The 121,896-nt window shown below is 42.2% G+C and overlaps 6 protein-coding genes and 1 long non-coding RNA gene across 11 annotated transcripts in view; 4 read left to right on the top strand and 3 right to left on the bottom strand.

Annotated features, from left to right (window-relative positions):
- Positions 1-2,177: 2,177 nt before the first annotated feature.
- On the top strand, positions 2,178-38,164 carry SPMIP2 (sperm microtubule inner protein 2). Of its 4 annotated transcripts, none has more exons than XM_083457617.1 (6): positions 2,178-2,396; positions 6,735-6,958; positions 10,078-10,136; positions 23,360-23,474; positions 27,585-27,645; positions 38,042-38,164. In XM_083457617.1, coding segments are annotated over exons 1-6 (561 nt in total). In that variant the 5' UTR covers positions 2,178-2,296; the 3' UTR covers positions 38,044-38,164. The 4 variants fall into 4 exon arrangements, with proteins under 4 accessions (XP_083313743.1, XP_083313744.1, XP_083313741.1 ...); XM_083457618.1 differs by lacking the exon at positions 38,042-38,164 and adding an exon at positions 32,353-33,423; XM_083457615.1 differs by lacking the exon at positions 38,042-38,164 and adding an exon at positions 28,438-28,741.
- On the bottom strand, positions 26,369-70,756 carry FNIP2 (folliculin interacting protein 2). Of its 2 annotated transcripts, XM_083457101.1 has the most exons (18): positions 70,401-70,681; positions 52,293-52,419; positions 50,227-50,349; positions 49,186-49,286; positions 49,027-49,098; positions 48,154-48,254; positions 47,942-48,031; positions 45,469-45,540; positions 44,112-44,229; positions 42,658-42,859; positions 41,824-41,912; positions 39,684-39,830; positions 39,413-39,582; positions 37,056-38,244; positions 35,741-35,897; positions 34,180-34,380; positions 33,430-33,545; positions 26,369-29,152 (listed from the first exon to the last, which is right to left on the bottom strand). In XM_083457101.1, the coding sequence occupies exons 1-18, from the start codon at positions 70,508-70,510 to the stop codon at positions 29,074-29,076; spliced, it is 3,264 nt and encodes a 1,087-aa protein (XP_083313227.1). In that variant the 5' UTR covers positions 70,511-70,681; the 3' UTR covers positions 26,369-29,073. The 2 variants fall into 2 exon arrangements, with proteins under 2 accessions (XP_083313227.1, XP_083313228.1); XM_083457102.1 differs by lacking the exon at positions 47,942-48,031 and having other exon boundaries at positions 70,401-70,756.
- Positions 70,757-70,799: 43 nt separating this feature from the next.
- On the top strand, positions 70,800-83,053 carry PPID (peptidylprolyl isomerase D). Its single transcript, XM_083457501.1, has 10 exons — positions 70,800-73,085; positions 74,898-75,038; positions 76,938-77,044; positions 77,709-77,897; positions 79,555-79,677; positions 80,490-80,596; positions 80,755-80,896; positions 81,941-82,027; positions 82,114-82,156; positions 82,557-83,053. Exons 1-10 carry the CDS (start codon positions 73,001-73,003, stop codon positions 82,643-82,645), a joined length of 1,113 nt encoding a protein of 370 aa, XP_083313627.1. The 5' UTR covers positions 70,800-73,000; the 3' UTR covers positions 82,646-83,053.
- ETFDH (electron transfer flavoprotein dehydrogenase) lies at positions 80,953-101,471 on the bottom strand. Its single transcript, XM_083457340.1, has 13 exons — positions 100,538-101,471; positions 95,999-96,142; positions 95,089-95,318; positions 94,536-94,617; positions 93,743-93,861; positions 92,934-93,011; positions 91,247-91,393; positions 89,557-89,697; positions 88,855-88,998; positions 86,219-86,387; positions 84,694-84,876; positions 83,872-84,093; positions 80,953-83,670 (listed from the first exon to the last, which is right to left on the bottom strand). The coding sequence occupies exons 1-13, from the start codon at positions 100,569-100,571 to the stop codon at positions 83,507-83,509; spliced, it is 1,857 nt and encodes a 618-aa protein (XP_083313466.1). The 5' UTR covers positions 100,572-101,471; the 3' UTR covers positions 80,953-83,506.
- A 31-nt stretch (positions 101,472-101,502) lies between these two features.
- LOC310685397 (uncharacterized protein C4orf46 homolog) lies at positions 101,503-104,713 on the top strand. The gene is made up of 2 exons (XM_083457694.1): positions 101,503-101,732; positions 103,488-104,713. The coding sequence occupies exons 1-2, from the start codon at positions 101,604-101,606 to the stop codon at positions 103,641-103,643; spliced, it is 285 nt and encodes a 94-aa protein (XP_083313820.1). The 5' UTR covers positions 101,503-101,603; the 3' UTR covers positions 103,644-104,713.
- Positions 104,714-108,319: 3,606 nt separating this feature from the next.
- On the top strand, positions 108,320-109,426 carry LOC310685497. Its single transcript, XR_014515325.1, has 2 exons — positions 108,320-108,379; positions 108,520-109,426. It is a non-coding gene; the product is annotated as an uncharacterized lncRNA (long non-coding RNA).
- A 3,527-nt stretch (positions 109,427-112,953) lies between these two features.
- Positions 112,954-121,896, bottom strand: part of RXFP1 (relaxin family peptide receptor 1) — a 24,321-nt gene continuing 15,378 nt past the window's right edge. The window contains exons 8-18 of the mRNA XM_083457728.1: positions 120,708-120,779; positions 119,502-119,576; positions 119,048-119,119; positions 118,560-118,631; positions 118,207-118,278; positions 117,376-117,447; positions 116,732-116,803; positions 115,377-115,606; positions 114,855-115,265; positions 114,029-114,247; positions 112,954-113,220 (exon numbers count right to left, since the gene is read on the bottom strand). Of these exons, the coding sequence (XP_083313854.1) occupies positions 112,958-113,220; positions 114,029-114,247; positions 114,855-115,265; positions 115,377-115,606; positions 116,732-116,803; positions 117,376-117,447; positions 118,207-118,278; positions 118,560-118,631; positions 119,048-119,119; positions 119,502-119,576; positions 120,708-120,779 (1,630 nt within the window). The 3' untranslated portion in view covers positions 112,954-112,957. The remainder of the gene's footprint in view (positions 113,221-114,028; positions 114,248-114,854; positions 115,266-115,376; positions 115,607-116,731; positions 116,804-117,375; positions 117,448-118,206; positions 118,279-118,559; positions 118,632-119,047; positions 119,120-119,501; positions 119,577-120,707; positions 120,780-121,896) is intronic.

The raw sequence follows: 121,896 nt of genomic DNA, 5'->3' as shown, positions 1-121,896 counted from the left end.
CATTAAGACCCCAATAGTAGTATTGGTAAACTCCCCCCAAAATTGTTTTTTGATTAATACACCTGCAGAGTATGTGTTCATGCGTTCACCTGGTATCCGCCTTTTATAAACCAGATTAAGACATAAAAAACATAATACATAAAAAAGAACAGATTAAGACTTTGCTGCTTTATTGAGTTTTAACGTGTTGTCATTGTTGTAATATTGTATTATAAATGGTATTGTAAATTGTATGTGCAGGGTGCCAAGCAAATGTCTTAAGGAAACAAACTCCAATTCATGCAGCAAAGAAGCCAAAAGGCGGTTGAGCAACAGCATGGCAAATAGTGGCTGAGTTGTAAGCTGGATGTATAATTAAACAAACACATTCTTCTTCACAGTGAGGTGAAAATCAATCCAGATCCATTCAGGCCACATATTCTCCATGACAATATGGTGATGTGAATTGGCCCCTCTAAGCTAAACTGTGCTTGCAAAACAATTGTAATTCTCTAAAGAGAAGCCAAATCCATTTTATGAAAGGAAGCTTCTGCCAAGAGTATCGTGGCTTTATACAAACACTTGATTGCCCTTGCTGACAAGAAAGGTCATTCTCATTCGGAGTCCTCTATTCCTGTTTTGAATCAGCTGATCTGTGCAGAAGGCAGACTGCCTGGCATGCCAGAATGCACATTTCAGCCAGCATCCTCTGCTCACTGTTTGGAAGGGAACTCGGCTGTCTAGCAAGCAACTGCTGCAGTCCCAAATGCAGAGAGAGAGAGAGAGAGAGAGAGAGAGAGAGAGAGAGAGAGAGAGAGAGAGAGAGAGAGAAGCACAGTAGCTGCAAATCGCTAAGTGCTTCTGGCTTGTCAGAGGTGTCAAACAAACTAATAGCACTCTGAGAAAAAAAAGGCACTGGAATTCAGTGTTGTGCTTGGCAAGTACAAACAAACTGACCATCAAAAATATGTGCAGATTACATAGTGTCATAGAAACAGAGTAAGATTAGACCACAAAATCATACAAAACAGCCTCTTGCTGCAAGGCAGGACCAAGGCAGCAGAAGTATATTCGAGTTTACTTGGAAAGTCCCACTATGTTCAATGGTGCTTACACCTTAGGCAAAGGTGGGAAGGATTGCAGTCCTTAATCCCCAAAGTACTGACTTAATTTTGACCTCTTTTTTAGAAGGTAGTGTCCTATGGCACATTGCCAGGACCTTTGAAGAGGGGGGTGTGTGTGTGTGTGTGTGTGTGCGTGCTATAAATGAAATAAAAGCAGATGCCACTTGCAAACTCAATATGAGATAGGAAGCACAGAAGAGTCCTTTCTTAAATCAAACACTGCCACTCACTATGACAGACAGATGATAGATAGATAAGCCAGTGGTTGGGCTTGCAGGTGTGGGAATGGTGGCAAGCAAGCAGGTGGGCCAGAGGTGAGGGGTGCTCACTCTGCCTCCTGTGCATAGGGGTTCACCTTGCCTCAGAGTTGGGCTTGCCCTGCACCACACTGCATTCTGGGAAAGGAGGGAATTAAGTCCTCCCTGTTTCACAGGGCATCCCAGAAGCAAACCTCATGTTAGGTAAAGGTCTGCTTTTAGACTGAAAACGCCCTCCCCCAGCCTCCCCCAACCTGATGACCTCCGAGCCATGCTGACTGGGGCTGATGGAAGTTACAGTCTGATCCTGAGGGCATCTGCTTGGAGAATGCTGCACTGCACTAATGGAAAAGAGAAGGCAGACCTCTTTCACTTTAGAATAGCAGATGATCAATACAGTACTGTAATTAGAAGCAAATATTCCTTGTTGCTTTGTGGCAGCAGAGCCAAAACCGCATTGTGGTTTTGAGAGAGAGAGAGAGAGAGAGAGAGAGAGAGAGAGTGTTTTGTGTGTGCCCCTTAAATACATTATTTTACTGCCAAACATTGAAGGAGGCCAAGTATCGGCAAGCCAAGTAAAACCTCCCCCTTTATATTTACAAATGTACCAAATGGCCTAAGAACTTTAGAGGACATGTAAGAGCTGGCTCACAATGTATTTCTAAATGAAATGCTCGAAGGTGCTGTAGAGTCGAGACCTCTTGCTACTTGGTGGGAGAAAGCAGGCAGCAGCTAGTGGGATCCTCTTGGCTTGCAAGGTCACAAGGACAATATGTCACAATGTCGCAAGTGTCACCAAATAGCCCTTGTGTCCTCCAAAGCTGCCTGGCTTACCATTTTTCCTGTCTGCGCTGTCTAGCGAGGCAGCCAGCAACAACAGCTGCCGCAGTGCTCAGAACTCGTGCGAGCCTGCCAAGGATTAACTGATTGGTGACAATGCAGTCTATAGACCAGCCTGCCAAGGGCAAGGAGAAAAAACGCGCTTTGACTTCCAGCACCCCATCCGAAGGTTCAGGGAATAGAATGATATTCACAGGTAACCACCGCCGTTCCATAGCCGCTTAAATGGCTGGCTGCCAAATGAAGCTGAAGCAATAGCATTCATCATATCGATGGAGCAGTGTGAGAAGTGACACTCAGCTGCTGCATCATACGCAGCATTGCATATCGTCGCTCTGTATCATGTTCTATAAATAGAGATTCGCTGTTCTGTTCTGCTAAAGGAGCATGGAAGGACAAAAATGAACGAACCTGATCATGTAGCAGAGAAGTTCACATTTATATGACTTCTGATCTGAGTGGAACCATCTGACTGATGACATGCTGGGGAATCTAAAGTGTGGCCTTGTTGGTTCTCCTGGGCTTCTCAGCAGCTTTCAATACCATGCGTGTCTTTCTGGGTCATCTCACTGGGACAGGACTTGGAGGCGTGGTTTTGCAATGGTCATAGTCCTTTCTGGGGGAGGATAAGTCCACAAGGTGGTGGGAAGCCACAATGATCCATTTTGTCCCCATCCCATCATGCCCCCTACCCCCCACATTCAAACATCTACATTAAACCACTAGGAAGGTCACCTGGGGGTTTGGAATGTAAATGTTATTGGTATAATCCAGTGCAGTATGGAAGTTGCCTGGAGGCAGTTTGGGGATGAATAAGAACAAAGCACACACACACCCTGGAGCTAAATCCTGATAAGACAGAAGTCCTGCTGGTTGGGATATCTGCTGATCTGGACAGAGATGGACAAAATGAGTCAAGGCAGGTTTGCCATCCTGAAGAGAGTGAGGCATATAGCTTGGGCTTTCTTCTGGATTTACTGCTACCAATGCAAAATGGCATTAGTGGCCAGGAGTGGGCTTCTTTTCCTTCATTGGTTGCCTCACCAGCTGCAGTCCTATCTAGAGGAAGCAGAAGCTGCCTCAGAACCACATGCTCCTTTTCAATCCAGGCTAGATTCGTATAGCATGCTCTATACGGGGCTGTCTTTAAAGTCTATTTGGAAACTTCAGTGGGTATAGAATGCGGCAGCAAGAGTGCTTGTGGGTAGGGATGTGCATCGTGAACCAGAGGGGGTCACTTCAGATAGATTTGGCCTTGTCCAAGCCAAAGCAGGATCTCTCCAAAACACCCTTGAAGCTGGAAGCTCTGAAGATATTTGGGGCAATTTGAGATGGGGATGCTAAGAAAGCATATAAAGTCAGTGAGTTTGCAAAAAATTGAAACTTTTCTATCGAAGGAAATATTAGGAAGGGAAGGTGGGAAGGTTAGCTCTTTTGTGACTCACAGGTCTAGCTTCTAATCAGAGGGAATTATTTTACCAATCATAGTGGTTTGGGGAGTGATGTTGAAGTAATATATGTCCTTGTTCTTGCCTGTCCTGCGATTTTTGCTACTTCTAGTGGGTACATGTTTGGGAAATGTTGGACATTCAAATACTACTCCCCATGTGTCACATGCTCACACACCATCCATGCCTGTCAAATCAGTTTTGCACTTAGTTTCTATAACTTTTGGTGCCAGTTGAACAGAACTCAGGCCCAAAGCTACTTTTTTCATTCATCATAACTCCTAAGCCCCTGCTCTCATCTTCCTGAAATTTTGCAGGTTACTTTCCCAGGGGAACCTTTACAAGATATGCCATGTTCATACTAAAACAATTGACCACAAAACCACAATAAACAAAGTGATTCCTTTTAACTTCCTTCCTCCCTAAAATCAACTTTAGTAGTGCAGAAATCTCTCTGAACATATTAGTCTAAAATTTGGCAGGCTTTAATTTTTCAGGAGGGGTTACTATTTTTGCAAATTCCATCCACTTCTGCCGAAAAGGAAACAAAATTCTGGAATGAGATCCTCCTGAAGGAAGAAAGGAGAGGATGCTCTCTACATGATTAGAGGTACCTTTAAAATATTACATTATGCATTTATTTTTTAAGGAGCTATGCATTTATTTCAAAAAACATTTCTTCTTTCTCTATCAGGGGTTTCCCATTCACTTCAGTGCAAGGGATATTCCTTCTTTCAGATAGTTATATTTGTTTCCATTTTCAAATGAATCTTAAACAAAAAAAAATCTTCGTGATTTTAAGGGACGACCTGCTGGTTCTCTCTACTGCTTCCTTTTCATCTCACCACCTGTTCTTCATCTTCTTTATTTTCTCTTATATTTTGAAGTGAGTTAACTTAACTTCGTGTAAAGTATGCTGGGTAAGATTTAGGGTTGCTGGGACTGAATCCAGTGCTGGAAAGCATAAGATTGTGTTGCATCTCCAAGGGGCTGAGAACTGATTGAAGCTGTAGCCTCTTTTTTCTATAAGGGAAAGTATCAATTTCCCCTTTTAGCTTTCTGTTCTCTAAATCGTATGCATTCTCAGGGAACTCCTCTTTGCTTCTACATTTTGCTGCAGACCCTCCTTCCTTCTTTTTAAGGGGACAAGTTTGCCTCACACTTTGCTAGACAACTCTGGTGGCCCTCACAGTTTAGAATATTGATGGGATACTTGTGATCCTTCAGATGTTTCTGGACTACAACTCGCATATTCTCTGACAAGTGGCCATGCTGGCAGAGACTGGGGGGAGCTTGAGTCCAACAAAATCCAGAAGGTCACTGGTTCCTCAAGCCAAGCCTTCCCCCTACCACATCAGGGCCTCTAAGACCCCTCTGTTAGTGTGGTGTGAACGTGGGTGTGTAGTCTACAATGACAGGGTAAAGGAGCTCTGTGCTTTTGGTTCTCATTTTTATTACCCCACAGTTTTGGAAAGAGTCATGAGAACACCTCACCATGCTCCCCTGACATCTATGTGTTTAGCAGATATCAGAAGGAGTTGTACCCAGATGTAGCTGGGTAGAATTCATCCACACAAAGTGTGGAGCCCTAGATGGTAGCCAACAAATTATAAGAAGATGCAAGAGAAACATTTAAAGCATAACAGTCCTCTGCATGTTTACTTGGAAGTAAATCCCATGCCACTTCCTCACAGGTGAGTGTGCATAAGCATAGCTGCCAACTTTCCCCTTTTTTTAAGGGAAATTCCCTTATTCCGAATAGAATTCCTCACAAGAAAAGGGAAAAGTTGACAGCTATGTGCATAGGACTGTAACCTTAAATAGGGTAAGACAAAGAAACCAGGTTACAGATTTGGGTTAAGTTTACCATGAGAGAGACTACACTTAAACAGAGCAGGGGAGAGAGAAAAAGAAGGAAAGAGCACACATACTTTAGTTCTTATTTTATCATTTTAGTTGGTTTTGAATCTATGTATCTCTCAGTGCCTTAGGAACTCAGTGCCTATAGGTATTGCTAATATACTATTAATTCACAGAGAGCATACATATGGCTGGAATAAAGAGCCTCAAATCCTACACGGGTGCACTTCTTAACATTCAACAAAGGGATTCCCATTTAATGCATTTTGCAATCATACATAGTATGAAAGATCCCATTCCCCAAAGAAAACCTTCCCATTCTTCTGAACATAATCTTAGAAAGTAACAGTAGCCTGTCATCATCATAATCCTTAACACAATAAAGGCAGGATACTTTTGCTTACTATAGGCAGTGGCATGGTACTACTATAAATATTTGTCAAATCAATCTCAAACACACAATTTCAGCCTGATTGGAGAGGAGTTCAAGCTTTATTTTGAAAGAGTTGAACACAATTTAATCACTCCTCTGCTCTAGCTAAACATTCAGGACACTGAAGTGCCAAAGAAATGAGTAACAGAATTTACTTCATAACTCACTGGATGTTTTTGTAATTATGTCATACTTCATTTTTTTCCTTTCAAACAGGGCAGCACAAGGATTGCTTTAACATAAAGGGTTATAGGCACCATGCATTGAGTTGAGTTTAGTACAATAGGACCATCCATGCAAACGTTTATCCCATGCAGAAATGAAAATGAGGAGGTGGAGGAACCAATAGCACAGCCAATGGTCTATTCCCAGTCTCCGTGTATTAAGGCATTGTAGGCACACGACCCTATGCATGAAGCATACCTTCATGATATAGGGACGCTATGCACCTTTGGGGGCAAGCACATAGAATCTGGAAAGTTGTCCAGCATTTGCTTCTATATGGCATTGCTGGCATCCTTCCCTTCGCCACCCTATCATGCTGCTATTGCTCACAGCTTTCCAAGGTCTATATAGAGGGTGGCACAAGCACATTCAAAGAGGTAGAAGGTCTGCACTGGAAGAAATGCAGAATCAAAAGGATTTGAGTTAGCAGTCAAAAAAGAAAACAATTCGCAACCGTTTTTAAATACTGAAATGCGTTTAGAGTCAGGATGGGAGTAGCAAATCTAAGATTATGTACCCCATCTTTGCCTTCGTATAACCGTATTTTAAAATACTTTCTATTCTCAAGGCCCAGATGGTTTGCGTAATCACAGATCAAGGCTTCCGGAAACTACGCTTTATATAGGAGGAGCAACTGCGCCAGTAGAGGGCACTAGTGAAGCTGCTTACCTGTGGAGACCTGCACCAAGAAATCCTCCTCCATGGTACCACAGGTGTTGCTATGTAGGAGAAATTGGCTGGGGAGTAGGAGAGTTTCATTCTTTCGCCCAGAAAAACGGCCAGCAGTTAATGGTAACTAAACTCTTTATTATTTCAGAATGCCCTCTTATGCTGCAGTAGCTGAGGGATAGCTGGCACAGTGCCCTCCAGATGTTTTGGATGGCAGCTTCCATTATCTCTGATCAGTGGCAATGCTGCTGGGGCTGATGGGAGTTGCAGTCCACAACTGCAAGGGACCTCATTGGCTACCCCTGGAGCAGCGTCTAGAGACTTATGCTGCATAATTGTAGTGCTTTAGCTAAACAGGTTTCCTCATGACTAAATAACACGGCGATGTTTCTATACAAAAAGACCACGCACAATCATTGCTATGCTGGGCAAAATAAGTCAGCCTGATGTGACAGTTCATCGGTATTGCTAAAGCTTAACTTGTGTGTAAAGTATATATCATCCACTATAGAAAAGGAAGCTTCACCCAGCATTAGTTCAGTGGAAGATGCTGCCATGTAACATTAAGTATGATGTCAGGATATTGTGGGGTGGGAGCCCCCCTCCCAGTCACCCATAAACCAAGTTTGACCAGTAGGCAGGGCTGCCTCCCTGTCAGCCACCTGGTGTCACATTGACACCATGCTACCAATTTTCCTATGTCGAAATCAAATTGTGCCAGCAAAAGCATAACACTTTGCAAGCACTGGCGACCACCAAGGTATCCTGAATCCTTGGCCTACCTGGCAGCAAGTCAGTATATCAAGTCCCAAATCCGGGATCAATCCATGTGTCCAAAGTCCCATAGAGATCCTGGAGTATCCAAGCTAACAACCAACAACATGGGCAGGTGCAACACTTCAGCTCTGCTTCCCCCTTTTGTACTTTGCATGCTGATTACATCATCTGGGCTTGCTGAGGCATGTGACCCCCACCTGTTCCTAGCCTATTCCAGCTGAGGCATCACAGACCTCCTTCCAGAGCTAGCAAGCCTTCCCTGGCCAGCTATTGAGCTGAGCTGTGGGCTCTTGCCTGCCCCAGACTCCCTGCTGCTTCCTACACCTCAGAGTCTGTGTTCATGGAGAGTGAACACATGTTCTTGTGATGAGTCCTGCTGCTCTGGTTCCTGTGCAATGACCCCCAACCCCTCGCCATCCTCCGTCACCCTGTGAGTATTTCCTTCGCCATCCCCTGCTTGCTCTGGTGTGTCCCAGTCCTGGCTACACCCCTCGCCGGGATCCTCTTCCTCCTCCACATTGTCCTGCCAGTTCATGACACAAGGCCTCTTGCCACGATGCAGGGCTTTGCTGGTACTGATGATCTGCCTGCCAAACCCACTTTTGGCCCAACCACATCTTTACCTCCCCATTATCTGACATCATATGGGATTGGGTATACGGCAGGTTGGCCTGGTTTTCCTGAAATGGCCTCGCAAACCAAATGGGAAGGTCAGGCAGGTCAAGTTATGCCTGTGGGCTGGAGGTTCCCCTTTGCTAGGATATACAACAGGGAGCAAACATTTTTAAAAATGTAGGCTGCAATCATACAACCATTTATCTGGGAGCAACTCAATGAGGCTTACTTCTAAGTAGACATGTATATTGCACAGTCAGCCCATATCAGCTGAAAGTATAGCTGAAATGAATAAATTTAAGACAGAATTTTAGAATTCCAATTCACTATGGTGGATTTCAACCCTTTTCAAATTCTAGTTTTGATTTCTTTCTTTTTAATGAATAATAACAATAAAAAATGATAATAACACCCTCAGAATTAGGAAAGCATCATTCAAAGTTTGCAAGAAACTTCTGGAAGAAATAGCATTGAAAATGTTTCTGTGCCAAATGTTTCTACACCAAATCCTGTCCTATCTTGAAGGCTTTTTAGGGTTTATTCCCTCAGCCTAATGCTGCAACAGCATAATTACTGCAGGATGGCAAGAAAACTTGGTATAGCCATCACCGAATGCGTTAGGACATTGTAAAAAAATGGAATGGGTAGGGTAGATGGACTCTGTTACTGAACCAGCAATCTGATACATGCTTTTTAATCTAGATAATATCTAGAAATTATCTAGCAGACATGTACTATTCCCAACAATTTCCACTGTATTGAGTGGTACTGGACACAATCCTCAAAAAAATGATAGGCTTAGAAGCATGCCCTTAAGATACAATGGCTACTCTGTGATAATTCCAATAAGAGAATTAATTTCATGGTCGACTGTCTCTAACATAGGAAGCTGTCTTAACCCCAAATCAGACTGATAGATAGATAGATAGATGTCCTGCTATCTTTTCAACCAAATTCTTCTTCCAGTTTTGAAGCTGCTAGCACAAATAATTAAAGAAATGCCTAAGAGATAACTGTATTTTTGGACTTAAAATTGATGAGAATTTGATGGCATCAGCATGGTTTTAGAAGGGAGAGAGAAATTGTGAATTAAAATGTAGATTGTTTTTATTCAATGATCCATATTTTGTCATAATTCTTGCATAGCTCTGTAATGCCCTGTTCCTCATAACTCAAGATCAAAAAAACCATTGATCACTTCTATGTAAATTTCACATGGGTCAACATTGTTAAAGAAGGATGCAGCTTAGAGACTGGGAACCTGTGGTTCAGCAGATGTGGCTGTACTCCAAAACCAGTCAATCCCAGACAACATGGCACTAGGGATGATGGGAGTCCAACAGCCTATGGAGGACCATAAGTTGCCCACTCCTGGTTTAAGCATAACAGCCGAAGCCATGACACAATATCAATATCAGAAATGGCAGGATAGGATATGTATAACCCTCCCAATATTACCAAACTACAAATCCCATCATCCCTAGCATGCTTGCTGAGGCTGGTGGGATTTGGAGTTCCACAACATCTGGAGGACCACAGGTTCCTGGTCTATAACCCTACAAAAAGGGCAGGGTTTATGGCCCTTTATCTCACACCCTGGGAATCCTGTGTACCACAGGTGCCCATGACATACTCTGCAACTAGAATCACTATATTGATCCCCAGTTAGCCCTGGGTCCCTGTGATATGTATACAATATATGTACTCAGGCAGATTTGTTTTGCTTTTGATTACTGTGTAACGTATCTGCAAATATCAGAATATGGAAAGTGCCCCCCTCCCATAGACAAAATGGCTTACTAGAGTGTAAACATGCATTGTAAGCATAATAATTTGTTTCTTTTTGACAGCATGAACGATTTCCTCCAGCCGAAGAGTTTGAAATAGTGGCTCGATACAGAAATCCCAGGTAGGGTTATTTGAAGGCTGCTGTGGGGTTTGTTTGTTTTTTAAATTGATCTATAAACAATTTCTTTTTACTCTCCTGTACGGACTAACCTACCGTAGAAGTGATGGGCAAGATATAAGTAGTACTGTCCATATTATTTACTTTGAATGGAATGGCTTTAATAATTACATCTTGTTATGACTCAATGATGCTAAGTGGCCTTCCAATATGGTGACAATATCTGCAAGTAGGAAGGGCTTTACAATTAATGTTATGCTGAGCAGCGTAAATTACAGTTGGCTAGAAAGAATTCAGCAAATACTGCCCACATGAAACACTCTGTGTATATTAACCAGATGAGAACAGAGATATTTGCCTTCTCGCTTTTCCAGTTTGGCTGCCCACTGTCAAGGCTTAAATATGTTCATGTGCTCAGCTGTGTTGCAGGGGAGAGGAAGGAGACAGATGCCAAGCGCCATTTATTTTGGTGCCAAAATAAGACCAAGATCATCACCAGCAACCATAGTCCTTTCCTATGGAGAAATTAAATATTGCTCAAAGCTCCATCTCAAATCACCTGGGGGGGAAAATGAATCCTTTTCTCATAAAACTAAGTAGTCAACATTCTGATCCACCCCTCTTTCCCAACTCATTTGAAGTTAAGCAGTTACCTGACTACCCTAAACTCCGAAGGACATGTATAGGTTCCATACTTGTTTATGCTTTAATTCCTCCTGGAGTAGCAGTCAATCATAAACACACACATAAACATAACCAAATACATTTTCATATCTGAAGCAGGATGGCAAATATATTAATATTATTCACAATGAGACTATGCACCAGCTCTGGCTGCAATAGTGTGAAGTTCAGAAATCCTACTAAAGTGGAAGCAAAATTGTCTGTCACACATTCCTCCTTCCTTGAGTACTGACAGAGTTCCAGGGCCAGTACTGCAGCAAATCTGCAGGTTGCATTTAGAACGACAACTTCTTACTTGCTTTGCTAAACTGCCAAGCATATTCTGGGTATATTAGAACATGTATACAAGATGACAGTAGCTCAGAAAGATTCCATGAGTGAGTCTGGGCCTCAGTGGAAGCAGGCATACCGCTGGGAGAACAACATGAGTCCTGACTGTGTGTCAGACTTGCAAGCTTTGCTGGCTGCTGTTACTACACCAATTCGTTTGCATCTCCTGCAGTGGAAATTGCTGAAACAAATAAGAACCAGCGCTCTAATTGTGCGCGCACACACCCTTTCTTCTCTCAACATGCACATTTCCTCCCTAGATGGGTCAGATAATAGCCAGTACCTGAGTTCAGACACCCTCCTGCCAATAATTTTGGATGGCATAGGAGTATGTGCATGCCTCTCTCCTCTGTCATATACCTAAGGTAACGGGGGTTCTTTATGTGGGTTGGGGTGATAGCTCAGAGCTGGTGTGGTGTAGTAGTTAGAGTGTCATAACAGGGAGAATCAGATAAGTACTCTTCCTGTGACTCACTCCTTGTTGTGTCTGGGCTCTATAGTCTCATCTTAAAATCTTTGCTATATGTAACAGCAGCATCTCTGTGATTTTTTTTAAAACTTAATATGATCCGTGTATGATTCTGTTATTGTTTGCATGGTTATGTTTGTACAAATGTTGATCATAAATCAATTAAAAAAAATTTTTAAGTGTGTCAGTCAAGGACCTAGGAGACCAGGCTTCAAATCCCCGCTCAGTTATGAAGTCTCAGTGGGCCAGACTCTGTCTCTCAGTGTAACCTACCTACCAGGGTTGCTCTGAGGATAAAAAGAAGAAATCCATGCATGCCACTTTGAGTTCCTTGGAGGAATGGTCAGATATTTTAAAAAATGTAACAGGCAAATATGTTGCATGCAGGAGACTCCAAGGTTCTTTTTTCTGCAGCTAAAGTTAAAGGGCTTTTAGGTAGCTGGGGTGGATACAGAAAGGCTTCTGCTAGAGATGTTGGACAGCACATCAAACCAGACAATGCTGGTTAAAATAGAGCAAGGTCCTGACTTCGCGAAAGGCGCCTTCATGTTTGTGATTCTTTCTTCTCCAAGAAATAAAAATTAGGAGACAAGGGTTCACGAACTGGGACACTGCACCGACTGCCTACTTGACAGGATGTGGAAGAGGGGAAGAGGAACCCATTTTACCACCTCACAGATTGGAATATGGGCAAAAACTTAGGAGCTCAGTTAAGTTCATAGCTAGTCTTAATACTAAAAGTCACAGTGGATTTAAAAGGTAGCTATAGAGATGCATACAATCAGTGAATGGAATGCTTCCCAGATTGAGATTCTGGCTTGGTACATAGTTTAAGATCCTGGCTAGTAAATTGACATTAAATCACAGTTGTCCATTTTGGGCATACTGGGGAAATGCAACTTAGGATAACTGGGATTGACACACCATTGAGGAAGGGAGTAGGTGAGTGAAACTAATTCCCCAATTCTAAGCTATGGTTTAATTAGCTGGGAAGCATACGTATGAGCAGAGCCAATGTTAATTAAATTAATATCTCAAAACAGAGCACAACCCTTTAGAAAAATAATGATGTTTATGCCAACAGCACAAAGCACTGATAACCATTTTCAGTGAAATGCTACTGAAGACACTTAGTCCTCAGTTCTATAATAAGCTGTGGGAAACATTTCTGGATGATCATATTCCCAGAAAATTAGCCTCCTCTATCATATACCCAACTTAAATGTGAGCAACAGCCTGCCTAGTTATTCTAAAATGTTTGGTATTGCAATGTATATGTATTTTAAAAATAAATCAATGTAGTGGTCTAGTTATTGCTACTGAGTTGACAATTGCTATTTTTACATTAGCACAGCAGACATGGATCTTACACCTTTCCCCAGAGCTCCTAAAGCATTTGTTGCTTGCACTATGCTTTTGGCATTCACTATGAGGGAATTCCTATGCTCTCTTCAGACTGAAACCATGAAAACCAGCACTTCCTTTTTGAGGTTCAACTTCCTCAGAAAGAAACTAGTGACCATAACAGAGCATTTAAAAACAAAACAAAAAAAACAGCAAGTGAAAATACATATGCAGTAGTGGATTTCTGTGGAATGTTCCAGGGTACTGTGGAGCGTTCTGTGACTTTTCCAATAGAGTCACAGTAGTGATTCCTGTCTGGGACCCTCTTCGTATCTTGTTCCTCCTGATGTGTTTAATAGCGGGTTGCCTGTACCAAATGTTCATGCTCTGAGCCATGTTTTACCCATGACTTGGCGATCTGAGGGAAGAGAGGTGTAGCAATGCTCACCAAGTGCCAGAGACCAATGGCCAGCCCCTAAAGTATAAAACTGCCATGTGATAAATGTTTGTAAAATTTGTCTGCACAGTGGTACCTTGGAAGTTGAACAGAATCCATTCCGGAAGTCCGTTTGACTTCCAAAATGTTTGGAAACCAAGGCACGGCTTCCAATTGGCTGCAGGAAGCTCCTGCAGCCAATCAGAAGCTGCAGAAACACTGTCTGACATTTGGCTTCCAAATAATGTTCGCAAACTGGACCACTCACTTCTGGGTTTGTGGTCTTCAGGAGCCAAAGCGGGCAAGTACCAAGGCGTTTGACAACCAAGGTACCACTGTATATGGGTAGTTGCCTTTTTCCAAGGCAGACCTCTGGTTCATCTAGTTCCGTATTAACAACACGGTCTTGCAGCAGCACTCCAGGGTGTCAGCCAAGAGTCTTTCCCTCATCTTTTAACTAGTGATACTGGTGACTGAACCTGAGACGTTTTGCAAGCAAAGCGTGTGTTGTGTCACTGAACTATAGCCCCTCCCATGCAGGTATGGGCTCATGCTCATCATTTTCTCCTCAGTTTTTACACACATTGCTCAGCTGGACTGGAATCCTATTTCCGGCTCTTCTCCCACCAAAACCACAGTGTGTACATTTAAGGTCATATGTAATTCCCGAGCTTCTGGAAACTAAAGCTCATCAAGCCATGATGGGAAATGAAAGGCACATGCCTTTATCAAAACTAAGCATTCCTGTTGAAACACACAAGAGGAATACGTAGAGTGCGGGTGGTGACACACTTTTGCCCTTTCGAAAATAGCATACACCCGAAAGGAATGTAATCTGAACCAGTAGTTAAACTAGCACAGATGTTACTGGTAACATGTTAAATATATTATTACTACTACTATATTATTTCTGATCAAATGTGAAATTTAGTCCACTTCTGGATTCCCCGCAAGACATAATATTTTCCTAGTTGGATTAGGTAAATTACGGAACTGAAGTCAAGTTCTGAATGTTTTTCAGCTGGCAACATGACTATTTTTGTTACAGTCCTCACAGAGAGAGAACTCCACAACAGTTTCTCACACCCATATAGTATTTGTTCATATTTCAATTGACATATCTTATGACTGACTTCTCAGTTTGTGTTTCAGTTCTTGTTAGCTCCACCCTTGGGCTGCTCTTACACTTTACTTTCTTTTTTTTGCAGTTTCTACCATCCCTTTGTTGTTTTTGTTAGGGAATACTTTGTGTATTCCACAGAGTGAGCAAGTCAGGTGGGTGGGATGGGATTTCCCTTTCCAAGTAATTCATTTTAAGGACAAAAGATATCAGCTGTTTGTTTTTACTTCCCATTGAGTTTGCCAAATCATCTTTTCAAAACAAAGAAGCCTTTTTTCAAACTATAATATGTATACATCTCTTATAACTACTGTTCCTTTGTGTAACCTGAGTGCAGGTACACATGCAGTTTCCGTGTTTGCAGAGGTTGTTCTACAAGGTTGGGAGAAAAGGCTATATTCAGACCACGGGGTTTTGATGCCACTTTGCACTTCATGAATTACCAAGAGTTCTCAATTTGTCTAGATTTGGTTTCTGAACTTGGGTCACATCCCACACTTAAAGCACAGGGGCTCCCCGCACCCAAGAATCATGGAAACATTAGTTTACCACTCACAGAGATACAACACCCTTAACAAACTACAGTTCCCAGGATTTTTGGGGAGGAAGCTACTTGTTTGGATGTCTACCTGGCCAGTCTGCATGTGGCAGGATAAGAGTCAGGGCAAGAGTCTCTATAACCATGTTAGAATTCTTCTCATGCATTCACCCTCTTTTCTGTAGGGAACAGCAGGTTTAAGGGAGGGTATGGGGCTGCATGGGCTGGCTCACCCTCCAGACACTGAAATGCACAGGTGGGCAGCATGGGCAAAGCCAGGATTTTTGTAAGGCACAGCAGACTTTTGTTAGGGTAGGGGGGCATAACCCTGGTTAGGTAAAGATAAAGGGACCCCTGACCATTAGGTACAGTTGTGACCGATTCTGGGGTTGCGGTGCTCATCTCGAGTTATTGGCCGAGGAAGCCGGTGTACAGCTTCCGGTTCATGTGGCCAGCATGACTAAGCCGCTTCTGGCGAACCAGAGCAGTGCATGGAAACGTCATTTACCTTCCCGCCGGAGTGGTACCTATTTATCTACTTGCACTTTGACGTGCTTTCAAACTGCTAGGTTGGCAGGAGCAGGGACCGAGCAACGGGAGCTCACCCCGTTGCGGGGATTCAAACCACCGACCATCTGATTGGCAAGTCCTAGGCTCTGTGGTTTAACCCACAGCGCCACCTGCATCCCTAACCTTGGTTAGTTAAGTATTTTTATGGATTTTTAAAAATTGATTTAGAGGGGCAGCTGCCCGCCTCCTGGCTATGCCCATGGTGAGCAGCTTGAGAAAGGGCTCTCCACAAAACTGATGTACACAGGTAGAGCTCCTCCACTGGAGGGCAGGGATCCTGATTGGTCCAGAGTCTCTCCCTGTCTAGAGAGCCCTTTTCCATGTCATCTGAATGTATGGAAGGCATGGCCATGACAAACACCAGCAGTGCAGGTGGGGCTAGCCTGTGCAATCTCATGGCCTCTCCTATCTTGTGTGTGTGTACGTGCCATGTAAGCTTTATTTGAGTGAAGAGGGAAATGCTCTCTTTACAACAGGTGGAGTATGTGAAAGTAGCACTTCCTGACATTTCTGGGCTGAAGATTCTCTGCTTCAAATTCTAACAGCGTGTAGATGAGATAAACGTGTGTTGCACTGCATTTACTGTGGCCATGCTGCCCTGTTGGTAGAGTAGGTTTCATCTCCTCCAGCTTTGATCAGACAGAAGTCACTAACATTTAAAAAATGCTATGAAAAAAGGTAGATAAACCAGAGGAGAGCTAAGAATAACTGACATTTCTCTTATCCATTTTTGTTTCTTTTCAAGAACTAGATCTCTCTCTCTCTCTCTCTCTCTCACACACACACACACTCTTTGTAGTTGTGCATATGTCTTCATTTGCATAGGCACACTGCAAATGAGGGGATTACCATTTGTAAGAAATACTGTATTATTTTTCCCCAGTACTTTTTATGTTTTGCCTGTCCACTTCTGGCATGGTATTGATCACCAGATCAGGAATGACCACAGAGCCTGTTCAAGTGAAAATACACAAATGTGCTGAGCAAAGATCCCATACAGTGGTACCTCGGGTTACAAACTCTGCTAACCCGGGAGTAGTACCTCGGGTTGAGAATTTTACCTCAGGATGAGAACGGAAATCTCACAGTAGCGGTGCGGTGGCAGCCAGAGGTCCCATTAGCAAAAGCACACCTCTAGTTAAGAACAGTTTCAGGTTAAGAACGGACCTCCGGAACGAATTAAGTTTGTAACCCGAGGTACCACTGTACCTACTTCACAGCCTTATGTTAACAGCATGGGATTATTTTAAACTTTCCTGCTTCTTGGGCAGTTCAAACTGAATTAAATTGCAGTGCTATTTTTAGAACCATGCTTACATCTTCACTATTAAATAATTTGGGTTTACTATTGCCAACAGGCTATAATCAGACTGAGGAACTGAATCCAATAGGCTGGATCCTTAATTCCTCCATCCCAGCAGGTCCATTTTGACAAAGTGGGCAGCCCTGCCCGCCTCCCAAGGTTAAAAGGGGCTTGCTCTCTATAGCCAATCAGCAGGTACAGCAAACCACATTGAAACTCATCTGCAGGCGCAGTTTGGATTGATTTATCTCCTCTGCACATACTGCCTGCTTGAGATCCCACAACCTGAAGTCACTTCTTTCCATAGAAGCCTACTAGGCAATAAGAGAGGGGAGCTTTTCAGCAATGCCCGCCCACCTGAGGAACGCTCTCCCCAAGGAGGCCTGCTTGGTGTCCACTATACACACTTTTTTGTGCCACCTTTTATTCCAGGCCTTTTAGTAACTGTCCGCATTTTAAACCATGGGTAGTCAAACTAAGGCCCGGGGGCCAGATCCAGCCCAATCACCTTCTAAATACGGCCCACGGATGATTCTGGATTCAGTATGTTTTTACATGAGTAGAATGTGTCCTTTTATTTAAAATGCATCTCTGGGTTATTTGTGGGGCATAGGAATTCGTTCATTCCCCCCCCCCGCCACAAAAAAATATAGTCCAGTCCCCCACAAGGTCTGAGGGTCAGTGGATCGGCCCCCTGCTGAAAAGGTTTGCTGACCACTGTAATTTAAACCATCTTAGAATCTTTTATCAACCATTATTTTAATATTGTTCACTGGGATTGTTTTATCTGAGGAGGATTTTTATTTACGCATGCGTCTATGCTTGCAAGATAGATTCTGTTGTTAATTGTTGACTTGTGTGGTTTAGACATGTTTTAGATTTGGTACAATACTTGTTATATTGTATGCTGTTTATTGGTTTTAAACTAAGTCACTTACAGGCTTTTCTCCATGGGCAACCCAAATTTAGTAAACAGCAGCAGTTCATTATATATATATTAATATGGCAGATGGTATTCATGAGCAATGCATGCAATTAAGCAAATATTTAAAGAGAACTGATTGCAGCAATTTATTTATTAAATTTATATCCCACCATCCCTCCCAAAGGATCCCATGGCGAAATGTTGAAGTAGTGTTTTGTTTTGTTTTTAAAAAGAAATTCTTCTAACACCTGCAAGTCTTTGAGTTCTTAAACTGTGCTGTGACATATTGAGACTGACTGGGTGGAGAAATTTGTTGTTTTGCTTCCTGCATGTATGGATAACCAGATGGATGAGGGTTGGGTGTTGTTGTTAGGCTGTTGCTTTTTGGCATTCTGCTAAACAGAGTGGCATGTGATGTGTTACTCCATCTTTCAATGTGTGAGCTTTTCATCCACATTAATTCATTATTGTAAAATTGCTATCAGAATGTGTTGCTGCATTTCATGTTTTGAACAGCTTAAGAAGAGGCAATGAGACAAATAGAACGTTCTGTTTTCCTTCTGCAAATGGGCTGAATAGTACACGTAGTACACTCCCATTTAGAAGCACATTTAGGGCCAGATTTGTACCTTCCCTTTCATCACTCACTGAGATTGAAATCTTGCACATAGACTTCTTTACTACAGACAGGCTTCAAAGTGTGGGCAGTGCCTGGCAATATGCCCAGTGCCCAATGCTGAAGATGGGATTCCACACCTGACCAAGCACATGAAGCTGTTGATGGTTTGCACTTAAATCAGGATTGAAAACCAGGATCAGACTGCAGTATGCAATCCTGGTTTGAGCAGAACCATGGCTTCTGCTAACCATGATCAGAAGCATTCGATCTCAAAATGAGCAAACACAAAAGCTTGAAGTTCATGCTTGCTTGGAATGCCAAAAAAAACCCCAAAACATGGTTTGGTTTACATCTGAATAGCTCCAGGGTCAAATGACAGGTGGTACTGAATAGGTGGCTTTAAAAGGAAAACTGCAAATAGAAGCAAGAGCTGAGAGCATGAAGGGGGGGGGGGCCTAACACTTTCCCTCACATCTCAGACCTACCAGCTATAAGCCCCTACATCCAGGTGCTATTGAACGTTTCATGGTGGAAGGGAGTTTATATTTATCATGGGAGGAAAGCTTTGATGGGCGATTTTTCAGTGGGACTGGGGTGGGCAAAGGAGGATTAATTCTCACTTCTCATACACCACAGTCCTGATCATGCTCCTGTGCCTATAGTAAAATTAACTGCCGTAGTTTAACAAGCAAATAGTGTGCCCTTCTGCCCTTCAACATTGTTTCCATTTCATGGAATACCTACACAGGTAAGTGCTTTTCAGAGGCATCAACCTTTGTCGCCTTTCATGTTCCCAAAAGCCGCCAAAAGAGCAAAGCTGCTCTAAAGTTACAAAAGATGGCAATTAATTGTCACAGACTACAGTGCTAACAGCATTGATGTAATTAAGGTAAAACAGAAAAGAACTATGGTGTTTGTTAACAATAAAAAACAGCTGCCTTTGCTACTTCCGTAACACTGGCAGAACTTTTTGTTTCATTTTGTAACACACACACACACACACACACACACACACACTTCCTACAGCACTATAAAAGGCTACAAAACAGGCAGGAAATTGAAACATTCAGAGGAATGTCCTCAGGAAATACGATTGCTGTGAATATGTTAACATAGCCACTTAATATAGGCCTATCTTAAAAAGTTTTTTTGCCATAATTACTATTTACCTCCCTTTGCATGTGCATTATGGAGATATCCCAACTCCACCAGTGGCAAGAACAGTACAGGAATGTCTCCATGCTGCATTTATTAGTCATGTAAACACAGAGTAGCTATTTTCAGTTTCCCCTGGCAGAACAAGCCACCTGGAGTTTATAGGAATCATTAATGCTGTTAGTAGCACATCAGTAGTAATTAAAGTCCTTTCCAAGCAGGACTTAGCAATAAATATGAAGTTTTTTTTTATCTCCCAACCCTTGTAATGCCAGAACCAGATAATGAAATATGCAAGCGTAACAGTTGTGATTATCTACTTCTATTGCAGCGAGTTAAGGAGCAGCAATGAAGAAAAATGAAAAGCAGTTGCCAGTCCATTAACTTCTCTGACCATGACAGGATTTTTACCTAGGAGTCCCTGGTGCAGAGGCCTTATTTCCCCCACCCAACCCCCAACCCTTTTGGGAAGCTGCTTTGAAGAGGAAAATAGGATTTGCTTAGGTTGCATTACCTCAGAGTAATTTGAAGCCCAGCTGGAATCTGTAAGTAGCAATCAGCATTGTGCCTGTGACATCACCATGGCACTGAGACATCCCTTCTCTACACACAACCGCCCACCCCAGTCTAGGGCAGTGTAAATGTCATTTGTCAGCGTAGGAAGTCATTAACACAGACACACGCCACAAAAGTGCAACCTTAGCTTTTGCAGACGATCCGCACCCGAGTGCAAGGTCAGGCTTCTCAGATGCAAAGAAAAATAACATGCATACACAGAATGCCAATCCCCACCCCTAATAAGTCCCATTAAACATCTCGTTAAATGATAATTAACTTTAGTCAGCATCATACTGGGGCATGGTGTGCTCTCCCTTCATTCCCCTCCTTCAGAAGTAGGGCGAAGATTAGCTGCAGGAGATAAATGTCTTCAATACACACCCCACTTATACATGGCTTATTTTTAATACCTAACAAGCCTCGGAAAGCTATAAGTCCCCCAAACCTTCGCTAGTATTTTGCTCTGAAGATTCACCAGTTGGATTTAAGGCAAATGAGAGTCAGTTTCTACACCCACCAATAATTATTTCTTACCATGTCCTGAGGGGTTATTACCTCATGCTCTTTCCTACATATAAAGTTCACCAGGGCTGGCCCAAGACGTTTTGGCACCTGAGGCGAACCACAAAATGACATTTCCTCCCCTTAGCAGGGAAGAAAGGGTGAGTGAAGAGCAATATCAGGAACGGGAAGGAACGAAGATCTACACCAGGAACAAGGGTGGGAACAAGAGACCAGTAGCGCCTCCTATTTGCTAAGAGGCTGCTGTGGCAGCACCGGCCTTGTGGGGGTCAGATCTGGCTTCTAAGGAGAATGCTGCCGCTGTTGTTGCCACTGCGGCAGCAGCTGGTGCCACATTCCTTGGAGGCCGGACCTGCGGCCCATGGATTCATCCCCCTGACACGGTCACCTCACCTTGCCTCAGGCATGGGCCAGCCCTGATCTTCACATTACGTTTACTTCAAATGTGTAGTGGTGGTTTCTTTCTTTATTTTTGTTTAAAAAGCAAATAGTATATGCAGGGAGGGAGTTTGATAATTATGGAGATTGGAGCACATGAGTAAAGTAAATTTAATTTTTTTGTCCCTTGCTGCAGTCATGAGGAAAATCCTCCTTTGAAGCTGATATTTATGAGAGTAGGAGAGGACGGAACCCCTCATTGCTCAGTATTCACATTCCATCCAAAGGATTATTTATTGTTGTTGCTGTTTATTAAATTTGTATACTGTATATTTAATTTGTTTATTAAATTTGTGTACTGCCCTATTACCATAGATCTCAGGGTGGTTCACAACATAAAATAAAAATATAAAAAGATGAAATACATAATAAAAACAAAGACAACCCAAAAAGCTGCATGAAATAGTGACTCCATCCCTGGTTTAAATAGCTTTTATTACCCCATTCAACACCTATTTTTTTCTAGTGTGTATTACAATTCATCCCAAGTAATAACCATAGTTCTATGGTGATGAAAATGTTAGGCTGTAAAAGCTTTTAACCAGGGGCAGTTTTTACATTTCCTCATGAGGACTTCTATATCAGCATATGTACAACTTCATAATAGGTAACTAATATACCTATTTACAGTCATAAATCTACAATTCTGTTTGTGAAATTATCTGTCACACATTCAAGTCCAAGTATTATAGGGGCTTGCACCAAAAAACTTATTGGAAAAGGTGAGTTTTGAGGAGGGGTTTTTAGGAAGGAAGAGCAGTCAGCTCAAAGAGGTATTCTAGGAGACAATTCCTGACTTAACAGTAGGAGAGAATGCATGGAGTCATTTCAGGCCCAGGCAAAGGTTTCAGCACCTGAGAATCATAAAGGCATGCTTCTAGTCTTTAAAACTGGAAATGTACCCCTGAAAGTGAGTGAAGCCTAGTTAAAATTTCTTAAGAAATAAAGGAGTGAAGTACAGCAGAAACTGAATGCCGGAAATAGACACAAACCTCCTTAATTTACATAAATGTCTACACGTTGCAAATTTTCGTTTTTTCTTGGCACATTGTAAAGTGCAGGATGCGCATATTGATAATGAGCAGAACTGTCTGGAACAGAGGATATCAGTTGTGGGCACCTTCCATGCTATCAGTATTACCTTCCTTAATAATAAAGAGTGCGGTCAAAATTTACCACATGCTTTGATTGAAATTGGGTAGGGCCACTGCTGTGCTTTGGCCCCTGCGGGAGGGCAGTTCCAGTCCCTCGAGTCAGTCAGCAGGCCATCCCTGGAATAGACACAGAGGTCTTTTAATAACTGGAGATCTTGTAACAATAGACGTAATGGACAAGAAGTATATTGCTCCATAGCCCTAACACCATGCCATTGCATCCCATAGCACAAATACAATATAAACATCGCACAGGCCTAGAGGAACATTTCCACTGAATTTACTTCATGAAGTGGCTAAAAGAGAGTGCCATTATGCCATTAGACCAGTTTGTTAGCTAGCGGGACTATTCCAAAAAGGCAGAATTAGTGCTTTTGTTCTTTATTATGGGGTTTTAAGAACGTGACCCTAGGACACTCTTCAAACCTTTTAGTTCCCACAGCCTTCTTTGAAGGCATGTATGTAAGCTAAAACTAATTCTCTCAGGGAAATTTCTTGAACACTAGTATTTCTCATTAGGGTCAGGGATGGCAAGAGGCCTGTTTGGGACAGAATATGTGAACCTTCAGCTTTAACCTGGTATAATATGCCAAATGTTTGGGAGACATTCTCACACACTTCTGGCCTCTTTCCGCTCATCTGTGACATGATCTGATGTGCTGGCTTTTCACTGCTTCGAAGTGGAGGGGGGAAGGTTTTTATCACCCCAAGTCCATTGCTACCAGGCAGCACTGCTGTTAATGGCATCTAAAAGGAAAACAAATTACACTAGGCAGTGGTTTGAATTGGTGAGATTTCTGTCCCCCGACAGTGCTCAGTTTGTGTGGTGAGAATTGGAATTCATTTTTAAAAGGTGAGGCAAACTTGACAGGGCAAATGTTAAAAGAGGCATTAAGGAATAAAACCACCCTCCCTTGACCCAGATGTCAACATTGTACCGTGCAGTTTTAGTATCTATATTTTTATTTAAGTATATTTTCTACCCAGCAGCATTGTACCATATCAAAAGGTTTCTAGCATGTTCTTTCTTGCTTGCTGACATCATTTTTTCTGAATTGTAGTTTGAGGATGTATCCTGCCCCTGATCCACAATACTTGGGTTGGGCAGATGACCCAAACTATCATCCTCCTATGATGACCTTGGATGGATCAGAAACATCACCTCATCAAATGGAGGTAGGGTTGGTTACAGGTTTCTTCTCTTATCATATAGGGAGTTCTACAAATAGCACAAATGCCTAAAACCATTCAATTAAAAACAACCAGATGGAGGTCAAGGGATGCATCACAACAAGATCTGAAATCAACCAGACTTACTCCTGTGTAAATATGCAGAGGACTCCACTATTGTTGTTGTTGGCATCCTTCTTGTCTCAAGAGACAATGGAGTGAGCCTCCAGGGGTGAAGTCAAACCGCTGTATTAGCAGCACCAAAGTGATCTCCCCAGGGCACAAGCCTGGGCAGCGTGTATGGAGGTGCTGGACTGCCCAGACAACAAGACCCCCTCACTATCCAAAGAAAAGTAGAGCAATATGTTTGGCATCAGCTTGGCTGCAGCAGTTGCCACAAGGAGGCATAAAAGGCGCCATTCAACAGTCTTAGGGACTCCACTCCGGATTTGTGTAGCATTTATTCCTTAGCCTTTTCTTCTCCCCAAAGATATCCCACAAGTGTCACATTTAAATGCATCCTGCTTAAATTAGTTACTATATTACAGGACTGCCTGTTTATTCTTGGTACAGGAACTTCTTGTTAGCGTCAGCATAGAGGACTCCCCCCGTCTAAAGGACTTTTGGCAGATTGTTGTAACACTGAATACAAGAAATCCAATTTAGCTGAGATTACATTTATTTTTAAAGACTTGACAGGCAGTCTCTCCTAAGCTTCCTTGTACTGTCTTGACCTTGATGAATTCCTGGCTATATGCAATTCATTACCTTCAGATAGCTCTTATAAGACCACTTCCTCAGTCCTGAGACTCAGCAAGAGAGACAAGTGCCTATGACTTGACATGTTTTACAGGGTAGTTTGCCAGCATGCAGATTACCAACATGTGGTAATTAAGCTAATTTTGTGTGGTACTAGAAGTAGGTCAATGCTTTGTACTTTGCATGCTTGCCAATCCAATCAGCCATCAGGCCCTCCCCCACCAACACACACAACCATTCCATTTTGCATATTTTAGTTCCACTCAGTCAATCTTCTTTCATGGATAAAAGTAAACACGCATTAATAGCTAAAAACCTGATCCCACTCAACACCTCTTTTATTTATTTATTTGAATTTCTGAGCTTAAACTGTAATTCTTGCAAGCAGTTGCTTTTATGTGAACTAAGACTGACAATCAGGACATTTCTATTTTGATTGTCTCTCGCTGCGTTTAAAATAACCTCGTGTTTGAAAAGCAAGCAAGGGGTCATTGCATAAATTAGATTTATTTATTTTTAAATGGTACTCATCAAAGCTCAGAGGATTTTAATGTTTAAACCACTATTTTATTTACCCACCATAATTTTGTTTTTGAATTTTGCTTTAAAGAAAAACAACAACGCTCACTTGGCAAATGGCCATAGTACATGCTGCTGTAGGTGATCACAGAGAGTTCTCTTGCAAGGTTGTATTAAACTGCATTCTCAGAATAAGTCATGCAACGGATGGTGACCGATAAAAGATGTGGCAGAATGTTTGCCCCAAGAAAAATCCAAACAATTTAGTAAGAAGGCCACATGTAGTTATGCTCCTGGATACCTGTGTGAACACCATGATTTTTTCAGATTAAAATGTCTGAGAGCTGGGCACGTTCAGAAACTACATGGTACAACCCTTTTTAGACTGTACCACTAAAACTTTGGAGGTAGGGATTTAAATGTCACACACACAAAAAATAGCATTCCACATAGAAGAATAACAAAGCAGTGAGAAGGCTATGTGATAATTTGTATTATTGAGTTGTTATTATTTTGATTATGTATTTTGTGGTTTTATATTCTGATTTTATTCTGTGAACCACCCTGAGACCTGCAGATATTGGGTGGTATATAAATTCTAATAATATTAATAATAATCCACCTTTCCCCCAGAACCAGGACTCGAGGTGGCTCACAAAAACTGAAGCACAAGTAAAGCACAGATAGCGAAAAACATATAAAAGATAACTTAAAAAGCAATTAAACTATAACAGAATCAAAATGATGTAAAAAGATTTATTAAAATGCAGGTAGCAAAAACAGCCCAACACTATTAAAAAGCCCTTTCTTTAGAAGCAGCCAGTTCCCCCAAGCCTGCTAGAATAAAAGAGTTTTCAGCAGCTGGCGGAAAGACAGTGAGGAGGGAAGCCAGTCTAGCCTTTCTAGAAATGGAGCTCTGAAGTCTGGCAGCAACTATTAAGAAGGCCCTCTCCCATGTCCTCACCCAACTCTTTTTTCCATGCAAAATTTTCCACAGGCAGGACAGAGATATTTCAGAGGGCCAATATTCAAAATACTTGATCCAGCTGCAGTTTGAAGTGGTATGGCCTGGGAAACTAGATCCTCAAGTACCATTCTGGCTTCTGGCCCTTGAGAAGAAACTAGAGCTAGTAGGAACATGTAGAAAAGCCTTGGCCAAGGATATATTTCTTAATAAATACTAACTTCCTTTGCATGATTCAGGTTTACAGAATGTTCAGGAAATATTTTGTAAGACAGAGTACAGTGGTACCTTGGGTTAAGTACTTAATTTGTTCCGGAGGACCATTCTTAACCTGAAACTGTTCTTAACCTGAAGACCACTTTAGCTAATGGGGCCTCCTGCTGCCGCCACGCCGCTGGAGCCTGATTTCTGTTCTTATCCTGAAGCAAAGTTCTTAACCTGAAGCACTATTTCTGGGTTAGCAGAATCTGTAACCTGAAGCGTATGTAACCCGAGGTACCACTGTACTCCCATTTGTTAGACATTAGTAAAGTGTGAAGACCCCTCTGCAAAATTTTGCTAAACATCTCAGACTATGAACTCCTGATTATAATATTTTGAACTGTTTCTTTTGGTTTTGAATATGTGTCTCAGTAAAGACAATATTGTCAAAGAGAGATTTATGCAATCCACTAATGAAGTGGTTTTCTACAATTTATTGCACCAATGCCACAAAGAAAATGACAAATGATACTGTACAATTACAGCCCAAATTAAGAAGTTTCCACAGTTTGACATTTGAATCCAGTCAATAAAAAAACCCCAAACACTACTTGCTTTTCTCTCTCTGAACACATACTTGCAGCTACACACACACACCCTTCTCCTAGTACGGTATATGTTACTTCATCTGTTCCAGGTAACATGCTTTATTATATAAGCTTGCTACACTTAAAATATGGTCCACATGAATCGGAAGAAGTTTGCTCCTGCTTAGGAAACAAAGAAGTAGACATGTTTGGAGGGGGAGGACAGCAGAATACTATTAATACAGCATGAAAAATAAAAAGTTTTGGAATCTTGAAGATTTCAGACAAGATTCCTTTCTCATTGCCACTTTCAGTGTTTCTCAGGTACATTCACATTACTTTAAAAACTATTAAAAATATCAGAACCAAAGCATGCTTATGATAAAAGGGTAGCCATTGCAGTGCATCACCAGTGCAGTTTTTGCCCTCTCAAATGCTACAGCACAATCTTTCAGAAAATTCATGACATGTACAACTTTTAAGTTGCCCCCTACTGGCAGCTTAATTCTGTCAACTGAGGTAGTTTTTTTAAAAACGGAAGGATAAAACACATTATATTTTCTTAAATATAGAATGAAGCTACTTTTTCTAAAATGATACAGTTGTTAAAGATCTGCATGGTTCTTTTAAAGGGGAAAAAAGTATATTATGATTTTATTCTGAGATAAAAGCAAGGGTTGTTAATTAATTTGATCCCTTGACCATAATTTAAGTACAAGAAGGGTATCTTTAACCCTTGCCTTTGTGGTCTTCTCTGTCAAAAAACTGGGCTTCATTCATTTAGAAGGGAAGGTTTCAGAGGAAAATTGATTTTTTGAGCTAATTTGCAATAGAAAGAAAGGCAGGGAACAGAATAATGCTGCTATGGATAACTACTAGCTTCTAAAACAGGAATGGCCGTATGATTAAGTGTTGTCATGAAAGTATTGGCAGGGATGAATAAGCAATGAGACAAAATGGAAAATCTGACAAGCCCCAGAAAAAGAAAATTATTAAATCGGTATTTGGACAAACATTGCATCCAATTGCCAACACTGCTTGGGTCAGTTGCCAAATATGACAAAACTTCTTTCTACTTCCATTTAGCACTTTCAGTCCAACATGGGAGATTGCACAATGTGCCTACCGGGAGTCTTTCAAAAAAATTGTAAGTAGTTTTTGCTTTCTTGCTCTAATTTCATACAGTCACCTGCAGAACTTGGAAGTTAAAATGAAGTCACAAGATTTATACTGAACCTTCTAAGAAAGCCCTGGGTATAGGGTTTGAAACCAAGACGAATACGGTCCTATGTGTACAGTTGTATAGCAACATAGAAAATTGAAAGAGAGCTCATGTTACTAACTTCCCATTTAAAACCACATACATTTCTCTTTTAGAATTAAGACATACAAGAGAGGAAGGCACCAAGAGGCTAGTGCAAAACGTTCTGTGGGATCGCTTCAGACACTTGAGAATTATCATAATGAATTGCTGTCACTGTTATCATGACCACCTTCCCCTCGCGATATCCTATCTGAGATTTCTTCTGCGTGTTTCATCCATCCACTTAAAGAAGTTGATCCTGCTTCTGCAGTGTGCTGAAGAGAGATCTCTTATTCACGGGGCAACAGATAAGAGTTTATGTTTTAAAACCAGCTACCCAGAGTTGATGCTAATGGGGGCTTTTAATGCTAGTCCTACACAAAGTAGACTCAGTGAAATGAACACAGTTTCATTCATTTCAGTGTTTCTAATCCAAGCAGGACTAGGATGGATACAAACCTATGTCCATTATCATATCGGTTCTTAAGGTTCAAACACGAGCTTTTTTGAGCTGGTTGTACATATGTTAGGATGCTCAACCTGTAAGACCAGAAAACTGGAAATTCAAGATGTGGCATTTGCAACAAGGTAAGTTTGCAGTGGAGATTACTACTACTTTCTCCCATTTTCATCTAGCTGTGATGCAGGATCCAAAACTTCCGTCTCCGCCAAGAACAACCAAAAACAACACTGCCGCTCTCGTGCTGCTTCGTCCATTTTAAGAGCCCATCAGCCACACAACAAGACTGTGGTAGCTGACTTCCAACTTCTTGTTCCATGGAGGTTTGATGAGCTAACAAAAGAGAATGGGCATGCATACGTACTCCAATTCATCACCTTGTCCATCCAAACACAGGAATGCTTCTGTGCGTACAGATTTGCTTACTGCTCCCCATTTGGGTGGGTGGGAAATCAGAACAAGACAACAATAGTAAGGAAACCATACTTAGAGTTGTTTTTTGTTTGGCTGAAAACTATGTATAAGTAGGGAATCCTCCAATAGTGTTTAATTCTTTTGTCCATTAAAATACAAGGATGCATTCTTGATTAGTTTACTCCAAAAACAGTATAAAAACCCTGAATGTCTTTTATATTATGTAAACTGAAATTCCGCTGGTAAGCGTCCAAACAAAATGCAGAAGAGGAAAAGTGACAGAATGAACTGTCACCTGTGGTCCTCTGTTCCCCCATCTCTTCATGTTTGCTCTCTTCTGCACACATGAATCCCATCTGCTTTACTCTGCTAGGGAGTTGTGACTTCAACTTCTCAGCTTAGAGGAGTATCTGAGCAACATACGGAGAATGAGTACTCGCTATAGCAGCCAACAGTGGCAAATCGTTGGATTCAATCCTAGAAATTAAAAAAAGGGATGTTTTTCAATATGTAAATTATAGCAGAGAATTGAAGTATCTAATTAAAAGCATTTCTGAACCACTTAATATTTAGAAATCTCTAATGAGATGCTAAAATACAACATAAAAACCAGAGATGCAACATAAAAGCAAATAAAGACAGTAATAACAGGGTCCAGTTTTATAGGTCATGGAAAGCCTGGGCAAAAAGATGTCTCTAAGATGTCTGTGGCAACTGTCAGAGGAAAGAGCATCCACAATGCAATGAAGAAACATGCCTGTTTTACCCTGTGTTATTCTGTAGCAAAATTTCTCCAGATGATCAAGTGAATTTAAAAGTCTATAGAGGGACAGGTAATAATAATAAAATAATAAATTTTTATTTATACCCCGCCCTTCCCGGTTCAAAAACCAGGCTCAGGGCAGCTAACAACAAATTTAAAACACTTAATTATAAAAGCAGCATAAAATACAGTATAAAAACATGAATAACAATAAAATAAAAAATCAATTAGATAATCTCCCCAGGGCTAGCTGGCTGAATTGGTACTACTTGGGCCAGCGAGGAGGCCGGGGGAGAATTAGCTGTGGGGTCTCAGAGCGGGTGATCTTCATAAAAGGGGAGGGGGAGGGAAGAGAAGGGAAATAAAAGATCAGGCTGAATTCAAATTAAAGGCCAGGCGGAATAGCTCTGTCTTACAGGCCCGACGGAAGGAGGTTAAATCCTGAAGGGCTGTAGTCTCATGGGACTGAGCATTCCACCAGGCCGGAGCCATCACGGAAAAGGCCCTGGCCCTGGTGGAGGATAGTCTGACTTCCTTAGGGCCCGGGACCTCTAAACTATGGTTATTCATGGACCTTAAGGTCCTCTGCGGGGCATACCAGGAGAGGCGGTCCCGTAGATACGAGGGCCCTAAGCCACAAGGTGGGCTTGCAGGTAACTTGGTGCCAAATTGTTTAGGGCTTTACATGGTGGTTGATTGGAAGCCAGTACAGTTCCTTCAGCGGAGGTGTAATATGCGCACATCAAGGTGCTCCACTCAAACACCTGTTTGCAGCATGCTGCAGCTTCCAGACCAGTTTCAATATGGTCAGGGTAGGAGGAGGGACAGAAAAGACATGCTGGTGAATGGTCATATTTGAGAAACTAAGGCCACAGTCCTATACTCACTTCCTCAGCAAGAAGGGGCTGCCTTTGAAGATGACTTGGAAACTTCAACTGGTCCAAAAGTCTATTGTAGCAGGATGTTTGATTATTTTTATTTTTGTATTTTGTCTTTAGTTTAAAAATTATTAAAGTGTCATTAAAAAAGTTAATTCTACCCTGCTCCGCATCACATTTCCATTTCCAAGTTGATGAGCCAAGTAGCACATGATAGTCTCAGGAATCACCCTACCAGCAAGAGGAGAAAATACTGTTTCCCCAAAAGTCGCTTAGACTTTTCTTGAATGACTTTGGCAAAGGAGCAAAATGAATCTAAAGAAAGACAAGGTTGGGGGCAGGGAAAATCGATGCTTATGCGCAGCCAAGCAACTGTATGGATTAGGGAGGGTCTCGTGAGAGCAGATATGGATTACATAGCAAAAGCGGAGGTTGTAGTGATAGATGGCCCGGTAACAAGACCCAGCGCTCTAGCAACACAAACCTGCAAAAAGGCCCCGAAACAAGGTTAAATGTTCTAATTCTATTATTCAGCATGCTTTTAGGAAGGCCATTTGGTGAATGTCTCTGATTCAGGTACAGTAACAGAGAGATGGGAAAGTTCAGCACTTCCCTGCTCTATAGACTAAAACAAAAACATTTCCTGAACTAAGGACTTAATTATTTGACGCTTTAATATATACTTTTTAAGAAGTGCTTTTTTAAAAGCATTAGACGGCAAACTAAATAGTGCTGCTTCTCATGAACCTCCTTATTTATTGTAAATAATGGACAGTGCTTTATAGACTAAAAACAACAACCCTTCAATGTTATAAAACTGGGACAGCTTACTACAGAGTGATTTTATCTTTATACTCATCACACAGTAGCCTTCAGACATAGATATAGATATGGTCTCCTTCCTCTATATTTGATTTTAACTTATTTGCGTTCCTTACATGCTTTACCAAATACATTATTATTTATAAGATAACCTTATGGCAGAAAACTGTTCAAAGGGCAGCTTTTTTGGGAGGGGGGAACTGCTGTAAATAATCCATACCAATGGATAAATATATAAGCATTGAGAAAACTATGAAAGAACCATAAACTCGCAATGGAATGAAAGCATATCTTACTTTTCTACAAAGGGAAGACTGTACACAGCCATTGCACAGGAGAGCATTCCAAAAGTTTGGAACTATGAGAGAAAAGGCTCTTTTTCTAGTAAGTTGACCTTAATTCTCTAAGGAGAGATGGGGAACCTGTGACACCTTCAGATATTGTAGGCACTCCCACCAGCAAGCCCATGAACAGGGACAAGGGTAGAGGAGATATTCTTTCAGTGAACATTTTTAAGTGAACCAACCCAATTTGCCACCTCCTTAACACATAAATAGGATCAAAAATATCATTCAGAATGAACGCGTTTCCAAATTTTGTGATACATCTCATGGTTCAAAATATGTACCGTGCTGTGCAAAACACATGCACATTTTAAGATAAAATAACTTTAGAAATGCATATATTGCAATTAAATATGAATTTAAATAAAACTCTTGCACACTTTTAAGAAATTGCTATTAATGCAAAAACGAAACTGAACAGATTTATGAGCACACATACACATGAAATGGACACAGATTGAAAGAGACTGATACAACCCCCATCTTCTCTGACTAGGAATGAATATAGCACAAAACACTGGGAGGGCCCTAGAGACAGGAGATCACAGTAGGACTCATTGTAGTTCTTAAGGTTCCTGGAGGGGTTTACATAGGAAAAGGCATTCTTTAAGATACTTGTGACACAGATCATGTAGCGATCACGACCAGCCTGCTGAATTGGGTTCAGAAACATACCAGTAACCAATGTGGATATTTAAGTACCAATGTAAATCTTTTAGCTACTTATACCATAAGACAGGCAGCAGCATTCTGCACCAGCTGTAATTTCTGAATCGTCTCCAAGGACAGTTCCATGTACAGCACATTACAGTAATTTAGACTGGCAGTCAACAAGACCTAAATTATGTAGCTGGGTCTCTTATCTTTCAGGAGTTGGCACAGTTGCTAAACTAAGCTGGTAAAGAAAGGCACTCCTGGATGCAGCACCACCTGAGAATCTATGAGCAATTGGAATTAAATTGCTACCAAGTTTTTGCCCACACTATCGCTCTCAAGGTTCCTCTTTGCAAGGTTGAGAAGGGGCAACTCTGAACATCACACAGCATTCTAATTTGCATGGAATGCTCCAGCCCATGGCCATTAAGTGACAACCTATATCCCAGGTCTTTTGCACAGCTAGGTGCAGAACAGTAGGATCTCCAAGAATACCTGAATGAGTTGCTTCTCATCTGACAGTTTTTAGTAACCCTCAGAGGGTGGGTTTAAATACCCCCCCATCTCAGGAATGCACTTAGAGCAGTGCTAAAGATTCTCCCCCCCACCCTTTTATTTTATTTTTGAGCTGTTCAGAAAGGAAGGTTCCATGGCTTGAAGTCAAGAATATATTATCCAATTAAGATTACAGCCATGCCATCATCTCACAGCATGTTTCATAGGAGACATCCCGTTCCATCTCGACATAGGTTACTGAATTCTTTCCTAATCCATTCCACACAAACCACTAAAGTGACTTGAACAGAACTTTCATCTACAGTGCTTATGCAAAACATGGTGCTGACCAAAATAAGACTTTCTACCATTGCCCCTCCTCCTTGCCCTCCTCCATTTACTTTTTAAATGTATTGACGCGACTGTTAATGCAGCAGAAACAGCACTTGCTGTCCTTCTGCCTGAAAAAAGGGGTCCTTCTTCAGGGTGAGGCATTCTGGGTGAGGTGGCCCAAGAGGCGCCTGCCTGTGCTGCCGACGCTTTTCTATAACTTCCATTTTGTTCAGAACGTGAAGGAAGGACAAGAAATAATTCTATTTTCCTACATTTAACAGCTCGGTTCGATTTCCAGATGGCTCAGTGGAACACACACAAGCTACACTTCACACTTCGGCATGTCTTTCACAGAAAATGTGACAATGGAATAAACAGTAGTATCCTGAATATTCAGTGCATGGTGGGGGTGGAAAAACAAAAACAAAAAAAACTTTAAAAAGGAACTCCAGCATCAATACTCACCCCAATACTACTCCAAGTTCTTTCACATGGACTCTCGTTTGGCCTCGCAAATATTTAGACAGCATCGTGCTTTTGAGGTACATTTCTTGTAGCCGATCCTCAAGATGCATAATGCACTGTAGAAAGACATGAAACCCCACAGTGATCCAATCCAATAGAATAAGAGGGCAAAGCCATGCTACACACAATTGCATCAAACGTGAACTGATCGTTCCTGGGGCCAGACCCAAGTTCTGCTTAGTTCAGCACCTCTATGATTAGGCTGATGGTGTCTAGCCAGACTGGACCCGCCATAGGGTAACTGCTATAGTTGCCCCTAAGAATTGGGGTGTTGCATTGCTAATAATCAGGAATGCCAGAAATGGTATGTGGTGTTCAGCATCCTCCCCGCTCTAGTCTGATGGGAGGTACAAAAACAGAATGCAAGCAACTCACTTTTGCTTGGGGCCTTCAGATCACAGGGAATAAAGGATGCAAACATGGCCTGCCAGCGGACAGAAACAAGTCTGCACCAAAGAAGAAAGGCTCCTAAAGAGCAGTAGTTAATTCTCTAACCGCTACCAAAGAGGAGAATTCCTAGACTATTCAGTTATGCTGGGGGGTGGGGCGCTATTTCCACTATGCAGTCTTCCTTCAAGGTCTGAAAGAAGTCAGTGTTGTGGTCTATGGAATGCAAAAACTGGTTGCACATCACACTTTCCCTGTTAATCAATTCCTTCTGCAGGCAATCATTTGTAAACGCGGACTTACAAAGTCAGCAGGAAGGTTAAGTTTGTAAAGCTGTAAAATGGATTGTAATAAAGACGACACTTGGCTGGAGACCAGGACATCCTTGCCCAACTTCATGCTGTCGGTTATCTTTCTTTGGCTTGTGGCCACCTGTACTGTCCATTTATCTGTATCTGCAATAATGCAAACAGCTTCTGCTATGGGCTCATCTAGTACTGGATGCTGTAAAAAGGAAAAAGAAAGTAAATGGAACTGTTTGAAACTGCTGGCTACCTTTTAGATAGATAGATAGATAGATAGATAGATAGATAGATAGATAGATCTCTATCTATCTCACATACATATATTCAATTTACAAATTGAAAGTTTACATTCAGCATAGTTTACTGCAATCTCTAATGACAAATGGCTAGTAGCATTTGTTCTTCTTAATAGAATATGTTTGTGGCCTACTGAAATAATAAATTTGGATGGCATTGATCAAGTGATATATGTAAACTATTGTCAAATATTGAATTAATTGAAAAAAGGTTTTGGTTTCTTAATATATATTTTTATGCAATAACCTTTTCAGACAAAAAAAGTTTCTTATCCTAGCAATCATGTCCACAAAAACCCTGTTAATTTCAGGGCAGAGATTAGGTGCACATATGGACAGGACTCCCTCCATTTAAATAAATAGGTGGTCCCATGTATGCAAAAGCTCAGAATGGACATCAGAGTATGTACACAGTTTTTGTTCAAGGCAAACAGGCACAATGTGGAAGATGTGCTATGCATTTGGGGGGGTATAACTGATTGGTAGAATGGCTGCCTTGCACTCTGAAGGTTTTGTGTACAGCACCTGGCATTTCCAGTTTTAAAAAAAGTTCAGGTAGGTGATGGCAGAGACCTCTAATGAGCCACTGCTAGGTAGGGTAGGCAAGTACCAGGCTTGATGGATAAATAATCTTGACTTGGTATAAGGCAACTTTCTATGCTTAACTGTCAAGGATATTAAAAGGATTCTGTGTGGCAAGATCCAAATAGAACAGCCTAGCACCACAATACCTCAAGGACTGCCTCTCTCCATCTGAACCTACCCGGACCCTGAGATCACCCTTTCTTTGTGTGTCTCCTCCATGAGGGGTCCAGCAGGTAGCAAACTAAGGTATATCTAAATCCAGTATTTGTTTCCAATTAGAGGTCAGCTGTGCACTTCTAGAAGCCCCAAAGCAGGCCATAATGATTACAACCTTCCCCCGTTTGTTCAGGGCATTTGGTACCCTGCCTCTAGAGAGACAGGTTCTATTTTAGCTGCAATGAATAGTAGCCATTTGTGGAATTGGTTTAACCCTTTTAAAGGCCACTTGAGTGGTCATTAATGCATCTTGCAACAGTGAGGTCCAAAATTTAAATCAGAATTCTATTAATAGAAGGAAAATATAGATTAGGGTGCTCCCCTGCACTTTCCATTTTCTCTCTGGCGTACTGCCAGATCTGATCCACCTACAACTATCCCACTTTTACATTTCCTACTGCCAGCACTTGGCCTTCTATGTCTCGCTGCAAGAAAGAGGCTCAGAAGTATGTCCAGACTTACATTCACTGCATGACTCAATTCAGCTGATAGACATTGCTTGAGCTGCTCATCGTTACTGATTCCATGCAACACCAGGTCAGGCATATAGGAGGCACAATAGCCACCGAGAAGGGACCTTCCAAAATGCTTTACGCTTTGATTGCTGATTGTGTTGGATCTGAAACAGAGGAATTGGTTGCACGCTTAGTACCCAGCCATTGCTAAGGCCAGTTTATGAAAAGCTATTGGAATAAAGTGGAATTATTTCAGTAAGATTGGCAGATTGCAATGGTATGCGAATGATGACACTGCCTTCTTTGCTTGCAAGATTACAGCTCATGATCAAAAATGAGCATGGAAAAAGTTACTATCATTCTCAGCTCTGAACCGCACAGTCAGTCCACGGTTCCCAAACTTTGTCTGTACCACAAAATATTTTCCCCAGCAGGAGCCTCAGTTATGGAACTTTGACATGACGATCCGGTTATTTGATGATTGCCTCATTTATTTATAGCATTTCTTACCTGCCCTTTACCACACAATTAAGATACTAGATGCACCTCTGTGGGACGGTGGTCCACATTTTAGAGGCTGCCATTCCCCACACTTCTGAGGGTTGCAGGACTACCAAGAGAGACCTCTCTTTGCTAATCTTAACACGCAGCAAGAATGGAGGCAATCTTTCAGATATCTGGAGCCCAAATCATTTAGGGCTTTAAACACTAATGTAAGCATTTTGAAACCATTCATCTGATCATTATCTCTTAACATCTCATAAATGTGAACCTAACGAGTTATCCAAACTGACAGCTAGGCAAAGCTGGTTAAAATGAGTTACATACTTGTTAACTTTTAAATTGGATCACTTGTGCTCTGTTGTAGCCGAGTTCACAAAAACCACCTGTTTGGAAAGACTGAAAGGCTGCATAATGTAGCATGTGAAGTAGACACTTGCCCATGAAGGCTCATGCTAGTCTAAGACTTTGCTGTTTTCACATATTGTAAAAAGAGAAAAACGGAGCCTTTTAGTCCATTGTACTAAATTGATAACAGTCTCTATTATTGTAAAACCTTAAAATTATGATGCAAGTATTATGCCTAAAATTAATAAGGGGGGGGGAGCCCGATTTGCACTATACTAGGTTGTCTTGGCTTTCCCAGCATAGGGTCAATACTACTTTATAATGGAAACATTTGGTTTAAGTTGGTCTAAATATCAGACTAGAGGTTCCTTCTTCAGATTTTTCAAGCGCTATCTTAGAACAGTTAAAATAACAATGCAGCAAACCCTTGAGGAGTCACACCTTTAGAGTTGGCCATATTTACTTATTTTTACCTTGGCAAAGCAAGTTCTACTTCGGAAAGTTCTTCTGTCCTACTGTTGACAGAGCTCAGAGATTGCCCATCTGGAATATGTGCGCTACCTTCATCGTCGCTCTCTCCCAGGGCACTGTCAGAGCTCTCATTTCTAGGCATGTTCTCTTCCACCCTGAAAGGCTGTTTGCTTCCAGCATCCCCACAGGGGACATCCTCCATAACGGCCTGGCCAGATCTCTGCACATCAGCGGGACTTCCTGAATCACAGTCAAGAGAAACCCTTTCCAAGTTTTCACAGTGTGTGCTTTCAGCTTCCCCCAGTCTTCCTGGCTTTGCAGTTTTGACTTTGCTTTCAGAAGGGACAGGTGGATGGCATGACAACCGAAGCGCACTTGGTAGTCGTGTTTTACAAGCTTTCTGCCTAGCACGTGGTTTAAGACAGAAGTAAGATTTCTCCTGCTGGACTTGGGCAGTTGTATGCAGTGGACTTGACAGGATACACAGAGATTTGCTTTTGCTCCTCGGCATCCCTACAGTTTCATCCAGATCCTTTTGGGTGGGTTCTAAATCAGATACGGGTGACGGGGAGCTTCCAATTTGGAAGGTAACTCTTTCCAACTGAGGGTACCTCTGGCTAGCCCTCTCACTGCAAAACAGCTGTCTGGCTGCGTTGCACTGGTTGTCGTCCTTCATTCCTGTTGTTAAATCCTCTAATTTTGCACACCCCCTGGATACACCTTCTGAACCAGCCACCGTTTCCCCCTTCTTAGCTTCCTCCACAAGTCCCTTGGAGGAGCCAGCTTTGGGCAAGCAAGAGGGCAGTTCAGAACTCTGTCCAGTATTTATTCCTTCATGCTCCCGCTTCAAGCAGGCAGGTTCAAAGCAGCTCTCTCCCACAGCAGCAGCGCTCCCGGTTCTCCGGGGCAAACTGGGAGATATGAGAGCAGGTTCGTTTCTAACAGTGACTACTACATAATCAGAATCCTCAACTTCTCCCTTTTCCAGAGCTGTCGAGATCTTGCTGCCACTCAGGGCTTGCTCTCCTCTGCCAACCTGCCCACTCCGGGTCAGGTGATTCTCCTGCAGCTCAGAGCACCGTAAGAAATACGTAAGAATGTAGAGGATGCGTTGAACCAAATCTTTACGCTTCCCGACAATTACAGTCCTCGTCATCCTGACAGGTGAGCCTATAGCACCATACAAGTCACCTGGAAAAAGCATAAGGAAGAAAAATGGACATTTGTACTGCCTTTTAACCCAGAAGGCCATAAGACAACAGGCCCGTGTCCAATCCAATCCAGTTTTGTTTTGTGGCTTTTTAAAAAAAGATCCATCCAGTTACAAAATGTGCCATGAAAATTTGCACTGAGGAATCAAACATGATTATAATCATTGCTCTAGCCTAAGAGACATATTAAAACTGAAGAGCACGATCCAGTTCAAGTTAAGCTATTTTACATTTCATTGATTTCAATAGGAGGAATTAAACACACATGGTTAACTTCCCATTGAAAATCAATGGGACCTAAAAGTGCTTACCACTGGCTAGATCATGCCCTCAAGTTTTATTTGCACTACATAATTAGTTATTTTTTGAAAAAGGGTTCTTCCCAAGTCATTAGCAGGCAGATCTTACTCGCCGTGCTAAAAATCAATTACAATTTCTGTGCCAAGAACACCTGAATTATGTGACCCCTATAAAAGCTAAATGGTGTACAATTTACATTTTTATTTCCTATCGCAGGAGAAATGCAGAAGTGTAAAATGAAATGATTTATGACAACCCATACTTTACAGGTCTGCAACAGATGAGAGTCAACAAAAACCAGTTATCGTTATAGAAATTGTGTTAGCAAGTAACAAAACATGAAGCTCTATTAAAAAACACACACACCATGAAATTTAGAGACTATTAAAGTGCAAGCTGCTCAACAAAACAAAAAATCTATTGCTTGCACCTTCACTTTATTACAAATACCAGTAGAAGTAACTCTGTAGCTTATGCGGTAACCACTAGAGGGCATCATCACGCTTTTTAAAAAACAGCATCTCAACCACTAGCAACAGAATCCCTTAGCCCTGACCAACATCTGGCTGCAAGGAGCAAGCTTTTATGCTGAATGAAGAATTCACTAAAGCTGATAAAATATGTGCATGCTCAAAGCATGATTTTGGCAAGTATAATAGAGCTATTTCAAAATCGTATCCCCTGTGCAACCATACATCAAGCAGTTCTGTAACGATTCTCCATTTATTCCTCAGCCTAATATGACAAACAATTTTAAAATGCATGTGCACAAGGACATTTCTGTGCAGATTAAGTCTTATCCTATAAAAAAGATCGTCTTAGGTTTGTTTTTAAAGTTTCACACTGACCAAGCTGTGCCCAGAGCGGATTGTAAGGGTGAGATTTTGCCAGCATGTTCACAGACTGAGAGGCACGTTTCTCAGAGGAGGCCCTGATGGGAAGGTGGTCAATTGGCATCACTGTGGGGACCCAAGCCAGGTGATAGGTCAGCACGGCTGTCAAGAGAGCCGCTAAGAACCTGTGGAGAAAAGAGCCACAAACAAGATAAATATGGCGACGAACCTACAGTTCCTATGAAGGGGAGCAGAGCAAGCAAGCAAATAGACAGCGACGACTTACTGGTTTTTGCTGGTCTGTTCTATCAAGATGGTGAATTCCTTGAGAAAGTGTTGGCACAACTGATTCTTTTCAGAAGCGCCGGACATCATGGTTAGCCATACAGGCTCTGCAATCCTTGGAACTGAATACAAATTCCAGATTGTAATTCTGTAAGAAAGGGGGGGGGACCCAAAGAGAGATCTATTAGCTAAAACAGTATACACTGTTCAAAATGCAAAGCCTCTATCCCATAACAAAGAAGATGATCTCAAGCATACAAAGCCAAACTATTAGTTCTGCTTCCCAGGCCCAGAAAATATGGGGTCAGCGACTGTTGACAGATTACTGCCCAGCAGTCTGAAGCATTCATTGTTGAACTGTTTGGGGCCGATTGGAGTTGTAGTCCAAACAACTGGAGGGTGAAGGCTGGTTTATGTTGCAAACAATTCAAATCCTCTTTTATATAATCCCTCTCCACCCTCTCAGTCACGGACATGGCCTAAGTCAGGTGCCTAAATAATAAACTGAGATATGGTCAGGTAACCGAACCCACAGAGAACCCAGAGAGGTGTGAAATCCCGATCCAAATACTAATTCTTTTCAAACTTGATGATAGCTCCCCCTTATTTCACCACAGGCAACATTTTATATGCATCACAGCATAGGTTAATAGGTTGGCATGGACATGCGTAATTAGCTATCTGTGATTGCTGGTAAAACATATCCTGGACATGATTTGAAAGGATTTATGGCCCAATTGCAAGACGATCAAACCTATCCATTCTTAAAGAAATCAGCCCTGAGTGCTCATTGGAAGGACAGATCGTGAAGCTGAGACTCCAATATTTTGGCCACCTCATGAGAAGAGAAGCCTCCCTGGAAAAGACCCTGATGTTGAGAAAGATGGAGGGCACAAGGAGAAGGGGATGACAGAGGGCGAGATGGTTGGACAGTGTTCTAGAAGCTACTAACATGAGTTTGACCAAACTGTGGGAGGCAATGGAAGACAGAAGTCCCTGGCGTGCTCTGGTCCATGGAGTCACAAAGAGTCGGACACGACTAAACGACTAAACAACAACAACATGGCCCAATTTCTAATCGTAGTGGCTACAGCTGGGAAAGGTTGTTCTCTGGGATGAAGCAAAAAGTTATAGCATAAATAATGCCAGGAGAAGAAGTGAGGTCAGAGGAGCATGCTTGCACCTGGTCGTCCATTTTGCATGTGTGTTTTTCCTCTTAAAACTTATTTCCTCCTCATCTTCTTCCTATGGTTTAAATCTCTCCCTGGTTTGGAGGCATGCGTGGCGGTGGCTCCAAGCAGTTTCCTAATCTTCTACCAGCACATTCCTTTTGTGGTTGTGCTGAGGGAGCTCCTACATCATTGGTCATCAGAGGTTTCTGCAGGACATCGGCTCTCACTCTTTCTTTGCAGGGAGCTTTGGTGTCCCCTGATACACCTTCCTGGGGCCCCACAGCACTGCAGCTGAAGTCATTCTTCAATTAATTTGCATAAATGACAGCCTCAAATGAATTGAAAATGTAGACCTTGCCTACACACACAGCAGAATGAAGTGGGAGCAAGGTGGCAAAGTAGACTGCTGACAGAGCATTGCATTTATGAACTTCAGTAGGTTTTTAAATACAGGGTTTAATGCGAAAGGAGCCTATAGTGACGTATTTCACTCTGCTACCTCATTCTGCTTCATGTGCACTTCACTGCAGCCCTCTTTTGGAAAGTTAGGTGGCAGACTGCTGCAGGTAAGAATGGCAGTTTTTGAAACAAACTTTTATTGACATTGCACAATGGATGCAAATCCCATATGCTGGGATGTCTCACCACTGCTGCATTCCCCCTATTTCTCCATGGAGAAGCTGGAGAAGTGATTAAAGAGGCACCAGTTTTGGCTTTTTTTTTTTTTTGGTAGAGAAACAGAAAAAACATGTAGCCTCACTTTCTCCATCACCAGAGCCAACCTTTTCGTTTGTTTGTTAAAGGTGAATCTGTGCCTTTGTACCTCCAAGGCATGTGTACCTGGGAAATGGAGGAAGACTAGTGCAACAGGGACAAAGCTGCAATGAACTGGGCTCTGAATGGTGACCTGGATGCCCTTTATGGAGAAGTACAAATCTACCGCTTGCCTTCCATGGACCACTAACTTACCTGAATTCCCCCAGGGCATCCATGACACGGCTGATGTACACTTGCACTCTTTGGCTTGTTTCTGCTATTTTTCTGCAGGTGATCATGGCCTTGGAGAGAAAGCAATCATAATAGGTTTTTAAAAAAAGAAAAGCAACAGTTATTATTATTTCAAAGGTTTACTGAAAAACTTTGAAAAGTCAAGCACCGGAATCTAATGAATAGAGGAACAGCTCTAGTTCAGAGGTGAAGCATATGTATTGCACGCAAAAGGTCCCAGTTTCAATCCTTGGTGTCTCCAGATAGGTCGGGAACCACAATTCCCATCATCCCTGACCACTGGACATGCTGGCTGGGGATGATGGGGTTTGTAGTCCAACAGCATCTGGGGACTCAAGTCAGAGAAGGCTTCTTGAGACTGATAAGAGAGATCAAGGAGCAATATGCCTGAAGGTCTATGCATGAAGCATCTATCACATTTCATGGAAACCAGATAAAAAGTATTTAAATAAAAAATTGGTTGCTGGGGGCAGGGGAAAGAGACAGGAATCAGTGCTGTAGATCATTTGCTCATTCTTCCCAAAGAAAGTTTCTGTCTGTCTTCCTACAAGAGGCTCATCTGCCAAGTCCATGTCAGGTTAGACAGGCCTACCTCTGCAACGATACGTAACTTTCAGAGCTTGTGTGGTGCCATGGAAAAGATCTTGAGATTTCAAGCAGAAGCTGTACTTTGCCAGCTCAGGCACCCAACTCCCTGGAGATCTGCCCCTGACATGGCATCACTCAGCCCAGCCTGCCTCCCAGATGGTTAATAATAATAATAATAATATTGAAGGGATGTGTTCCATGCTCTACCATTTCAATGGCGCTCTTCAGCTTGCTCATGTGTGATTCAAATAAGGGGAAGTGAGAGAAGAAGAAATCCTGGAATTCCCTCTGGGCCTCTTCTTTTTCCGGGAGGGTGAAAATGACACTGATGGCAATTTTCTTCCTTCGAACCATTGCAGGATTGAGGCCACAGCTTTCATCTGCCATGCTGAAAGTTTCTTCAGTTGACCTGAAAAAGAAAATGCAGTGGGGAAATTACAGCACAGCTATGTGCTCATTCAGAAAAATCAACAATGTTCAAGAGGTTTTCGATTGATGCCCTAGTGCACTGATATTAGCAACGGGTTTAAAAACAAATGCTGTGGGTATGCATAGAGTGCTGGTTTTAACTTTTAAAGTACTTAACCATTTTGAGGCCATGTTAACTGAAGCCTACACCAAGAATGGGGAACCTGTGAGCCACCAGATGTTGGACTACAATTCGCATCATCCCCAGCTATTGGCCATGCTAGCTAGGCCTGATGGGAGTTGGAGTCCAACAACACCTAGAGGGCAACAGGTTATCCAGTCCTGGCCTACACCCTTATTGTCCTGCCTGAGCACCAAGATTGGCTGCTTAAAAGTGAGCAGGCTGGTATCGGGTATCAGTGGTAGTTCAACATTTTTTGAATTCCCCACCCCCAAATCTTATCTCTCACTTCAGAGAATGATGTAGGCTCTAAAGACTTTCTGTTTTGCTGGGCTTGTGTGATTTTGTCACTGGCTTTTATGTTCCTGCCATTTTCCCTTTTTTAGAAAAAAATTAAAAACTTTGACAGGTGGCTCATAAAAAATTTAAATACAAATACTGAAGTATTGTGTGCAATTTCCCCTACCCAAAAGTATTAGTTAAGGTGCCACCACTGTTTACAGGGAGATTACTTCCCACTGGAAACAGGGTGTACCACAACTACACTGCGAAACTCCATCTCCAGCAAAGTCCACCAGGCCATTAAAAATTATTATTATGCATGTACTTCCAAACTAGAGCAACTACATTGCGAAACTCCATCTCCAGGAAAGTCCACCAGGCCATTAAAAATTATTATGTATGTACTTGATCTACAAGCTTTTAAAGGCCTTTTTTTTGTTGGTGGCATCCAATTGCTGTTGTTTTTAACTCTGCAGTCTTTTGAACCAGTTTTACAGATGATTTATAATTGTGGCAAGTCTCCAAGGCACTTAAGATGGGGGGCAGGGAAATAAAGTCTATAAATTTTAAAACCAATTTGCACAACTGGACTTCTCTCCAGTTTTTCCTCTTCTCCCTTCAGTCCCTCAAACCTCCTCCAGAATGCCCCCCAGTCCTTTAAAGAAGATTTTGGGAGCACGCAGAGGGAAGGAGATGCCCGATTCCGTAAGCAGATGCCCGCTTGTGCTATGCTGGCTCTTTCCACAGAGTCTACAAAATCCTATTCCGGGACTATGCCGTAGAAACCTACCACCTAGGAATAATGCCATTTTCCAAACTTGTTCTTTGACTTCGTATCCAGCGGCGGTGGTAGCTGCTAGAAGAGCTTGGTGACAGCAAAGGAGTCATCAAGAGGCTGCTTAAAGAAGCTGGCAAGAAAGCAGAAAGAAGCATCACCCAAGATGGTCCTTCAATAGTGATTTCCCCTGGTACCATGCTCCCCACCCCCAGGTCTTTTAAAAACATCTTCTCTTGGGGTGGGGTAGGAAAAGAGAGACCCACAGTTCATCTTAAGAGCACTTAAAATGCGGAAACCCCACCACAGAGCGATAACAACTCCTCCGCAGTAGGGTCACACATTTTAGGAAACAAAAGTTGGTCTTACTTAAAGATGTGGCAATGCAAAAGAGCAGGCAGCTCCCCTACCCTTCCCACAGGCAAAACTTAAAAGTCTTTGTAGCAATTACATTCAGAAGCAAATAGATTAATATGTTTCTCCCCACTCCAGGGGTCTTCTCCGATGCTGCCTTTCTGCTACTACAGCAGACATCTGCTAGGCAATGAAACTATTCCCTCCTCTCCTTTCCCCAGAGATATGGAGGACCCCCTGGAGCAGATTTTGAGGACATGCGGGGAGAGGAAAGGAAGGGAAAGTTGCACTGTGCAAGTGGAACTCTGCATACACAGTGTTGCATGCAACCAGGTTACTAGATTGTGTGCCAGCCCTACTTGAATACAGTAGGTTCCCTCCTGCAGAAATTCAGCCCCAGTGTATTTTGGGGTGGGGATGCTGCAGGAATGGCAATGAAGACATGCAGGAGGGGCCAATGGGACCATCCCCAGGCACTCCTTTGCAAGATGGCAGTCTTGGGGGACAGGGAGAGATAACAGAATAAGTCTAAATCTAAAACAGTGTGCCAGACACTGTGCAGAACAAACTGGAATGTTAAAGAAGCTTACACTCTACAGGAAAATCATAAAGATACTACACAGGGGAAAAGTCAAATTAGCATTTCCGTGTGCTACTCTGGTTCGCCAGAAGCGGCTTAGTCATGCTGGCCACATGACCCGGAAGCTGTCTGCAGACAAACGCTGGCTCCCTCGGCCTATAGAGCGAGATGAGAGCGCAACCCCAGAGTCGGTCACGACTGGACCTAATGGTCAGGGTTCCCTTTACCTTTTTTTATGGCCTTAAAGAGACCAGAAAATGGATTTTACAAATACTCCTAGAATAAGAAACTAATGAGCATACATTTCCATTTTTAACACAGTATCAGGGTTCATAAGAGTGCCATATCAAGTGTGATGAAATCTGGAACTGGTGGCTCACATGTCACTAAAAATTTCTTTGCCACGTTTGGTTGGTACAGCAGAGAGGAGTGATATACCTGATCGGGCGATGCCACTGTCTCTGTCTTCATTCTGCCCCCTGCTAGGCATGTCAACAGGTGTGCTGTGCGCTGAAAGGGGGGGAAACGGAGGAGATTTAACAGGCATCCTATTTCTCACCTGCTTTTAAAACAGGGCCACACAAGCAGCAGTTTCAATTCAACAGTGATATTTCTCAAATCTCCAGAGCAAATGCCTCAAGAGTGACAAGGAGGGGGCAAGGAGGGCACAATCGCAGGCTTAAAATTAGTCAAGTCTGCTTTAACATACATACTATTGATCCTGCAAGTTTATCAAAGCAGTCTTTTGTCAATCAATCTTTATTACGGTCCAGAGACCCAACAAATCATATGTCTTTTGTCTGAAATCCTAGTCTGACTTCAACTAGTTTGTTAGTGTTATCAGGTTGGAACGCTGATTGGAAGGAAAATAGCCATTAGCACTGTTGTGCAAACAGTTGCCTAATAGCTGACATGGTGTTATAATTATAGTTCCCATAGAGGTTTTCATGCTTCTGAAGACACTGAGAAATGAAGGGACATATTTTCAGTTTGAAAACAACAAAATCTCCCTTCAGGCATTCTCCTCGCTGCAATTACCAGAAGGGGAGAAAATGGGGGAGACCTCCCTACTCCTACTGCCAGTTATCATTGCTGCCACACCCTTCCTTCATAGCAGGCTGAACTTCTATTTTTCTAATGTATGCTCTCCATGCAGTTTAGAACATGGACCTTCCAGCGTACATGACCACAGTTGGCTCAAGGCTACAGAAATTTACCCACTCTCTGTTCTCATGGGGTAGGGGGAAGGGAATGGACTCCATGGCATAGCATGGCTGGGGGAAGAAAGCCTGGGTAAGAAAAAAACCTTAAGTTGCCTAGATAGCACCTATGAAGCCAGGAGTGGTTTGAACAAGTATGGAACTCCTTTTTCTGAGGACAAAAGATCTGTGTAGACTAGAGCTGTTTTGTATCCCAATTTCAAGGGCAATGTCTTGGAGAAACAGACCCTACTTCCGGTATATGTTGATTAAAAAAAAGAAAGGATGCATCACAGTCCTGCTAAACTCAACATACTCATAGACACATACACACATGTGTGTGTGTACATGTGTGTGTATAATACTGTCAATTAATTTGATCTCTGGTAACTCTGAAAAGAGAATATGTGAAAATAGGTGATTTTTTTTTAAATGAGTAGCTTATGTAATGTTAACTACTATATTGCTCTGTTGCAACACACTCACACACACAAATTTAAATGAATTTATCGTGGCATTAGTTTAAGTTTCCTATGTAACATGCTAGTAGGAAGTAACACAAACTTTAAAATGCTTTAAAATGATAACACACACAAATGACAAATATCTGTCTTCAGATGGCTCCCAATGCTAGGCTGAACAGCAGTTGTAGCTCCATAAATTCCCAACATTAAGCAAAGAAGATTGATTGATTAGAGGGCATGCAAAATTTGTGACCCATGTTTAGATTAACTCAGATTCCCTTGATCACACTCTTCCAAAAGGTCAGCACTTCCGCTATAAAATTAACAGTGCTTATTCGGTGGCATTTAGGTGACTTTACCATGTGGGGGCATGGGAAGATAGAGAGGGGGGGAAGAGAGAAACCACTCCAACATTATTACAGGTGAGAAAATTAACAGAACACACCAGCAAATGATTAACTTGGAAAAAACAACTCTTCTCAAAACTGGAAGGGCTCTGTCATCTGGGAATAAATATGGCGCTATGAAGTGCGACCAGCAGGGAAACACATTCCTGAGGATGCTACATGGACAGCGTGAGGAACTTGCAGCCCTCCAGATGTTGGCCAAAAGCCATGGCTCAGTGGTAGAGCCATCTGCCTTGCATGCAAAAGGTATCAGGTGCAACCCCCAACATCTCCAGGTAAGGCTTCTGCTCAAAGCCCTGGAGAGCAGCTGCCAGTCAGTGTTGACAATACTGAGCTAGAAGGAGCAATGGTCTCCTGTGTTCCGATTGCACCGCTCAGCCAGTGGCGCACAGCCGCAGCCTCCCGGCATCAGTGTCACTGCTGCTTACTAGGGTTGGCAAAGGACGGTGTGCTGTGGATACCCCAGCAAAACCAATTCGGTACTCCCACCTTCACCACTGTGTGTCCCCCTCCTGGGAAGTAGTTATGACTCCACTGCTGGGAGGCTATTGCCCTGTCTCCGCCCACACCAAGTCGGATGGTCCTGATCCCTGACCACTGGCCACACTGGGTGAGGCTGATGGGAGTTGGACTCCCACAACATCAGGAGGGCCACAGATTCCCCACACCTGCTTTAGATGATCTCTTGTTGGATATTTTAGAGCTACCACCATCACCACCTCCTCAGCCCAGTCCATTTGTGGAGAGGAGTTATTGATCCCATGCCAGGAGATTTCCACCAGGAGCTAGCTAGAGGGGCATGTACAGGTGCACCACCCTGTGCTCGACGCTGCACACAAACCTGCAAAGAAGGAAGCACTCCGGGTGAGCCAGAGAGGCCCCCCTTCAGCCACACCATGCAGCAGTTTGTTGCTACACAGCTGCAATACACCTAGAAGGCAGCAACACAAGAAACATACAAAACAAAACAAAATCAGATTACATGGAAATGTAACAGACCACGAACCAAAACTTGTGGCGCACACAAATAATTAAACCGCTGAATGTACTTACCCAGGTTACTTCCACTGTGGTAGGGGCCCAAACTATTTGGATTAGAGTTCAGTCTTGCTAAACTGGGTTCTTGATTCATGTATTCAAAGCTACCTTGCAAGCTGTGAAAGAAACATCCGTCCAAGAAAGATGGATTAAGTTGCCATTGAGCACTTCCTCCCCATGCTGCCCTCCCTGAACCCCGGCAATTGGCTATCCATGATCATAAAGAGATTTCTAAACCTATGTAAGATAGCATCGATTTCACTCCCACACAGCAGGCAGCACTGCAATGGGAAAAAGTCAAGATCTCTAGGTTGCATCCCAAGTAGCACTAAGTAATTCACTCCAACAACGTAAGGATTTGTGTTTGCACAACATAACTTTCCCTTGCTCTCCTCTGTTCCAGCTCACCCTCTGTTCTGGGGGTCCACCCAACTCTGCAGAGCAGATTTGTGGGAGTAAGAAGTGAGGAAAGGAAAGTCCACTACCCAAGTGTAAATCTTTGCACTGACAGAAGGCTCTTGTTGGCTATAACACTAAGTAACACCACCACAACTTGAAGTGGTGACCATGTGCACAGGAGTTTCTTATTCCTCTACACCAAATGGTGAATCCCTCCACTTTTAAGAACTTAGTTATCTTTACATAGCCACTTCTAGCTGCTTATTGTGAATTCTGATGCCAAACCCCCTAAATTTACAGTTGAGTCTCATAGGACTTGACACCTGTGCCTCAACCACACAAAAATAATTTACGGTGTTGCACTCTTAGTTTATGATTACCAAGGCAGGATTTTTCAAAAAAATAAAATACTGAGTTGAGTGAGAACTGCCTCCCCCTTGAAAATCTGAATCTGAAAACAGTAAAAGCGAGAAAGGAAGATGCTCTCACCTATTTGCACTTCCACAGAAGCTGCCTACTCTGGCAGAGAAAACTTTACTCATCATAAGCTGCGGAGGAGAGCTGAAAGGATAAACAATAAAACTAATAATTCAGCTGTTCCAGTAAGAACTCCATGACAACAAGAAGGAACTGGAGGCATTAGCTCACCGTATATAGTGGATCTTCAGTGTAGAGCCTTTGTAACTCATTGCTACTGAACCAAACATCATCTCTCCCAACATGTTGACATCAGAAGCTGGCCTGGTGTACTAGAAGTAAGGAAGGAAAAACAGTTGCTTTCGCAAACTTTGCCATATGCTGCTTTCTAAACCAAGCAGCTTTTGAGTTGTACCGTTGTAGTACATTGAGTCCCAATGAAGTATTAACACAAGCAAGTGAAAACACAACAGGCATAGATTACTGAATTACCAAAGTTCTACCAATTCTGCACAGCCACTACTAAAAGCAGGCAGAGTGAAAATGGGGGACATCATATTACAACCTGATTTTGAATACATTTTTAGCTGCCCCAATTTAACACCCCCCCAAAGGATATGTACGAGATCATGGAGCAAAAGAAGGTCTATTGAAACAAAAAGATATATATGTTTGGGATTTTAAAGCACCAATACGTATAATATACTAAATTTCATTTGTTTATTTTTCCTCCCCCCCATTGATTTTGTTTTGCATGTCTATTTCATCATTCACATAAAATCCATACCATTTTTAGTTTAAAGAAGCTGCTTTACAACAAACATGGGATATGCAGAATTAAAATGTACTAAGCATTTTATACTCCTTCCTCTTCAGACAGCAGCTCTAGTGAGAATTTAGCCATTTTCAGGGCAATGCAACTTGTAAAGCTATTCTTTTTAACTGCTTTTTTAAAAATGCAAATGTATTAAAGAAAAAAGGGAGGAAAATAAAGAAGGGAATAAGCATCCATCTTAATTTATACATACAAATTGATACATGCCATCCAAATGCCTTTTTAAGTATCTAAAATTGGTGTTTACAGAAAGTACTTTTGAATTTGGCAAGGGCATTAAGGCCCTCATTACATAAATAGATGGTGAGGATTTATCCCTCCAGGCCAAATGGAAAGTAATTCCTTACCAGATATGTGGCAAAACGTAAGACAAATCTGGTTTTCGATTCAGTTGCCTTGGGGGTATGTATAGATGCCAGTTCTCATGTTCAGGTTACCTGATACTTAGGAATGTCTTCACCGACGTTCTGCCTACTGTCCATTGAAGAACTGCAGGGAGAAGCTGCACTGGCTCCACCAGTTGTTTGGCAGCCCTTGCCCCAAGTCTTCCCAGAAGCATCCTATAGGAGGAAATATATTAATTCATGGTAATGCAGAATCCTCATAATTTCTAAGGAACCCAGGGGCATTTCAGTGCAGAAAACATTGTCTCCATGTTAAAATGGATCCACTTGCACTATTAATCCTGGTCATGGCTGTTTTCCTGATCTGCTAATTGGGTGCTTTCCAGATGTTGTTGCACTCTCAAATGACATCATCCCAGCCAGATGTTCGTTGAGGCTGATGGGAGTTGTAGTCCCAACATCTGTAGGGCACCAGGCAGCCAAAGGCTGCAGTATATGAACTGGACTTTTCTGGTTTCACTTTCCTCAATACAACCAAGCACTTTCGTTGCGCTCAGACCCCCAAACCTTTCCTGTCTTCTATTTACACACAAAGCCCATGTTCTGAGGACTAACTCTTCATGGCGTCAAGGCCAGCCCAGGCTACAGGGCCCAGAGACCTCCAGTGGCAGGCAGGGTGGGACAGGGAGCCCTGCATGGGGGGGGGGTGCCTCATTACTGTGCTGCCACAAAGTGGTGCATCTGGGCTGACAACCCCAGTGTGTCCCGCCAAATGCTATGCCCCTGCAATCAACCCCTCTTCCCAGGGAACTCTGGGAATTGTAGCTCTGGGAGGAGAATAAGGGTCTTCTAGCAACTCCCAGCACCTTTCTCAAACTTCCCAGGATTCTTGTGAGGGACAGCCATGGCTGTTTAAAGTGGTAGAATACTCTTTTGAACATATAATGCAGATTGGGGCCTAATTTATTCTTTTAGTTTAAACTCATTGATTAGCAGGGCTGTGAGGGGCTGGGAGTGGGGAGATGAGCTCATTGCCACATGCTCCTTGAGGTAAGAGCGAGTCCAACAAGCCATTGGTTTTAGTAGGTCAATAAAAAACCCCCGAACTCATTAAAATCAGGAGCATAACAGGGTTTTCTCCTCCCCAGCCTCACACCTACTCCTTATCTGCCCCCATAAAGCACACAGGCTTTTTGCACATTCAAACCACCTATTTACATTCCTTTTGTAAGAGATTTTGCTTTGTACTACATTTATTTAAGGGCTGTTAATCTAATCCCCCAATGTGACTGTCATTAGGGAAAGAGCAAAATTGTTGGTTGTCATGTGTTTGACACAAGCTACTGACAAGGGGGGTAGGGAGAGAAAAGCCTTCTGTAATGCGTTTGCCTGTGGGCCACCCACAGGAAAAGCCTGGAACAGAATTCATTAGCTGTACTTCATGATTAAGCTCTGCTTTTTACGTGCAAGTAGCCAGCCTAGGCTTCCAGATAAACAAACCTAATGGGAAGTTGGCTCAACCTGTACGTTTGGTTGTTGCTGCTCTGAAGACTCTTTTTTAAAGAGTTCAGGAGAAAAAAGCCCAGCGAAGTGAGGAGTGAAATGGAAACCACGGCTGGAATGGACAGAAGTAATTTACATCAATTAGCCAAAGCTGAGCCTTGTGTGTAAACTGTATTCAAAATGAGCTTTTATTCCAAGATGACATCATAGAGCCAGATGCATTGCAAACCATATGTTTTAAGCATATAGCTTCCGCTGCAGAGAATCCTGGGAACTGTAGTTTGTTAAACATGTTGGGAACTGCAGCTCAGTGGGAGGAAAAACTACAGTTCCCATGATTGGGGGGGGGGGGCGAAGCCGTATGCGTTAAATACATGGCGTGTATGCAGCCGGAGTTTGCATATAGACCTGTGTAGACAACCAAGTCTACGTACACCTAGAGGCAAAAGTGTGGAGTAGCAGGAAGAGGGAAAGATCTCAGGCAGGCAAGAGGCTAATTTTCCACTGAGACCTAAACAAAGAGAAAAGAATGGTGATGTTTGTATTCTTAAGCCTTAAGTAAAGGTGGGATATAAATAAATATTATTATAATTGTGATTTTAAAAAATTGTGGTCATTTATGGCTGGATAAAAGGAAGAAACAACAAAACCCATACCTGAACTGTTGTCTCATCAATTTTGTGGACTGCTGTGGAGTCAAACAAGACCTGTCTGCCCCGCCTCTCACAATCTTGATAGACTATCAAGCGAATTTCATTTAGGTCAAACCCTGAAGAGGACCAGCTGTGAATTGTAAATACAAGAAGGAATGACAATAAGTAGCCATTTATTCAAGAGACTTTTTCCATGGCGTGGTCTTGTGAATGTTAAAGCCACAAATGTTCTTCATACATTCACACTGAAAAGGTAGCAGAACTGTTGGGTATTACATCACGAGCCATTTCAAAAGTTAAGTCAAACCCCCTGTGGGGTCAAATGCACTTTAAAACAACAACCCCGGTTTCAAAAAGTGCTCATAAATAAATAAGGTTGGCTAAAGTAACTAAACCAAGGAAAAAAGAAAAGTTTGCATTCTGTACATGTGTGACTCTGTTACATTTTCATTTAGTCTGATGAAGAGTTAATGTAAGTATAGACGGAAAATTCTGAAGAGTCGCTTTCCAACTTATAGGAATACCACATACATCTCCATAGAATCATAGAATCATAGAGTTGGAAGAGACCACAAGGGCCATCGAGTCCAACCCCCTGCCAAGCAGGAAACACCACATACATGCCTACATGTAATGTTCAGTATTAATGTGGGACGGCCACAGTAGTATATACAGGAGTTAACTGGAAAGCCACAGCTAACCCTAACCCTAGTATTAGCCGGGACAGTCTGTGTGGCGAGACATACCAAACCTCATTACTCAACTCCAGGTTTCTAATTTAAGACCCTTAATAAACCATTCAAGAGAAATTGCAGGTTGCCTTAAAAGGAAGAAAGAAAAACCACACAACAATATTGTCTAGGTAACCCTTAAGACCTGGATTACAAAAACAACAACCTTAAAATTCTACCTGAACACATATAAAAATCACTTAAGCATCCTTCAGCATGCCAAGGTCCGATTCTGCCAGGGAAGAGGTGTAGCCACAAATCAAACTCTTTTTTTAAATAGCTGAATTCAGGACAGGGAGCAAAGTATCAGCATCCAATCAGAGAGGATACTGGACATTCACTAAGTCCAGCCCACAGGCAGGAAGAAAATACTTGACATCTGGCTACCCCAGGTTAATAGGTAGAACATTCTCTTTCCCTTCTGACAAATGCTTCCTTGTGTGTTTGGAGGCAGGATAACAAGAGTAGATGCGTATTACCATTTTTTTCTATTATGCATAGAGAAATTGTTACATATGGTTTACTGGCATATACGGAAGAGTCATAGCTGTCTCTTCTATTGTAGATGCCAATTACCAGTTCCTCCACTATCCATCATTTCATGCAAATCTATGACATACAGTTCAGCTTGTTCATACAGTTAAAAAAACCAACAGGAGGGCTCTCACATTATATGCATTATCAAGCAACCTGAAATCTGACCACTACTATTAAACTTATCTTACCCGGTATTAGCAACAAAGAGCTCTAATGAACTCAAATAGGTAAGAAATAAGTAGATGTGTCTTCTAAAAGTAGTTTACCATTTTAACAGGTAAGACCAACTTGTGTATTCCTTGTTATGCATTTTTAGGAAGAATTGTTGATTATCTTTTGGGTTCAAATGTGCTCTTTTAAGTTTCCAATGAAAACAGAACTTGGATCTGTTTGCCAGTACTGTACTTGAATCACATGGCATTGCCACCCTGCACTTTTGAAATGCACAAGACTTTAGAGCACATGGAAATATTTGAAAGGGCTGCTACAGTGCTTTGCTGTTGCAACATAGAGATATGCATTTTCTTGCAGAGGCTTCCCTTATGTATCATAGTTTCAATTCAGTACAGCCCTGACCCAGCTAGACCACACCTACAGGGTAGAGAGAGAACACATGCTATTAGGCAACGTTAATTTATCCTGAGCATGCAAAAGTTTTGGTTCTCTCCCAAAAGCGCTTTAAAAAGTAGGATTTTAAAACTTAAAAAAAAAAAAAAGAAAGATATACCATATCTTTGAGGAAGGGGGAAATGGGTACCTTTCCTTAGCCAGAAGGAAAACATTTAAAGTAATGTTTATTAAACTTTTTGCTTTCTATAGGCTAGCAATCCTAAAATGTTTGCGCATATTACAAGAAGCCAGCAAAGAGTACCAGCTTATACACTCCTCTTTGTCAATGGCCCAAGATGGGTGGGAAATCTGCAGCTTCTCCAGATGTTGCTGCCAGACTCTATCAGTTCCAGTCAACATGATGATTCCAGTCAGGGATGATGGGAGCTGTAGTCCAGCAACATCCAGATGTGCTACAGACTCTCGCATCCCTGGCTTAGAATCTCACAGGTGGCTGAACTCCTTGATTCCGCCAACAGATTTTAACAATAAGAGAGAAGTCAAAATCTGTTTCTTTCAATAGTATACCATACATGCTCAGTATCTGCAAGACATCCAGCTCTGTGCTAAGGAAAGGTCACCAAACACTGTTCTCGGGTGACAAAATTATCTACATGTTGAAAAGGACTGCAGTTCTTTAGCCACTGAACACACTTCTAACACCAACCTGCCCTCTCCCTTCCTGGGCGTTTGAGTTTCTGAACATAACTATGGGTTTGTACTGCAATATTTATTACTACAGGAAAGTGGAAATCTGCCTCTTTTTCCAAGTTGCTTGTCTACCTGGCTGAACACATACAACCCACCTTCATGGAAAACATCAACTTCAGAGGTTCAAAAGACAAATCGAACTAGGTTTCTGGACCTACCAACGTATGCCCACCCTACTGCTTCATTGCCACTTTATAGGTGCCACAGAATATCCATTCCACACTTGAAAGAAAATATATCTTTTAGCATGGCAACACCTACTCTTCGGAACTATCTCGCATCTTCACTGCACTCCTATTGGCACCCGCTGAAAACATTTTATTTTAGACAAACATGTATTTTAATATTTTCCCACTTATTTTAAAGGTTTTTTATTTTTAAAATTTCTTCTTTATTTTCAGGCTTGCTTTATCTTTTTGTAAATTGCTTAGAGGTTCGATTGACAAGCAAGCGGTACATTAATTTTGTTAAATGGTGAAGTGCTGAAGGTATAAAATCAGTCTGTTTTACATGCCTTTTGAGGAACCTATTCAAATTGTAAACTTTAAAGAATTTCACTTATTGCTAGCACTTTATTGGTAAACCACATCTGTAGCTCATAGGGCCACACATGGAGAATCCTTTTTCAATCTCCTTATCTTAATATACACAACCAACGCAGGGACAACATTTCAGTCAAACACTTCCTTCTCTCGGTTGGTTAGATTCCAACTAACCTGCACAATAATTTGTTAGCATCCAATATAGTTAAGATATTAAGGGTAACTGTCAAGTGATTCCCTGGAAGAAAGGTCAATTGGCTAAAACTGTGATGCCCCTTTTTAGGATAAGTCTTACTTTTCTCCTATGCAAGTTAGAACACATAGTCTCAAAGTCCTACCCCACCCAAATGCAGTTTTTGAATTAAGCTTTCCTACCTTTTTGATAGCTTTCCAGATACTCCCTTTGAATAATTGGAACTCTTTCCCACCACAAGTGGTTTCTTAGCCTTATTCAACCTTGCCTTTGAAAAGCTGTTCTCCAGTGCGGTAGAGGAACCACAAATCTCTCTTCCTTTTTCAGTCTGGTCCCCTGTGCTGTTTGACGTCTTTGGCGGGCCTCCACACATGTTGAGCTCACAGATATTCCCTCTCTCTTTTACACAAACACACTTTCATCACTTCTTTGAAGTAGCCAGTGTGTATTGAAGAGTGATCTACCTAGGGTCCTTCATTACAGTTCAGTATCTATTGGTTATAAACTTTCTCACTGAGGGGGGGGGGGGATTCAACCAAGAATTGAACAGCATTCATTTGGGTTTCCTTCTTCTTCTTTGTTGTCGTCTTCTTTCTTTAAAGGAGTGGTCCTTGCTGCATCATGCCTGTAAATATTCTCTATTCCAAAGGCTCACAATGCACTACATAATTTAATTTCAAAAAAAGAAATAAGCACAACTTGTATATCCTAGTAATCCAACCAATTTGCTGTCAGATGCAGTAGCTAGTAAGAGCTATGACTATCTTGCTTCCTGGTATGCTTCTGTAGCTAGCAATTATTTGATCACAAGACCTAACCAGATGGCCTTGGATATAGAGAGAGAGGTTGCTTTCTCACTGACTCCCTAGTTGCAAACTTGTTTTAAAACTGGCTGCAACACCCTCCTAATGGGCTCATGTGAGCAAGTGTCATCTGACAGCTCTTAGCAACCTTGTGTCTCAGCACCATCACTTCCAATGCAAACAGGAACCTGTCACCAATGCCACAGGTTATCGGTAGGGAATGATTAACACAAAGGAAGGGACAGCGACCTCCCTACCTCCCACCCCTTAGAATGTTTGCCTTCTAGTGCTGATAATATTGCAAGCAATTCCCATATAGTGCAAGATGATGATCAACACACAGGGGCTGGTTAAAGAGCACAGGAAAATTTTGAAGGCCTGAAGAGATTTCTAAGAGACACTCCCCTCCCGACCCTTTACACTTAAGTTACAGTCAAACACAACCAGTGTTTTAAGTCAATGGAGCAACACTGCAGATTTATTTCAGATCCATTATTGCTTTTGCCTCTGGCACAAATGGACAGAATGGAACTTAAGGAATAAAGTCAGCACTTCATGCTGTTGGGACTACAACTTCCACCGGCCACAGGCAGGATGGCCCATGGCCAGGTAAGATGGGAGCTATAATTGGACAACAACTGGAGGGCATCAAGTTGAGAAAGGCTGCACTAAACCACACAGGGTAGTGGCAAGTGCACCTCTGTATACCAGATGCTAGGAATCACAAGTGGGATGGGTGCCACTATCCAGCTTGCAGGCTTTACATAGGCAACTGGTTAACCACTGTGGGAACAGACAAATAGGCCTGGGGCTTGATCCAGTATGGCTATTGTGTCCTCCCTTCTCTTTCTTTCCATGCAGAAGAATTTGGAAGGGGCTGCTGCTTAGTCCAAAATGACAAATGGGCTTCTGCTTAGTCCAAAATGACAAAATGTTGCTAATACCTATGGCTAGTTTGAAAACAAGCCAACTTGAATCCATGCAGGAGTACAGAAGGGGAAGGCATGAGCATGAGGTTTGCTACACCTCCTTCACTTTGCACTAATCTAGTTTAACATGGTGTGCAAACATGGCCATTAGCTCCAGATTATAGGACACTTTAGTTCCATTATATACTTTCCCCACATCTGCCCCAGCTGCAAAACATGTCTCTCCTGCATTAGTCTCTACAGCTACAGAAGGTGCTACAACCTTCCAATAGTTTGACTTCACCTCCAAAGGCGCATTCCCCCACTGTCTCCCGAGACAGATGCCAACCAACTATTTTTTTGGTTGCTTTTCACAGAACAGTTACAAGCAAAGGTATACAGAATCTTTCACAATGTCCTCAGAAACAGCTGCAGCAAGATACCAAAATGTGCCCCTCACTGCACACACAGTATAAGGACCGCAACAACTAGAAACAGATCTATAATGGAATACAATTCAAAAAGCCTACAGACTTCCACAGCAACAGAAACATAAATGCTATCATTCCAATAGATGCATGGGCTATAAAGGGCTCATCACATTGATGCAAAGTTCACATTGAATGGAAAGCAATCAGGCCAGCATTGCTGAACTGTAACCCACCTGTTTAACTGTGAGGCAGCATTATCAGTTTCTCACAAGGCCTATTTGTAAGCCACAAATACTGAGGGCATGTGATTTACAGAGTCTAACTTTTAGTCCTGGGTTGAGTTACACAGGGGGAAACAGAATGCTGCTAATGAACTAAACTAAAGGGATGGAAATTTTCAGCTATCACAGCAAAAGAATTAAGCAACAGGGAGGAAACAACTTTTAGTTTCTGAATAGGTTGTATCAGATACACACAGAGTCTACAATACAGGAAAAAGTGGCCTGGTAAATGTATAGACCAGGCATAGGCAAACTCGGCCCTCCAGATGTTTTGGGACTACAACTCCCATCACCCCTAGCTAACAGGACCAGTGGTCAAGGATGATGGGAATTGTAGTCCTAAAACATCTGGAGGGCCAAGCTTGCCTATGCCTAGTATAGACACATGGGGGGGGGTACCAGTTATGTATGCCTATGCACAAAAGGATAGTTGCTCCAGCAAAAACTGCCATGAAGGAGGTAGGGGGTGATGGAGCAATTTCTATAAATTCCCATTCCCTCTGCAACTCCCCACACCATGCCTCCCAAAATGTACTCAAGAAACTTGGGGGACCCTTTGGAAAAGTGCACTGGGGGGGGGGCTTCCCCTCTCTTTCTGGGTCAGAGAATGCAGTCATAGTTGGATACAACCCATAATTTTCAAGAGATAGACAGATTTTCCTGCCTTTCTTCCATCATGGAACGCATGTGTCTTCTATGTAGACACTGATCAGATCAAGACCTGCTTAGCTTCAGAAAGATGGCTACACTAAGTTTCCTCAGATGGGGCTCTAGAATATTTTGCTATGCAGAAGTTATAACTGGTTATAAAATCCAATTATGTCCATTTCCATCTTTATAGTTCTCCAGTTACTACAGCTCTTGCAGAAATGCCAAGGAACCCTTCATGATCCTTTGTTTACATATAAATCACCTTCAGAAGAAGGGCATATCCTAGATTTTCCAAATTCCTCTCAGCTTTGTGGGGAGAAAAAAACCACCTGAGCTTTATCTGTATGACACTTTGTTTGTAGATCATTGTATGCCATAAACCTTCTGAGGAATGGATGATGTTCATCTTATGATCTAGTGGAACTGAGAAAATCCTGAGGGAAAATCCGATACCAGGACGCCTTCAGGATCACAAGGCAGACTGCCAGTTCTAAAGTGTACTGAACTGTTATGTATTATTGGAATAGTTAATACTGATGCTTTGAATCCCAGTACATTAATATGGGATCACAGGATCCAGGAACCAAGACTCAACAGGACCATTAACCCTCTCTCACTGATGATTAAGCTTGACCAGCAAGCAGACAATGGTCACAGCACAGAAACAAAGAACCTTGTGACACATTAAAGACGAACAATTTAATTGTGGCCGGCTCAACTCCAGGAAGCAGTTAAATTTTCCTTCTCTCCCTCACAGACAACTGGCAACTTTCCTTCCCTACCTTACAGGACTCCTGTGCCTTTAAACAGCTGTGGAATGGGTATGTGTATGGAAGTGGCATAAATTTTCCTGGCATGAAGATGCAGCAATGGGGAAAAACAAAACCATTTCCTGGGTTATCACACACATATTTAGACAGCCAGTGTGATGTAGTGGCTAGAGTCAGACTAGGACCCGGGAGACCAGGGTTCAAATCCTCACTCAGCCATGAAGCTCATTGGGTGACTTTAGGCCACTCACTGCATCTCAGCTTAACCTACCTCACTGGGTTGTTGTGGGGATTAAATGACAAGGGGAAAACCATGTATACCACCTTGAGCTCCTTGGAGAAAAATGAGTGATATAAATGCGATAAATAATAATAAATCATAGTTTAGAACTATGGTTTCCAATGTGGGGCAATTTGATTTTTAAACGGGGCAATTCGAGAGTTATTAACAGTGAGTGGCCTATTAGGCTTCCTACATAGGAGTTCACTTTTTCAATAATAAGAATTAAATGTCGGGGGGATCAGGATTTTAGGGGTGCTTAGGTGGGGCACGGCCAAAAAAAGGTTAGGAACCACTGGTTTAGAAGGTACAGGAGCTCTTTAAGAAATAGATTGGCAGCCATGCAAGTAAATGAAAACAAATTGATTCTTTTACACAAGAAGTAGGGAAGTGGAGGTTAATAGTTCCAAGTCTGATTTGTTTTTAAACACACACACCTACATACACACACACAGTCACACCCAGCTGGAGGTCTTGAGAGACTTGTGATATATATTACATTACAAGATCTTTGTCTTCCTTGATGTATCAATATGGAACGCAAGCACAATTAAGGTCTAGAACCAAACTTCCCACATCCATTTAATCTTTGCTGGTGCACAAAGCTGTTTTGCCAAAGCATTTGCTGTTTTCCAAACAAGGGGTGGGGTTCTGCCCAGAGTCATTGCATTTCGCATTCATCCTTCCTCATCTCAGATGATGCCTCATTTCACAGGGCACTTGTTCCAGACGGAACCATGTGATGCATCCAACTTCCAAGAACACAGTGCTCAGCAGAGAGGCTGCCAGGACATAACCAACTGAAAAGCTCTTTGCCAGACACAGAAATCTACCTTATGCCTTAATGTGCCTGCATTTACCTTCCCAACCCACCACACCTTTCCCTCAAGCCTCTACCATGTATTTTAAACGTATCATTTTAAAAATCAAAGCCTTTCTGTGACGGCAGAGAGCCCAGGTAATAGATACAATTAGCACCCACAGTCATCAATTGCACTAGCTTCATTTTTTGCCCTTCATTACTAACTGATGTCATTGCCCAAGATTTCCCGTACAGCAGGCACAGGTCAGCTGAGTCTTCCTGACCACACCTGGGTTTGGCATCCTGATACATGGGCTTGGCTACATTTTCTGACTGGTGCTTCCTAGTTTGTTCAGCAGTTTCCATGTTCCTGTTTGTGGAGGAGTGTTAGGGTCCTCTCTCTCTCTCTCTCTCTTACACACACACACACAGATTAATGTTGCTTCTGTTACCTGCTCAATGACCAGAAAGCACCAGCTTGATTAAAAGTGCTGCTTCAGAACTGTTTCAGTGATGCAGCTCAAACGCCTCTTCGATAAAAGTAGTCAGCTAATAATAATCATTTTATTATTTATACCCCGCCCATCTGGCTGGGATTCCCTAGCCAATCTGGGTGGCTTACAGCATATCTAAAGACCTAATAAAAACATCATGTGTTAAAATCCTCCCGATACAGGACTGCCTTCAGATGTCTTCTAAAAGTTGTGCAATTCTTTATCTTCTTGACATCTGAAGGGAGGGCATTCCACAGGGAGGGTGTCACTACCGAGAAGGCCTTCTGCCTGGTTCCCTGTAACTTCACTTCTCACAGTGAGGGAATCAGCAGAAGACCCTAGGAGGAGGACCTCAGGGTCTGGGCTAAGCGATGGGGGTGGAGATGTTCCTTCAAGTATACTGGGCTGAGGCAGTTTAGGGCTTTAAAGGTCAGCACCAACACTTTGAATTGTGCTTGGAAACGTACTGGGAGCCAGTGAAGATCCTTTAGGACTGGAGTTATATGTCTCGGCGGCCATTCCCAGACACCAGTCTTGCTGCCACATTCTGGATTAGTTGTAGCTTCCGAGTCACCTTCAAATGTAGCCCCACGTAAAGTGCATTGCAGTAGTCCAAGCGGGAGATAAGCAGGGCATGTACCACTCTGGGGAGACTGTCTGTGGGCAGGTAGGATCTCAACTTGCCTACAGATGGATGTAGGAGACAGCTAAATTCAGTGCACTGCTATAGGAAAGAGGGCCAGCATTCAGTCTTGCGTACTAAGCCCAAAATGATGCTGTTGCTCTTACAACAAAAGTGTGGCAGAGGAAGGATGGGCAAGGATGATGCAACACCAGCACAGGAGAGATTATGATGGCATCTCCTAGGGCACTATCTGCCAGTCCTTGGCATTCCAAATATGTACATTCTTCTTAGAGAGATATCCACCAAGTAAGCCAAGCAGAAGGATATATATAGATAGATAGATAGCCATGCACACAAAAAACTATGGGTTAAAGTACCACTTTTATTTTTCAAAACTCCAAAACCACTTTAATATGATAAACACAAATGTCACAGAATAGTGTGCAAGCTTTGGAATCCACCAGAACTCTTAATCAGGCTAGATGTTAAAGTGGAGATCACAGTACGAAAAAAGCTGGGTTGCTTTAGAACAGGGGTCAGCAACCTTTTTCAGCCATGTGCCGGTCCACCGTCCCTCAGACCATGTGGTGGGCCGGACTATATTTTGGAAAAAAATAATAATGAACGAATTCCTATCCCCCACAAATAACCCAGAGATGCATTTTAAATAAAAGCACACATTCTACTCATATAAAAACAAGCCGATTCCCAGACCATTTGTGGGCTGGACTGAGGTTAGGTTGCCTATCCCTGCTTTAGAAGGTTGCCTTAGGTTGCCTATCCCTGCTTTAGAAGCTATAATGTTTGCATTGGTCAGAAGCTCACATTTGTTCTATAGTCCTAGAAGTGGTATAGCTTTGGGGACATGGCTATGCATTGTCACCAACATCACTGCACTTCAGAATTTTCCACTACACTACTGCTTTTTGCATCAAAATGTTTAAGTTACCATCATCCACTGAACAAAAAAACAAACATTAATGTACCACATCAAAGCACCACAAGTGAAAATGGATTTAGGAGACTCTGGGGGAAAGGAAAGAAGTAGCCACAGAAGATGACATGAACCAGATCTTTGATTTGTTTAATAAATGTTATTTCATGGCTTGCCATTTGAAGACTAAGCAACAGCTGTGCTAGATAATTAGATGAGATTAAAAGAACAAGGGTTATATTATTATTATTATTATTATTATTATTATTATTATTATAGTCTCCCATTGGCACCATCCTAAAGTTAACATGCTCGTATAGGTGTTATTCTAACGTATGAAGAGGAATAGAATTGTCACAACTAGCACAATGCACATAAGTCTTTGTGCAAGGAGAATGAAGAAAGGCACAATGCTTAACATTATAACTTTATCAGCATGTAACATTTAAAAAACCCCACTATGGAGTTTACATATTCAACTGGTGATGAATGCTAGGAAATCCTGCCTCCGATGAGATAGATGATAAACTGAAGTCCGGAAATGGCTTCACTGTTTTCTATACTCTGGGAGTTGGTAAAATTGCTGGAGTCAACTTACTATATTCATTTCAAAGGAGAAGATTTTTTTTAAAAAAGGTTTATTGAGAAGGATGGAAGAGCTCGTTTTTATAGCTTGCTACAATGAAAGATATTTCAGTTGAGACTTAATGAGAATTCACAATATGAGCGGACATTTAGCAATCACATTGCAGCATTATCTGATCAAATATTAAAACTGGAAATGGAGCATTAAAAGGCTAAAATGGTTTCATCTTAGGTGTACAGCCATGACACGGCCTTAAGCTGTCTCTTGTAGCAAAAGTGGCAATAGATTCCAGAGACAAGACATATCTATCAAAGGTTGAATGCAAACCCCCCCCCCCCATGAACGGTAGGGAAATTGCCTCTAGCATTGTTCCGCAAACACTTATGCAAGAGTCTGCAGACGCGTTTGTGTAATGTTATAATAGGTAGGTAGCAGCTCTCGTGCTTCCACCTGTGTGACCTCTTGCAAAAGAGTGTGTTTTGAGTTTGAGTTTAGTTTCACTTTTCTTGCACGACGTTCTGGTATGACATGTAAAATGTCATTCCAAGGTCAGATCCATACCATACATTTAAAGCATATGGCTCTCCACCCCCCCCCCCCCAATATTCCTGGCAACTGTAGTTTGCCAAGGGTCCTGGAAATTCTTGCTCTGTGGCAGGTAACCTCTTTATTGTCTGGGTTTGTAAATGTCACCAGGGATGGTTATGGATGTAAGTGAGAGCTGCCTATAAAAGGTTTGATGTAGTAGAAGTAGGTGCACCTCATGTGTAAAAAACCCCCGGTATGATGCAGGGTGCAGGGAGAACTGAGGCAGCCAAATTAAGGCATGCTCAGTGAATATAGAAGGTTCTGGTCTGGTGCAGAATGAAAAGAAATAAAAGGAAACTGGGGAACTGTGGAGCAGGAATAGAATGAAGTGACTGCAGTACCAAGCTGAAGAAGCACTCCCCACTGCAATATTTTGTGGCAGTCCCGTTTAACTTGAAACTACAGTAACACAATTACAGTCTTACATCAAGAAAATAGGAACATTAGCACTGTATTTTATATTGTTGTTGTTGGCATCAGTCTGTCTCAAGAGACAATGGAGTGTGCTTCAGGGGGTGAAGTCAAACTGCATGTCTCTTTGCCCAGGCATCTCCTGGCAGTTGCTGCCAGTTTTCACTGCCCCTGAATTAAGCTGATGATGTTTTAATGAAGTGTTTTACCATACTGTTCTCACTGAGACACTCCTGCTGTTGTGTTGTGTTTCTTGTCATAAGGCGCTCTGAGATCCTATCTTGAAGTGGTTTAGAAATTATTTGAAATAAATCCAGGGAGAAGTCCTGCCTGAAGGCCTCCTGCTTTCTGCCAAAAATATGTTTCCATGGTAACCAGAAGCAGCTCTCTCTTCTGAATAAAGTTCTGTGACAAAAACAACCACCATCCAAACCCTTTCAGTCTTAGAGAAGCTTAATGACACTTATGAATTCACTCATGCACCTCATTTTAAAAAAAATAAAATGAAAAGCCCTTACCTAACCTCAAATACTTCATAAGCAATAAACATGTTACCGGTATATAGATTCACATACTGAACTCTCTTGCAACCTAGCCTTCACACAACCACCATTTTCCTTCCCTTCCCTTAGTCTTTCAGGTTAGGGCCAATACTCAAGCAAAAGACACAATGGACCAGTGACCACCTACCTAGGTACCAAACCTTTGTTTTCCTCTTTATATAGTAGCTCACTTTGCTATATACAGAAGATACCATTGAGCGAACTCAGGACGCCAGGGAGAAACGTGCTAAGAGGAAGGCACGCTTGGCAAATCCACACCGTGATCAACTCCCGCTCAGAAACCAATGTCCCCACTGTGGAAGGAAGTGTGGATCCAGAATTGGATCACTTACGGACTCATTGCTAAAAGTGTTTATGAAAGACAATCTTACTCCGCTACGAGTGATCGACAAAGAAGAAAGAAGATACAGAAGATACTTGATACAATACCAAATTGCGCCCAGCCATGTGTCTCTCCCTATATTTTCCAGCAGTTGTTTTGACCACCACTTTCTCACCTATCTTTCCTAAAAATCTGGCAAGTTGCACACCTGACTCAAGGTGCTTCTTCATACCAAATTACTGACATGAAAAATCACAACGTGTAGAATTTATACTTTATAACAGGAACACAGTATAAATCCACACAGCCTTACATTTAGTATTGTTCCATAGCCTCTATGGTACCATTAAAGTAAGTAACAAGTAAGCAACAAAATTCATTTACGCTTTCTTCCCTTTTACCAGCAATGGAGTATTGCTAATTTTTAAATTTCATGCTGGCAGACTCTCTCTAAGCATTGCAGCATGACCAAAGGAATGGCTTGCAATCTACTGCCAACTGAATGAGCTCATTCACCAAAGCTAACTTTTTGTTACCAGCTAAGGATGCTGAACAGCAGCAATAAAGCATGTGTTCAGTTGCAAATCCTAGAAAGGACAGAACTGGAGTATTCAAAGCTTAAGTGTATTCAAAGCAGAAGCCTACTGTGTTCAAAACTTGCTAACACATATCCCAAGGTATTATTTAGATGCAGCAGTTTTAGCAAATTATTGAACACTGGTTTTAATATGTTTTCATTTTGGTTTCCAGCAGGAAATAAGTTATACAGCAGCTGTGCCGCTTATATCACACATTTCCAAATAAGGATGCTGCTAAGGTGGAAATGCCCGTAGTCAAATTTATCAACCGTGCTGAACCAGGGTATAAAATCTAGGCGTTGGGGGGGGGGGGAGAGATACATTCCCACAAAATATTTCCATAAGCAGACATTCATGGGATCACTTTAAAAAAGGGGAAGTCTCACTAACTCTCTCTCCACCCGCAGGCTGCTCAAGACAACAGCAAAGACAACCTCAAGCTCCAAAAGAGAGATCTTGAGTAATATTCAGGATTTGTCTATGGACATGCAACCAAGTTTTGTTACCCGTGCACTGCATACCTGTCAATTCAGCTGAAGGAAGAGGGACCAGATTCTAGAACACAGATGTACATCAGATTTACTCAGGGCGCTGAGATACTCTCAAATGCTTCTAAAATCGGATACTAGAGCTCCATGCGATTCCATACATTTCAATCCTGCAAATGTTGCCTGTGCCCATGCTCATCATCACCAGTTTGAACAGCTCACCACAACCAGCCTGTAGTATATTGTGATGGCATCACACCAAGAGAGCTTTTAATAACAGCACGTAGGCATAGAGATGATCTCCTTCACCTGCTTGCCAGCCTACTAGTAATTTTAAGCCCGCGTGAATGTATCAGAAGCCAAAAAGCTTTACGCCATAAAGTAAAAGCCAAACTATGTCAATTCCCCCACCCTTAGGAAGTGGGTCATCAACACTTTTCTAAATTGCCTATTTTACATTTGAACTCTCAACTAGTTCAGCTAGTCCAGCTTGATGACACAATCACAGTACTATGGAGTAAAGGTACTATGTGGCTAGGTGTTTAGTTCTCTTATTGTTACTAATGGCTCATTGCAAAGCAAAAAGATTTCACAACTGCACTAGAAAAGGACACTCAGCACAGCAGCTGATCTGCCTCTATAGGGCATGATCGTGCAAGCTGTCCACTTCAGGTTGACATATGGGTCCTGCAGCTGAAGGAACAAAAATTGGGCATAACCTTGTCCTCTGATAGGGTTCAGTTCCAGAGCATAGAAAAGAAATGACAGTAACAGTGACCCACCGTCAAGTAACAGGGGATGAGGGATAAGAGCTTCCAGATCAGCTTAAGTCAAAACACTTTTAGAAATTATGCACTCAGAACTGCACAGATGGCATGCACAAAGTGGTTGTGTAGGGGATGCTGGCAACTTCACAGGAAACATGGAGAGGTGGCGTGGAAGTCATCATATATCCATCTTCCTTAGCCTAATGCCCTCTGGATATATGGAGGGTACCAGACGGAGGAAAACTGATATATAAGAATCGCAGCCAGAATGTGTGTAGCTATCGCCAATAACCTTCCAAGGACCCAGCAACGGTTATGGGGCTTTAATATATGCAACAGGATTCCCACCTGGAAACATCAGAAGGAATCAGGAAGGGAGGACCTCTCCACCTATGTTAAATGTTGGCCGTTTGACCTGAGGCTGCAAAAGAACGGCAGTGTTAACTCAGCACGATTAACGAAAAAGAGTAATCTGAAGGGGAGAGTATGTTACTTTGAGTGGTTTAGTTGGAAAATAAAATGTTAAAATGAGCAGAACTAGTTTTTGAAAGGGGAGAAGGCGAAAATCAAAGCCCCCAGCCCAGTCCTTCTCCCCGCCCCCTTTCAGTCTTTATTTTCCCAGCATATTTAGCATTTCAAAAGGATAGAACCTGGCAAAAGATCCAGACATTACCCAGTCACAAGACCTAACCAGTCACAATGAATGGAATGGGATGTCATGTGAAAGTGTGCTGTCTACACATGTGATGTAATCGCTTTGGCCTTGACCAGCCTCTCTCACAATACAAGTGAACAGATTATGAAATGACTGATTTCTGAACCCTCTGATTATTCAGCAAACACAGGGAAAAGGGAACAGCAAACACACAGAAGTTTGGTTCTGTGGTTGTAGATTGCTGCTCCATTTGGTTCTCCACGTTAGCAATGAGACTAATTACAGGAAAGAAAAACTAATATGACCCCAAACTGCAACGGAGAAGCTCTTTTTATGCATGCAAGTCTACTGTGGAGAAAGTCACAGATGCAAGAAAATGATGATGCGAAAACACTGGGTTGTGTCTGAGTAAAGTACACATTGAAATCAATGGGCTTAATGATTAGCTTTCAATGGGTCTACTCTGAGTATGACTTATTAAGGTACCGCCTGCAATGCTCAAGCAAATTGTTTTATTTTGCTTGTATGTTCAAAGCAGATAGAATAACTGAGCTTGTTCAGATCTGTAGAAGCAGAAATGAGGACTTGGTTTAGAAATATCCTTTCACTGTACAAAAGTGTGAAGTGATTCTGGTGATCATGGAATCGCCTCAATCCTCTCTGTCCACTCCTAAATATACAGAGCTACCCTGAAAATAAGCGCTGAGCAGCCTGACCAGAGATGGTCACTGATGCATTCCTCCATGAATATAGTAATGTTTCCTGTTCTACTCTCCAACTGCTGTTATAAGCTTCACTTTGTACATGGCTTGCTTCATACACAGAGATGGTGATACCTGTAACCCGGCAACACCTGGAGGGCCACAGGTCTCTCCCTTCTACATCCCTGCTTACGTTCTTCCACTACAGTGCAGTGCTCATTCCACACCATGCCCCATTTCCACAAGGCTGAGATCTATGAAACCTGCAGCTATCTCCATGAAGCTGTAATTCTCAGCATATGTAGGAGCATTCTGGCAGTACTAACACAAGGCAAGACACCAGTTGCTATCCTAACCCAGGAGTTGACAAATAGTCATACTGGGCAACAAGGTTGTTTGCATGCATCAGTATGCATGGGTGTGAGTTTAGCACACATACACTAAGGGCATACAGTAGTAAATTAAAAACCAAGTAGTCTAAACATCATTTGAAAACAACTTCAGAACCTAATACTGAATGCAATTTTATCCCTCTCTCCTATTTTCACAAATGACCTACAGGAGAATCACATGGGCTCTGTGATGGAAGAAAGGCAGAATATCAATACAAGAAAAATAAATATTAGAACTGTCAGCTCATCATGGGGCTGGCATCGTTTCATTGCTCAACAGATGAGTAGCACACGTCTGTAATGTTTTATGCTAAATCGCCTAAATACTTACTACCTCTCTGGCCACAACAAGGCATCTTTAAATGGCAACATCTAAGAAAACTGTAGGGAGGACTCACAAATGCTTAACATTATGCAATTGTTTTAAAACAGTGTGCAAACTTTTAGGCTAGAGTGGGCCTAAGTTTTTCTTTAGGACTTCATTTTAAACATATACGTACTAGGGAGAGCAAATAGCAGAAGACTAACATTGTGTTGATTTATAGCCCAATAAGCTTGTGCATCTTTTAAAACTGAAGGATTTAAAAATATTATATTGGGTTAAGAAACAAACATAACAGGTGTCCTTAGAATGAATGATGTTGTTTAAGATTCCTATCGAAAACATGTATGCATTGTATCAATAGATACAGGGTGCAGTGTTTTTGAAGCCATACTAGCAAGTTCACGTAAGGTTACATTCTCAACTCCTAAAACATTTGGGAACCTATGGCCCTCTGTGTGCGAATGGACTCTCAATTCTCATTATACGCCGTCAGCATGTCCAATGGTCAGAGCTATTAGGAACTGTAGTTCAATAAGATCTCCAGGATCATAAGTTTCCCATTCATCATACACTACTTACTGAGGACTGAAATCCTGTGCACACTTACAAGGAGCCAACCCCAGTGAACACAGTGGGGCTTAAGTGAAAAGGGGAATGTACTGCAGTGTGTTGTAACACATAGCACATATATCACAAGAGTATTATATTTGTATTGCGTGCATCTTTCAAGACGTTCAGAGTTGCATGTGTCATTTCTGACCTCTTGGTTGAGTGAAGATTTGAATCAGGGGTACAGTTCAAGCCCTACATCCCCTTTCTACATCACATCAACTTGAATAAAGTCTTTCCCCAACCTGAAGCTCAGTGCAGCAAAAAACCAACAGCATATTCCTAACCATGCCTATGAAGAAGCAAGTCCTATGGAGCTCAAAGAGGTTTACATGCAGGGTAAGTGAATTCAGGACTGCAGCCTAAGGCACCTCAAATGGGAAGGCGCATCCTTGTCTAAAGGCAGCCACAGGCCTGGCCCACCAGCTGCGTCGAACACTTTACCCATGAGGGGAGGCTGTTACGAAACAGCTGCTGAACATGTGCAACACGTCTTAACCATTTCAGAGCCATTTAAACATTAGGATCAACTCCATTCCTCGCGGAGCGCTGCATTCGCTCTGAGTCCCAAAGCGACCTGTAGGACCTGCAAAAGAAGCAATTTCTCCCCTCGCCTTCGATCTGCAGAACGAGCCGACCATGAGCCCGCCGTGAGCGCCGGGTAATCCCGGTGGCTGCTGCATAAGCAAAAAGAGATAGAAAAAAGAAGAGAGCGGGGAAGAAAGAGAGAGAGAGAGAGAAAAGCTGGATGCATAAGAGGAAAAATAACTCGCACAGAGGCAGCTAGATGATCCGGGCACAATGCATGCACTTTGCTCACTCACCTGAACGCAGAGCCTTCCTTGGCCGCCTGACAAGGAGAAGCCGAGTTGCTGCTGCTACTGCCGCCGCCGCCCCTTTTGTTAAACAGCTTCTGGAGCAGCGTGGGGGCCATGCTGCCGCCCTAAGCTTAGGGAAGCATGCGTGGGGAGCCAGGAGACACCTGCGCCAGGTCGCTCCGCTGGCCGCGGTCACGAGTCGCTCGCTACTGCTGCAGTAGCATCCATGCCAGCCACGATCTGGCCAGCCCGAGTTGCGCTTCCAGCGCTCCGCCTCGCCCCGCCGCCCCCTGAGCCGGCGCCTCCCTCTCTTCCCAGACAGGCATTAATGGAGGCGGCCAGTCATATGACTGGGAGCGAGCCAAGCGGGTTTGCCCGGCGGCACGCACAGCTCCCCCCTGTGGCCGGCTCGAGTTCCGCAGCTCCGCAATCCAAGCCTGGGAGCTTCCCGAACGCGCAATCCCCGCCCGGCGTTTTGTCATTGGATACTAGGGGATTCCGAGCCTTTCCCGGGCGCGCCGCAAGAGGCACGCTTAAAGGGACGCGGGTTTTCTCTTCTTTCCCTGATCAAGTCTCAGAGGGCCTTGAAAGGGCTGTTTTTGGATGGAAGCGAAGGCGATGCGAGAAGATGATGGGAAAGAAAGGATTCCCTCCTTTTCACACTGTGGTTTCATATATGGCACAATGCAATATTTCCGGTTTCACGAAATCAGCACACTCACAAGTACTACGCACAAAGAAGTACTGCAAATGTTAAAAGTAACTGGATTTTCAGTTATAAATCAGCAGCAGCCTCCTGCCGATAGAAAGAAAACCAGTGGATTAAACATCACTGGTTTAAATCAGTGCAGTTTGGGATGGTTTAGTCTGCCATCTTGATTCAAAGTAGTTTCCAATCATATCCAAATATAGACAAAAACCTGCTCCTTGATCTCAAGAACCATCATGCAAAATATGATTATGCTATCTTAAGAGGTGTCCAAACTCCACCCCCACCATAGCAAACAATCAGCCAAAATATATACAGTAGTAGATTATATCCTAGGTGAGACCAGCTCTGGTTTTTTTCTAGGCAATCACCACTATAAAGGCCAATGTATTTCTTAAAATACATTTCTGCATCTTCTGAAGTTTGGCTTTGCTCTAAACATTTTCACATGCAGCCTTATCCTGTTTAGAAGCCACTGTTTTCTGTGCAGTTTGTTTATAGGAAAACATATATAGCTGTGCCTATAAGCGCTCAAGCTGGCAGCCCAAGCCTATGAATGTTTATTAAGTTCGATGGTCACTTAGTTCAATGAGACTTCACTCCCTAATAAATGTAGTTCAGATTTCTAGATGCCTTGAAAGTACTGTCCCTTAGAAAATCCTATTTAATTTGTAATGACCATTTGCTAGTTGCAAATATCCCCTTCTTGGGCAAGGAGCTAGAGCAAGTAATTGCAGTCCGCAGTCCAACACTAGACCATTAAATCAGACTGATAATCTGGATCTCTTTCAGTGGCTTCAGACTGGTTTCAGACAGCAGCAATATAGTCACCCTGATGGATGGCATATGACAGAAGGACAAAATATACTTCTCTGGGCCTTCTGGTGTTGGTGCTTGCCTTTAAAGTCCTAAATGGCTTTTGACCTTAAAATCAGCCTTCTTCTATATGGGGCTGCACAAACATTAAGGTCTTCCTATCTGTTGTGAGGAGGGTTGTGACCACCAGAGGGGACTTTTTTTTCAGTCACAGATTCCTGCACATAGAATGCCCTTCACAGGGAGCTTATCTGAAACTGAACCAAAAACTTTTATATTTCCCCAGGAACTCTGGCATCTTGAATAGTTGGTTTTAATTGTTTCATTTTAAGGTATTTTGATTTCCTGTTACTCATTTTCACACAACCGTACCATCCCTCCTCTTCTTTTCAGCCTTGAAAACTTGCCTACGCGAAGCCATCACGCAGTTGAATACCTAAATATGTGGTTATGTGGTCTGTCACTATAAGGCACTCTGCAAAAGCTCAGGTGAACTTTAATAATGATGATGATGATGACAATGACATTCCTGTCCTGTGCATCTAAAGCCGCATTTCACTTCAAAATCCCGCCCCTCCTGCCTCGAAAACTAAAAGATGACGGAGAACTGAGGTCAAGCGGCGTAGGCACTTGTGTTAAATTAAAACGCAGAAATATCGTCCTCTTGGAGAGTGCATATACACCGAAAGTGTTCGCGAGGGACAGGAGGACGCAGCTCTGGAAACGAAGCTCATCGCAACGTTGTCCTTTCGCAACGACGCGGCCTGCCACCCTTAATTTACTCGGGAGAGCCAGTAAGCAAATTCCACTGAAGGCGGGAAGCGAAAACCAAAACAAAACGACCGTGCCCAAAACACGCTCGGGCTTCGATGTCCCCAGCAGCAGCAGCAGTAGCCTCCGCCGCCATGCGCTCTTCTAGATCTTCGCCTCTGAGCTACAGGGAAGGAGGGGCGGCCGGCGAGCTTCCCCCGCCTCATTTGAAGCAGGAAGGCGGAGCCTCCACTGCAGGCCGCAGCGGAAGGCCGAGCCGCAGAGGAGGAGGCGGCGGCGTGAGGCAACAGCAGCAGCAGTAGCAGCCGGCATGTCTCACGAGTCTCCTCTCTGCAAGCCCTCCAGCCCGAGCAACCCCCGGGTGTTTCTCGATGTGGACGTTGGGGGAGAACGAGGTGCGGGCGGGGAGAGGCGAAATGGCAGAGAGGTCGTTGGGGGGGGGGGAGGAGAAGAGGCGGCGGAAAGCGCGCGCGGAAGGTTCCCCGGCGGCGGGAAGGGTGCGAGGGGCCTGAGGGGCAGGAGGGAGGGAGAGTGGCCGGCCTAGCCGAGGCCCCTTCAGTGGCCGGCAAGCAGGTGGTCGGAGGACCGTGTGCTGCTGCTACTGCCGCCGCCGCTGTCCAATGTTCTGCAAGCTCTGCCTTAGCCAACAGGGCGGGCAGCGGGAGGAAGCGGCGCTGCCCCCGGATCTTTTGCATCGTTTCCCCCCTCGCCCGAGTGGGAATTCTCCCTCAGGCCGCCGCCGCTGCACGGAGAGCAGCGCACCCGTAGCGCGCGGCGTATATATAGTAAAATATTGGGGAAGCGGGTTGGCGGAGGCGGGACCACTTAAGGACCCTCTCCCCCCCCCCCGCTTTCCCCATAATTAAAAAACAAACAAACCCAAATTAGAATAAATTCCCCGAAGTCCCTCACTGCACAAACAGGACTAGAGAAAAAACGATCTGCCCCATCCTGCTTTATATGTTAAATATAACATAAGTAAAAAAAAAAAAAAAATCCCCTCAGAACAAGCGATTCCCTCATCAGCAACATGGAGTGGTATGTTCGAGGAAAAGCTTTTACCACTTTGTCGCGTGTATTTGTGTAAACCTCGACTCTGCAGATTTAAGGAGCGCTAAGGCAGGCTAGAGAATTCCAGAACTAATTTCTTTTTCCTGGCTTGAACTACAGAAATATTGTAAAAAATATATATCGCCTTCTAGTGTTATATGTCACTTCATTTCGCCCAATAACATGCCTGCACAGATTCTGATTTTTGAGGAAAGGGTCACATAACAGCACTTCTGAGTGGAAAGCCTGAGGGAAGGATACTTTAATAGAGAACCATAGAATTGTAGAGTTGGAAGGGACCACGAGGGTCATCTACTCCAACCCCCTGCACTGCAGGAATCTTTCGCCCAACGTGGCACTCAAACCCACAACCCTGAGATTAAGAGTCTCACGCTCTATCAACTTGAGCTGTCCCAGATGTGAACAATCTGAATGCCAACTTTGCTTCCCTTCTATTAAATTTCCCTTTTGGTGTGTGATTTTTGTTTACCTCTTTCCATGCAAAGTAAGAGTTTCCCCATCACATTGAGGTTGGACCTCCCTAAAATGCAGTGCTTGGGCAGATGCAGAATTGAATTAATTCATAACATGGCATGTAACAGCTATATCAGGTTTCAGAAACAAGGCATAGCCTCAAATTAATGGCAGCAATCAAGAATCTGTGTTCCCATTCTGATCAGAAGTACTTTGGAATGGAAAAAGCTGGTCTTTAAAAAAACGCACTGTATAATCTTCAATGCACTTGTCAAGGCAAAACAAATGGCCTAAGGCAGACTATCAAATTTGTGTTGATTAGGATTTTTCTAACCGTATGCATACAGACTAGTAACACCACCAACAAGCGGCACCCAAGGTGAACAATGGGCCTCTCCCATGTTATTAATAAAGAGTGGCACTGAGTCAAGTGCATGGGTGCCAGATAAGATAAATTTGAGCTTTACCTAGGTTGTCACTGGAATTGCTCAATCTTAGCATAGTAAATAGAGTGCTTCATTGACTCGTGGAAAGCCTGTGTTCAAGTCGCTTTATAGCCGTGAAGTTATTTGGGTATTGTGGAAATACAGTAGGTGAGTTAATGGTACGCTACGTGAATGTACATGGAGGAATGCAGGATGCTGGTATGATAAAATAAAACTTTGGACCTCTTTTCATTCCAGCTGGCCGAATCGTATTAGAATTGTTTGCAGATGTTGTACCTAAAACTGCTGAAAACTTTCGTGCATTGTGCACTGGAGAAAAGGGTATTGGACCAGCCACTGGAAAGCCTCTTCATTACAAAGGATGCCCCTTCCATAGAAGTAAGTTTGGTTTGTTTTTGTTTCCTTGGGTTAGCTGAAAGGAAGATTATACTTGTTTTAAATCCTTTTCTTTATTTTGGTGTCCTACTCTTCTGTTTAAACAAAAACTTCCATGGTGAAGTATAATTTATAAATGAAACAATAAATAACCACAAAACAGACAAAAAATACAACATAAAAGAGCATCAGCATTAAACCAGCAAACTGAAGCTGAATCCTGACAATAAGTAGGCACTGTTGGTGGGTGGGCCCAGTTCTTTGCTCTGTTGTGGATGAAGTTGCGCTCCCTCTAAAGAAACAGGTTTGTTGTCTGTGGGTGCTCCTTGATCCCGCTCTGTCATTGGGTGCCTAAGTGGCAAGAAGTTCTTTTTCCAGTTACATTTGGTTATCCAACTACAGCCATTCCTGGACCAAGATAGCCTTGCCATCGTCTTGCTTGCTCTGATAACATCCTGTTTACCATCTTACACAAGTGTTGCTTATTGTGTGGGGATGTGGGATGGGGTCTTCTTGGTGGTTATACTAGTATGCAGAACTCCCTGTACTCAAGAAATGTACCATATTTACTCAAGTCTAATGCGCACCTCAATTTTCAGAATCTTGAAACTAAAAGAAGTATTTGCTGGTGAATGTAAATGTGCTATTGAATCTAATGTGTGCCATAGAATCATAGAATCATAGAATCATAGAATCATAGAATCATAGAATCATAGAGTTGGAAGAGACCACAAGGGCCATCGAGTCCAACCCCCTGCCAAGCAGGAAACACCATCAGAGCACTCCTGACATATGGTTGTCAAGCCTCTGCTTAAAGACCTCCAAAGAAGGAGACTCCACCACACTCCTTGGCAGCAAATTCCACTGTCGAACAGCTCTTACTGTCAGGAAGTTCTTCCTAATGTTTAGGTGGAATCTTCTTTCTTGTAGTTTGCATCCATTGCTCCGTGTCCGCTTCTCTGGAGCAGCAGAAAACAACCTTTCTCCCTCCTCTATGTGACATCCTTTTATATATTTGAACATGGCTATCATATCCCCCCTTAACCTCCTCTTCTCCAGGCTAAACATGCCCAGCTCCCTTAGCCGTTCCTCATAAGGCATCGTTTCCAGGCCTTTGACCATTTTGGTTGCCCTCCTCTGGACACGTTCCAGTTTGTCAGTGTCCTTCTTGAACTGTGGTGCCCAGAACTGGACACAGTACTCCAGGTGAGGTCTGACCAGAGCAGAATACAGTGGCACTATAACTTCCCTTGATCTAGATGCTATACTCCTATTGATGCAGCCCAGAATTGCATTGGCTTTTTTAGCTGCCGCGTCACACTGTTGGCTCATGTTAAGTTTGTGGTCAACCAAGACTCCTAGATCCTTTTCACATGTACTGCTCTCAAGCCAGGTGTCACCCATCTTGTATTTGTGCCTCTCATTTTTTTTGCCCAAGTGCAATACTTTACATTTCTCCCTGTTAAAATTCATCTTGTTTGTTTTGGCCCAGTTCTCTAATCTGTCAAGGTCTTTTTGAAGTGTGATCCTGTCCTCTGGGGTGTTAGCCACCCCTCCCAGTTTGGTGTCATCTGCAAATTTGATCAGGATGCCCTTGAGTCCATCATCCAAGTCGTTGATAAAGATGTTGAATAAGACCGGGCCCAAGACAGAACCCTGTGGCACCCCACTAGTCACTCTTCTCCAGGATGAAGAGGAACCATTGATGAGCACCCTTTGGGTCCGGTCAGTGCCTTAATTTTCGCAACATAATTTGGCCAAAAATGATGAGCATTTGATTCGAGTAAATATGGTATGTTCACTTAAGCTTATGGATTTATAATTTATGCGTTACATGAAATAGGACTTTGGAATGTTGTCCAACCTAATGCTAGCTTTCATCTTTCTGTGTTCAAATTGCAGTTATCAAGAAATTTATGATCCAGGGTGGAGACTTCTCACATCAAAATGGAACAGGTGGAGAAAGCATATATGGTGAAAAATTTGATGATGAAAACTTCCATTACAAGGTAATGGCTTAATAATTAAAATTGTCACTTGATAGAATTATGAATGTTTTTCATTTTTACCATAATAAAATGTGCCTTTGCCTTAAAAAAAAGTTTTATTAAAGCTTTTTTTGTGTAACAAACAAGCAAATAAACAAATAGAATTACATATAGTGTCTCCACATTCAATTCATAGAGTCTTTTTCACAATTCATTTTAAGTAATTATCTGTATAAGGTCAACTCTAGCTGAAGTATATTTAAATATAGCTAACATTTAACAAGTATCTCATTTGAGGGAAATGTTTCAGACTCCTACTTAGTATGAATTCTTGAGATCTAATATAAAAGCTGTTAAATGTGAATAAGATACTTCAAATTAAATTCTGCACATTATCTTAAATATCTTATTTAACTTTATTATTAAGTTCGTTGAGTGTCTGGGTTATTTATTACCCTCAGTTTAATAATTTCCTTTGGACAGGCACAAGCCTTTCTTGGCATTGTATCTGCTTCAGGAACAGCTTCTCTGCCTTTTGGCTAAGATAATGTGAAAACATTCACTACGTTAATTAAGATACTGCAAGCCATTTTCCTTGTAACCTTTTGTCTTGTTAGCATGATGTCTCTGATTCTTCATTCATGAATTATTCTAATCAGAATTACACTGGTATCTTTTTATATAGCACGATCAGCCAGGTTTGCTCAGCATGGCAAATTCAGGATGCAACACTAATGGCTCCCAGTTCTTTATCACAACTGTGCCAACTCCTCATCTTGATGGGAAACATGTCGTCTTTGGCCAGGTGATCAAAGGCATGGGTGTTGTAAAGCTACTAGAAAATGTTGAAGTAAAGGAGGAAGAACCTGCTAAGGTAAGCTTCGACAGCTTTAGAAGAAATCCTTTTTCAGTATTATAAATGAGTCAAGTTTTATTTTGGAAGCGTGAAAAACAGCTGAACTATAAAAGGAAGCCCTGCTGATTTCAGATGGCTACTGAATGGTAAACCAAAGGTGTGCATACAAACTTGGGTGGTAGGTTGTTGGCTGAATTTGGCTGGGACTTGTGGCAAAATCTCTTCTCTTGTAACAGTTACACGTATCTAGTAATTCCCATTACCGTATTTTTCGCCCTATAGGACGCACCGTCCCATAAGGCGCACCTAGTTTTTTGGGGGGGAAATAAAGGAAAAAAATTATTTCCCCCCCCAGGCGCGGGGTTGGGGAAGCCCGAGCTTCCCCCGACCCCAGCCCCCAAACAGGCAGCTCTCTGCAAGCCGTGGGAGCCCAGTGCTGGCTCCCACTGCTAGCGGAGAGGTCCGCGAAGCCTGGACGCGCTGAGCTCAGCGCGCGCAGGCTTCGGCATGCAGGCACGTCTCCGCCAGCAGCGGGAGCGGTCCCGCTGCTAGCGGAGAGGTCCGCGAAGCCTGGGCGCGCTGAGCTCAGCGCGCGCAGGCTTCGGCATGCAGGCACCTCTCCGCCAGCAGCGGGAGCGCTCCCGCTGCTAGCGGAGAGGTCCGCGAAGCCTGGGCGCGCTGAGCTCAGCGCGCGCAGGCTTCGGCATGCAGGCACGTCTCCGCCAGCAGCGGGAGCGGTCCCGCTGCTAGCGGAGAGGTCCGCGAAGCCTGGGCGCGCTGAGCTCAGCGCGCGCAGGCTTCCGCATGCAGGCACCTCTCCGCCAGCAACGGGAACGCTCCCGCTGCTAGCGGAGAGGTCCGCGAAGCCTGGGCGCGCTGAGCTCAGCGCGCGCAGGCTTCGGCATGCAGGCACGTCTCCGCCAGCAGCGGGAGCGGTCCCGCTGCTAGCGGAGAGGTCCGCGAAGCCTGGGCGCGCTGAGCTCAGCGCGCGCAGGCTTCGGCATGCAGGCACCTCTCCGCCAGCAGCGGGAGCGCTCCCGCTGCTAGCGGAGAGGTCCGCGAAGCCTGGGCGCGCTGAGCTCAGCGCGCGCAGGCTTCGGCATGCAGGCACGTCTCCGCCAGCAGCGGGAGCGCTCCCGCTGCTAGCGGAGAGGTCCGCGAAGCCTGGGCGCGCTGAGCTCAGCGCGCGCAGGCTTCCGCATGCAGGCACCTCTCCGCCAGCAACGGGAGCGCTCCCGCTGCTAGCGGAGAGGTCCGCGAAGCCTGGGCGCGCTGAGCTCAGCGCGCGCAGGCTTCGGCATGCAGGCACGTCTCCGCCAGCAGCGGGAGCGCTCCCGCTGCTAGCGGAGAGGTCCGCGAAGCCTGGGCGCGCTGAGCTCAGCGCGCGCAGGCTTCGGCATGCAGGCACGTCTCCGCCAGCAGCGGGAGCGCTCCCGCTGCTAGCGGAGAGGTCCGCGAAGCCTGCATTCGCCCCATAGGACGCACCCAGATTTCCCCTTCATTTTTGGAGGGGAAAAAGTGCGTCCTATAGGGCGAAAAATACGGTATTTAACTGGCATTCTAGCAAATTGTATGATATTCAGTGATAGCACATATTGCATGTTTTCTGAAAATTCAGAGTAAGCTGTCTTTCGCAGATAAAGTTGCCTTTCATGTACTCTTATTATTTTTACAGTTATGCATCATCGCAGAGTGTGGTGAACTGAAAGAAGGGGATAACTGGGGACTTGCTCCTATGGATGGTTCTGGAGATACTCACACAGATTTTCCTGAAGATTCTGATGTGGATTTAAAAGATGTAAGTATCTCTTCTCATTGAGAAAAGATGTTAGTGATGCAGTGGGAGTTGTAAGGAAACAGAAAATGAACCTCTCTTACCAAAAACAGAGTAGCATTTATTAAGACAGCACAAGGTTGTTGTGAGGGTCAAATGGGGAAAGGGAGAAAAATGTATGCCACTCTGAACTCCTTGGAGGAAAGGTGAGATTTAAATGTAATAAATGAAGCGAGGCTGCTGAAGATCTGGCTCAGGCACCACCGATCAGCAATGGCTGCAAAACCATGTGCAAGATGCTTTGCAAGCTCCAGTTGACCATTGGGTCTTGCAGAGTGCTGTGGGCAGGTTTTCACAAGGCCTGATGTTCAGCTGACTCATAGGCAAGGGAGTAAAAAATAGCAGTGTACTGCCTGCAGACAGCACGCATAGTAAAGGGTGCATTGGTCATACAACAAAATACTAATGGGCTCCTGTATCAGGAAAGAATACTACAGAACAAAAGCCACACTTCATCTCAACTCATTCAGAATTTAAGTGCCAAATGAGTTTAATCCAAGCTCTTCACTAGGCAGAGTCTATATAATCTTTTAATACGCCAACTGAATAAAAATACAATATAGTAAAGTGTTTTTCTGACCTATGACAAAGTAATGTGTCATTACATAGTTGGTTGTAAATCCTGTCGCACTGAGGTTTTACCCAGATTCTAAACTTGCAAGCCTTCTCCTAAAAAAACAGGAAAATGTTTTTGCAAATTACAGAATGATACCATCTCTCTCTCTCTCTCTCTCTCTCTCTCTCTCTCTCTCTCTCTCTCTCTCTGTTTTTGGTAGATTCACCAGGTTGTGTCTATAGCTGAAGATGTAAAAAATATAGGTAACACTTTCTTCAAATCCCAAAACTGGGCAATGGCAGTCAAGAAATACAGCAAGTCTTTAAGGTAATGAAATTGGGGGTTCGAAACTAACATGGTCCAGATATTTTGGGACTGATCAGAAGCATAAATAGGCCATCCCCCCTTTATCTGCTTTAGCTAGTGTTGCAAGTTAGACATGTGGTAATACAATAACGCAAATTCTGTCATTTTATTTTGTACAGGTATATTGAAGCTTCTAAAGCTATAGTAGACAAGGAAGATTTAGCTAAGTTGAATGCTGTAGCATTGAGCTGCTACCTAAACATTGCTGCTTGCAGACTGAAACTGTTGGAGTGGCAAGATGCAATTGAAAACTGTACTAAGGTATATTGCTTATATTTTGGCTCAGAAAAATTGATAAAGTAGAATCCAACAAACAATTTATGACACAATTTTATTTAAAACAATATGCATAGCAAAGCATTCTTAATTCCTATCTGCCCAGTTTCTGGATTCATTGCATTAGGTCAGCATTGATGAAAATTTTAAAACTAATAACCTGCCATTTCTTGTTTGGCCCTCAAATAGCATTTCCCCCTTATCTCCCTTTTTGTCCTACACAATAAAATTATGTTGAGGCATTTTTCAAGCCTAAATTAGTGTTCCACAACTCTGTCATATTTAAATGCTCTTCCCATGTGCCTTGATCCATTCATGTTTAGCATCTGCATGTTGAGATGTATTGCTTGGGCCATTGATCAGTAACACAGAGATAGGCCAACACATGTCTTAAGAGATATAAACATAATGAATAGGGGAAGCCAGCAAAATTTATGCAGACCTACATTGTGTTATATCTACCTACATATGCCCCAAGAAAATCAATAGGAGCCCTCTTCTGTGTGTCTCCACAAGCTGAGATTCAGTATGTGGCTATAAGAAGAAATTGCTTTAGTGCAGCTTGATTGAGTTCTTGGTAATTCTGTAATTAAAATATTTTGGTACTTAATAGCCATTGATCTCTAGGTGATGTAAATTGGTTATCCGAGTAGCCACAAGGTGTCGGTATACTGTCCAGATCTTTTTCAGTCTTATTTCATACTGATTGTTCAGCATGGTTCAGCGGCTACTTAAATGGATAGATACCAGAATGTCCACAAAAGACTGTGTAGAGGAAAACAAAAAGCCATTTATGTTTTCTATTACTTGGGCACACAGGAAGGTTTTGTTGCTTATCAGATTAGTGACTTGAATTAGGCTGATAAGGAGAACTAGCTTTTGCTTGAAAGAAACCTAGGAAGGAGTTGCATCATTTGTTTCCTTGCTAAAAACTTCTCGCGAGATGCTGCTGCTCAAATTATTGCAGTAGCTGGTTTTGCTTACTGAATCTTAAGAAATATCAGAAATACTGTTCTTATTATTTTGCAGGCTCTGGCCATAGATCCTACAAACACCAAAGCACTTTACAGAAGGGCTCAAGCTTGGGAAGGAACAAAAGATTATGATCAGGCATTGGTAATTACAAGTACTTGGTTTGACATACAATGTTAAAATAAGATATACATAAACATATTGCTTACTTCTTTTCTTTTTCTTTAAAGGCTGAGCTTCAGAAGGCTCAAGGCATAGCACCTCAAGACAAAGGTAAAGTGCCATTCTGCTTAGTACCATTGACTAGGTAGCCTTTTGAATAAGCTGCACTAGTTTCACCGCAGACTGAAAACATTTTTTTGCTACTTGAGCCAGTATATGTATCCCATTGAGGGTGGGGAGAAAAGTAAGGGAAGAGGGTGTTATGTACTCTGAAATGAACATGCATGACTTTTAAGTTACACAGGCTTTTAAGTTACACAAGCTATATTCACACTATTTTCTCTCCTGCGTTTTGACTAGCTTATTCTTAAATCAACCCTCTCTTGGGGAAAATGAATTTTTGGAATGGGAATTTGTATTCTAAATAGGTTACTTTTGGAGAAAGGTGTGAAACTTTTGCAAAAGCATAAAACAGCAATTTTAACCACTTTTTGTTTGTTTACTTCCACAGCTATCCAAATGGAAGTACAAAAAGTTAAGCAGAAGATAAAGAATGAGAAAGAAAAAGAGAAGGCAGCTTATGCAAAGATGTTTGCTTAAGTCAAGATAGTTTCTCCTCCTTAACTTGTGCACTGATAAAGGCAGGATTAGTATGAGTAGCGGTGACAGTGTGTTATTGACTGTCACTAATATTGATGCTGTTTCACATGTTTACATCTTGGCTTTTCTTAAGGTTGCATATAATTTCAAACATCTTTCATTATTAAGTTAAATGGTAAGGCACTTAACAGTAGTAGTATTTTAACCTAAAATGTGTATGAAAAGCTACTTCGTAAAACTTCAGAACGATCGAGTGCAAAGAATTTGAACAAAGTTTGGTTACATACCAGAGGCTTAAATTCAACAAGCTAGTTCCATCTCTTTTATCCCTCACTTGTAACTCTCATTACTGAAGATTCAAATGCTGTTAGAATTGTGTTGAAGAAATAAACTGAATTTGTAATCATATAGGGAAAGCATTCTTTATTACTTGAACAAAATCAAGTTATATCAAACAACCCCTAGCCAGCAGTGCTCTGTACCTCGTGTTACATATGATTGAGGTCTGACTAATCTTTACAATCAAAATCCACTGAAATTTAGCCTTCAGCTTTCATATATTTTACTCTTGGTCACATCCATTATTAGTGTTCAGGTCTAGAGAGGTTGGGCAAATCAGACCAGATTGTACTCAAACTGTTCTTGTTCCACTTTGATAGATCAAGGCTTATTTGAGTGTACTTTCCTATTGCATCTGAACATGCAGACAGTTGCATTTACTGCTTCAGGTACTACCAAGTTCAGCATTCAATAGAATGCTAACCTCACAGAGGACCATTGATAGCAGCTCTTGAGAAAAATGTGGCAAACCCAAAGTTGTATGGTTCTGCAGCTAGGGTGTTCTTTTAGTTTTGATCAAGACTACATTCCATTATAAGCTGGTCCACCTCCACCTTCAGGTACAACCCAATTAATATTTTGGCTGGGATCTTTAATATCACACGTCTTGCAATGGACACAGTTCTGAGCATTTATCTGTAACCGCAATCCATCTCCAGTTTCCACAGGAACATATTCATAAACTCCTGTAAAAAGGAAAATTGAATTTAGTGGAAGAAGTAACCTAATTCTAAAAGTACAGTAGAATTCAGCCAGAAAACGCCCCCATCAAAAACCAAGGGGTCAAGCTGATAAGTGAAGTATGGTATGTAGGAGAACAAAAAGTGGAGGAATGGGAAAAAACAAACCAACCTGCAATTCCACACACTACAATTTGTGCTAGGTACCTGCAGGGCAGAATCGTTGTTCAGGTCCATCGTATATAGCTAAGTTATGATTGACAGGAACACTATCATCTTTCAGAGTCAAATGAGCTGGCTGGTCATGTTCGTGATTCGTGCCACTGAGAGCCACTGATGAAAGCAAGTCAAAACTGATTTTTCCATCAGGTTTAGGGTATTCAATAGGTGTGCAGTCTTTGGCTGGCTTTAGCCGCTTTGCATCTGTCCCTAAAATATCAGCAGAGGGAAAAACTTAAATTATATTGGTTTCACCATACTCTAGTAAAGGAGCATATCAGTACCATCTTCTAAGTAACTTTGCTTCTCTGAAGGAAATGTCTCTATTGCTGTGATGTGTTCCAGAACTGGAAAGGGGGTGGTGGTGAATGTAGAGTAGGCATGGTCTCTCCCCCCCCCCCTTTTTTTAAAGGACATATCTAGAGGAGTAAAAAAAATCCTGTAGGCATGGTATCACAGAAGGGCATTCAGGAGTGGTCAATAACTTAAAAAAAATAATGACAAATTTTGGGGGATCCTGAGAGCCTTAAAGAACTTGGGGGACTCATATAAATGATGCAAGGTATCCACCCCTTTTCTATGGTGTTGGCCTGTTTGTGGAAAAGATCTCAACAGGAAAGAGTGAGCCTCCTTGCACAATAGTTACACTTCCTCTCCTTCCCTCTGCAGTCTGTTCCTAGTGAATCCCCCAAATCAACAGAGCACTGGACTGTCCAACAGATTTAGGGGCATCGTGGTCTGAAAAGGAAAGGAGAGAAGAAGGGAAAGTCTCGTGGCTGCTGCCCAGATGCTGTTAATTTAGAAACCTACCTGGATGCTTTAGGGTCCAAGGTTCCATTCCTCTTAGTATCCAGTAAAATATGCCTGTGTAAATCATTCCACCATACACACCCAAGGGTCCATGGCATGAAGGACGGATATTCCTGACTGCATAGAGTTCTTTCCATACCCAGGATTTTTTCAGATTGTCTTCATATTCAGGCACATCAAGTCCTAGAAACAAGGGGCTGTTTATTAAATGTTTAGAAAGTCAGTAGCATCTTACAGTTCCACTTCCAAGGAGATAACTAGTGCTACTGATAAGAGACAGGCTTTCTATATTTTGCAACAAAGCAGTAGTTTACATTTGAGAAAATATAAATCGCTCGGGAGAGCCATACTTCAATAATTTTATATCTGAATGGATACTGAAAAAGCAGAGTGGAAGATAACTTTGAATACGGTACGTATATATCATTGTTTACTCTTTGAGTTTTATACTAATAAGACCAAAAATTAACATGTTTGAAGGCTGTTGAAGGATAGTAACATTTGTTTCTATTTATAAGTAGTAAAATTATACACTACAGAATTATAACACAGAGGTTGCAATTCTGTGCACACTCGAGGGTAAGCCTAATTGAATTCAGTGGGATCCACCTTTGACTAAATGCACAGATCGCATGGCACATGATTAACCGTTCAACAGCTAAACATGGGCATTTTCCCATGTACAAGGTGCTAACTTTTTAAAAAAGTGAATCTGCATTTAAAATGAAGAAAACAACATCTTGCATTTAAGATGAAAACAAAAGTGATTTTAGACAGCAACTTTAGTGGAAATGCTTTTTTTTTTTAAGAAAAAGTTGAAAAGCAATGCAAATACACATCATATAAATTTTCAGCCTGTAATTCCCAATGTAAACTTCAGATTAATCTCACCCAGAGTATCATTTGATACTTGAAGGGTGTGACATGCCATAGCAGAGACTCAATTGTCAGGACTAGGCAAGGTATTATAATTAGGCTCCACTTGTAAATTCCTTCCATTATATCTGCAATATGGTGATGAGACTTTAGGGCAGGCTTGTATTGTACTGGTCCATTATCCACAGGTGATAAAGAAATGGACACAGGTGAGTCAGTAGGGTGGAGACTTTTCTTTTGCATGGTGTTTTTCATGCTTCCAAGGTCTGTGCCAGCGGCTTTTTTTTTTATCCCATTGTTTTACCTGGGGAAACCCTCTGTTTACCACTGAATCAGAACAAATGGCAATCTGCAGAAAAGCCTATTGCTGTTTCTTCCAATTTAGTGGTAATAAAGGTTTCCCCAGGGAAAGTGTCGACACACACACACACACAAAAGACCTGGAAAATGCAGACCTGTTTCTGAAAAGTTGTGCAAAAGGAAGTCCGATGAACCCTGAGTGTATGCTAGTGAATTGTGGGCTTTCTACAAAGCTGTTTTAGGTCAATGCACCAGTGACAATTAACTTGGCTTAAAGAGCTCCTTGATATTTAGAACTGTAATTGATCAGAAAGCATCAGTGATAAATGTTCATATCATGCCATCTTACCCAGTGTTTTTGATTGGAGATTCTCATTTGTTAGTTGGTTGAAAATGGCTTCCGAAGCCAGCATACCACTTTTCATTGCAGTGTGTGTGCCTTTAATCTTAGGAACATTCATGAAACCTGGACTACAGCCAATAAGGAGTCCACCAGGAAAAGTGAGTTTAGGTATGGACTGCGGAGATAATAATTAATTTATTAACTTTTCATGCAAAGTAAGAAATATTGTTTTTTGGAATCAAGTGGTCATATTTTAAGTTTGATTGCATTAAGCGGATTAAAGCATACTCTTTTACAGCATGCTTGCATTCTCTTCTGCATATCCCAAGCCATTATGTCTACATTCGAGGCTAGAACCATCTATATATTGAGGCATAATCTATTCGGCCTGTAGATTCATCATGCACTGTTTTTCAGACTTACTATTCCTCATTCTTTCTGAAATTCTTCAGAGCCTACTAGACCTATATCCTTCTACCTTAAAATAGAAGGTTCAGTTTCTTGTCTCTAATTTCCCAGCACTACTTCAACCTTTACATCAGTATCTACTCATCTCTCCATTTCTTTTTAAAAATTTAATCCCACCCTCAGAGATACAAATCTGGATTACTCCAAGTAGGTATATCTCATAACATCATATTTCCAGTTATGTGGTAACATCAATTACAGTATATATTCATACCAGCCAAAAAATTCATAATGTGAGGCTGTCCCAACCTTTCGCCTTCTCCTATGTGCATAATAAAAGGGTACCAGCCTCCTGAAAATGTGTCTTTTGTTTTCATCCCCTTTGCTGATTTTGTTTTATTTGTTAGCTTATCCGTCGAAACTAGTTGTCAGATTTTTCTTGTACCATGAAGTCAGTGATGCACCCTCCAGAAGTTTCTCATATGTAGCTATCACTAGTCTGGCTGGTAACAATCATTGCTATAAAGCAGATCAGTATTATCTCCCAAATAAAGGTTAAGCAATACCAACTCTTTATCTCTTCGTTTTCAGTCTGATGCAACTGGAGCTACTGCAGTAAAACATTTGCCATTCTAAACTCCATTAGCATTACAATCCATTCCACAAGGAAGCCAGGAGCGTTGTTTCAGGGTTGTTGTTTTTAAAAGGCTAGCCCAGACACTCAAAACTACACTGCCTCTGCTTCCCTCTTGCAGTGTTTAAAGAACACCGTCTTCAAATAAATTAACTTTGAACCAGGGAAACCTTTAGCTCAAACAAGGCATTAAAGTGCAAATGCAGTGGTCCAGAAAAATAGTCATAAAATGGGAATACCTATAAAAAGAGAACAAAGAACACTACCCACAGAGGCAAATTTTGTCTCTTTCTGTTATCTATATAGTTCCTGAATATGATATCAATAAAGAAGATGGATTCTAAGTGTTGTATTTTAACTCCATAGCACTAAGAATGACATCTATGAACCTCAACCTTTTAAAGAAGCTACTGAACTTTCCAAATGCTACATCAAGAGACAGGAACTCCTGACATCCAAGTATATGAGAGGCATTATAAATAAGAGCCAGTATCATTCATGGAGTACTTCTAATCCATTTTTACACCCCTGCTAGATTTCTACAGCCAACTAGTATACCCGAAAGGTGAAAAGGGTTTGGTTATTGTAACCACTAGTATTTTTCTAGATACGGCTGCATCAAATAATTCAGAACATCTGTCCTCTCTGGGTGTATTCGACAGATTTAGTAGAGCATGCCTTAGAGCTATGGATACAGATTAAAAAGATTTGTCTCTGGAATACTGCAGCAGTTGTAAAACTAGCAGGTTTTAGTACAGGGAAAAGTAAACTTAAGCATCACCTACAATGCAGGTAAACCTTGAATCAGAACAGCCACACAACTGGTGTTACAGATGCGCAGAGACTCCGTCTTATCCCTTCATAAAATCTATGGAGCTCTTTGGATCAGAATTAGGGTTCTACTGCCGTTTCAATGAACATGTTTCATTGAACATGTTTCAATTGGGCTTACATGCAGAAACCTTGCCGATTCAATGTCTCACCAAGCCACACCAGATGTATGTTTAATTACAGGAATATAGAATTCACAACCAAGATATAAATTATTTGTGAAAATTTGTACAGTTATGCTGCGGGTTATCGCTCCAGGATGAGGCCGGCTAATCTTACCCATGGATGAGACTGTGGTGCAACATTTCCCAGGACAGTTTGTAATATCTCTTATTTTGACATTTAAAGAAGACAACCAGAGACATTTATTAACTATTAAACAACAGTCCAACTAAAGTGTTTGGTCTTTACTAATGCTGCTGTATTTAATTGATAGGTTAGATCAAACCAACAAAAATATATTACAGGTCAATAGGGTAGCTAGCAAAGTTTAATACAAGTGCTTTTAAAAATATCAGATGTGAGGAGGCTCACTCCTTCCTGCCTCGTGCAGGATGATGCCTGCTGTGACAAGTCTGTCCATCACCTAGAAGCAAAGCATTTGCCCCCACAGAACTAGTGTTTTTCTCAAATGCAAATTTAGTCAAGCAACTAAATTCATGATTAAGACTGCTTCTATCAGATGGCAGCTTAAAAACAAACAAACAAAAAAACAAGACACTACAACTGAAACATTTGAGGAAATAACCTTGTATTACTAAAACATCACCTGGAAGCCACCTTCATTAAGAGCTCGGGCACCATAGGCGATTCTCTTTCCACCATCTAAAGTAGGCTGTACAGTTGGATGGTGCTTCCACCTCTGAAATTCCTTAAATGGATTCAAGTAAGGATTTTGATAATCCAAACCGACCTATAAGACATAATGCGAAAATACTTACCTTTTTTTTTAAAAAAAACTGTAGGCTATTACTAATAGGGCATACAAAGCTTCAAACACACACCTCATTTCCCTATTATGCTACTTGCTGGATATATTTAGCTTACTTTGAATTTCAGTGTTACAAGAAGTAATTCTGTCCCTATGAAATGTACAGCCATACAGCTCTTTTGTGTGAATAAGTGATTCAAGAATTCTGTATACAGGCATAATAGCTCATATACATATTCTTCCCCTGAGAAAAGCTCCAATTTGAAAAGCATGTGGCCAATACTTGGGGCTAAACCAAACCTCACACATCAGGGAGAAGTGTTTTCAAGGTAGTAGTTCTTGAACCCTGCTAACCTTGTAGAAGTTAAGCACTGACAATCTTCCGTACTGAACATCATAAGTAAAAGTTAAAAAGATATGATGTATGCAAGCAACACTAATATTAGAATTCTATATCTCAGTGCCATCCATGAACAGACTTACGTCAGAAGCAAAAAATGTTCAAAAAGCTATGTTTCACTGCAAGTACAAAATACTTACCACAAACCCCAAAGCTACTAGCGGTTCACCCTCATCTAGATGATAAAGAAATGATCCTCCGTATGTATGTCTGTCCAAAGGCCAGCCAACAGTGTGTTCCACTCTTCCTGCTTTCCATTTCTTTTCATCAATAAGCCACAGCTAGAAATGGGGAAAATCCAGACAATGCAGTTCAGCAAAGACGTCACTAGACTTTAAACCAAAGTGAAACTGCTATGTGTAACTTTCCATACTACACAATTGGACTCAGTGCTGAAAGCAAATAAAATAGAAGTCTTCATCTTTGAAACCTTCACATTTAATTTATAACCTATTGGCTCGAGTGAATGAGCTGTTAAATAATGCTGCAGTGGCAGGTCTTTGTAAGGGGGAAAATGGGTGGAAAATATAATTTATTTTCACTTATGACCCCTCTGCCTGACACAACTGTTTTTTTGTTTTGTTTATTTATAATCCATATATATATATATATATATATATGTGTGTGTGTGTGTGTGTGTGTGTGTATATATATTCCACAAGTATCCATAAGGACATCAATAAATACTCATTGGTTAAAAAGTAAAATTCATATTATAAAGCCCTGTGTAAATAGTTTTCAAAAGTCATTTGAAATAAACCTCTACTGAGTTTCACAGGACAGATCCTGCCTCACGAAAAGGCTCAACCCAACCTTGGGAGTGTAGGAAATTCACTTCCATTGGTAGTCTCACTTCTTTTAAAACATACCGATTGCTTACAATGAATTTTCTAAATCTGAAGCAGAAAGGTTTTGCTTCACTTAAGTCCCAAACCATGCCCACACCTACTAAAAACAGTTTTCAGTGAAGAGGTTTAAGACAGTGATCAGCAGCGTAGAGCAGGTAACTCAGGAGCAATTACCTGGATTAATATCCATGTTCTATCTTTGGTATGCTTTCTTTTTAAGCTTCTATATTTAAAGGTGAACATAGCATAACCTGATCCACGTGCACACTTGCATTAGAACCATTTAAAGCACTGCTAATAATATGCCTTTTCTAGAATGGCTCGGGATGGATAGAACTACTGCCATGAACGACAGGACCAGTTTATGTAGCCAACACTATTTTGGAAACTAGAGTTTTTAGCCATCGTTCCGAACACAAGATAGCCTGCAACAGTGAAATGAAACAGCCATAATACAGAGATGGGGCCTGCAGCCCTGTAATACCTGGAAAATCTTTCCAACTTGGCTGTGCCTTGGGTCTCCCTTTAATTCAGGGACAAAGACAATTAGCCATAAAGGCTAAATGTTGACCTTAAAAAGAAACATTGAGACACTTCACTTGTGCATTGTTTACAAGCCAGAACTATTTAACATATGAAATCTGTTTGTCCTAAAATTAAAAGCTTGCATGAATAAGAATGCTGTGAATAAAATTGGAATACAGTGACTTCTACCAAAGAAAGCCACAAGTGGTTATTGCAAGGTGGGGAATGTGGCAGTAGTAATCCTTTAGATCTAGAACTAACAAACTAAAGAACGGATCAAGGTAGTACACAGTAAGCATTAGCTAACAGTAAGATTAGCTAACCTTTCCCAAATTTTCATACCACTTCTATTCTGAAAAGGCTTTAAAATGTACCCTGAGACAATGTCAAATACGCTTGTGTTGTGGGATTCAGAGAGCAAACCTTGGATTGTAACCGATCAATAATACAGCGATACCTCCTTAAGCCCAATGCCGTAAGTCTGGGGTTGGCAGTTCTGTCTTAGATTGTATTTGTTGTACAACTGCTTTGCAAGATGTCCGTGACAACCTTCTGCAAACACGGTGATTTTGGCATGCAGCTCCAAGCCTCTTTCAAACGTAGCCTGCCACAGAAGATAATAAACACCATCATTACACACATAATATGTATTTGGAAGTGAAGTCTGTTTGGCGAGATACGCTGCAAGCAGTTGTGTAACATGTTTTCATTATGCCATGTTGCAGAGAATCTTCCGAGCACCTGCTTTGAATGCAGAGATCCCAGCTTCAATCCCCAGCATCTTGAGGGAGGGCTGGGACAGAGCTCTGCCCAAAATACTGCCCCTCCAAGCCTCTCTATCTAGCCGTTAGGGTTCTCCTCGGGCCATGCCCCTCACTGGTGCTTCTCCATGCCCTGTTTAAATCCTTTTGCCTGGCAGAAATATGTCCTTGAACTGTGACAATGTCTACTGCTTGCCTGGATAGGGAAGGGTGTGTGTTAGCTCTCTTGCCTCTAAGCTCTACCCATCACTGGCACCTGGACCCTAGGAAGTTCCCGATGAGGGAATACAGACTCTGGTTCTGCTTTAAACACTAGAAAGGAAAACTGGTAGGAAAGATTGTAAATCAGCAGCTCTTTTCCTACTTATGTTAGAGCCAATTTAAACTTTGTGCAGCCAGCTTATGCTTGCCTTGTCCACACTGGTATGTATGTATGCTGCGTATACAGTGGTACCTCGGGTTAAGTACTTAATTCGTTCCGGAGGTCCGTTCTTAACCTGAAACTGTTCTTAACCTGAAGGACCACTTTAACTAATGGGGCCGCCTGCTGCAGCCACGCCGCCGGAGCACAATTTCTGTTCTCATCCTGAAGCAAAGTTCTTAACCTGAAGCACTATTTTTGGGTTAGCAGAGTCTGTAACCTGAAGCGTATGTAACCTGAAGCGTATGTAACCCGAGGTACCACTGTACTAAAATGTTAAATGGTGATGCTCATTCCCAGCACTTAGTAAGATGTAGGGGACACAGTTCAAGTGACCTGCAGCATATTTACTTCATTCTGTCTGAGACGTACAATTACAAACACCACTATAATCGTAGGAAGCACACTTGGAGCAAACAGTATAAAATGACCCATGATGCCAGGCTGATCATGAGTTTTCCCCCCACTGTTTCCTTGCATGTTCTATTAGTCATCTCTGTTTTAAGTTAATCTACTCAGAACTTTAAGGATTATACTGAAGTGTTTTAATTTTTCTTCATTATACGTAGAGTTGAAAAGCATTGTTTTCAGTCCCTTATAAGTATTTGTAGCGTCTCTGCTTCTTTCTCTGCATGGTTTTAAATCTACTGGCTCTCTCGGTGCAAGTCTTGATGCAGAATGCCTCACATGTCCTTCAAAATGCTGTTTAAAAAGTGTCTTCCATTATACAACCTCTGTGGCAATAATACAATAATGCCTGTGCTCGTCTCAACCCTGGAACTTTGAGCCATATTTTTCGAGTATACTACCTTTGTGTTTACTTAAATGCCTAAATTAAGCTGCAAGTCCAACAATATCTTCTTACAACCCAGCATATAACAGCAGTTTTACAATATCCATTTTTATGAGGAGCCATCCAAGTGAAAAGCATCATGTTAATAAAAAAGTAAAGGAGCATTTACCTTGGGTGCCCCATCCTTTTGGATGCCAACATCATTTGTGGCAATCCCTTTCACACTGCCATCTTCATGGAAAAGAACCTATGGGAAGGAAATCAAATAAGGATCTATGATTTCAACATTCTTAACATGAAGCTGCAAGCAGAGTTGTGCAATTTTATGGTTTGTACAGCACCTAGTTGTAGTCACCCGGTAAATATTTTTTATTATTATTAATTAAATTTGTATACCAGCCTTCATCCAAAGATCATAGGGCTGTTCACAACATTAAAAGCACAAAAGAACACAAAATACATAACAGAAAAATTGAATAGCCCTCCTCCCAGAAACACAGTTAAAAGGCCATAGACTGTTAATCAGCCCTGGTTATAGAGAAACCTTTTTGCTTGGCATCTAAAGATATGTAATGAAAGCACCAGGCGAGCCTCCCTGGGGAGAGCATTCCACAAATGGGGAGCCACTGCAGGAAAGGCCCATTCTGGTACAGTATCTGCATGGAATATCCTGGAAGTTTTCAAAAACCTAAGGATGCAAATTAGATGCAGCAAGATGCACCTGCCCTGCATCTGAGCTTGTCAAAAGGCATAAAGATGGCCTCTGTAGGAGACAGCCTGCTGGATTAGACAGACCTTTGTTCTGCTCAGGAGGGCTCTTATGTTCTTATAATTCTGCAAACAATATACTGTAGTGGTTATTTGTGTAAACTGAATGCCTTCATTCTAATAGGTGAAAACCTATCTTAGGTGTCATATGAAAGTTTGACAAATCTCATACACGCACACAAACATGAATGGAAACAGCTCTGCCAGTACCTCAGCTGCAGCGTAGCCTGGGTAGACTTCAACACCAAGCGCTTCTGCTTGTTCACCCAGCCAGCTCACAAAATGCCCTAGACGAACTATGTAATTCCCATGATTAGTCATCGGAAGTCCTAGTTAAAAGGATGAAACACATCACAATTCATTTCACGAAACAGTAAAACACTAAGACTAGTTCAAAGTTACAATTCTACCATACACATCAGCTTACTAGCACAGTGAAGTTATAGTTTATGACTTAATTAACTCAGCCCTGTGCTCCCAAATGTTACCGCTGCACAAAACATGTTCCTAGTCTGCCTGCTGTACCTATGTTTCAGTCTATGTTTTAGTAAACATAAAGTCTCTGATAGTTTACAAAACATTTTTCTCAGGTTCAGTGCAGGAGATTCTTAATTGCCTCAGACACCAAATCAACTGACTTACAAGCTTGTCCTCAACACAACTTATAAACTACAGTGCATGTACTGGAACAAAGTGATGTGACATTTCTTCACTATAAAGCAGTGGTAGCTAACCTGCGGCCCTCCAGAAGTTACTGAACTCCCATCAGGTCTAACCAGCATAGCCAGTTGTCAGGGATGAATGGGCACTATGTAAATTGGTTCAAGTTGTTTTTAATTTTGTTTTTTAAACTGTTGTAACCCACCCTGAGACCACAGGGTGATGGGCAGGTAATAAATTTAATACTTTTAAGCAAAAGAATAGCTCATACAAGCACTTTATACCCCAGCTCAAAACAAAAGATTTACACATAGAGGTTTTTCGTCTTCATCAATAACTGTACCTGGAAGAATAGGAACTGGGATTCTAGAGTTCTTTGTTAATATTCCAAATTTGTCTTCTGTTACAGAGGTATGCAGTGGAGCCTAAGAGAAATGAAATAAAAATAAGTAGAAATATTTTACAAAACTTCCAACCCCCTTAATAAGACATTTGAATACCATTAGCATTATAGATTCACATAAAATTGGAGCAGACATACTTATGAGTTTCACAGATGGTAATAGATGTCTGATTAAGCAGAAATAAGAAAAGAATGAAGTGCAAGAAAGGCACTTGTATTCTACTGCAGGTTCTGATCATTAAAGGCAGCAAGCTAAATGATTTAGCAGATAAAGGTATTTGGCAGAATTTTATTCATTCTTTGGCAAAAGATACTTTACCAAATATCTTTATAATGCACATTATTTCCCCGGATACTTTCTATTTCATAGCATTCCGAGGAAACATATTATATATAACTATTCTAGTAATTTCCTTTAAAATCACTAGCATGCATTCTAAACAGAATTAAGCTACAACTGAAAAAAGTTGTAGTACAGACGTTAAGCTCTTACCCCGCGTTCTTTCCAATCTGGGAAAAGTTCGTTTAAGGCACGTGGCTCAAGGCAAGCTCCAGAAAGTGTATGCGCACCGATCTGAGCAGCTTTCTCCACAAGGCACACGCGGATCTCTTTGCCGTGTTCGCTAGCTAACTGCTTGAGTCGGATAGCTGCAGCGAGTCCTGCAGGGCCTGCTCCAACTACAACAACATCCGCTTCTTCTGCAAATCTTTCCATGCTTATCCCTTTAACAAAGAGCCATATACCAGAAAGTCAAATGGAGGCTAGGCCCTTGCTGTCAAAATCAGCTGTCCCTCCCCTTCTTGAAGTTTGATCTTGCAGCCTCAAGTGAAGAAAAAAAGGTGTTGGGTCAAGACTAAAAAAATAAAATAAAAAATGGAATAGAACCTATAGGTATCTTTCAACTGTGGGTTTGCTAGGATGCACTTCAATGACCTTTTACTGGCACTGTCCCACATCACAGCTAGACAGCCACTTGAAGCTCTTCCCAGGATGTGGCTGCTGCAGTCGCATGCTGACAGCTTCTGGGAGCCGCAGCTGAAAGCTGAGTGCATGGTGGGGACCAGAGTAGGACAAACTACACCAAAAGGAGCACCACGTGTCCCCCACCAAAGGTACTACCCCTTCCCTAACACCCCATACACCCTAAAGTAATAAACAATTGCAAAGTTAATTGTTAAATATAATTACAAATACAGATACAGATTTACAGGGTTTCCACAAAAATATATAGCTGCCCACGTGCTATCTTCTATCTATTTAAGTGTCCTTTAAAGGGGGGGACTACCTTTGCTGTTTGTTGATCAGTAATTGACTCTTCGTCGCCACAGGCGACTAGGCAAATAGCTATTTACAAGCCTGGTTAAGTACAAAAATGAATTGTACTTAAAAGTTTGTCACTTACCTTCCCACCGGTTGTCTTTGTCCCGGGGGTGGATAGTATAGTGGGTGGTGATACGTGGCACAGTGGAAGAAGCCCATCGTGCTGCGCACAAAGGCAGGTGACAATCTTTTCCTGCTGACCTCAAGGCATACAGACAACGATGTGCTGTTGCAAAGAAATAGAACAGTTCTGAGCATTCAATTTTTGTTACAGCTCTGTAACTCGGACAACAAAGACACAAATATTCTGCTACTACCGTATTTTTCGCCCTATAGGACGCACTTTTTCCCCTCCAAAAATGAAGGGGAAATCTGGGTGCGTCCTATGGGGCGAATGCAGGCTTCGCGGACCTCTCCGCAAACAGCAGGAGCGCTCCCGCTGCTGGCGGAGAGGTGCCTGCATGCTGAAGCCTGCGCGCGCTGAGCTCAGCGCGTCCAGGCTTCGCGGACCTCTCCGCTAGCAGCGGGAGCGCTCCCGCTGCTGGCGGAGAGGTGCCTGCATGCTGAAGCCTGCGCGCGCTGAGCTCAGCGCGTCCAGGCTTCGCGGACCTCTCCGCTAGCAGCGGGAGCCAGCACTGGGCTCCCACGGCTTGCAGAGAGCTGCCTGTTTGGGGGCTGGGGTCGGGGGAAGCTCGGGCTTCCCCAACCCCGCGCTTGGGGGGGAAATAATTTTTTCCTTTATTTTCCCCCCAAAAAACTAGGTGCGCCTTATGGGACGGTGCGTCCTATAGGGTGAAAAATACGGTATATTAGGATCGTCTATTTGTACACTGTATGATTTACATAAATACCATACCATTTAGAGAAGCAGTCTTAGATGTAACAGTTACATTAATGTTGCATCCCATATCAGTTCCAGATCCTAGTTTCCCCCCGTCTCCTTTTAGTTGTCTAGTGCAGTGTTAAAAAGTTGATCATCAAAGATAAGCCATGCATGGCCGCAGATCTCAGTGATGCCTTACAGTAGAGGTTTTCAACCTTTTTGAGTCCACGGCACCCTTGACCAACTACATTCTTCCTGCAGTACCTCTGTGTGGCTCAGGAGCCCAGTTATATCTCTCCTTGCCTGCAGAGCTGGCAGCCTCTCACCCTTTTTCGAACACCCTTCCTTGTGGAGTGTTCCCTCAGCCTCCTCTCCTCTCTCCTTGGGAGCCTTCCAGGTAGCCACTGCTGCAGCCCCTGGTCTCTGAGCTGTCCCACTCCCTGCCTCAAAGAGAAGTGCCTCCTCACTGTGCCCCATAGGGGCCTAGGACTCGTCCATTCGTTCCCAACAGCAAGGGTTGGTGGACTGGCTGGCTGGGCTCCCTCGCCCACTTGCTTGCTTACTCTGAGGCCACCTCAGCTCCTGGCAACCAACACCCCCTGGCCAGCCCCAGAGGCAGAGATGTGAGAGGGCATCAGAGGAGAGGGGCAAGGAAAGGGGGAAAGAGGCTAGTGTTTCCCACAACACCCCTGACCACCATTCAAAGCACCCCAGGGTGCCACAGCACATTGGTTAAAAACCATGGCCGCACAGCTTTCCCACACCTCTGAATATTTGCTATAATCTAAATGTTACAAATCTGTGTGGAGCACAGCCATAATCGACTTAAGTGATTAGCATATATAAAACACAATGAGCTTTACAAGGTCTACAACCAAAAAACTCAAAATTGATTTAATGTTCACAAATGAACTCAACAGATGACTTACCTATATGCATGTGTGTGTGTGTGTGTGTGTGTGCATTTCATAGTGCATGGGTAAGTTCTATACCAACACACACTTCTACGTAAGCAGCAGACAGCTCGCCATGAATTCTTCTGATTTTGTCTTTTCCATTTTGGCAACTTACCCGACGGCTAAAATTTTGACCAAGTAACTACTGTTCTGGCTTGCTAGCAACCTAGATCTTTGCAATTTGGGTGTCTATTCAGATATGACTGTTACAATACAAGGCCAGCATCCAAAGCTAGGCTATGCAATGAAATTAAAAGGGGATTTAGACAGAAACTCTCTGGAGTTGCAGAGCAGGAAGTGACTGTTCCTAAATGAGAGGTGTGGACATTTGTATCCCGGGCTTCTAGAGAACTGAGCAAGCAACTCCTGACACTGTAATCAACAGCATGACATAACAAAAGAGTTGGGCTGCTACTTATACAAGGTCATGTTTGACTATAGATGAATCCAATCTAGTTGTTTAGCAGGGAATTTTCAAACTTACTCACTTTTTAGGAGGCCCTCACACAACATCATCATCCTGCTCTTTCCCTGTTGTACTTCCATCTTTTTTAATTCAACAGAGTCTGACTTTTCCCAGAGAACAGATGAGTAGCATAATCATCGCCAGTGTAGACGTTATTGGTGCTACTCTTCTATCCTTTCAAAATGACAGGACTTTGACATGCACACCACCATGGTGGGTAAGTGAATCAGCTCGGTACACATTCATAATAACTACTGCAGGGGCACAATTTTATCACTCCATATTTTTGCACTACAATGCTTTTCAAACTATGTTTTAAATACAACTAAATTGAAGGCTTTACAGTGCTTAACCTATTAATTCAACAAAGTTATTTTTTAAAAAACATTCCTTTCTTGTTATTAACAATAGCCACTTTACTAAAATAGCATTTACGTGAACTGGCCTTTCCCAATTTTCTACCCACTGCAGCTATGTCACATCCACTTGTGTAGGCAGAACATAGCAGGAAGAACATACAGAATAAGTGCAACATTCCCAGCAGTGTGGAAAATCAATTGCACTTGTAGTATACAGTAAAAGAGCATTGCTTATTAACACTAGGAGCCACCTGTCTGAAAGCAGGCTATATGGACTATCTGGCAATGTGTGACAGCAGTCAGTCCCTTGATAATATATACTTAAACAATTCATAAAACCCCCCATGATACAATAATAATAATAATAATAATAATAATAAAATTATTATTTATTCTTTATACCCCATCCATCTGGCTGGGTTTCCCCAGCCACTCTGGGCAGCTTCCAACAAAATATTAAAATACAATAGTCTGTTAAACATCAAAAGCTTCCCTAAACAGGGCTGCCTTCAGATGTCTTCTAAAAGTCTGGTACTGTAGTTGTTTTTCTCTTTGACATCTGGTGGGAGGGCGTTCCACAGGGCGGGTGCCACTACCAAAAAGGCCCTCTGCCTGGTTCCCTGTAACTTGGCTTCTCGCAGCGAGGGAACCGTCAGAAGGCCCTTGGCACTGGACCTCAGTGTCCAGGCAGAACGATGGGGGTGGAGATGCTCCTTCAGGTATACTGGACTGAGGCCGTTTAGGCTTTCTACTTCATAATAGACTTCTAGGTAAAACATACAATTATTTGCACTTAACATTATTAGTATGTAAAGGAGAACCAAGCTATTCTACTTCTGCCCTACTTTTCTTATGCTTGCCAATTGCAGCAAGCTAGTATCATTGCTATATTACCGCATGATGGAAAAATCCAGATGACCATTCATCACTGGTGCCTAAAGAACTGATAGTGATAGGTTTCTGAAGGTGGTAGGAAGCCGGTTTTCCCTCATCTCATGTGCTCTACGTGGCTGACTATCACATCCTCTTACTCCTTAACCAGCAGCAACCACTCATTGGAGTAAGATCTTTCAAGTCAGAGGCTATGATTTTCAGGTGGACTTCTACCAGGTAGAGATGAAAGAAAAGTGGAGGAAAGGGAGACCAAAAAACACCAGCAAGAACATTTCAAGCCTCCATTTCTGTCTTTCCAAGCTGGTTCTTAAGATTCTTGCAAAGGATTCATAACAATCACTGCCGAGACATAAGCGGGGCTTTTTTAAAGAGTCTCCCTTCCACAAAAGGACTGGTCTCTGTCCAAACAAGATCTGTTTTGTAAGAGATCCTACAGGTGACCTTTACCCTGATTTTACTTCTGGCCAGCAGGGGGAGATGAAAGAGGAGAAATACCCAGGGTCAGCTCTGAAAGAAATAAATATCTGGTGTGGGTCAGCAATCCCACGTGAAAAGGCGACTTCTTTCTTGTAGCTTTGTTGTCAACCCCATTCTGTTGACCTCTGTTTGCGCATACTAAGGTCACGGCCTTGCCTTTTCCTAGGCTTGACAGGTGGGGTTCAAAACCAAACCCCGACAACACCTCTGACTCACAGAGCTGCTCCGTGCACATTTACACTGTTGGACACTCCCCCTTCCCTTACACAGAGAGACACAAATCAACACTATCACTACTTAATCCCCTGACAGCTGCCATGGAGCCTAAGCACATTTCATCAGGGGCCAAGGAGCAAGGCGGGTCCAGAATCAAGCTGAGGGGGGACAATGCTCACCCAGAGGAAAGCCACTGCTTTCATTTTCCACTTCTCACTTATAATGGTGGGAGCCATGATTTACACCAGGATTGAATGCACATGCATTCCTAATGTGCTGGACATGCATGCACAAGAGCATTGACCCTGAATCAATGCTCTTCCTGAAAGAAAGAGATGGCTTATCGACAAACAAATCCCAAGCGTGCAGATTCAGGGCGAAACTTACTCGCCACGACACGTCCGGAAAGCAGGATTTAAATGCACTTTACCTTGACGGGAAACTTTGCAAGCAGGAAGCAGCATGGCGCTTAGCGAGGCGGCGCCTGGCAATCGAAAGGAGTGGGTGGGCGACCAGCCTTTTTTTTGGGGGGGGGGATCTCCCACAAGCGCTCTCTGTCTCCCTCGCTTGCTTTGCAGAGTCTCACGGGGATCTTACAGCTCGGCCCCCATGCTCCTCCGGGTTCTCAAGCAGCTGCAGAAGCCACGAGCAGAATTCGCTGGCGTCGAAGTTAACTTGCGCAGGCAGGACACACGTTGGGAAATGGGCGCGACCTCTCAGAGTGACATCCTATTAACAAACAAACTTAAAAAAACAAACAAACTATATTTCCCAGGATGCCCCGCAGGAAAGGGCTGCGCCATATTCACGAGTCTGTCCGCCGGACTTGAGGGCGACGGGAGTGGCGAAATGCACGCCGGGAAAAGTAGTTCCGGGCTGCCACTTTGTTTCATGGCGAGTTCGTAGAGAAACGAGAGAAGAGTGACACGCGATTGCAGTTCTTGTTGACTTCCGGTTCAAAATATTTTGATTGATTGGTTGGTTGGTTGATTGATTAATATATCGCCCTGTACCCGAGGGTCTCAGGGCGGTTCACAAAATACATAATAAAAATTAAAACAACAACCCAATAGCCCTCCCAAAAGTAACAAATTTTAAAAGGGCATAGGTATTGAACTGCTTTCCCGCGTTATCCTCCAAGCAGTCACGCATATACAAATGCACTGACCACATGCTTGCACCTATGGGATATCATAGTCAATAGCGACTTTCCCCCCCTTTAGCCTTGCTCTGGGTCACTTCTACATTTTCCTTTCTCTATGGAGTCAAGGATGAGGTAACCGAGAGTGTTCGGCGGATGTTGAACCCCTTACGTCAGTGACAGGCAACGGTGACAGGTTCCTTGAGGCGAGCCCTTCTTTCCATTTTTGTAGGCGGAGCTCCAGCTGTGTCGTCACGGGCGAGGGGGCGTGGCTTTGAACTCGCGCCTGTCGCCTCCCACTCAGCCCGCGGCAGTTGGCGAGGAAGCGAGTGGCGGTTATTTTGATTCCGGCGGGATGGCGGAGGCGCCGACTGTGACTTCTTCCGCGGCCAGGAGCGCTCCCGGCCGAGCCACGCCACCCTCGGAGCAGCTGGCAGAGCCGCCTCGCGGGCTCCTGGAGATGGTGGAGATGCAGCTGGGAGACGTGAGTCTTCTTCCTCCCTTCGGGGTTTTGTTCTGCTGGGCCTCCCTTCAAGGCCGTTGGGATTCTCCCATCACACAGTATATGGGGTTGCTGCACGGAAGGGCACAAGTCTTTGCCCTTCCTCGTGTCTGCACGTGTGAGTGGCCCAGCAGCATCGGGGTGTGTGTGCAATCCTATATATTTCTTATTACACCTCCCCCCCCCCCACTTCTTGTTGCTGGGGGGAGCTATTGGGTTGTTTTTGTTTTTATTAGGTATTTTGTGTTTTTAAATCTTGATTTTATTCTGTGAACCGTCCTGAGACACCCCCCCGGTATATAAATTCAATTAATAATAATAATAATAATAATAATGAAAGAAATAATAAAATGGCTTATGAAGGGGGAGGGAAACGCAATCAGATATAAAAATCCTGCATAGATAAAAAGAGTGCAGAAGCACTAAAATGCAAAACTCCATCATCATTATCATCATTGGAGGTAACAATTCAACATAGCATTATTTTTTAAAGCATCGTTTCGGAGGGAGGGGGGGCTCTCTCCTAATAAACATCCCTGGGACCTCACTGCAGAGAAACCAAACCTGGTTGATCAGTATATAAGTATTAGCAGTTGCCTCCACCTCATGGAGAAGAGCTCTGCACAGAATGGGTTTATCTCCAGCTTCAGTAAGCAAAGAGGAGTAAAGTGAACTGAACTTGCTAGAGATGTTGCCATTTTTTTAATGTCTGGCATGAGATGGGTGGTAAAGTGATTGTGGACTACTTGACTAGTGTGTACGGAGTTGCGGTTCCTCTAAACTTGAGCAGGTGCTCCTTTAGGTTGGGGCTGCTCCTGGAAATATAGCTGCCACTAGAGGCTCAAGCAACCTCTGTGGCTTTGGGATGTCACCGACAGCTGCATCTGAATTGGGATCACTTGACCACTGTAGTCCATGCACACTGGTAACCACGAGACTGGATTACTACAATGTGCTCTACATGAGTTTGGTCCAGAAACTCCAGTTGGTGCAGAATGTAACATTTAGACTGCTGATGGGAGCAGTTGGGGGACAGCATGTGCTCTGGCTGCCCATATGCTACTGGGCCAGGTTCATGGCTGTTGTGTTGATTTACAAAGCCTGAACAACATTGGTCTAGGTCTAGGACATTTTAAGGGCTATCTGAATCCTTATACCCCAGCTTGATCACAGACCATCCAACTCAACTAGAGGTTGGGCATTTACTGTTGATAGTTCCATGCTCTGGAAAACTCATCCATCAGAGGTTTGGCAGACATCCATACTTGCTTTTGACTTTTCAGGTGTACTTACATGTCTTTGCCAGTCATTTTTGATAAACTGTATTGTTTTGATGATGATTTATGTTTCAACACTGTATACCATCCTGATATTTTATGATATGTTGGTATAGAAAGACTTTTATAAATAAAAGAATACAACAGATGAATTAACTAACTAAAGCTTTTCAAGTTCTCGCAGTTTTAATCAGTTGGGCATATTTCTTTAGATTTTAAGGCTATTTGTTTTCTTATTTATTGTAATAATAGGGATTAAGCAAAGAAAAATTAAAGAGGGCCTTTCTTCCAATGGAAAGAGGGCCTTTCCTCCACCATCAAATATGTGTCCTTGGAAGGAAGGTTGCTATTAGATATGGTAGCTAGAAAATGACATTTTAATGGACTGAATTTTATCTTGGACAAAAAGTAAACTCTAATAATAATTGCTGTGGAAACTGTAAATTTCTTTTTATTGCAGGCAGCATTTTCACTCACCAAGCTTTTGGAGGCCACGTCTGCAGTGTCAGCCCAGATAGAAGAACTTGAAACCAAATGTACTGAACACGCTAGATTTCTTAAAACATGGCGGAGTCTTCTAAAAGAAGGATACAATTCCCTGAAACCCACTGAGTGATTTGAACACCCATACAATGTTGCTGTTTTAACTGTTTAAGGAAACCAAAGGCAAGACTGGTCAACAGCACATAACACTTTTTACTACCTTCATATGGAGAGATAGAACTACTTCAACAAGCCTTCATTTTAAATCTGCAAAGAAAAAACAGAACGGTGGTTTTTAACTTCATACTACAAAGCAAGCAGCTCCCTTAAATACCTTGAAGCATGCTCACCATACTGGATAATTTGTTCCTAGGGAACGACTGAAGGAGTATGTGCTGTAAAAATATTTTTCTTAAAGGTCTGGAGATGAGACTGAAATAGTGATTAAGAGTTTCATTTGACTGTTACTTGGAATTTTACTAGTTATGGATGACTGTAACACCCATACAATTCATTGTATAAGGTCTATAGACTGTTAGGCTAAAATATTTAATTGTATGGAAAACAGCTGTGTTTAATCCTCTTAAACTAAGTAATATCCAACACTTTCTGCCCTAAAGAGGTATGACTATGGCTGTCTGGAAACTGGTTGCTGTTTTACTTAGTCTCTTGACTGCTTCAATATATTCTTAAGTTTTTAAATCATACTTTTATATCTTGAACATGTGATCAGAGTATGTTTTGACAAAATAAACTTAGTATAGAACCTTATGCAAGACAGATCATAGAATTTTATCTCCTGCTCTTATTTCTCTTATTTATTGTGCAGTTCTAATTACATATAGGGTGCAAATATATATGACAGTGTGTAATCTTTTATCAGCATATTGTAAATCTGATACTTTGAATATAAATTAAGGAAACAATGTTATTTGTAAATAAGGACTGTATGCAAATTAATTTAGTTGCATTAAGCCCCGTTGAAAGCAATATGATGATTTCATTAGTACTTTGTACCTATTGAAATCACTGGGTAAATGCAGGTAACATTCTGGATCCAACCCAATTACCCGCCTTTTGTTTTCACCCTGGAAACAGCATTTAAGTAAGTTAAATAACAGGAAAACAAATACGGTAATTACATTTCCAAATAAATTCAGTGTATCTAAGTGTTACTGTATTAATAAAGTATATTGGCATAAGGTTGGAAAGACTCATCTTTTCTCTAGCATTTCAGATTAAGTAGCCAGTATACCTTAAAATTTGCCTCTATCTGAATATGGGCTAATTGTGGTCTAGAGCTTTGAAGTGTGTTATTAGGCCTATGGATATGGAGACTTTGCTGAAAATAGCAGGCCAGACAATTAGAAAAACTGCTCTAATCAAAACTGTAGTAGCAGAATAAACTGATCCAGCTGAACAAAAAACCCATGCTAATGATAACTCACATATATTAATGACTCCTATAGTTTGTGGAAGAAATGCCAAATCAAATTCTACAGAATACTAGATACAGTGTAAGTTGAGGTTTCCCAAAACCATTTAGGTGCTCTGTTGTTTCTGTGGATTTTTGGTTGGAGATGAAAGATGGTACATCAATTGCATTAAATATTCATTCACTCTTCCACCTAGATGTTACTACATTAATATAGCTGGCTATAAGGAAACATTTCAGCACAAGCAGCTGCTCAAACATATGTGTTTCTCTGCAGACAATCGTTTAATGTATAAGTGTTGGAAGGTGGAGCTAAATGTAGCCTTGCTCTGGTTTTGCTCTGGCTTCAAACAGTGCATGCCATACACGTAAGTAATGTGTGAAGAAGTCTTACAACACTTGAAATAGTTAAACTGATCCCAGATTAATGGGAGTGTTACAGAAGTAATGTTACTGGAGGGTTTAATGAGTGACCTTATTACCCATATGTACCTTCTGTATACTTAGCCTTTAGGTTTCCATATTATTGGGCAAGAGCATCAGAATTTGTGACTATCAAGTCCTAGATGAAGATACACATATTCACATTATTCTTTGTCCCTCCATCACTTTACCAACATCATGGAAAAAATCCAGAATTTATTGCTTTCAGAAGTGAAAGATACAAAATTATTTCACAACCTTCTGTTTTGAATAACTTAATACTTTCAGTTCTAGTTAACTCAACAAGCTTTATTTTATTAAAAAAATAGACCGATTTTCCAACAAAATGTTTTCCAAGGCAACTTACAAAAATATACACAAATAAACTATTGTACACTTTTAAAAACATGCTTTAAAATAGTAAAAAAATATTACTGAAACCAGCATCAGCTAACACCCATATCTAAAAAACTAGCCATTCAAAGCAGCAGTAAAAATATAATTATTTAGAGGTGTTGGTGGATGGAACCTGCCTAGCATCATGCAGATTTGAGTTTCGTAACAGATCACTGTCTATTGACATAGCTGTCATCATAGGTGAGCATCTAAGCAGGGCTTTGAAGTGGCTCTTACACAGATTTTAAGGCATGGGCAACTGAAAACCACTCCCACGAAGGATTAGATAGATAGCTTGGGATAGTCCTGGATCCAGCATTGTCACTTGGTTGTTCAGGTGACTTCAGTGGCCCAGAGTGGCTCACTCACCAACTGACTGTTCCTGGACTGTGTTAGCCTAGCCCCAGTAATTTCGTTTGGGTAATCTCCTAGTTGGACTATTGTAATGCATTCTATCTGGAGCTACACTTGTAGATGGTCTGCAAAATGCAGCCACCCAGAACCCAGGAAGGCTCTCCAGTGACTGCCTGTATGTTACTTGGTCCAATTCATGGTGTTGACTTTAACATTAAAAGGCCTTGATGACTGGGGATCTAAATAACTGAAGAGCACCTGTCCTTATACAAACCTGCCTATGCATTAAAATCTATAGGAGAGGACATTGTGGTCAAGCTGATTGCACAAGGACACTGTCATGAGCTGGAATTGGACATTTGTTCCGTTCTAGTTCTAACTGGTTACTGTTTGGAGCCAGCTGAAAACATACCTCTTCAATCAGGCTTTTGTAGGGGACTGTGTTAAGCAGATCTACGAACTGATGAGACTTAAGGTCTGTGTCCTTATTTTATTTTATGTTGGTTTCATTATTAATAGCTTTAATGGTTTTATTGTCAATATTGTTTTCCTGTTCATTCTTGCACTCTGCTTTGTTACATCATTTTTTGATGAAGGGTTGAATAGATATGTATTTAATGAATGAATAAGACAGTGTTACTTAGAAATACAACTATTTTACATTAATGAACTCCAAATCTCCACATAAACACTAGTAAAGCTAAGCATAAATAAGCTGTGTATGAATATATAGTTTAAACACGTTTTAAATATTATTGGATCATGTTTCCTCAGGCAGTGCTTCATTTGCAAACACAACAACATATGTACATATTAGTAGAAACTAGATATAAAATAACATTCTTTTCAGCCAAGTTTAAGATAATCCAAAAATCTGTAAACATTAAAGTGCAACTATACAACTTCTATTCTTTAATCCTTTAAGAAATCCAGTGCAAACATCTATGAAATCTCTCATTGCCATTCCTATATTTATTTGCTCCTTCACCGTGCGAACTTGGAAATAGAAAATGCTGTCTCCCATATTAAACTGTACTGCAAGGAAATTGACTGTTTTCAGACTTGCGGAACTGAAGTAGCCCAATTGTATTTATAAATATTAAATAATTTGTGACACTTTGAAGGGGTACAGTTAGGGTTACCCCAGAAAGCCCTAAAAACTGTTTGCGAATTCCCCCCCCCCCAGCCAGGCCTCGGCGTACGCATTTTAAAAACTGCAATTTCCTCTAAGACAAAAAGCACAAGCTAAGCAGTCCTCTTTGTAACAAAAACGCTGTAACAAACCTAGAGCTGAGAACAGAAAACCTTTCGTTTCCCAGATCCAAGCAACCTTGTCCTGGTACATTGATTTGCAACATACTTCCGGGAACAGAACCAGGGAACGAAAAAAGCAACATTCTATGTAAGAATCTGTGAAGGGGGACAGGGAAAAGGGGTTTGAAAAAAAGGATAAAACCTGCTTGTAAAATGTTTTCGGTGCGGCCTGTCTTTTGTGAACTGAATCACACAGGTGCCTCTGCCCCTCCGGATGGCAGAATAAAACGCTCTTTCTCTGGATTAACCCCTTGGTGTCGTTTGGCTCCTTTTGTCTCTGCTCGGGTGCAACAATTATTCCTACCCGTGGATTAAAAAGGCTACATATTTCTGGTGCATTGGCCGGGAATAACCACGTTCCCCGAGATCGAGGGACAAAGAGGTCCAGGGCGTCACTGCAAGGCGAGCAGCTCAGGATCCTGGGTCAACAGTTCCAGCGCGCATCCTGCCAACTTCGTGGGAGGGACTGGCCACCCGTTCCTGAGTGGACACGCGACAAGTGACGGAGAGAAAGAGCAACGGCCGTGCAGAAAGAAGGTACCTCGAGGAACAAGGTAAGCTCCACAGGGATAGGTGGGAGCAATAAGAGAGTCTGATCAACTCCGCCAGCAGGGTAGAAGAAGTGCCACTGGTTTTGGTATTGCCCAGAAAAGCAGCAAAAAGGGTGCTGCAGGGCGCCGGTCGAAGTCTAAGCGCTGCCGGTTATGGTTGGTTTTGTGCCCAGAAGAAGCAGTAGAGTGCTCTTGGGCCCCGGTCGAAGTCTAAGCGCTGCCGGTTATGGTTCTTTTTGTGTCCAAAAGAAGCAGTAGAGTGCTCTTGGGCCCCGGTCGAAGTCTAAGCGCTGCCGGTTATGGTTTTGTGTCCAGAAGAAGCAGTAGAGTGCTCTTGGGCCCCGGTCGAAGTCTAAGCGCTGCCGGTTATGGTTCTTTTTGTGCCCAGAAGAAGCAGTAGAGTGCTCTTGGGCCCCGGTCGAAGTCTAAGCGCTGCCGGTTATGGTTCTTTTTGTGTCCAAAAGAAGCAGTAGAGTGCTCTTGGGCCCCGGTCGAAGTCTAAGCGCTGCCGGTTATGGTTTTGTGTCCAGAAGAAGCAGTAGAGTGCTCTTGGGCCCCGGTCGAAGTCTAAGCGCTGCCGGTTGTGGTTATTTTTTTGGGGGGGAAAGGGGATTGGGGGAGGTGCATGGGTTTTTGTTTTTTTCTGAATGTGCATGTGGGGACACTCCAGTGAATGTTTTGAGTGTGTGAGACGTTGAAAGCAACGTCCGGCCTGTGACTGAGTGAGAGAAAATAACGTTAGGAGGGCTGAGTGTCCCAGTGTCCCAGTGTCCCCAGGATCCCAGAGTCATGGGAAATAAAAGCAGTAAAACAATTCTTGAGACACCACTACAGAGCTTTCTGGAAAACTGGAAAAGTGCCATGAAAGCAGAAGAGTGGGGATGTAAACTCAAAAAAAGCAGTCTCCAACATTTATGTGAAGTTGACTGGCCTTCGTATTTACCAGAATGGCCTCTTGGAGGATCCTTTGATCCAAACTTGGTCAGCATTTTATGGAGTAACATTTTCTAGGCCCACACAGATCAGATTCCCTATATTTCTATCTGGAAAGCCAATGTGGATCAAAATCCCTCATGGCTTCGGAAAAATAGAATTGTGACTGCCCAAGTCAAACTGTGTTCAGTACAATTACAAGTTAAAAAGCCACCAGTTTTGCCAGTCCTGGAAGAGGAGATAATTACCCCACCACCACCATATGCAGCAACTGCGCCAAGGCAACCAAATAGGGCTGCTTCTCCGCCCAATGCCCAGACTGAAGACCCAAATGAGAAGATTCCCCCCTCTGCCCCTCCCCAACCCCCTTTTGATGCAAGCAAGGAAGGTGAAGAGGAAGGTGATGATGGTGATGATGATGACTTCAGAAAAACTCTAGATAAAGAGATAAGATGGACTAGTAAGCAGTCTGACAGAGTGTTCCAGTATGTAGAACCGTTTAAAACAGAACTGGATGTGGCTTCTTGGTTCTAGAAGCAGCACAATGTAAGGATGTGAATTGGCAGACAGAAAGAAACAGAGCAGAAGGCTTTGAGAGCCGGATGGGACAGAACTGTTAAAAAAGAGACAATTAAACCCAAGGGATCAAAAAACCCTGGGATTACAATATTGACCATTGAGGAAATCCGCAAGATATATGCCCTCAGGGCAGCGGACAATACTGATGTTGCAATTGAGGCAGCAAAAACTCCACTTTGATGGCCCCACCCCACCGAGTGTACGACCCCCTGGAGTCATCCGATGTACAGGACCACAGACCTCCAAGCACCCTAAGTCAGAATCCTTCTTTCGAAGAGGACCCAGCCAAAATAATTAGGGGTTTGTCTTCAAGCAGCCAGAAAGCCAAAAATGCAAGAGGGTGTCCACGGGAGGGAAAGAAGACGCCTAGGGAAGAAACCAGTGCACCATCTGCAGGCAAGAGGGTCACTGGGAAATGGAATGCCCATAGGCCCCAAGCCCGACACACCCCACCCCCACAGGCTGGGAACAATAAGATTTCTCAAAAATGATTTCTTCTCATCTCTGTTCTTGCTAAAAGACTGTTGCAGCTAGAAGCAAGTGAACTAACTGTTTCTAACATTCATTCATGCAAGTAACAGGACATCAGCTTTTTTTTTTTTTTTTCCCTCGTGCCAGGCGCTTGGAGGTAGCTTCAGAGCGTTATCTCTTGGCTGCTATCCCAAGAGGAAAATGCTGCATTCTCACCAACCAGCTACCCTGAACCCCACACTTTCTGGATTTATGGTTCAGTCAAGCGAAAAAAACCCCAGAAGGCCAAGGGTTACCCACCCCCCTTGCCCCAAGCACTAACCTGAGGAAAGTGACTTTCTTAAAAGCAAGTGAATGCTTTCTGTGAACTTTGTCAAGTTTTACTTTTTAAGGTGCAATTTTATTCTGAAAAACAAGCTGCAGCATAACATAGGAATTTTGAAACTTTGATATTTTGCCAGAAGCAAGGGAACACATTGGACACTAGCAAACTTGGCAGATGAAAACTGAAATTTGCAACATGGCTTACAGGCCACGAGAGCTCTGAAATTTAGAGCACATGAATGAGACTTTAAAAAAAAAAAAAAATCTCAGCTGGCAAAACTAAACCCAAGGAACAGAACTGTTAACCCCTTGCGAAGTTTCCTGCCAAGCATACCCTTTTGAATTAATGTTTGCTAGGCCTATACCTTAGGTGCAAATGCTATCTGTCAATGTACAGTCGTTCTGCCGTGTGTTTCTTTTTCTCTTCTCTTGACAGGTAAACCGGCCAGAGGCTGTCCTGTTTCTCTACAGCTGTTAAAGTCACCAGCATCTGTGACACCTGATCTGCACTGGCCCCTTCGACTCACCCCAGACGTCCAGACATCGCTCCAGCCTTGTTGGAAGAGACCCAAGACGTCCAACGCCCACCAGACGCCCCGACGCCCCCAGACTACAGCCCTGCATCCCTTTCCAGGTTCACAGGATCACTGGCTGCCTTGTGTCAACAAATCAAATGACGCCAGTGACACTCAGACCTATGTGGGCACTTCCCACTGTGATCGGAGCTTCCCAGCCCCAACTAACATGCCTGAGTCCAAGACAGGAACTTTTTCTGGTTCCAAATTGACTGCATGCCTGGCCCGCTTGCTGACTGGCACCATATCTGCCCATGGTCAGGACGTTTACTGGGTGTGTGGCAGAAAGGCCTATCATGCCCTCCCAAGAGGATGGTATGGGGTCTGTTTTCCAGCCTACTTAATACCCCCCATGTGGATTCCTGACCAGATACCCTCTGCACCCCCTAGAAGGAGGCGTTCGGCTGACCTGGCAACACTTGCAGGTGGCAGCTCCCAGGATTGGGGCCAAAATCAGTGGCCTCCGGAAAGGATACTGGCCCATTATGCGCCAGCCTCCTGGAATCGGGGAGAGAAAATCTCTGGGGCAAGGGGGCCAATCTATAACTTGAACCGCATAATCAGACTCCAGGCAGTGGTAGAGATTGTTGCTAACACGACAGCCACGGCCCTTAGGCTAATTGCCACGCAATTGGATGAGACACGCAATGCGTTTCTCTCAGTCCGATTAGCGTTGGACTTTCTCCTGGCGCAACATGGCGGCTTTTGTGCAGCGTTAAATCTCACCGGTGGGGCCTGTTGCTTTAACATCTCTGATCATGGTGAGGCCATTCGCAATTTGGCAGCAGGACTTGAAACAGTGGCCCATATTCCTACCCAAACCTGGGAGGGATGGGACATGTCATGGCTTGACTGGTTGCCAAAACTAGGATGGGTAAAAGGCCTGTTTTTGCTGCTGCTTGGCCCACTTTTCATTTTGCTAATTTTTTGCTTTTCTGTACCTTGCTTGCTGCAATGCTTGCATACAATGACACGCAATATGATTTCTCGCATGCTTCGCCCCCAGATTATAGCTCTGACCCGAGAATATCAGCCTGTGCCTTCCTGGGACGAGCCTTTTTGAGAAAAAGGCTGTCCAAAATTGAGAGGTATGGAATGAAGGGGTACAGTTAGGGTTACCCCAGAAAGCCCTAAAAACTGTTTGCGAATTCCCCCCCCCCCAGCCAGGCCTCGGCGTACGCATTTTAAAAACTGCAATTTCCTCTAAGACAAAAAGCACAAGCTAAGCAGTCCTCTTTGTAACAAAAACGCTGTAACAAACCTAGAGCTGAGAACAGAAAACCTTTCGTTTCCCAGATCCAAGCAACCTTGTCCTGGTACATTGATTTGCAACATACTTCCGGGAACAGAACCAGGGAACGAAAAAAGCAACATTCTATGTAAGAATCTGTGAAGGGGGACAGGGAAAAGGGGTTTGAAAAAAAGGATAAAACCTGCTTGTAAAATGTTTTCGGTGCGGCCTGTCTTTTGTGAACTGAATCACACAGGTGCCTCTGCCCCTCCGGATGGCAGAATAAAACGCTCTTTCTCTGGATTAACCCCTTGGTGTCGTTTGGCTCCTTTTGTCTCTGCTCGGGTGCAACAATTATTCCTACCCATGGATTAAAAAGGCTACAACTTCAGTTTTTGTGTTGGTGTTTTAGATAATACTGCCTACAGGTTAGATATAATACTGGTCACTGAGAAGAACTGTCACCACAAACCTTGCAAATTAAAAAGTGTTTTAGAAGTGTCAAAAGATGTAAAGTAGTCCTTAGATTCTGACGAAGTTTCTTTCACTTTCTATTTCCTCATCAATTCCACAATGCAAATTCACCAGGATAAGCATTTTCCCCATTAATTCCAACCTCTGCTCCTTATGGCTAGTCCTTCTAAAGGTTGTTAATAGATGCATGTCATGGTAGCTCAGTAGTTTGTCTTCTGTCGTGCTTAAAAATGATTCCATGGCCTGGAGCAAGGGGGTCTGTTTCTTTGCAGCTTTATGTGGCAGGATCGTCAAGATAACAGTGCTGAGTGTGCACGTCTTAATGCACTTAACTTGTTCTGAATCATTTTCGTGTGTCTTTTTCAAGCTTGCTGAATGTCAACTTACTTAACTCTCAGAGGAATCTGTAAAATTGGCAGGATTTGTCAACTCTGGTGAGGTATCTTCTGTAGGCCACATCTCTACCCAGATAAAGGATGGACCATACATTTTCTGGCTGTTTTTGCCTCCCAAGGATCTTCTTTGTTTGTAATTGTGCCAAACCTGATTAATCATTTCCTTGAAAGGCCTAGTGGTTAATGTATAGAGAAGAGGGTTCAAGGCACTATTTATTGGTAATATAAAAATCACAACCCAGGAAGTTATAGAACCTAAAGGGAAAGGAAAAAATACATTATTCACTTAATTGTGCCTGCGTATTTTTAACAAACGTGGTATATGTTGTGGCAGTGTGGGGAACCTTTGATTCTCCAGATGTTGCTGAACTACACCTCCCATCCACCCCAGCAAGCAGGACCAATTGTCAGGGACGATGGGAGTTGTAGTTCAACATCTGGAGGGCCAAAGGTTTCCCCCCACCTGTGCTAGAGGATGTTACTAGACCAGATATTAGTGTGGATATATGCAACATTTCAAATCTTGCCAAACATTTCAATGTATTGATTGATATTCTAATGTGTGTTAGAGTAAATAGGCATCACTTCCTCCAACAGCAAAATTGGGTGGCTGACTACAAAGGGCTGGAGCCAAACAGAGCAACTGAGAAAGAATAGGGAGGTGTTAGCATGCTGTTAGGAAGCCCAAGAAGAACAATTTTAACAAAAAACGAAGGGGGCAAAAAGCCCGTCCCTGTGCAATGAGCACCAAGTAAGTTAAACGGAATTCTGAGCATCATTTAGAAAAGAACAAATCACAAGGGGGAGCAGTAGAAGGATACAGTTGCATTATTGAGCTTACATCTTATAGTGTCTTTTGGAAGCAGGCATAGATGGTTGGAACTCTGAGCAGGGTTGATTAAAGGATGAGGATGGTGCATTTTTTAAAATGCAGGGCCCACACTGTTTTAGATTTGCCCACTTGCCCTCTTCTATGGTCCAGGAGAAGTAAGTTACCCTTGAGTTCCCTATTACAGACTGAAAACAAGAACAACAGAGCAATTGGGAAGGAAATTGGCAATACCTGGAATTTCTACGTGAAGTAAGGAAAGTAATTTTAGTGTAAATATGGGTATCCAGCATAGTGCATCCGTAAATACGATGAAGAAAAAGCGTTTGGCAAGCGTCATCTCTTTCTTCACATGATTCTGGATTTCCATTGCAGTAATTGCTGTCTGATGGACGCTATAAAACATACTTCCATAGGAGAATACTATGATGATAAATGCTACCAAATTTATACCTGTTGCAAAATAGAAACGGTTTTAATTCTATTTAGGAGTCTCTCTTGCCAGGTTAAAATTCAAAATCTGATGACTAGTATGTATGGTGTACAAATGTAAAAGGTTCAGAACTGAAATATGTCTATCTGTAAGTTCACATTTGCTAACGTAACTGCTTTTTAGATTGCAGCATTAAAATGCCATTAACAATAATGTATGCAGACTAATTGACTCTTGTTTAGTCTTGCTAACTTCTGCGTGAGTTCTATGGTTTAAGCAGTTTGTAGGTTACAGCTGTTCTTCACAGTAATATATGTGATTTAATCTATAAATTCATTATTTCACAATGAATATTCAGTGCTGTAAAACAAGAATTAAAAAAACTATAAAAAATTGTGTTTCATAGATGAAAGCAGACATTAAGATGAGCATATTCAGAGTATGAGCAGATTAGAATACGGTCTTCTGGCCAAATTATGTATAATCTGACATGAATTTAACACACAGGTTTTAAAAAATGCAAATTGCTTCAGATGTCCTGAGGGAGGCACTGATAATTACAGGATCAGGGCAGTCATGAACATAAAGGACTTGCTTTGGGGAGAAATGAACCTGGAGTTTACTTACCTAGGAAAATTATGACAGAATAAATCTGACCTCCAGTACTTTCAGACTGCTCAGAGTGGAGAGGGAAACAGACACCATTAGTGCCATAGTAGTTATGGAAAAAATCCTTATTGCTGAGTGGAATAAAAGCAACTACAAACCCTATCATCCAGATGAGAATTAATATGGAAATTGTCCTATATTTTCCTGGCCTCAAGAATCTAAATGGGTAAACTATGCAGATGTATTTTTCCAAAGTCAGGTAGGTTAGCAATAAAACGGATACTTCTGTAGATAGAACAGCCAGAGATCCCACCAGCTGACAGTGGATACTGTCCATCCACAACTGAGCATGCTTATTGTACTCCCCACGATATTTCAGGTCAAAGGCTGCAATCATAAACAAGTATATTCCCATGAGGCAATCTGCACCTATGGAGAAAACATGCCAGTGTATGTTATTTATACTAGCCTCATTTACACTCTCTTTAAATAACCTCTGGTGAAAATCTAGCAAAGAGCGAGGCATGCCTAGATACTTACAGCAGAGTGACATTATCGACAGAGCATGGAGTTTGTTCTCCGACTGAATGTAAGGCCGCATGCAGATGACAAAGATGTTCCCGAAGCAAGTGACAGCCGACACAACCCAGACAAATACTCTCTGTATTATGCTGGCCAAGAGGTTCTCAAAGGAGGAGATTCCGTCAGTATTTGGTTTGCAGCTGCGTACATGGGGAGCATAGCCACAATACTGGAATTTTTTGAAATATCTGGAGGGTAAAAAAGCAGAGGGAATTTGCATATCAGTCTTGGTGTACGGGATTGTATGCCTTACAATGCATATATTCCTTGAACTAGTACAAACTAAAATAAGGTAAAGAGAATCATACAGTTGGAAAGGACCACATAGATAATCCACTCCAAACCCTTCAATGCAAGAATCTTTTTGCCCAATGTTGGGCTCAAACCCATGGCCCTGAGATTAAGAAGAGAACTGGTTGGGAAAATGACCTGAATTTTATTTAGTTGATGCTTGATAAATACACACTGCATATTCATGTACAGTACATGAATATTAGTTAACCCCTATATACAGGATTTTCTATTTTGTTGTAGAAATTGGCATTAGCTATAGCAACAATCCTGATGACAGTGTGTCCAAGCACTAAACAGTTATCATATTTATGTACAGAGATGCATAAGGCTTTGCACAAGAAATTGTGTAGCATGAAGTGTAGAAGGGCACAATTATGTAATCCCCCCCTTATGCAAGCTTTCTAATGGAATCAAATAAATCGACTAGTCTATCTAGCACACATAAGACCTCAAAGAATTGTCTTAGCAGGTCTCCCTGCTACCTTTCTATGGAAGATGATAGGTTAGGTATATACCTTATTTTTCGCCCTATAGGACGCACTTTTCCCCCTCCAAAAATGCAGGGGAAATCTGTGTGCATCCTATGGGGTGAATACAGGCTTTCGCTGAAGCTTGGAGAGCGAGAGGGGTCGGTGCGCACCGACCCCTCTCGCTCTCCAGGCTTCAGGAAGCTATCAGCAAGCCTGGGGAGCCCTGCGGGAGTTCCTGCAGGGCTCCCTAGGCTGCGGATAGCAGCCTGCTGCACAGAGTGCGGGGAGCGCTGAAGCAAAGCGCCCCACGCTTCGGGCAGACATCGGGCAGCCCCACAAGCTCGAGGGACAGCGGGGAGGCGCAGCGCCGCCATCCCGCTGTTCCTCGACCTGGTTTGGATTCCCCGACCTGGTTTTGGGGGGGGGGGGGAAGAAAGGATTTTTTCCCCCTTTATTTCCCCCCCCCCAAAAAAAACTAGGTGCGTCCTATGGGACGAAAAATACGGTATCCTTGCTATTTGTTAAGTTTTTTTTGTAGATGATACTTACATATGGGAAAGCTCTTTAAGTGGGCTGAACATTCTTCTTTGGATATTTGTAATCTCAATGCCTTCTAGGCTTCTACAAAAATTAGAACAGAGTTTATGTCTTATTAATAGGGAACTTACTGAAAAATAAATTTGCTTCTTCAGCATAACCTATGTATCTTTAAAATGTATTTTGTTGGCAAGTTAATTAACGGTAACACATAGTTTACTGAATACAGTACTTTCAGCTCAAAGCACAATAAAGTCTGTGATGTCAAAATTATGTCCCAAGAATTTTGACTTAATTGAAGGCTAGCACTTAATAGTACTACTTAATAGTAGGCTAGCAGCTGCATGATAATCCTAAGAAGGCTGTTATTGTTTGTTGGACTATTTAACAGTCAAATTTAATAATTGGAATTTTTTTTAATATAGCAAGATTCCTTTGTTTTTATATAGTTTGTGATTTGAAGGTTTCTAAAGACTAAAGTAACTACATTAATCAAGGCATATATCATTAATTATTTCTGCCATTTCCAGTTAACCTTGGTACATCATATATTATCCATAATTTAAAATTACCTTGTTCTAAAACAGAATAGCTAAATACTAGAACGCATTGACTTAGTTGACGAAAGATTGTTCAAAAGGAAGACACACACTTACAGTGAATTGAGTTTAATAAGATAATCGAACTGGTTTGCTTCTATTTTCTGGATCGGATTGTATGAAAGATTTCTGTCAAAAGAACAGAGTAAGTCATAGCTTAAATGGCAATTTTATTGTTCTGTCATGTGTACTTGATGCTATCATGACTCAATTATCAAAAAATGAAAATATGTACATATTAATATTGATTGTGCAGTTGAGTGTAAATTGTGACTAAACAGATTCAATTGCCAGAAACAACAAAACCCACAACTGGCTCAGAAAACTTAATTAAAGTAGCATTTCTATAAGAAAATGTGTCTTTACTCCCTCAGTATATTGAGTTGTAGATAAAAGAGTAGTTGCTTCCTTTTAAAAAAGTAAACAAACTGGCAGTGACCTAACTGAAGTAAATAATATTTGCTTTGTGTTCTGCTTTGGGATTTGAAATTATATTGAAAACTCTTACTGCGGCTTCTCACTTAGAAGATCTCACTTTGTAAGTCCTGGAGTTATGGGACTATATGTCTTAATATATATGTCTACTTAGAAGTAAACACCATTGAGTTCAATTGGTCTTGCTTCTAGGTAAGCAGGTACTGTACATACAACATTGCAGCCTAAAATTTCAAACAATGGGCAATACTAATATAATCTCGGAAAGCTATCTTAATTCAGCATAACAGACATCAAAGGAAAAATATTGGGCACAGACATCTCAAAAAGAAATCATCCATATAATATGCAGGTGCACCTTTTCATTCTAACATGATTTCAGACCAGAGAAAACCAATTAAAAACATTTAATGATTTACATTCAAAGAACAATGGACTTATTACAGATCTTACAGCTGTGAGAGTTCTTTCAGATCCTTAAATAGGTGTCGAGGAAGCGATTCAATCTGGTTGTTAGCCAAGTCTCTGTGGGGGGAAATCCCCAGAATTTAGTAAACAGATCCTTATTTTGCCATCAATGCTTCAAAACTTAAGAAGCACCCTAATTCTGTCTTCTTTAATTCCCCCTTCTCCTTGTGCCACTGTCCCAGTCCTGACTGACCCCCCTCCCCATTTTTGAGACAATTTGACTCTAGTGCTTGAAGGACTAAACACACACTGTCACAATAATATAAAATATGTGCTTGCTTACAAGATTTGATCACAAAAAAGTGGTTAATCTGCTCTCAGGGAAAATGTTTACTTACAGTTCAGCTAATCTCTGAAGAGCAGAGAAGCTATTTTCATTTACAGAGCTGATTTTGTTTCTTCTCAAAACGCTGAAATGATAAAAGCTCTTTTAGTGGGTTTATTATTATTTAAGATGAGACTTCTTCTAATCCTTTGTAGTCTCTGGCCTAGGAATGGGGAACTAGATATTGCTGGACTACAACTTACTGTCCAGATGTTGTTGGACTACAACTCCCATCATCCCATAGCACTTGCCATGCTAACTGAGACAGATGCGAGTTCAGCCACATCTGGAGGGACACAGGTTCCCCATCCCTTCTCTGGCTCACTAAGATCTTCAGATCAGGCTCTGCTCCATATGCCTTGAGCAATCAAGGTTGACTTAATCGTTACATGGATTATTCCATAGCTGTATGTAATTCCTTCTCCAGCAAGGCCCATGCAGGTAAGTTGTTAGGACCATTAAGGTCTCTTTTTTGGCTCAATAGTAATGCTTCAAACTCACAGGACTGTTAAACTCCTACAGGAGATGAAGGTGACGTTCCTGAAATTGTGGATATGGTTGCCTTCAAAGTCCCTGGGGAAAAAAAGGAAATATCCTGTTAATTCTGAACAGCAAATATTCCTCAGATACTTCTATACGGACTGATAATATGGTAGGACTCTTTGCATGCATGTTGTCTTTTTCACTCTGTCTTCCGGAACTATTGTAGAAACCACATTTCAGTGCAAACAAACAAACTTCACTGGAATCAACAGAAATGCTGTCTAATAAATAGTCAATGCAGAAGCCCAAACCTGCCTTTCTTGTGATAAGAAATACTGTAACTATTTTTTCTTGTTTTCAACACATAATTGCTAAATCTTTTCTTGTAGAGAATCTTTATGAACAAGAAATGGGACACATTTGATTCAAACCAAATCTAATGATAAAGTAACATAGGAAAATGTGGACTCACAGCCAGTTTATCCTTGGCATATGTTGACAAAGATGTTTATCAGGCAACTGGGCAAGAGAATTGTTCATCAGAACTCTAGAGAAAGAAAAATAATATTAGGTTGATAGTAATGGAAAGATGGTTATCTGGGTTACAGCAGTTATTTTAAAATAATCTTCAAGAGTACTGTAGTAGGTTTTTCACGTGTGTTTGATTCCCTTGTAGAGATGTTTCAGAACCCAATGCTCCACTTAGAAATATGGGTAACATAGTACAGTGGTAGCTCGGGTTACATACGCTTCAGGTTACATATGCTTCAGGTTACAGACTCCGCTAACCCAGAAATAGTACTTCGGGTGAAGAACTTTGCTTCAGGTTGAGAACAGAAATTGTGCTCTGGCGGCGCGATGGCAGCGGGAGGCCCCATTAGCTAAAGTGGTGCTTTGGGTTAAGAACAGTTTCAGGTTAAGAACGGACCTCCGGAACGAATTAAGTTCTTAACCCAAGGTACCACTGTATTGTCACTGTAAGAGGGTGGTGGTACCACTTCACTGTTGGGCATACAGCTCTGACAAAGCTCCCTCTTCTCTCAATCTTTCTGAACAACCTAAAGAGGTCAGTGTAACTTGGGAAAACTGGGGTCTCTTTAATAAGAGAGCAACTTCTGCTAAGAAAGTTAAAAATGGAGTCCAAATTGGGGAGAAAGCCCTGAAATGTTCTCTTGGCGCAACAAAGGTTTGTGCTGCAATGAACAATTTTATAAACAGCACTTCATTGTAGCAGCAAAACCATTTGCATTTGCTGATAATATCAGAACATGAATATTAAAATTTCATGGGGAAGACTGTTTTCTATAATGAGCAATTGCTATTATAAGCAACCTCTTGCAATCTTTACTTCTACTGTATTTGTTAATCAAGTTCATTTAAACAACTAATTCCAACGGTCCCCTAAAGTTTTGTTTGTTTATTTTCACTGTAATGATAATATTAAGAGCAAAAGAATGGCTGCAGAGAGTGGAATATGCCTATTTCTGTTTCTGAAGTGAAAAACCACTGGGAAGATAGTAAAGTGTTGCTGATTAGAGTACATTAACTTATTCTCTCATGTGGAGTGGGGGTGAGGGTGGGGATGAGGTTGTAGATACTATCCTGTTCAACATAGCTCTTTGTTTTTGTAATTTTTAAAATTATAAATGGTACTTTACATAAATTTCTCAATACTTACAGGAGAATTAGTGAGTTCAGTCCATAAAAGGTTAGTGGTGAGACACATTTTATTGTATTGTTTTCAATTATGCTGTAAATCAGAAAATGGTGCATATTAGGTTAAAAATACTGTTAGGTCATAGCAACCTGTTTTCCCCCAGATTTATAAGCTATATTCATTTATAACAGTAGATGAAAATGGATTGCTATCATGGCATCATACAACCACTTAGAATGTGCCAATCATTTTATGTTCTAGTCCATACTGTGAACTCAGGTTCTTATGTAGCTACTAAATGATAGACCCATTTCCTTCAAACCACTGCGAATGAGGCTCTGGGGACCTTTGCAGCACAGAAAGCCAATTCATACAGAGTTATTGGTATGAAATCAACACAATCATCTCAGTTTGTGGTTCAGATGGGCACACAAACGCCGTGACCACACTGAAGGTGACTATGATTTAAGAGGCAATTTTTCTGAAACCACTGTATTTCAGGAGAAAAAGCTTGCTGGAAATAGCCTTATGAGTAAAACTTTTAAAAATCCAATTAAAACAGGTGATCCTCGGCACAATCCTACGCATGTCTACCCAAGAGTAAGTCCTGCTGAATTTGGTGGTTTTAACTTCTAGGTAAGTGTGTTCTTATCTCAAAATGATGACAGAAACTACCCCCCCCGAGAGATTAAAAATAGGTTTGGGGGTGGGTAGGAAAGGAACCTAAATGAACAATTTTCTTGTCAGCTTCTGCAGTGCTTGATGAGCACTTTGACACTTCACAGAACATTATTTTGAAGCTGCTGTATGTCACAGATCCCATAAGACAATATTTCCTTTGAAAAGGTGCAGTAGAAAAAGTTGTCATGCAGTTAATTCTTCAGAATACTGACAGCTATGTCACTAATGCTCTCTGCTCGGCATTGTTTGCTTTTAAATCACAACTACCAGTAACAATGAAACTGTTCTGTTTTTTAAAATATGGTAACAGTGTTAAGATGTCTAGTTATAAATGTCTGTCCAAGCTAAAATCAGGAATGGGAAAGCGAGATGACCCTGTCAAAACACATCTTCCAAACGGACTGATTTAGATCTGTTTCTTAAAGGAATCAAAATGTGAGTGAAGATTTCCCCCACTGAGGATACTTCCAGAAAAGTAAATAGATAAATTGCAACAATCTTTGTTTGGATTTAACAGCAAATCTTGATA

The sequence above is a fragment of the Podarcis tiliguerta genome (genome assembly GCF_965153285.1).
Source record: "Podarcis tiliguerta genome assembly, chromosome: 9".
NCBI lineage: Eukaryota > Metazoa > Chordata > Lepidosauria > Squamata > Lacertidae > Podarcis > Podarcis tiliguerta.
The sequence above is the reverse complement of the archived record's forward strand: the minus strand, read 5'-3'. Positions and strand labels throughout refer to the sequence as shown.

What these genes read in the sequence shown, in the direction of transcription:
- SPMIP2 (XM_083457615.1), top strand. Translation starts at nt 2,297, where the DNA reads ATGCAGTCTATAGACCAGCCTGCCAAGGGCAAGGAGAAAAAACGCGCT. An exon ending in AAAACGGCCAGCAGTTAATG is followed by an intron (nt 6,959 to 10,077) that starts GTAACTAAACTC and finishes TCTTTTTGACAG; the next exon opens with CATGAACGATTTCCTCCAGC. An exon ending in GCTCGATACAGAAATCCCAG is followed by an intron (nt 10,137 to 23,359) that starts GTAGGGTTATTT and finishes TCTGAATTGTAG; the next exon opens with TTTGAGGATGTATCCTGCCC.
- FNIP2 (XM_083457101.1), bottom strand. Translation starts at nt 70,510, where the DNA reads ATGGCCCCCACGCTGCTCCAGAAGCTGTTTAACAAAAGGGGCGGCGGC. An exon ending in TTCTGTGGAAGTGCAAATAG is followed by an intron (nt 48,255 to 49,026) that starts GTGAGAGCATCT and finishes TTTCTTTCACAG; the next exon opens with CTTGCAAGGTAGCTTTGAAT. An exon ending in GATGCCCTGGGGGAATTCAG is followed by an intron (nt 39,831 to 41,823) that starts GTAAGTTAGTGG and finishes CCTTTCTTACAG; the next exon opens with AATTACAATCTGGAATTTGT.
- PPID (XM_083457501.1), top strand. Translation starts at nt 73,001, where the DNA reads ATGTCTCACGAGTCTCCTCTCTGCAAGCCCTCCAGCCCGAGCAACCCC. An exon ending in GGACGTTGGGGGAGAACGAG is followed by an intron (nt 73,086 to 74,897) that starts GTGCGGGCGGGG and finishes TTTTCATTCCAG; the next exon opens with CTGGCCGAATCGTATTAGAA. An exon ending in AGGAGGAAGAACCTGCTAAG is followed by an intron (nt 77,898 to 79,554) that starts GTAAGCTTCGAC and finishes TTATTTTTACAG; the next exon opens with TTATGCATCATCGCAGAGTG.
- ETFDH (XM_083457340.1), bottom strand. Translation starts at nt 100,571, where the DNA reads ATGCTGCTTCCTGCTTGCAAAGTTTCCCGTCAAG. An exon ending in TTGCAAAGTTTCCCGTCAAG is followed by an intron (nt 96,143 to 100,537) that starts GTAAAGTGCATT and finishes TCTTTGCAACAG; the next exon opens with CACATCGTTGTCTGTATGCC. An exon ending in TTGGACCCTAAAGCATCCAG is followed by an intron (nt 84,094 to 84,693) that starts GTAGGTTTCTAA and finishes CTGATATTTTAG; the next exon opens with GGACAGATGCAAAGCGGCTA.
- LOC310685397 (XM_083457694.1), top strand. Translation starts at nt 101,604, where the DNA reads ATGGCGGAGGCGCCGACTGTGACTTCTTCCGCGGCCAGGAGCGCTCCC. An exon ending in TGGAGATGCAGCTGGGAGAC is followed by an intron (nt 101,733 to 103,487) that starts GTGAGTCTTCTT and finishes TTTTTATTGCAG; the next exon opens with GCAGCATTTTCACTCACCAA.